Here is a 144179-nt window from a genome sequence, read left to right on the forward strand (position 1 = left end):
TGTGTTTGAAAAGGCAATGTGGCTCTGCATGCAATCAAATTTTTGAATTCCTCCCCCTCCCTCCAACCCACACACGTACCTTTTCCAGCTGTTTCAGATAGGATTTCAACTCTGCTCTTGCCTGCCATCATGAAAAGAAAAAAAATGTAAAAGGAAAAAGGCATGAGCTGAGGTCAGGCTGGACTAATTGCTGCCAGAGCCTCTAAAAAGCCTCTAAAAATGCCCTCTACAGGAGGCAGGAGAACGATGTGCCTCCTCTACGTCAGGAATTTTTCAGCTTTTAACCTTTGCTTAGCTCTGCTCGAGTGATCATAAAGTCAGACTAGATGAGGCACCTCTTTCTCCTGCCGCCTCCTGTAGAGGGCATTTTTAGAGGCTTTTTTAAACAGTTAAGCACTAAGCAGAGTCATCCATGGTGACTCTGGCAGCAACTAGCTCAGCCTTTTTCCTTTTACATTTTTTTTTTCTTTTCAAGATGACAGTGGTGAGGCTCGGCCTCCCTGCCTCCCCTGACTGCACATCCCTGGATTGTACCCAGTACAATTGTATTCATTTAGCTACCTTTGTCTAAAACAGGTACAGTACATAGAGAATCTTTATCCTGTAGATCTCCAATCCCACCTCTTAAGGTTCTGAACCCAAGCAAGCTCTATTTCTGTTTGGTTTGGCACATCTTTCCATAATACTTTTGATGTCTTGTTTTGCTTCTTCTTTTAATTCTATAATGCCGTGATGGCATGCAAAATGAAATGTACTCTAGACATGCAAGATTCTGTTAATGTAGAATTAGTCCTGGTCTTGCATCCTTTCTGGACTGTTTAGACTGACATCAGTTGCAAATCTCAAAGTACATTTCTCCCCCATCACTTTTACAATCCAAGAAACTAGGCAGGGTCTTCTAAGGTGTTTGCCGTGTCTATATTCCTTCTGCAGATAAGCTGCCCCTTGTACTACCGTTCCCCTGGCTGTGGCTCTTCCCCATGTCTCCCAAGGTCATTCCCTCTTACTATTGCAGATGCTTTGCCCCAGCTTTGGCTGGTGGGTCAGTTTGTTATATCTAATTGCCCATCTCTGTGAGCAAGATGGACAGCCTCTAAATTTGATAAATAAATTATTATACTTAATCTTATTCGAGCTACTAGAGAACTTTACAGAAATCAAAGAGAAAATATTCAATTCAAATAAGATAAAGGTGAATTTCAAAACACCATTTGTGCCCAATCTAAAAGAACGTTAAGGGGAGAAATGGTGATTTAGCATTTATCCTATTTGATTTACATATGCACACATAGGATAGTGATACACATTCCTCTATGACAAATGTAAGATTTCACTGCAGCCTTCCAGATTTACTTGATGCATTTCCAGGGGTGAAATGGTACCGGTTCGGACCGGTTTACCCAAACCGGTAGTAAAAAAAATGCTACTGGTTCAGGTGGACCAGTATTTATAACAATCAGCTGCGACGCACAATTTATATTAGCTAGAAATCAGGATCTCCCACTTTCTAGCTAATCTAAATCGTGTGGCACAGTGGATTCCCCCTGGCGATTCTACTTACCTTGGTAGCAGGCTCCGCCCATCCACCTAGACGTCATCACGTACATTTTTGATGCTCTGTGCATGTGCATGTGCTTGCGCGGAAGTGGCATATGCACTCACATTTGTGAACCGGTAGCGAAGGTAAGTAGATTTTGCCCTCGTGCAATTCTTTCTATTTCCAGAAAAGTCATAACTGGCTGGGGATACCAATAGATATATGTGAGCTCTTTGAGGTAGGCCAGATCAAGCAATGGATACCAAGAATGCTACATCATTGTTGTAGGATACATTAATGTCCTTCAAAGCCCGAGTCTCTGCCCCATTTTATACTGAACAAAATTAAGGAGGGGGAGTGAGAATTTTGAGATTCTTTCTCACACTTCCTTTTATCTCTGGTCTTCTTATTTTACCTTTCTCATTTTTCATTCTTCAAAATTTCCATTGTACTGTACTGTACTTCCTTTGTACTGTAGCCCAATATATCTGAAGGAACTGAGTTGGTGAAGGTTAAGCCATTGAAAGAATTCAAAATAGAAGCAAAAGTGAGATCTGTCTCAAAGAGAAAAAGTACAGAGTTTAGCAATTACATCAAGATTGGACCAACAAACAGATGCATTAAAAGCAGTTGGAAATTTCCTCTGAATAATTCATGAGAGAACAATAATTCCTTGGGCATGAATATCTTGGACGTAGTTCATGGGTGGCTGCAAGTAAGGGACAGGGTGCCTTGTTTCCCAACAGAATATCTGTCACCATGTCAAGAATGCCCTTTATAAGAATATTAAGAATTTGCAGAATCATAGTAAAGGCTTCTCTAATTCAGGTTCACCTTTCTCACAGTGACCAGTAAGTCAGTAATAGGATGTAAGACTAGTGGTGAAATCTAATCCTCCCCACTGGTTCTGTGAGCATTGCTTAGGGGGGGATGTGACTGGATGGGTGTGGCCACCTTTTTTTTCCACTTTCAGCTATATAGTTTTTTAGCTTTTTAAAGCATTTTCTCCCTGCCGGTTCACCCTCTTTTATTTCCTCTGGGAGGGCCATTCATTGTACCTGTGGCCTTACTCCCAATTCGACCCCTGTTCTTTTCAGCTGTTCCCTTCATCTGGCAACTCTGTGCATGTGCACACTGGGAACAGGCTCCAGCTGTCCTTCTGCCTCACTGATGTCTGCCTCTGAAGGCAGCTTCAGAGCATTACGGCATATGGCTCTGGCCCCCTCTCCGCTTCCGACACAAAGCCCTCATCAGAGCCTTCCCCAGACTCCAGGACTAGCCCATGTTCCTCCCCAACCTCCTCACTGTCCAAACACAAGCATTAGTTGTATTCTGAACCTGGTTCACACATTGTTCTATGATGGGATTGGCTTGATGTTTTCCTGGGGTATTAAAACAAAGTCTGCCAATTGTGGTTTACTTAGTGAGTCATTGTTAAATTGTGAAAGCCATCTAACTTCCAAATGTTTTGGACAATTCCCATTAACTTAGCCACAAAAGCTAGTGACAAAGAACTATGTAGTCCCAAACTTGGAAGGAAGGACTATCCTTTTATAAAACTATCTAGGTCTGTAGGCATCTATGTATTCTGCTGATCCCAAACTGTTATTTAACTGTATCATATTCCTTTTCCCTTTCAATCAAATAGTACTCATTTAGATTCATCACCCAACCATACACATTTCATTTCTCTTGAATCTGACATCATTTAGTTTTGTGGATGGCCTCAGGTTCAGAAGCTTAGGGAATCATTTTTAATTAAATCAGCTCAGTGGCCTACCACTGGCTCTCCAGAGCTATGGATAGTATGGAAATTGTGAGGTAAACTCCCCGTTGGGAGAGCGAATGCGTTCAGAGAAGCGTTGTGAGAATGGTGTTGGAGAACACACAAACCAGCATACAGAGACACTGTAGTTTAAATAGGCTTTTACTTTCGTGGAAATAGAGGTATCAGAGTCCATCAAACAGTCTAAGCCATACACGGTTAAGACAGTCAACCATCAATGTCTTTCAGTTAAGGGATAATCCAAATAACATAGTCCATAATCATACAAACAGTCCGGTACACAAAGTTTGCTAGCAGTTGCAAAACTTACAATAGCTCACGCTGATCACAATACGGCACTTCTAACAGCCAGCTTTCACTCAGATCAGATCAGATGAGCATCTAACAGTGATTCTGGCTCCATCTTATGGCCGATTGAGGAAACAGCAACCAATCACATTTACAGCATGATTTAAAGAAACAGGTACGGCATTGTTACATGATTTATATACTGCCAACCCAACCGTTAGATTATATTCCTAACAGAAATGTTTGCCATTGACCAAAAGGAATTGCATCCTGAGAGTCATTAACAAGCAAAGGTGGAAAAGCATAAAAACGATTTCATGCATCCTGTCTCAAATGCACCTGCAACAGAGCTGGCTGAGAACTGCTTTACTGCTAGGGGTTACCATCCGATGAAATACAAGCCAAATATTATTTTTAGTCAGGGCTTAGAGATGTCAGAAAATTCCTGTAGGAGGACTGGATTGAAGATTAAGGGAATGGAGAGTCCATAGCCCTAAGGATATGTATAATTCCAAAGTTATTTATATGTACAGTAGGATAGAAAGAAGAAATCTCATTCATTTCATCATTGCTGGCAGAAAGTCCCAACTGAGTTGCTTCACTCAGTAGAATAAAAATATCCCAAAGAACAGCTGAAGCTAAGGATGAAGGAAAAATTCTATTTAAAAACAAGTCCACTGCATTCTCCTACAAGTTTTGTATTTCTCACTCTCCCCCTCCCCATTTAAAGCAATATCATTTGCATGGATATGTATTTGTTGGACTTTATCAAAGCAGTACAACTGTACCTGTAGCTTATTTTCCCTACCCAAACCCTATTGTTTATGAATATTATAATGATTGCTATAGTAACGTTAGATCAAATAAACAGCAGGTTATGAATGGAGGTGGAAAAAAATACAGTACATAGAAAGGAAAGAATCTTTTTTAATAAAATATTCTTACTTTTCAGATATTTGCCTTGTTTCCCCACCACTCAGCTAATCAGTTATCAGTTGAGCACCAAGTGAGAGAGAATCAGTATATTTGCTACCAAAAATTAGGACACTGATCTTAATAGGAATGCGTGGAAACTATTTTAATACATTCTGCTTTAAAGGGTTTTTATAACAACCAATAAAGCTTAAAGCCAATATAATCATTGTGGTTGGTTTCCACATCATATTCAACCATCATTTGTCAAATCGTTGGATCTGCACTATATACCATATACTAAAATATACTATATACTAAAATATACTATATACTAAAATATGATGGACAAGCCAAAATTTCTGATTTGGCACAAAGTGCTTTCACAGTAGTCCATATTCCACATCCTTTCAATTAAAGAATGCCATCTTAGAGCCTTGGTGGCGCAGTGGTTAGAATGCAGTATTGCAGGCTAATTCTGCCCACTGCCAGCAGTTCAATCCTGACCGGCTCAAGGTTGACTCAGCCTTCCATGCTTCCAAGGTCAATAAAACGAGGACCAAGATTGTTGGGGGCAATAGGTTGACAGTAAACCATTCAGAGAGGGCTGTTAAGCACTATAAAGCAGTATATAAGTCTAAGTGGTATTGCTAAATGATATCTTATGGGATCCTGGAAGTATGAGTGCAGCACCCTCCTGTTCTGACCTAGGCTTCCCAAGAGCATGAAGCAAACCCCTTGTCCCAACAAAAAACCCTTTTATTAATTTTCTGTGAATGCTGCTCATTCACATCCAGCAAAGTCTTTTGAGGGAGGATTTACAGTCACAGATCTTATCTGGCTGGGAGAGCTGCCAGACTGATATTTTCAAAACTTGGCAAGGAGTCTCTGAGAGTCGTGAACCAATTAAGCGAACTAATTGTCTCCTGCAAACTCCACTCCCCTTTCGCTCCTCTTTTATTTCCTCTGGGAGGGCCATTCATCATCCACCTGTGGCCTTACTCCCAAGTCGACCCCTGTTCTTTAGCTGTTCCCTTCATCTGGCAACTCTGCGTGTGCACACACTGGAAACAGGCTCCAGCTGTTCGTCTGCCTCACTAATGTTTGACTCTGAAGGCAGCTGATAACTGACATACTGCTCTGGTCCCCTCTCTGCCTCTGACACAGAGCCCTCATCAGAGCCTTTCCCAGACTCCAGGACTTGCCCATGTTCCTCCTCAACATCTTCACTGTCTGAATCTGCTGCCAGCTCTGCTGGCTGCTAGCAGGCCACAACACTGCCCTCTGGAAGCCATACTTCCCAAAATTAGATTGGCCCCAACCCTGTTAGCCTTTCATAAAACACTGGAGACCTGAATGTAGTCCAGGTCTGGGTTTAGAAGTTACAGAGCCCATTGAGATAATTTTTGATTGTTTATCTGATTTAAACCCATTTTTATTTAATTAAAAGTCTGCTGTTAAATTTTGATCGCAAGCCATTCTATTGAATTTCAATAGTAGCAGAGTGGAACAAGATAAAATCATGATACCTCTCCAGGACTGCAGCCTTAATAATATCGGCCCAAATAATCCATAGGAAACCTGGAGAAATCCTACTAAAGCTATAGCAATAGCACTTAGATGTATATACTGCTTTACAGTGCTTTACAGCCCTCTCTAAGCGGTTTACAGAGTCAGCATATTGACCCCACAATTTGAGTCCTCATTTTACCCACCTTAGAAGGACGGAAGGCTGAGTCAACCTTGAGCCTGATGAGATTCGAACTGCCAAATTGCAGGCAGCTGGCAGTCAGCAGAAGTAGCCTGCAGTACAAGGTGGCGCAGGAGAGCCGAGGTGGCGCAGTGGTTAAATGCAGCACTGCAGGCTACTTCAGCTGACTGCAGTTCTGCAGTTCGGCTGTTCAAATCTCACCGGCTCAGGGTTGACTCAGCCTTCCATCCTTCCGAGGTGGGTAAAATGAGGACCCGGATTGTTGTTGGGGCAATATGCTGACTTTGTAAACCGCTTAGAGAGGGCTGAAAGCCCTATGAAGCGGTATATAAGTCTAACTGCTATTGCTATTGCTATTACTGCACTCACACCACCGCGGCTCATACCTGGCATGTATTACTGAAACCTGGCTGGGCCCAGAGGGAGGAGTCCCCCTTGTAGAGCTGTGCCCAGAAGGATTTCAGGTGCTACACCAGCCGAGAGCCCAGGGAAGGGGTGGGGGTGTGGCCGTTGTTATCCGGGAGTCGTTAGTTCCTCGTAGGGTCCCTGCTCCGGAGCTTGTCGGGTGTGAGTCTCTGCTGATAAAGTTGGACCTCAAGGGTCAAGTGGGTCTGCTGTTAACGTACCTGCCTCCCAACAGCGTTGCAGCAGCCCTCCCCTTGCTCCTCGAGTCGGTAGCCGAACTGGCAATTGAGTTCCCTAGGTTGATGGTCCTGGGGGACTTTAATTTGCCGTCGCTCGGTGAAAACTCTGATGGGGCGCAGGAGTTCATGGCTTCCATGACAGCCATGGGCTTGACCCAAGTAATTCGGGGCCCAACCCATTCGGCGGGTCACATGCTCGACCTCGTATTCCTTTCGGAGCAGTGGATTTGTGATCTTGGTCTGAGGGGTAACGACATCATACCCCTGTCGTGGTCAGACCACTGCCTACTGAGGCTCGACTTCCGGAGACCAAACCCCCACTGTAGGGAGGAGGAACCGACCAGGTGGTTCCGCCCCAGGCGACTTATGGAACCGTTAAGGTTCCAGACGGAGCTTGGGGTCATTCCTGATACTTTCGCCCACAGTCCGGTAGAGACTCTGGTTGCTGCTTGGCACTCGGCAGCATCGGAGGCCCTCGACCGGATTGCGCCACTACGGCCCCTCCGAGGCGGCGGATCCCGGAGACCTCCTTGGTTCACCGAGGAACTCCGGGAGATGAAGTGCCGGAGGAGATGCCTAGAGCACCAATGGAGGTCCGATAAGTCCGAATCGAACCGAGCAATGGTAACCACCTGCACCAAGGAATACACCAGGGCACTTAGGGCAGCGAAAAGATCTCACATAGCCACCTTGGTTGCGTCCGCTGAGTCCCGCCCAGCCGCCCTGTTTAAGATAACCCGCTCCCTATTAAATAAAAGGGAAGCGGGGGAACCCTTGCAGGGCAGAGCTGAGGATTATGCCCAATTCTTATCGGACAAACTTGCTCGGTTTCGGTCGGACTTGGACTCCATCCCCGCAGTTCCAGCCGAGACACAAGAGGATCAAGTAGAACATCTCTGGGTTGAGTTTCAGGATGTTACCCCCGGGGATGTGGACAAGGCCATGAGGGCTGTAAGTGCCTCCACCTGCGTACTGGACCCGTGTCCCTCATGGCTGGTTACTAACAGCAGTGAGGTGACACGAGGCTGGATCCAGGCGGTTGTTACCGCCTCTCTTCAGGAGGGGAACTTCCCCGCCGCACTGAAAGCGGCGGTGGTGAGACCCCTCCTAAAGAAGCCATCTCTGGATCCAGCTGTTCTTAATAACTATCGCCCAGTCTCCAACCTTCCCTTCCTTGGGAAGGTTGTTGAGAAGGTGGTGGCCTTCCAGCTCCAACGGTCCTTGGAGGAAGCAAACTATCTCGACCCCTTCCAGTCAGGCTTCAGACCCGGTTACAGCACAGAAACCGCTTTGGTCGCATTGACCGATGATCTCTGGAGAGCCAGAGATGGAGGACATTCCTCCATCCTGGTCCTCCTTGACCTCTCAGCGGCTTTCGATACCATCGACCATGGTATCCTTCTGCGACGACTGCGGGAGGTGGGAGTGGGAGGCACCGTGTTGCGGTGGTTCTCCTCCTACCTCTCGGACAGGTCGCAGTCGGTGTTAGTGGGGGGGCAGAGATCGTCCCCTAGGCCCCTAACATATGGGGCTCGGTCTTATCCCCCCTACTATTCAACATCTACATGAAACCGCTGGGAGAGATCATCCACAGGCACGGGATCAGATACCATCAATATGCGGACGATACCCAGTTGTATCTGTCCGCCCCGTGCCAACTCAATGAAGCGGCAGACGTGATGAACCGAGGCCTTGAGGCCGTTATGGACTGGATGAGGGTTAACAAGCTTGTGCTCAACCCAGAAAAGACCGAGTGGCTGTTGTGCTTCCCTCGCAAAGATTCGATCAATATTCCATCACTCAGGCTGGGGGGTCAAATTCTATACCCCTCAGAGAGGGTTCGCAACTTGGGAGTCCTCCTGGATCCACAGCTATCGTTTGACCACCACCTGACGGCTGTGACCAGGGGGGCATTCGCCCAGGTTCACCTGGTGCGCCAGTTGCGACCCTACCTGAATCGGGAGGCTCTCACAACAGTCACTCGGGCCCTTGTGACCTCTAGGCTGGAATACTGCAATGTGCTCTACATGGGGCTGCCCTTGAAGAGCATCCGGCGACTTCAGCTAGTGCAGAACGCGGCCGCGCGAGCGATTGTGGGTGCACCTCGGTTCACCCACATAACACCTATCCTCCGCGAGCTGCGCTGGCTACCTGTCGATCTCCGGATGCGCTTCAAGGTGCTATTAGTCACCCATAAATCCCTGCATGGTAGTGGATCTGGATACTTGAGAGACCGCCTTCTGCCAATTACCTCCCTGCGACCAATTAGATCTCATAGATTGGGCCTCCTCCGTATTCCATCGGCCAGCCAGTGCCGGCTGGCAACTACAAGGAGGAGGGCCTTCTCAGTAGTAGCCCCGACCCTTTGGAACGAGCTCCCCGTGGAGATTCGTACCCTCTCCACCGTCCAGGCCTTCCGCACAGCCCTTAAGAACTGGCTAGCCCGTCAGGCCTGGGGACAAGGATAGCCGCCCCTCCCGAATGATGAATGTATGTTGCTTATTACTTTTATTATATGTGTCTACGTCATTGTTTGTATTCCCCCTCCCTGATTTTATGTGAGCCGCCCTGAGTCCCCTCAGGGAAAAGGGCGGCCTACAAATGTTAATAAACATCCAAACAAACATCCAAACATATACATATTGATATCATTGCACAAATGCCATGATGAGATGGGTATGAGATACCCATTAAGAGACACCCACATTTTGACCAAAAGGATGCTGTGATGTTCATGAGGGCAAGGATGGTTGTAAGTCAGATTGTCAGTAAGTTTGAATAGTCACTAAATGAATGGCTTTAGTCAAGATCTACTTGTAATTGCTGAGTATTCTGAAAACTCATTGCACTGAATATTGGAGCATTGCTAAACCTGAGAAATGTATAGGCCTTGGGTTCTAGGAGTTTAGGATTTTTTTTAACAGCAGAGGAGTGGGCAATCTGGAGCCAAAGAGGCACATAAGTCCTTCCTTTAATTTTCCTTTTTAAACAGACACTGTGACTAGATTAATAGAACATTCTTTGTAACAGTCTAGAAATGTTTCCTTAAGATGTTGTGCAAACCCAGGTCATGTGATTATTTCAAAATTCTGTGTGTCATACGAACACAAGTAAACAGAACTGAATCTTGAAACTTGAGACTTATTTATCAGGCAATGAGCCCCCAGTACATGTAATAAAATACAAATAAAGTATCTACGAAGTTCAGTTTAACTGCTGATGACTAGATGGGCACAACCGTGGTGATTTCTTAGCAGCTATAAGGCTTGTCATTATTTTTGTCAAGGCTATTTTTTAAAATTGCCCAACTAGCCTGTAGCTCTGGGATTTCCTGGTGCTGTTTTTATCATTTATTCATTTATCCAATTTAGGAGCCACCCAAATCCACATAAGTCATTTTGTATCCAAATATGGATTGGATTGAACTCCATTTGGAGTTTTTAGATCAGCCAATGTCATCCCTGTGCAGGGGCCATGCTAATCTCTGTATTGTTCCAATTTTAGTACATGTTGCAGCTGGTTATATTTTTTTAGGTTTATCTTTAGGTTATTTCATTATATAGTTTTAGTTTTTTTGGATGGTTTAGTACATTGTTTATATATTTTTGCTTTAGAATAAGAAACTCCTGGACCCACAGCTGACTTTAGTTCACCATTTGTAAGCTGTGACCAGGGGGGGCGTTTGCCCAGGTCCGCCTGGTGCACCAATTGCGTCCCTACCTGAACCGGGAGGATCTTACAACAGTCACTCAGAGATCGCCTTCTGCCGATTACCTCCCACAGACCCATTCGATCCCATAGATTAGGCCTCCTCTGTATTCCATCTGCCAGCCAATGTTGGCTGGCGACTACTCGGAGGAGGGCCTTCTCTGTGGCTGCCTCGGCCCTTTGGAACAAGCTCCCCATGGAGATTCGGACCCTCTCCACCCTTCAGGCCTTCCGGACGGTCGTGAAGACCTGGCTGTCCCAGCAAGCCTGGGGTTGAGTTCCCCCCCCCCCACTCGAATTTGCTGTGTCTGTTGTGCTTTTAAACTGTTTGTATTGTCTGTTTGTCTTTGTCTCACTTTTTGTAATTTCCCCTCCCTTGGCTTTGTTCAGCCACCCTGAGTCCCTTCGGGGAATAGGGCGGCCTACAAATTGAATAAAATCCAAATCCAACTACTGTATTATATTTTGTACCAGTGTTAAAGAAATGTGGAAGTCATTCTGTTTGAATTTCTTTTCCTTTTCCTTTCTTTTCTCTTGCCAGTTTTTATGATATGATATGATAGCTTTCTTGTTTAGTCTATAGGCCATATCAAAGCACAAGGTTAAAACACATATCGCCAATAAAATCTTATGCAAACAATTTAAAATAAGAGTAAGGTAAAGTACAATAGTTATAGGATAAAATACAATATAACACACACACACACACACAAATATATATGTGAATAAAATGACATAAAATTATATTTCGGATGTCACCTTTACTATCTACCCCAATCAGTCCCACATATGCAGATCTCAACCAAACCATTTTGTTTAAGTACTGTGCAGTGTTAAATGTTATTTTCAGGTTCTGGCTGCACATAAAGTAAGTTGTTTTGATATGGGGATCCCAATGGGTCATTCGTTTGGTATATAGACCAAGGTACCTGTCTCTCACCTCCTTATACAAGCAACAATCAGATAGGATGTGAGCCAGGTTTTCTACTTTTGCCGCTCCGCAAATGCAGAGATGCTCATTGTAGGTTATAGAATGGAATCTCCCATATCTGACCATTGTATCAAGCTGTTCGAATCTTGCTCGCATAAATATCTCCCTAAGATGTTTTGGCGGTTGTAACTTCAAATAGCTGTCTACTTGAAAAGTATGTTTGTATTTGCTCAGCCATTTCAGGTTACCTACCTTATTAGGATAGCTATATCATTTTGTGCTTCTCTATCCTTAATTCTTTGGGCAGCTCTTTTTTTGAATTGTTCTCCTGTTATGCAAGAGACAGGAAGGCCGAAACTTCTTACAAAAATTTGTTAGTTTGCCACTTTTTAGTTTTTCTCTCCTTTGATTCCGTGTTCCCCTCCTTTTTAATTTTTGTTAATTTGCATTTTATCTTTCTTTGAAACTTAATGAACTTGGTTTAGATCAGCCAAAGTCAGCTAAATGCAGATCCCTGCTCTGACATAGACGTATAAACATTTCCCTATTAAAATGACAAAAAGCCTTGACATTAACAAAATGCACAGCCTTGGCTATTGAAGCCTTTCTCCTTGAATTCAAAGCAATCATATTCATTCCATCAGCAGCCACAAATATTGTGACGTACAAGGCTGCCATCCTGCACAAGCAGGCCCATTTGCCTCACTGAATTCAATGGGCCTTATTCACTTTATTAATTTACAGCTAGATTCACCTCTTGCCTTTAGATTGTCATGGAGAGAAACTATCTGTGCAGTTGCTAAGGGTTCATTGGCATATCCAGCACATGATGGAGTGACTTTCAGCCAACCTACCTCACAGGACTGTTGTTGTTATGAGGAAGACAGGAGGCAGGAGTATTAGGTATGTTTCCACTTCAAGTTATATATTTTAAAAAGTTGGAATAAAAAAAATATTATCCTATCTTTTTAAATATATAACTCAAGGTAACAAACATACCTAATACCACTACCTGGTTTGCTGTACAATCAGGCAGATGCTTCTACTGGATTTGGTATTTTTGTCCACCTATTGAGCCCTTATTATTATTAATTTAATGACAATAATTTTAATTATGTGTTTTATTTAAATTTATTTATTTTATTCAATTTTATTGGCTGCCCAACTCCAGAGGATTCATATTTATAACTTTTAGTATTATTATTTTTTCTGTTAGAACTCATGCTGGTACATCTAGCATTGCTAAATGTCAATGGAGATTCTCAGTCATCCAGGTCATGGTTGTCCCAAAGGTGCTTTTTTTCAAGAGACAACTAGACTTTCTGGTTTTTCTTTGAAGATATTTTGCTTCTCACCCAAGAAGCTTCTTCAGCTCTGAAGCGTCGCCTTCTCCTCTTTTCCCGCCCAAGAACAACTATTCAAATGACATCAAGGGAGTTCTTTTGGCTGGCTCCAAAAATATACCCTATGAATATCATTAAGTGTTGCATCTTATGATTTTTGATGAATTATCTTGTCTTTTTATGTACACTGAGAGCATATGCACCAAAGACAAATTCCTTGTGTGTCCAATCACACTTCCCCAATTCTATTCTGTTCTGTTATTTTGTTCTGTTTTTTTTTTTTTTTTTTGGTCTATTGCATTGCATTGCATTGCATTCTTCTATTCTATTCTATTCTATTCCTAAGATAAATACATATAAAATAAATATCCTAGACCGACGTCTCTAAATGCAATAAATTATAAACTCTTGGCTGCCATAAAGCTAACGCTGAAATGGAGGATTGCACTACATATTCCCATTTCAGCACCAGTTCTGCGAAGAGCACCTATTCCAAAGACCGCTTTTAGACTCTGAAACACGCCCCAAACTCCCGATTCCGTACAGTGACGTCACACTCAGGCTGTTCAACATGGCGGCATCCGCTCAGGAGTAAGAAAGCCCGCATGCGTATTAGATGTACCTTCCGCTCTTATGTTTCCCCCGTTTGGCTTTTATCCGTCGGCCTACCCGGAGCGCTTAGAGGGCAGCGCATTTCCTCCGGGCTGGAGAGGTCCGCACGTTTGAAGTGCTGGAAGGTTAGTGGAAGAGGCGAATTGTTTTGGTTTTTCCCGAGTTTTTGTAATTTAAAAGCAACTTGTGCTTCTCCTGGGTTAGTTAAAAGGGAACCGTGTGTGCGCGTGTGTTTGTGAAGACGAAGAGTTTTCTATTTTCTTTGTTAACAGTTGAGGCTTTCCCCGGTGAATGATATATAATGGGATTTGTTAGGGTCCCCAAACTTGGCAACTTTAAGACTTGTGGACTTCAACTCCCAGAATTCTCTGGCTGGAGAATTCTGGGAGTTGAAGTCCACAAGTCTTAAAGTTGCGAAGTTTGAAGACCTCTGTGTTAAGAGATGCCTTTATGGGCGTTTATTTTCTCAGAACATGGAAACTGCTTGTAGTCCTAGATGAATGTATTGGGATCTGTTGGCAGAAGATGAACGAATGCAATCTGTTGTAGTCTTATACATTTTGCTGTCCCAGTCAGCTCTCAGAATTCCCCAGCTCTCATCCTAAACTTGCTGGGATTGAAAAGCACCGCTTTAAAAGCACACGGAAATATGTGTCAGTTATTGTAGAACCAATGCTGTTGTTTTCAAATCTTGCTGTCTGAAAAATGTTTAGGAAACGCTGCGGTTGATGGTTGTCATTAGAAGATGCTTCAGTGGTTGCCCAAAAGACAAGATAAACGGGGGAAAGGACTTTGATCCCTTCCCCCAACTCCATGAGAGCAATTTATTTAAAGGTGTAGAAACAGTACCTAGGGTATAGAAATAATACCAATTTCAGGGCGTAGAAACAATGCCAATTGGAGGAAACACAGTCTCCTTTCTTCCATTCCATCTTTGCAAAAGTCCCATGCAGAGGCATCCATAGGATCTAACCTTTTTGTCAAAATTATGAAAGCAGCATCTCATCTTGATGTAAGCCAGGTCCTTTTTGTATGTGCATGTGAGCATATAGCACATATAGAAAAGGAGAAGATCTTATGGCATGTCACTGTTTTCATTATTTGATACATGCAGACACATCTACGTAGACACCTCTATGCAGATACTTTATGTTTTATCCGATAGTACTTTCTGACAACTTGCTCTGGGAGGTGTCTCCACAAAGCCCTTAAATTATAAAAGAGTTGTGATTGTGATTTTCCTCAATGCTGTGTTAACATGCTTTCCTCAATACTGTGTTGCTCTGCTTTCTTCCTGTGTTTGAGTCCCCAGAAAAATATGGTAACAGAAACTGCACTGTCCCAGTGACTGAATTTCAATCTGCCGCATAAATGTGACCAGGCAATAGTGATATCCTTATAAATTTGATGTGGGACATTAAAAGAAGATTTCCTAGCTTTGCTTCTCTTGCACTGACTATCACTGGCTAATAAAAAAACAAGCACCAATCACTCTCTTTAACATGTGCTTCAATAGAGTTTAGTTGGCTCCCTTTGATGCAGGTTGGCCTTTTTTTAAGTGGCCTATAATAGATACCGATGAATTCAGATGGTTGCAAAGCATGGATCTACTATTATTCAGAAAGAATACTATACTGTTGATTTAAACATGAAATAATATTTGGCCTGTTATTGAAACATGGCAGGGTGTTAGATCCATGTTTGACAGGTCATATGTATGGTGGAGGGCCATGCACTGAAGTGAGAGAAAACTTGTCTGACAAGTCACATGTACAGTGAGAAGAGATTCTTTCAGTAATTGTGAGACTACTTCTTTCTTTAGCGTATGTCCTTCCATGTTTGTTTGACCGTACATGTCCAGTAACATGACCAGGATAAGGGAAGCAAATGAACAGGGAGGAAAGAACCCATAAGAGCCACAAGGGAATAGCAGTACTGGAAGGCTGGTTGGCAGCACTCAGAAATAGCCGATAAAGTACTTAGTTGAGCTGTGATGGCACAGTGCTTAGAATGCAGTATTGCAGTCAAATTCTGCCCATAGCCAGGAGTTCGATCCTGATGAGTTCAAGGTTGCCTTAGCCTCCCATCCTTCCAAGGTCGGTAAAATGAAGATTCAGATTGTTGGGAGCAATATGCTGGCATTTGTAAACTGCTCAGAGAGCTTTATAAAGCACAGTGGAGTGGTATATAAGTCTTGGTATATTCAGTGCTATTTCTGTACAGTACAAAATAGTATTGAAATAGCACAAGTAATAGTAAAAAGAACAAAAACAAACCTGTAAATATACTTAATTGTCCAGCCAGCAGGTAGTAGGGTGGCCCCTTCTCCTTTGTCCACTAATCAGTCCCAGCAATATTGATTTTTCGAATGAGTCATGTTTCATGACATGATACCTGCTTATGTGAAATGTACCTAGGGTTATTATCTCACACTAAGTCATGGCTCACTTCATTGTATTTTGTTTATATATATATATATAAAAAGGCAACAGTAAAAAAATATTGGGTTCTGTCTGGATGGTCTCTTGTGACGAGCCGAAGGACAGAGAATGGAAGTAGTGATCTTCCTCCCATATTTGGGCATACCGGGGGTTGTAAAATCTAAATATATATATGTATATGTATATATGTATCTTATGCAATACAGCACAGGTTTGAATCCCAGTAAGGGTATGGCTAGCTGATGAGAGCTAAATAGCTTGAAATAGATCTATACTAGTCTCCCTTTATTTATTTATCAGCACAAATACAACACAAATGTGACAAAGGCAACAGTAAAAATATTGGGTTTCTGTCTGGATGGTCTCTTGTGACGAGCTGATGGACAGGAGAATAGAAGCAGTGAACTTCCTCCCATATTTGGGCATACCGGGTTTGTAACTCTCTCTCTCTCTCTCTCTCTCTCTCTCTCTCTCTCTCTCTCTCTATATATATATATATATATATATATATATATGTAGATGTAGATGTAGATGTAGATGTAGATGTAGATGTAGATGTAGATGTAGATGTAGATGTATATGTATATGATGTATATGTATATGATGTATATGTATATGTATATATAGTGTTATATTTGTGCTGATAAATAAATAAAGGGAGACTAGTATAGATCTATTTCAAGCTATTTAGCTCTCATCAGCTAGCCATACTCTTACTGGGATTCGAACCTGTGCTATATTACATCTTAGGCAAACGTCGTAGCCATTAAGCCACAAGTTCTCCTCCTTATCAGCTGAAGCCAGGGAAGAAGGTATATATTTAGTGTCACAACCCCTGATAAGCCCCAATTATGGGAGGAAGCTAACAGCTTTATTTATTTATTTATTTATCAGCACAAATATAACACAAAATGTGTAACGAAGGCAACAGTAAAAATATTGGGTTTCTGTCGTGATGGACTCTTATGACGAGCCGATTGACAGATAATGGAAGCTGTTAGCTTCCTCCCATAATTGGGGCTTACCAGGGGTTGTGACACTAAATATCTATATCTATTATCTATATCTATATCTAATCTATATCTATCTATCTATCTATCTATCTATCTATCTATCTATCTATCTATCTATCTATCTATCTATCTATTTATCTGCATGCGCGCGCGCGCACACACACACACATATATATATATGCATATGGTGGATGGTATCAATTTCATTAAATCCGTGGAATGTCATAATGCTTCCTTCTTTCACTTTTGGTCAAAGGCAGAGTGCACTTGCCCAGTTTGCATTTGGAGATGTCGGGCCCTCCTCTTTCCAACTATGCCTTACGGATGGCCCGCCTGAGTAAGCATATATTTGGAGAAGTTACTCGCCCAACCGATTCTTCATCCATGAAAGTCGTCAAGCTGTTAAGTGAGCAGCCCTTGGCAAAACGCAAGGAAGTCTATGACTGGTATCCTCCTCACAATATCTACAGTGGCCTCATGTGGAGACTTCGTTCCTACGGCCTCTACAGGTAATTCAGAAATATGGGGATGTAGGAAAGGATGGAGGCAGACTGGCACAGTGCAGTGGTGGGATTCAATTTTTTTTACTAAGAGTTCTGTGGGCGTGGATGTGGCTTGGTGGGCGTGGCAGGGGAAGGCTACTGCAAAATCCCCATTTCCTTCCGATCAGCTGGGACTCGGAAGGCAGAAAATAGATGGGAGCAGAGCCAGTCAGAGGTGGTATTTACTGGTTCTCTGAACTACTCAAAATTTCCGCTACCAATTCTCGAGAATGGTCAGAACCTGCTGAATACCACCTCTGGCAGTAAATGATGAATCCTTCTTCCTTTTCATCATGGAAGCTCCATCATGGTGCTGCATGGCACCAGGACATCTGCCACACACCTAATTAATTTAATTTTAAAACACTGCTTAAAAATTAGGAATGAAATCTCATGAATTCAAATTTTGTCATTGTTACAACGCTGTTGTAAAGTTGCATGAAAAAAAAGTAAAATGTGTGATATTTCAGACCATTTTAGTGCTTAGAATTGAAAAGCAGTTTTAACTCTGTATATACCCACATGTATAATCCACCACCAGACAGTTTGGTTGGAATTCTTCCTATACCAAGTTTGGTTTTGCAAGAGATAGATTGACATTTTGTTCAATGCACTCATTTTCTAAGTGCTGAACCAAGAATTTTTGGTGTGGCACCCAGTTATGTTGTTAAATATCAAGTTAAATATTGGAAATCTGAATATCTGAAATGCCAGAAATATATATGATTATGAATATAATTGTTGATGATCTTATTCTCTATTTATTTGCTAGTAGCACTGGTAATCAGTGCTTACTATGAAGTTCATAGGTTAAACATGTACTAAATGAGATATAAAAGCCAGTTAATACACCGGGCTAGAAATTAGGAGACCATGATTTCTAGTCCCATCTAGGGCACAGAGTCCACTGGATGACACTCATTCTCTCTCAGCTCTAGGAAGGAGGCAAGGACAAGCTACTTCTGAAAGAAAACCCACCAAGAAAACTGCAGGGAGTAAGCCAGGGAGTTGCCAGGAGTCATCACTGGACTCTTTTCAGTTGGGTTTCAGGCTGGGTTATGGGACTGAAACGGCATTGGTTGCACTTGATGTTCTCTAGTGAGAGCTGGGTGGAGGTATGTATCCATCCTGTTCTCCTTGACCTTGCAGGGACTTTCGATACCATAGAGCATGGCATTCTTTGGGGATGGGGACAGGTGGCAGAATGTTGCACGGCTTCAGCTCCGTTCTCCAAGGCCAATCCCAATCAGCCTTAATAAGAAGCTAGAGGGCTCGGTACTTTCTTCTTTTTAACATCTACATGAAACTGCTAGGTGAGATCATATGGGATGAGTCATCTTCAATATACTGATGATATATAGCTATACATCACCATCCTGGGTGATCCAAGCGACGCTGTGGCTGCCCTTTCTCAGCTGAATCCAAGCAAAATGGAGTGTCTGTGGGCATAAGGGACCTCTGATGATTTATTATCATCATTAACTCTGGATAGGGTTGCACTTACCCCAGGCAGATCTGGTGTGCTAGTTTGGGTATTGAGGTTCCTCCGGGACTTATGACCCCTAGTCAAAGGTGGTGATCATGGCTAGGAGAGCCTTTGCATAACTGCATGTTGTGCCCCAGTTGCGCCCTTAGTTGGATCTCGAGTCCCTGTGCATGGTTACTCATACCCTAGTCATCTCATGGCTGGATTACTACAACATGCTCCACATGGGGTTATCCTTGAAGAGTATTGAATGCAGCTGTTCTCACCCAGGATTCCTTAGAAAGCAAGAAGCAAAGTTTTCATTCCGACAAAAACTCTTTTATTTATGAAATTCCTTTCATTCACAATCAACAAGACTTTAGTAAACAGTCTTTCAGAGGAATGTTTATCCACACGCACCTTATCTTGTTTGGAGCGCTGCAAGATAACTAGTTTCCAAACACAGAGCAAGGCAAAACTTGACACAGAGTCTCTTATAATCACCAACGGAACATTCCATTCTTGACACCACTGAATGAACAAATTGTTTCCTGCAAAAGCCCACTCCCCGTTCGCTCCTCTTTTGTTTCCTCTGGGAGGGACCAATCACCTCCAAGCTGTGACTTTACTCTTAAGTCGACCCTGCTTTCTTAGTTGTTCTTGTCTTCTGGCAGCTCTGCTCATGCGCACACTGGGAACAGGCTCCAGCTGTTCCTCTGCTCGTTGCTGTCTAGCTCCCACTCTGCTTCTGACACAGAGCCCTTGTCTGAGCTTTCCTCAGCCCTCAGAACTGGCCCATGTTCCCCCCCAACCTCCTCACTGTCTGACTCTGCTGCCAGCTCCGCAGCAACAGTGTGCACAGCACTAGGAGCTCCTAGGGCTGCACACATATAACACCATTACTGCAGCAAGTAGCCTTGGTTGCCAGTTTGCTTCCGGATCAAGTTCAAAGTGTTGGTCATTATTTTTAAAGCACTACATCACATGGGTCCAGGGTATCTGAGGAGCTGTCTCTCCCTAATGGGACAAGCCTGCCCCACTTATGCCAGCAGAAGAGGCCTGCTACTAATCCTGTCTGCTAAGGTATTGAAGCAGGCAGGATCAAGGAGAAGAGCCTTTCCTACTGTGGCCCCACACCTGTGGAACATTCTTCCACCAGAGATGAGAGCTGTCCCCTCCTTTTGTCCTGGAAGAGGATCAAACCCTGGCTTTGCCAGTTGGTCTGGGCCCCTGAAGAGGGTGCTTACCTCTGGAGGTAATACAATACAATAGCAGAGTTGGCAGGGATCTTGGAGGTCTTCTAGTCCAACCCCCTGCCTAGGCAGGAAACCCTGTACCGTTTCAGACAAGTAGCTATCCAACATCATCTTGAAGATTTCTAGTGTTGGGGTCTTCACAACTTCTGGAGGCAAGCTGTTCCACTGATTAATTGTTCTGTCAGGAAATTTCTCCTCAGTTCTAAGTTGCTTCTCTCCTTGATTAGTTTCCACCCACTGCTTCTTGTCCTGCCCTCAGGTGCTTTGGAGAATAGCTTGACTCCCTCTTCTTTGTGGCAACCCCTAAGGTATTGGAACACTGCTATCAGGTCTCCCCTAGTCCTTCTTTTCATTAAACTAGACATACCCAGTTCCTGCAACTGTTCTTAATATGTTTTAGTCTCCAATCCCCTAATCATCTTCGTTGCTCTTCTCTGCACTCTTTCTAGAGTCTCCACATCTTTTCTACAGTTGAATGATGGGGCAAGGAGACCTCATCCCCATCAGGTCTGTCTCTTAGTTAGGTTTTAGTTAGGGCTTACAATGTTTTAGCTTTGTCCCAGAGGTGTTTTTTCAAAAGCCAACTGGAGTTTTTTTGGTTTTTTCCCCTTTCAGACCTTCCTGAAAGTCCAGGAAGTTCACAATAAAGTCCAGCTTTGGGACAACCATGACCTGGATGGTTGAGAAATTCAATCTCCAACACTTTGTGTTGTTTCTCCTGTTTTGATAATTTGTCACCCAGAGTCACCCTGCAAGGAATATGTGCTGTATAAAAATTGAATAAATAAATAAATAGAAACACTGACTGAAAGGAGAAGATGATTTTCTCTGTCCTGGGTCTCTATTTGTTTAACTTCACAATATTCTAACTGTATCCGTATCATGCAAAACGTTATATACAACACCTCTATCATGTCTTCATTAATTTTCTTCAGCTAAGCTGTCCCAGGTGTTGCGGTTGTTCTTCATTTCAGGAATTACTTGCCTTTCCAACTGCAACTTTTATAATAGTTGTGTAGTTTGTTTGGCTTTGGTTTAATGTGCTGTGCGAATTGAAGCACGGGGGATTGTAAGCAGTGGATTTGCATGTGTGATTATTCAGCTGCTGCATTATTCAGATGTTACCCATATGTACAAAGGACACTTTGATAACAAAGTTACACCGGCAATCTTCTAGATTTTGATATACATGTATAATGCTAATGCTCACATCCTATGAAATAAATGTATGACTTTATGCATTTTATGCCAGTCAAAATCTCATAAATCTAAGGATCTCGTGACATTTTGCAAGGTTTTCATATCCTTACCTTGGAATGATCAATAAACCCAGCAATTTATTCAATCTATGTTAAGCAAACTATGGCTTGTGCATAAACATAGTGAAAAGCCCAAAGTCTTTTTTGCATTTATAAAAAATGGTTTGTTCAGGCTTGCATGCTCACTCCTTTCCAGGATTTCCGATCCTGGTTTGTTTCCTAACTAAAGTTTCAAAAGTAACCCCCCCCCTTGTTATTTTATAATTTATTAAAAACTAGGAGATGCTTCTAATTTCCTTCTGGTACGCACTAAAGTAGGAAGTCTATGGATCCGAGGGTTGCTATGTTTTATTCATATGGCAAGAAATTGGCTTCATGTTAAGCTAAAAACATACAGCAGTACATTAAGATATATTTTTTTTACATTTAAAACATCCTTGAATGCTGCTATTTTTAAAACCCGTATAATGGCAATCTAGATGTGCTCTTCATTGTTGGGGAGACAATGGCAAAGCAAAGGGGCTTTCCTTTGGCACAGAAAAAATATAAATTTTGTGTGTGTGTGTGTGTGTGTGTTTTGCAAGCTACTTTATTAACTGATCTCTTGTTCAGAAAAGCCTGCAAGGACTCACTCAGAAATATGTTTGGCTGCAGGCAGTAAGCATTTTATGGAGGTGGAACAGAATCAAGGTCTGTGTGGTACTTTGTGAACAGCTAACAATATTAACAGCTCTACGGCCTTGAGGAAATGATATTATCTTGCTAATGGACAAATAATGCAACTGGGAAATATGAATCAGAATTAAATCCTAATTCAGTGCATGGCTCTTTAATCAGACTTGGCTTTATTAAAAGGTTTTGTTCATTTTGTTAGTTTAAGCAGAATGTTCCCTGCAGTTAAACAAAACATGTGAAAGGACTTCTGCTGGTCGTATTTTAAGTCCTCTAGAATTATGTATATGGTCTCTAACAGATCTAATTGCATCGTAAGCATTTTAAAAACATCCAGTTGAGCACAACTAAAAAGATAGCTTCCATCCTTCCGAGGTGGGTAAAATGAGGACCCAAATTGTTGGGGGCAATATGCTGCCTCTGTAAACTACTTAGAGAGGGCTGAAAAGCACTATGAAGCAGTATTTAAGTCTAAGTTCTATTACCAGTACTATTTGCTCATGACTCCCCCCTCCCCATTTTGAGGGCTCCTACCATAGCTAAAAGGGATGCAGTGGCTAAGATGCTGACCTTGTCAATCAGAAACGTTGGCAGTTCGAATCCCTAGCGTCGCGTAACAGAGTGAGCTTCCATTACTTGTCCCAGCTTCGGCCAACCTAGCAGTTCGAAAGCATGTAAAAATACAAGTAGAAAAATAGGGACCACCTTTGGAGGGAAGGTAACAGTGTTCTGTGCGCCTTCGGCATTTAGTCATGCTGGCCACATGACCACAGAGACGTCTTTGGACAGTGCTGGCTCTTAGGCTTTGAAACAGAGATGAGCATCGCCCCCTAGAGTCAAGAACTACTGTGCAAGGGGAACCTTTACCTTTACCATAGCTTACCAATCCCTATTGTTGATGTGCAGTAATAACATAAAATCATTACACAGCCCCAAATTAACTAATATAGATAACAGTGTTAATTGCAGCAGACGATTCCTATACTACCATGTTTCCCCACAGATAAGACCTATGCCCAAAATAAAACCTATTATGTTTTCTGCACATGTACTCAATATAAGCCCTACTTAAGCGCTTGTGTAGCTGGCTGGCCACCAATTCCGTCTGGTTGCTCATGGTGCTGTCAATACAAGGTGAGGTGAGGTGGGGGTGGAGCTGGCCCATGTGCACACCCACTTACCTCAGGGCCCCCGCAACTAGGACATCCATGGCCCGACAACTGCCTCACAATGGAGCAGGAGGCTGAGCGATGCACCAGTGCTGCAGCCACAAGACAAGGCAGCAGGGCATGGGTGGCCTGGCTGTGGGGGCCCTGAGGGAAGCCCCCACAGCCATCTGCATGGGTCAGATCAACCACTACATCACTTTGTGGCAGTAGCACTAAAAACAAGTAAAACGTCCCCCCAGAATAAGCCCTAGTGTTTATTTTGGAGGCGAAAAGAAAATAAGACCAGGTCTTATTTTCATGGAAACACAGGTATTAGACGAATGGTTGACCAAAATTATTAGCCCCCATAGCATGTATTTTATATGGCCCCTCCCCCAGCTTTTTGCAACCTGGGCTTTAACGTTAAGCAAGTTGATGCTGAAGAAATATTTTGTTTGCAATTCTTTTGATTTGTTGTTTCAAAATTCAATGTACTTTTCTCATGTGCTTAATTTGGGCCCTGTATGCACACCCTGGTCCTTGGCACAGCACTGGTCTGTGGCATGCCAGAAACTAGGTGACGCAAACAAGTGAATCCTCATCCACCAGATGTAGGCAGCATACAAAACCATTGCCCCCTCTGGTCTGCTGAAAAACCTCCCTCCATGGAACCGGTCCATGATGCCCAAAAAGTTGGGGGCCACTGATATAGATCATGGATCCAGGTTGCCAATTTTGTGTGTATTCCAGTGGCGTGATTATGCATACCTTAAAGTTATTTTGCCCCTTCTGTTTTTCGTTAAAGTCAGATAAATGTGACATGCTAAAGTCAGCCCTGCAGAAAAATATATGTGCATGACAGAACACTGCAAAAAGTGTGAGTATGTGCATGCATCTGTTATAATCTTGACACATCTGTAGTTGAAGGGCTGTGGATTGAGTGGTAGAAAATCAAACCATCTGATTTAAAATTAGGACACAGAAATTCAGCAATTAATGTTGAAGGGAACACATGCTATAGCATCTTATAAATCTTTTTCAAGAAGAAAAGGAAGCTTTTCAGAATCTTGTGACTGAAAATTATAGGGTACAATCAGTACTTTTCTACTGGTAAGAATAATTATGCTTTAATGAAAAGATTCGTACTCTAAGATATTTTTTTCATTACATCTGCCCACTTAAGTCAACTCTTGGCATACACTTCCTAAATGAGGGTATGAATAATTTAGGCAATAGTCACTAAAAGTGAGCGTGGTCTCCTGTTTCATGTTCCTATCATTTTCCTGGGCTTTAAATCCCTTGCTAGGTACTAATTGATGTTCCATTTGAAAAAGAAAATATTGTTAATTATGTCTGACTACTAATAGTTCGAGGATGGTTTTTTTTTTTCCAAAAGTTCCTCTGTAGATACATAAAGGAGGTCATGAAGTATTATGGTTTCCTGTGTCATAGGTAAGGACCAGAGGAGGGGTGGGTTTCAAATTTTTTTAGTACCAGTTTGGTGGGCGTGGCTAGATGGGGGGAGGTCATGTGACTGAGTGGGCATGGCCAACTTGACGTCACTCATGCACACTCAGTCACATGACAACCCCCTCACCACCCAGGCCCACAGAAATGGTGGTGAAAAGTTTTGACCATGGGTGGAGGGGGCTCCAGCCTCACCAGAGCTAAGGGAGCACCTGTAAACTACCCAGCAAGAAAAAAAAAAGTTTTTGTCCTCCCCAGCCACGAGGAACACTCTGCAGGCTTCAGCAGGGCTGGGGGGAGGCACAAATGCCCATGTTTTTGCAAAAAATGGGCAGAAAATGGCCTGTTTTTTTGCAAAAACGGGTATTTTTCCTCCCTCCCGGCCTTGCTGAAGCCTGCAGAGTTCAGGGAAAAATACCTCCATTTTTGCAAAAAAACAGCCCATCTCTGGGACCTCTCTGGGACTGGCATGCACAAACCATTAAAAAAAAGAGGGGGAATTACATTATTTCAACGAAAATTGTTCTGCGCATATGCAGAATAGAAAATAAAGATGGCGCCGCTGAGGATAGAACTGGTACGGTCACGTGTCCGCCGGAGTTACTATCTATTCGGCCAAACCGGATCGTACCAGTTGGAACCCACCTCTGGACCAGAGTCATTCTTTTCAGTACCATTGTAACTTCGAATGGTCCCTAACTGAACTGTTGCAAGTTGAGGACAGGTTGAGGATAGAGGAAATCCTATCTATGGGCTAGGTTTACCTGTTAAGCCAAGATGTCTTATAAATTACAATGATTCAAAGAAGGTTAAATCTAACAACCCCCATGTGCCCTACGGGGCTTATTATGACAAGGCTCATAATACACGAAACCTGTCATTTGTGAACATCACAGACAGACACAGTGAGAGAAACACATGTAAATTAGCATAGATACCCCATGGAAGTATTCTCAAATTCAGAATAGAGCTGGAAGGGACTTTGGTGGTCTTCTAGTCCAGTGGTCTCCAACCTTGGCAACTTTAAGACCTGTGGACTCCAACTCCCAGAGTTCCTCAGCCAGCAAAGTCCACAGGTCTTAAAGTTGCCAAGGTTGGAGACCACTGTTCTAGTCCAACCTCCTAATCAAGCAGGAAACTCTATACCTTTTCAGACAAGGGGCTGTCCAGTCTCTTAAAAACCTCCAGTGATGAAGCACCCACAACTTCTGAAGGCAAGCAGTTCTACAGGTTAATTGTTCCCACAGTTCCTCCTTAATTCCAGGTTGCCTCTCTCCTTGATTAATTTTCATCCATTGTTTCTTGTTGGAAATCAGTTGGCTCCCTTTTCTTTGTGGCAGCCTCTCAAATACTGGAATACTGCTATCATGTCCTCCTTAGTCCTTCTTTTCTTAGACTAGCCGTATTCAAATCCTGCAACTTTTCTTCATATGTTTAGTCTCTAGTGCCAGGCCTGCATTTATATTCCTTTTAGAATTTTGGCCTGCCACACTTTCTCTTATTTCATTATGCTGTTTCTTTAAGTATAGTCGATGGGAGGGGGGAATAGAAGGAGTAGGTTTGTGGAATGTATTGCTTTTCATTCTTTACTAGAAGCCAAGGTCATCCTTTGTCTCTGCACTTTCACACCTGACCAGAAGCAGTTGGGCATAGACGCCAGCATGGAAGAAGAAGATTGGACCATTTGATGGACTGTGGGTGTGGGGACAAGATCATGAACTTTTAACTGGGTGGGATTCTGATGTAACTTCTGGAGTTGGAATCCCACAGCACGATGCCAACGTGCCTGTCTTATTAAATTGGAACTTTAAGCATAGTTTTGCGTTCGACTCTGATTTAATTCTGCATGGTATTTGGAACGCTGACATCTAGTCTCTTTAATCACCTTAGTAGCTCTACTCTGCACTTTGCCCAAAGTCTCAACATCTTTTTTGTAAAGTGGTGACCAAAACTTAATGCAATGTTCCAGGTGTGATCTTATTCGTGTTTTATAAAGCACTACTAATACTTAACATGATTTTGATTCTATGTCTCTGTTTATACAACCAAGGATTGCATTAGTTTTTTGGGGGGTATTTAACATTTAAGTGTGTTAAATAGTGTATGTTGCTTCATCTCAGCTTGCCCATTGGTTAAAACTGGACATCATTCTAATTTGAGACTTAATAAAGCAATCATGTAAATTAGTGCTTAATAAAGCACTCATTCCTTGCATTTGCCCTTTTGATTTAGGGATGAACATGAAGATTTTAAAGATGAGATGAAACGGTTGAGGAGGCTGCGTGGAAAAGGACCCCCCAAGAAAGGAGAAGGAAAAAGAGCTCTGAAGAAGTAGAAGCACTATTAAGCCACATATATATTTAATAAAACATCTTGGAACAGGTGGTGACTTTATTTAATACTTTAGTTCGAAGGGGATTTTTTCCCATCCAATAGAGAACTCTTCCCATTTCAGGGCTGGAATCTTTGCCCTATGATGTCACTGTAATTAATCACTCTTATCAACATAAATACCAAAACTACAGAGGTGAGTCCAATCATTTCACTCTTTCCAACTTATTTTTTCCTCTGGTCAGGAGGGAGGGTAAGTTGTCAATGGGAGTCAGGGGTGGGTTTCTCGCCCCGTTCCAACCAGTTCGGTTGGAACGAGGCCGGCGGCGTCCTCGCGCGTGCACGCGCGCACCGCGCGCATGCGTGCTAGCGTCTGTGCGATGCTCCAGCTGCTCCTGGAGGATCGCGCAGGCGCTGTATGCGTCCTGCGCATGCGTGGAAGCGCAGAATTCGGCAAAACCGGGTAAGGAGCGGGCGCGCGGGCGTGGGGGGGGGGCCTTCGCCGTTCCCGCAAGTTACTTACTTCCGGGTTCGGCAACCAACCGGATCGCGGGGACCGCCGTGAACCGGTTGAAACCCACCCCTGATGGGAGTGTTCCATACAGTTGGCTTTACCCATATAAGGCTAGTATTTGCATCATGGGTAGATGCAAATACTAGCCTTATGGGTTGTAAAAAAAATTGTTAGTCAAATGCAATAAAGTTTTAAAAAATAGTTCAATAGTTATAATACAGTTAGAAAAAGTGATACATCCTGTATGATTAAAATAAACTAAAACTTCAAAACAAGATCCGTGTAATTTTAAACTAGTTCAGCTCTTTAATAGTATTAAATCTAGACCACATTAACCATATTATTTCATTTTCTAAAGACATTACTATCTAAAGGCATTTCAAAACTTGATGTGAACTTATTTAGTTCTTTGTTTAACATCCGGAGTGCAGATTTCATTCTACCAATGCAGGATAATTTTGTTTTCCTAATCTCAGGGTTGATAGAGCCACAGTTCATCATATAATATTAACTTCCATATTGTTGGAATATAATTTGACATCACATATACATCTTTTATTGCTATGTTTTTCCCGAGGGTTGTATTAACATACATAATAACCAAGAAAGAGTCATAAAAGAATATGCCAACTCTTATGAGTCAGAGAACTCCCAAATTTCTTACAATGCTAAAAGAGGACAAATCTGATATTCAGCATTTTTTAAAACATTCTTCCAACCCACTTTTTCTCTGGTCAGGAGGGAAGGTAAAAGTATTGACTAGAAAAAAAAAACCCATGCAGGTTTTTTTAGCCATGGAATTCTGGGATATACATTGGAGAATAGAAGCTCTGCTGAACTCTTTTTCATCTTGTCCAAAAATAAAAGATTGTGGGAGTTGCAGGCTGCTATTCTCTGGAAAGTCATAAATTTCCCTTTTCTGATTTACATTCATGCAAAACACTATGCAGTGTTTTTACCCAGCCCTTGACATGGTCTATCTAAGCTACAATTGGTTTTGTTCATTTACAACCAAACAAATAAGAATATGGTACAAAAATGCATGAACTAAACCATAAAGTTCTTCCTAAATGATTCCTAAGTATTCCTTTAAATAGTAAAAAGCATGGTTCTAAGACAGTACATTAATTAGATATACCAATGCAAAAATAAATAAATCTCGTACAGAAAATCCATATACACAAGGATATTTCTATAAACGTGTATCTTTCAGGCTATCCTTATATTGCTGGTTGGTTAGCCTGCTTTTTGATAGGAATATGTATCAGAGAGCCAAAAGTTACTTGTTTATTTATCTTGTAAAATGCTTATTTTCAATCAACATGGTGCAGTTTGCTCAAAATCAACACAACGAAACAGCTAAGTAGCATAATAAAATATTATGCTAGAAAAATATAATAGAAAAGCAACTATGATAATGTACAACAATACAAGTTGTTAGATCCAAAATGCCTATGAAAGGGCTCGGGGAGATTCCTGAGCCTCCATGCATCTCACTTGACAAAATAAAGTATCTTAAGCTTTGCCACATGGATTAAAAATGGTAGGTTCTCGCTGGAAAATGCAGTCCTTAAATATCTTAAGGCATACAGTATAGGGCATTAAGACAAGTTCTTACATTTGTAGCACGAGTGTTATAGAGCATGTAATGACTTTCACCTGTCAATATTCATGTTATTATATTTTGCACAAATTGAGCTTTAATCTTCAAAGGCAGCCTCATATTTAGCACACTGAAGTGGTTCCTATGAGTACAAGAGCAATAATGTATGTTACTGCACCAGTGTCTCTTGCTATAGGTAGGGCTACAATTAGTGCACTACCTAAAGATTAGTAACAGTCCCCAGCCATAGCATCAACCTTTGAACACATTTATAATTAAACCTACTGTGTTCTCCGAAAATAAGACAGGGTCTTATTTTCTTTTGACTCCTGAAATAAGCACTTGGCATTATTTTTGGAGAGGTCTTATTATTTTTGAGGTGCAGGAGGCGGTGAGTGTGGTAACCTCATGGCTGCTGCTGGGTTGCAATATTTTCAGGGAGGGCTTATTTTCGGGGGAGGGCTTATTTTAACGCATGTGCTCAAAATCCCGATTGGTCTTATTATCCAGGGAGGTCTTATTTTCAGGGAAACAGGATACATCCTCACTTGCCTTCAAGTTTCCATCGATTTTTTTGCATCGGCAACAGAGGGAAAGTAACAAAACATATGTCATATCATCACAATGCAAAGCTGTGATTGGGATAGTTTTGTCCAGTGTTGAGATACAAGTATGAATTGAATTGAATTGAATTTATTGAGTTTGTATGCCGCCCTATTCCCGAGAGACTCAGGGCGGCTCACAATAAAAAGGGAGGGGATACAAAAAATAAAATAAAAACAACAATTTAAAACTCTGCAACAGCCATAACCTCGAATGGGGCTGGATAGTTCAACAGCCCCAGGCCTGCCGGAACAGCCAGGTCTTAACCGCTTTGCGGAAGGCCGGAAGGGTAGTAAGGGTCCGGATCTCCATGGGGAGATCGTTCCAGAGGGCCGGAGCAGCCACAGAGAAGGCTCTCCCCCGAGGGGTCGCCAGCTGACATTGGCCGGCAGATGGAATTCGGAGGAGGCCTAGTCTGTGGGATCTGATGGGTCTTTGGGAGGTAACTGGCAGGAGGCGGTCTCTCAAGTACCCAGGTCCGATACCATGTAGGGGACAGGACCGAACCCTGCGGCACCCCATACTTGAGGGGCCTAGGGGTCGATCTCTGCCCTCCGACCAACACCGACTGCGACCTGTCCAAGAGGTAGGAGGAGAACCACCGAAGGACGATGCCTCCCACTCCCACCTCCCGCAACCGTCGCAGAAGGATACCATGGTCGATGGTATCGAAGGCCGCTGAGAGGTCAAGAAGCACCAGGATAGAGGAGTGACCCCTATCCCTGGCTCGCCAGAGATCATCGATCAGCGCGACCAAAGCAGTTTCCGTGCTGTAGTCAGGCCTGAAACCAGACTGAAAGGGATCCAGATAATCGGTATGAAAGAATCAAGTTTGCTTCATTGGGGCACAGTGCATGTTTTTTCATATCGTTTTATTTATTAAAACATTTAAAAGCACAGAATAAAGAGTGCTGCCTTCCATAGTTATATCACCTTTAGATCTCCATATATTTCTGCATGCTCCACTTATCTGCCAGACAAGGAATGGAAAAGTAGCAAAGCAATCAAGATATCTCTGCTAAGCAAGAACAGAAGAAAGGAAATGCCAGAGCAAGGGAGAAGACAAAAGGGGGGGGGGAATGGGGTCGGGGGGGGGGAGGGGGAGGTTGCTGATCAAGGCAGTGGTTGTGATGATGAAGAGATTGAACTTAGGCAACAATTGTAGAGTACCACACAGGGCCAAGTGCTCTCAATGGTTATTCCACCAGGTCTTTGGGAAATACTGTTGAGTTTGTTTCTGAGGAAGGGGTTGGGTGTTTGTTTGATTTTTACTTAACATAATTCATTAATTTGATTATCCAGGTTCTGTATAACCTCCAAATAATATTTGGGTATTCTTATGCATAATTTTTATTATATTGTTTCACTTAATATATGGCCCTTGGAATGTATGCCATTTGGGGACATTTGCATCTTGAGTAACCTGTAGGCTGCAAAGTGCTAATAATACATACAGTACATGCATGCGTGCATGCATGCATACCATACTTTCTTAGCAATGTAAAATATCACCTTAAACATAGTATTTTTTTCAAATAAATAATTCATCTAGAGCAGGGCTGTCAAACTCCTGGCCCATGGGCTGGATGTGTCACACGCTGGCCACACTAATGCCCCGTTTAGCAAAGTGGAGGGAGTCCCAGTACGTCACGTGACACCGACATGACATGTGAGTTTGACACCCCTGATCTAGGGAATAGTTTATAGTGATGTCTAGAGTAATTGAGTACAGAAATAAGACAATTGTGAACCAGGTGACTAAATTATTTTCTCACATTTAACTGGTGTTGTTTTAAACATAAATTCTTACTGTAGTCTTCATAAGAATAGGACCCAAAATGTCAGAAGTCAATCTAAAATGTTTTATTTCCACTTAGCTGAGAATCAGTTCTTCAAATCATGGAGACTAGCTAGGAAGCTGTTGTTGAGGCAATATATAAGAAAACTCAGATTTTTTTTTCTCTAATATTATTCTCATTTCAGAGCGTGGGAGATTTGATTGCCATGTTTCAGAACAACCCTTTTTTCAATTTTACGTTTGGGAGAATGCTCGTTTTCTTCGCTTTAACTTGTTAAAAGCAACGCTTCCTCACTAAGTAGTATCTGGTGAGGATTAGATCGGGGCTGCAAAGATTCGGACGATCTCTAGATGGCAGCAAAGAGATACTCAAAACTCTTTTGCTGCCATTGGGGGTGGGGTGGGGGGTCGCCCAGATTCTACAATCTACCATCTAGATCTGGTAGGCAGTTCTACCACAGCTTGCTTTTAAACGGTGTCATTCAGCCGACCGGAGTTCAAGGGAGGGGATAAAAAGGCACCTGCCCCAATAAACGTGCCCTGATAGAAGGGGGGGGGGGGGCGTGGCGAAGCCATTCCTTGCATCTAAAGCGGGTCTCCAATCTTGGCAACTTTTAAGTCTTGTGGACTTCAACTCCCAGAATTCCTCAGCCATTGGAGACCCCTGATCTAAAGGTTTCCCTTGATGACGTAGAGAAGAGGGGCCGCGTCGTGATGTCAGGGTGTTTCCCGGTGACGTCCGGCTGGGCATGCGCACCCGCGCGCGCGGGGCGATTCTGGGTGACGTCACGCTCGTGACGTCAGCCGCTGTCGCTGCCGCCGCCTCCCTGTCTGGAGCCTTGGGTGTCTTCTTGGTTGAGCTTCTTCTGCCCCGTCCTTCTGCCCCCCCCTTCGTTCCCCCCTCCCTCACCCCGACACTTTCCTTCCGCTACGGGTCGCATCTGGGGGCGGCCGGGTCGAGAGGAGCGACACGGCCGGGCCTCCCCTTCTCCCTCCTCCTCCCCCTCCTCCTCCTCCCCGTCCCCCCTCTTGGCCCCCTCCTCCCCCTCCTCCTCTCCCTCAGCGCTTCGATCCAAGATGGCGGCGCTGAGCAGCAGCGGCAGCGCTGAGGGGGCATCGCTTTTCAACGGGGACATGGAACCCGAGCCGCCTCCGCCCGGGCCCTCCTACGCCGCGGGTAGCGGCAGCGCCGGAGGCGACTCTGCCATCCCGGAGGAGGTGAGGGGCTGCTGCCGTGCTTTGAGGTGCGCGGGGTAGCGGGTGGAGAGAAAGAGAGGAGGCGAGGCGAGACAAGGCCGGGATTGGCATCTTCAACGCGCCGCTTTCTCCCTGCTTGGAGAGTCCCGGGAGTGGGGAAGCCCGGCTCTGCTTTTAACCGGGGCTTAACGCTGGCGAGCGGCGATAAGGCGGTGACGAGTTTATAACTCGGGGAAGGGACGTTTGTCCGAAGCCCCGGACGGCTCTGCGAGGCGATGGGGCCAAAAAAGCAAGACGTTAAAGCAGCCGGAGATGCTTAGGCGGGAGAGAGTGGGATGGGGGGGTCGATATCGCATAAGCTGCTCATTTGGTCGGAGGTTTTTTTAAAAAATAAAGCTTCCCCGGCCTGATTTACGGGACCTCAGTCGCCAGGAAAACCGTCGTCTGCTTAATACGAGCTTTCCCCGACCTGGTGCCTTCCCGTTTTTATTGCACTGCAGTTTCCATGAAGCTGTCTGCAGGATGACAGGGATGTGTGTGGAAGTCCAGTTTCACAGGAGGGCATCAAGTTGGGGAAAAGGCTGCAGTTCTAGCGCTGCCCCCCCCCCCCCTGAACTGTTGCTACAGACGCAGCTTCCATAGCCCCTGGTAACCTACTTTGTAGGAAAAAACCTACTTTGTGAAAATACAGTAGTGAAACCCTCCAAAAAAGTTTGATTGGGGAACTTTCCATCGAAATCACCAGGCCAAGTGAAATATTGCTGAATTGTTTATTTTGCTACATAGGAGACTGCTCTGGATTTTTCTCCTCTTTAAGTCTGCCAAGGATAGATGTAACTGCAGGAAGCCTGTCAATAACATTATCCTATCAGTTCTTCATCCCTTTTCCCCACAAGTGCCATAATGACTTCTTTTGACCCTAATGCATTACCCTAGGAGGGCAGAAAATGCAAGGAGACAAGAGATACCTGTCTGTGTTGTGTATAGTTGTCTCAGATAAACAGGCAGGGGAGGGGCTGTCTTTCAACAATTTACAGAATTAAGAAAAAAGGTTGAATTGCTGCCTTTCTAACTCAGAGACATTAAAAGTAACTAGTGGATTGTGTTAATTTTTTTTCACAAACATACTCACGTGCCCTCTTGACAGGACTTTAGCACAAATGGGACATGTCTCTTGGCATTTGGTTTCTTGTTGGCAAAAAGATGCAGCAGATTATTCTTAGCACCCAAAACTGGATTCAGTGCAAAAATCTGTCTTGCTCCTTTTAAAGCAAAGGTTGATTAATATTTTATTCATCTGAATATTTTTACTAACTAAGTTCTAACTACCTAGCTCTAAAATGATATACTGGGGCAGGAATAAAGGGGAATAGTTTTATAAATACATGCAAGTGTGATTTGCCAAATTATTTTTAGGTACAATTTACTTTTTGCATAACTACTTAGTATGAATTTCATTTTTCAAATATGCATCAGTTATTTTAGTATTGTGCTGTGAAGTGTTTCTGGAGAAAGTCAGTGGTAGTTTTTAAATTATATGCAGAATGTGGTTGGAAAGCGATTAAGTTTAAACAGTTTTTTTAAAATGAATATCTATCCACAATTACTGTACTAATCATTTCATTTCCATAGGAATAATAGCAACCTGAAGATAAAGGTGTAATAAAGCAGTGCAATATCTTTTTACATTTACAGTTCTGTAAGAATTACTCCAGGTTGTTTTGTATATTTGATATTTTTAGTAACAATTTAATAACAAAATAATAACTACTGTAATAGGCTAAAGACAATATTCAGGCAGCATTTTTTCACAGAAGCTTATTGGCTCTGAGGTACTAAACAATAGCAGACATATCTCTCTTCTGCAAAGTAATATTTAGATCCATGCTGCCCCAGCCCTATGGTCCCATTAAATCGTCAAGGCTAATAGCTCTCAGTAGGCCTGTCCTCCTTGAATTTATCCAAACTATGTTTAAAAGTCACCTGATGAATGGTTATAAACACAGGTTAATTATGCACTGTGGAGAGTAATTTTTCTATTCAAAATATCTTCCTTTCAGTTTCATTGGATAACCCCTGCTTCTAAGTGTTTTAAAAGAGGAAGAAAAATGTTCTGTCCATCCATTACATTCTCCATATCATGTACGATTTTATACAATTCAAACATGTCTCTAGAGAAAATAGCCTGCAAATCTAATAAGCAAACTAATCATGTCTGCCCTCAGTTATCTTCTCTCTAAACTGAAGTTCCACATAATCTAGATTTTCTTGTAAGGAAGGTGCTTGTGTTCCTTGATGATTTTCATTGCCTTCTGCATTTTCCCACTTTGTTATAATGTTTTTAAGCTATTCCACCATTCTGTATATTTGCACTATATTGTTGATAGTTTTGTTTTCAGTTCCTTTCCTGATGAACTTTTCCATAAGGAATTTGCCTTTTTACCTCTGCTGCAAATTGATCAGCATCTTCATTGAGATATCCAACATTACATCAAGATCTTTTTTCCTGTTTTTTAGAACAGGAAATATGAATTTGGCTTTGGCTCCTATGTGTACCATTCTGCACATATAAATTGAATCACGTTTACTGTTTGATTGATCATTTTCTGAGTCTAAAGAAATCCTTCTGGAGCTTCTGATTATTATTTTGTTTAATAATTAACTTGAATAATCCTGAATAATTTAATATCATATATAAACTAACTCCTTTCTCATCAATCAAAATTATCTACCATGTTTCCCCAAAAATAAGGCAGGGTCTTATTTTCTTTTGACCCCCAAAATATGGCCTCGACCTTATTATCAGGGGGGCTTATTCTTTTGGGGGTGCAGGAGGCAGTGAGGTGGTCACCTCATAGCTGCTGTGTTGCGCTGCTCTGACAGTGCAACACAGCCATTCGCCTCTAAGGCTGTGCCCACGTCCTGTACCCGTGCCAGGTTGTACGGGAGCCTGCTTGCAAGAGAGCAGCCGCCCGACAACCCCCCCCCCTCTCCAGCCAGGCAGAGCCACACTCACCGACCCAGCGGTATCCTGAAGGTGCCAAGCTAAGGGAGCTTGGCGGGGGGGAAACAGGCGCTCACACAGCTTGGCACCTTCATGATACCGCTGGGTCAGTGAATGCCACTCTGCCTGGCTGGAAGGGAGGGTTGCGTGAGCACCTGTTCCATCCCCCACTTTCTTGCAGAATTGGTATGGATCACTAAAATTTTGAATATTTAAGATACCTAAGAAATTTGTTGAAAGTTGATATATAGTGGAGGCAGCAAATTTTCATTTTAATACTTTATTGTTCTGCTTCCAATTACTGTAACTCTTCATGCTCAAATATTATTCCTGGAGTAAATTATGAATCATTACTGAATATATATTTGTACCTTTCATAGAAAGCATTATTTCTAGATTTCTCTAAATAATTTGCAATGTAAATGTGGTTACAACAAAATTCAAGCACAATTATATTTATGTATACTTATAAACATATTTAAAACTGCTAACAGAAGGAATTACACTGAACAAAATAATTATTGAGATTCTGATAAAATTGCCAGCCACACATTTATTGAGGTCTCTGTTTTAAAGGTTTCTTTGCTTCCCTAATTGCCTAGCATTTAGAAAGAGTAATAAAAACATGTGACTCGAAATGAACAAGTTATCTAGTCCACACTTGCATAATTAAGTATTTTTCTTCCTGCAACAGCTGTTTCAATTTCTAAATACCTACATTTTCTCATAATGATATCAATGTTTAGTGTAGTATAGATGTTGAAATAACGACTTTCTAAGTTATCATGGTAAGAGTGTCACATGGCATGTCCTTGCAGTAAAAGTGAACAGTACTAGTTACTGAGGTAAAAAGTGAGTGTTTACATTTTCAAGCTGCTATTGGAAAGTCCTCCTGCATTTTGTTTTACATATTTTATGGCTATATTCAAATGCATCAATATGCAACATTTACAATTTATAATGCTTCTGACTGATAACCAAACTAGTAGACAAAACTATGAGCTGGACTTCTGCAAATTGTGGAAATCTGTAGGCTCTCCCACATTTGCTTTAGCTTACAGCCATACTTCAATAAGCCTTCATTTGCACCATTAAGTTCGGGATAACTATGTGATGATATGAGGTATGACAACCTGGCTCTGAAATTGTGATTTGAAAAGAAGATCTAATATTATTCACTGTGGATTTCCAGGAAAGAATAAACATGATTCTCCTTAAAACAGATTTAAGTATTTTTGTGGCTTATCTACTTTCCTTTCAGATGCCATCTAAGAAAAGAAGTCAAGATAATAACGTGGCCCTTCCCAACCTTATTTTTTTAAAGGCCAGTTGCTGATAAAACATCTGTTATACAGAATTTAAAAAATGATAAAATCATTGAACTTTCCTATAGCACAAAGATCTGGCTCCTTTCCCATGTCTGTCTTCGCTAAATTCTTCTGGTCCTTTTTGCTGGGCCATGTCCCCAGAATAGGAGACTATTAATTGACACCTAGTATATTGAAGTGTGGTCTCCCAAAGGGTCCCATCGTATCCCCCAGGCTCTTTAATGTCTACTGTTGGAGACGTGAAGCTGTTGCAGTACTCTGATACACAGTGGCATCAGTATGTTAATGACAGCAGCTCTATTGGGTTTCCATTCAGTTCCAAGGAAGCTGTTTGTCCCTTTAAAAATTGCCAGCTCAATAATGAGTTGGAGAAGAGAGGACAAGATTAAATTACATCTGAATGAAATGGAGGTTGACAAATAGAAAACTGAACTCGAAGATAAAGGATGGCTTATAATACTATTGAAAAAGCATGGTTCTTAGTTTGAAAGTAATTCTCAGCTAACCCCAGACTCGCAATAGCACTTAGACTTACATACTGCTTCACAGTGCTTTACAGCACTCTCTAAGCAGTTTACAGAGTCAGCCTATTGCCCCCAACAATCTGGATCTTCATTTTACCGACTTCAGAAAAATGGAATTGAGTCAACCTTGAGCCTGGTGAGATTCAAACTGCCAAATTGCAGGCAGCTGGCAGTCAGCAGAAGTAGCCTGCAGAAGTGCAGTCTAACCACTGCCATGGAAGAGATAGCTATGGCAACTGTAAGGTTATGAATAATAAGTAAAAGTTGAATAGTTGTATAGTATGCAGTAGGCAAATTAATATTAACGTTGCTAACCAGTCCAAGGTAGATACATGAAATAATTCCTGCATAGAAAGATATGTGCTGCTTGTCAGTGACCAGTCTTCCTGATAGGAGGAAAGGGCAGCCTCAGGCATTGCACTCAGACTAGAGAAGGCACTCTGTCAGGAGTTAGGTTTGAAGGCCACTCTCAGGGTTTTGAGAAATTGGAAAGTACCGGTAAAGGAGAACGTAGTCAGGGTTGAAATGAGGGGTCCTTGGTGCTCTCTGAGCTTGGTTGTTTTCTTGCAGATGTTTCATTACCCATTAGGTAACATCATCAGTGCTGGTACTTTCTCCAGGCTTTTTAATTGGTAAAATAATTGATTTTAGTATGATTTATTTCATTAATTTTCATCCTCAGTTTTGAAACTATGTTTTCTTTTAAAATAACTATTAACCATCCTTAGTGTTCATCAGAACTGAGAGGATAAGATGTTATTCCAATAAATAAATAGTTCTAGAATTCTGTTCTTCACATTTTTGACAGATGGCTAAGTCTCTGGTGATTGCATGAACATTCAGTGTACTGTCATTTTTTTTCAGAAGCAAGTACTTAAATTATTAGGTGTTGTTTTTTGGCTAATTGTTACTGTTTTTACATGTATTTTAGAAATAGCTCCCTTTACAATCCCATAGTAATAATCCTATCAATGCTGACAAGAGAATAGAAGTAGACATAAGAAGATGGTTTACATTGTTTCTTATAGAAATTTCTTTGCAACACAGTTACAGATTTATCCATGCTTTGAACTCTCAAATCTAGTCTCAATGATTACATGGCTATATCTCTATAGGTAGTCCTCAACTTACAATCATTCATTTAGTGACCATTCAAAGTTACAATGGCAGTGAAAACAGTGATTTAAGACCATTTTTCACACTTAAGACAGTTGTAGCATCCCCGTGGTCACATATCAAAATCTGGATGCTTGATGACTAGTATGTATTTATGAGGGTGGTTGTTTCATGGAGTCATGTGATCACTTTTTTTGACCTTCATTGTCAATGGGAAGCCGGGTTCACATAACAACCACCTTATTAACTTAATAACTACAGTGTTTCACTTAACAACTTGGCAAGAAAGTTTGTATAATGAGGCAAAGCTCATTTAATGACTGTCTTGCTTAGTAATGGAAATTTTGGCTCAATTGTGGTTGTAAGTTGAGGACCACCTCTATAGTTTTCTTGGGAACAGAAAACTATACAAATCATTGGCCCTAGCTGCTTTCTGGTGGTTTTTTTTTAAAACTTCCCATGGCAGCCTATGTACTTCATCATCTATGCCACATATTTGCATCATGCACTTTTATGAGTAGGCATTGGGTCTTGTTCCCAGCCTCTACATATATTGCTGGTTTCATTGTGTGCTATACAATGAGATAGAAACTTATTGAGCAGTTTTTTTAGGTTGCATTATATATGTAATGACTATACATTGGTGTGCACACATCATAGCTAACAACATTAGGAAGTGAATTGGTCGTCAGCATATATTTGAGATACTAAGTTTAAAACTTTTTAATATGTTTTATTAAGAATACTGAAATATTTCCCAATTTTCCTAGGTGTGGAATATCAAACAGATGATTAAGTTAACCCAAGAACATATAGAAGCTCTACTAGACAAATTTGGAGGAGAACACAATCCACCCTCGATCTATTTGGAGGTAAGCATTGAGTTGGAAATCATTATTGTTACTATTATTACATAGGTTTTCTATGTTATTAAAAAATTCCAAAGTACTTCTATGTTTATATTGTTAAAGCAGGTAGATATACATGAGTGATAAAGTGGAGACAGTCTAACAACAGTCTTAAAATTTAACAAGAGACTTCCACACACCAAAGGATATAAGAAAATATTTGAATATGAATCAGATTTGGGTTAGTCTAAATCTGCAAGGCCAACTATCACAAGGGCCAATTTGTTTCCTACTGTTTAATGAATTCTGAGCATTTACAGGTTTTGGGCCACTTCCCATGCTTATTCTTCTTATGAAATGGCACCCAGCTGTCCTACCAAGGGATTTTAATGTTAAAGTGAGTATATAGAATGAATGATGAAGGAAAAATAAGACAGAGGATGAAGGCAGTAAGGCTCGGGCAAGTTGGAATTAGAAGGAAGGATAGAGAGAAAGTTAAGTGGAATAAAACCGATAGGTGGGGGGAATAGGATAATGAACAAAAATTTTAAATGGTAAAAAAAAAAAAGGAACTGATTAGTGATGTGACTTAGTGATGACATGGAGTTGTCCTTCCATAGCAGCAAAGATTGACAAGGCAACAGAAATAGAAATAACAATTGCCTTTGGCCAGTATCTTTTGGGAACTATAAGATAAAGTGGCAGCTGCCATTTGCGGCTGAATAGCTGTCATTTTATTTCATCTGCTGGAGAATGGAAGCCATGGATTGGAGAGTCCTGTGAAAAACAGTAACAAAGGTAGAAGCTAGGTAGAAAAACAGAGGTGAGTGACATGGCAGATATGGGTGACCTGGGATATATGTGAGAACAGTGGAGGTATGCTGGCTGAAGAACTTTGTGCCAGCAAAATTCTCTCAAGCTCATCTATAGGTTGTGCATAGAGAGCATAAACAGAACTCAAATCTGTTGGCCAAAAAATCTGTCCAGAAGCAAAAGCAAAATGGATACAATGTAAAAATGCTGAGTGAGAATTGATTCTTGGACTGTGACAATAGGGGAAGGAATCTCCAAGTGAGCATGGAGGATTTTTTAATAATTAAATTGAAATTGCATTTGTTAAAATTGAAGGTAATACATAAATATTGTATAAATGGGAACCCCGAGAATTGTTGGATTCAATAGAGTAGCAAAATTGGTCCACATACTATGATCTGATGAGCATACAAATGCGGAGAGATATAAGTGCAATGCGAATGGAGAACCATATTGATTCAATGTTGTAGAGAGGAAAGTATGGCTGAGAGAACCAGGAGACCACCAGGGTTTCAGGCTGCTGATGAAATGCAAGATAAGATGGCATGAGCTGCGGTGGCACAGTGACTAGAATGCAGTACTGTACTGCAGGCTACTTCTGCTAATCACCAGCTGCCAGCAGTTTGGCAGATGGAATCTCACCAGGCTCAAGGTTAAGCCTTCCATCCTTTCGAGGTGGGTAAAATGAGGACCCAAATTGTTGGGGGCAATAGGCTGACTCTGTAAACCGCTTAGAGAGGGCTGTGAAAGCACTATGAAGCGGTATATAAGTCTAAATACTATTGCTATCCACTCATGATCTAATGTTTGTATGTATTATTGAGGCCTGGCTTCATAGCAATGGGGATATGCCCTGTCATAGATTTGCCTTCCTGGGTTTCAGATCCTGCAGCAGCCACAATGCTAAAATCTGGAGAAGTGTTGCTGTGAACATTCAGAAGGCTTTAGAAGTGAATAAGAGCACAATTCTGGCAATAAGTGGGTGTGAATGTCTGTACATGATGTTAAGCCAGGGCTTAGCCTTCTGTACATGTTCTGACCATTCTGCTATCTAGCTATTGTCCTTCAGAAGGTTTTATACTTCTTTCTGGGACTGATGCTGAGGTCACTTGATACTTTGTGGGGACTTGAGCCTCCATATTTTAGATACGGAGTTTGGATTGGCTTGTGAGTGGCAACCATGAAACTTGTCCCGGTAATCTTAGTTGCAACTGACAAAGGTAGATACATATTTTAATTAATTTTTGCTTCATGACAGATGAAACGATTGAAATATGGAAGATATTAATGTTGTCCTTTCCCGTGGCCAGAGCACATTTCATGGTCAGACTGCACATTTTGAGCATCCTGGACATTTGTGAGAGCAGTAGACCTATTAAGGTGGTTTGTCTCAAAATGGATGCTGAGAGTTTTCTGAAGGTCATGATGTTAATGCTAGATGTATTTCTGACAGTCCTCCAAATCATGGTTTAAAGATCTAAAATGTACATTCTTTCCTCCAATTAACATGTGGTAAAGCTCATTTGTGCTGGTTAATTCTATCATCTGAACTGGTAAACCATGATAGAATGTATTTCAGACTCTGGTTTTGTTTCTGGTTTTGAAAATAAATTGCTGATGTGGACATTGCCTTTCAGCAAAATTCATAGTTTCTGCAAAGGAGAAAGAAGAGATGCCTGGAGTACCAGTGGAGGAAGATGAAGAGTGAATCTGATTGAGCATGAGTAAGAACTTATATTAGGGCTTACCTTGTGGCAATAAGGGCAGAAAAAATGTTTTTTCTTTACCCTTATTGTTTTTGCTGATAGCTGCTCAGCAACCCAGTTCAGGGAGAACAAATCCCTGCTGAGAAGGGACAGATTGCAGAGCATATGCAGGGTTATTGTGAGGAATATTTTGCTATTTGGCATATAAATTGCTTGGATTCACTCAGAGTTGGACTCTGACTGGACAGTGCCCAAAACAAGGTCTTTTGTGGTTATTTAGAGCAAGTTTTATTCTGTGACTCTCAAGGAAATAGACAGGAGTTTTCAATCTGTCATCTAAGCCAACTGCTTGATAGATCCAGGTCCCTCCTAGATAAACTAGACAGGAACCATGACTAGATGAGTTAATTCTACTTTATTATAGGCTAGTAACAGAATCCTGCAAGTCTAAAGGTACAAACTACCATTTTTAACCTCCTGTTTAATTAGGGCAGAAGTTTCTTCCTCTGACCCTTAAATCACTAGGGTTCCTGGCTCCCTTGTCTGGTTGTTTCCTAGGCAACATCTCTTCCCCTTGTCCCTCAAGGTATCCACACATTTCATTATTGTAGTCTGGTCCATGTGGTGACATCAGCTTCTTCGAGGCAGATGGTGATCCCTTCAACCTTGAAGGAAGTAATGGTGCATTTTGGTAGAAAGTAAGAGAGATGACCTTGACAGAAATATGCAACAACTGTTATCTAAGTGAAGAAGGAAACATTCTTTAAGTCCTGGGGGCGGGGCAAGATATTTGTCTAACAAATACCTCCCTGATTCACTAGTGCACCAAGTATGGGATGAAGACTCCTTAGGATCTCCCAGACCCTATCAAGAGAGCACAAAAAATTATTTTCCAAATATTGGAAATATTTGCATTTTTTTAAAAAAAAATCTCATTCTTTTCATTATTTTTTACTTGTTAAAGAAGCATTAAGAGTTTGCCCTAAAAAACTTAGATTTAATATTGTTATTTTTACATGATTCAATAAATATTTTACAAATAACAGTTTGAAGTTTTAATATGGTACTGTGAATATTGATAAATGTAGCCCATGCAAACAAGAGCTCTGAAGGGTCCTCCTTAATTTTTAAAAGTAAATTAGAGTCTTGAGCAGAAAGACTTTCAGAAACGCTGCACTTGGGTATAAGTAGGAAAGGAGTTAAAGCACAATCAGACTACGAGGCTATGTCTGTCTGAGCCCTTAAAACTAGAGGTACTCCATTATTGACTCTCAATGGGATATCATCCTTGTGAGATAGACCAGACGGAAACATTACCAGATTAGCTAATTCTACTTTATTGTAAGATTATATTAATAGAAACTTGCAAGTCTGAAAATAACGAGGTTTTCAATAATTTCTTCAACAATGCTAGAGGGGGAATCATATTTATTTCTGGGGTAAAATCATTCTAGAGAACAGGAATTGCAACATAGCATGCTTACTTTCTGGATCCTGCAAAATGACATTCTTTAATTGATGGGACTAATTATCCACCCTGTTTGACCTTACCTGACAGGCAGAGAAAACTGCAGATAGACATCCCTCAGGTAGCAAGATTCTATGCCACAAAGTGTATTAAAGGTGATAAATCTGAATTACATCCAAGAAGCAAACTGCTAACCACTGTAGCTCATGAAACAGTAAGGTGTCTCCAACATTTCCCACATTGCCACATTTTGGTCCAGCTGTAGCATTCAAATGATCTTCAAAGGCAGCCCCAAGTAGAGCGCATGGCAGTAATCCAATTGTGTGGTGACTAGGGCAACAAGTATACTAGCTGTGTCTGTGCAAAGACCCTCTTGGCCAGAGTTGCTACTTGCTCTGTAAGTAGGAACTGAGGAGCCAAGAGGAACCCCAAATTGCACATGTTTCAAATGTAGAAGTATGCCCCATAATGGTATGTTGGAATGACTTTGGAAGACAAGGCAAAAATTCAGATAAAAAGGCAACTTAGCCTACATCAGGAATGTGGGAGGGGCAAGAGGTTCAAAAGGGACCTTCCCTAGTAATGGTGCAGTGGTTAGAATGAAGTATTGCAGACTAATTCGGCCAATTGCCAGCAGTTCGACATTTTGATCCTGACCAGTTGAAGGTTGACTCAACCTTCCATCCTACCAAGGTCAGTAACATGAGGACAACAGTAACATGTAAACTGCTTAGAGATGGCTGTAAAACACTATGAAGCAGTATATAAATCTAAGCGTGACAGCTATTTGGGGCTATAAAGAGGACAGGGGAAGGAAGTATTCTCCCCAGGCCTTGGGAATAGGGTGAATGTAGAGCCTGATTTAGATTGGATTGGGTATTTCATTCTTCTGATTTGCTTGCAAGTTGGTTGTTGTTACAGACATTCAGGAATTGAGTGGGAAAATAATGTTTATTGAAAAAACAGCATATGAGTTGGTAGCTTATTCACAATGTTTTAGGCATTACAGAATGAAAATCATCAGTCATTTATTTGTTTAGCTGTATGTGTTTGACTTAAATCCCCCCATTTTTTTAAAAAAAGCATTCTGTATATATCCCCAAAATATTTGTTGTCATAAATCAGGGACTTTGCAGCAGGGATCAACTTTCAGTGCTCAGGAAAGATTGCTGTAAGATCACTAGACATCTCTTAATATCCCTAGTGGTATCTGACAGTTGGTGACATAGCTCACACATCAGTCTCTTCATTCTAGCAGGAAGGGCTTAGAAAAAGGTTTTGGTAGTTTCTGGATTTGAGGAACTAATAGTGATACATTGAAGATCAGAATGGTGCAAGTATTAGTGCCCAAGAAAAATATTGATGCAGATGTTGTATGTTGGAAAACCTTGAAAAAAACCCACTATAGATTACATAGAAAAATATCAAACTAGATGTGCTTATCTAGAAAATGAGTGAATGATTTGTTTAATGTTTGTATTAAAACTATTTCTTTGCCAGACAATTGAAAGAATACTGTTATTCTTTTCCTGTACAAAAAGGGAGTAAAGGCAAAAGTACAGAGATAATTTGTTAAGCTTGCTTGAGCAGGGTGTTTGCTAGCACCTCATTGAATGTGTATAAAAAGTGCCAATAAACTCTGTTTGGTAGAGATTTATGTTAGGCAGAAAATGAACGAATTAGGTGTTTGGCCTGCATAGGTTATTAAGAAATGCACGCAAGTAAAAAGAAAAGTAAGACAAAGCATGTGATAAAATGAATAGGTTAGATTATGGACCTTTCTGTATAAAATTTGGAATAAATAGTTGATTTTGAATAATTATGTTAGGAGCAAGTAAGGAATGTAAATGGGTGCTTAATAATGTTTGATTGAATACATCAGCACTGAGCAGGGAGTAAGACAAAGATTTATAAAGGTGTTAGTGACCTTATAAGTTGTTGGTTGTGTATATACTTTGCATGCAAACAATGCTGAGGTGTAGGCTGTAAGCCCAAATGATTTATCATGGGTGTTGTATAATGTGGCAAAGAATATGAACAAATATGATATCCTAAAACAAGGTAATCGTGATTGGAAGAGAAAATTGAGTTATACATAAATGGTGAAAAACTAGAACAGATAATTTTTAATGCAGATAAGTACATTCATGAATTAATTCTGATATACAAATACTTTCAGAGTAGTAGTGGGTTATATATAGTCTATAGTTAAAAAGAATTTTTACTGAAGTGAAAATAGTTGTATGTAAGAATAGGTTTTGCCCATTTTGTAATATAGAAGTAGTATAATAAGAAAAATATAAAAATAAGTTGAATATAAGGGGAATTATTTAAGAAATTGAACAAAAAGAATAAAGCGAAAAAGGAATGGGTGTTCAATAAACTTATATTAAATATAAGTTACCAATATAAAATAAGTGTATTGAGGTAAACTTACATACAGAAATAATGACTTACGGCTGAATTGCTAAATAAATGGAGGGATGAATGAGTTGGGAAGAATAGCAGTTCAAAAAGCTTGAGGTTGGATGAATTTAATGTTTTCCTGGGTGCTGCTTGGAGAGTCCAAGCATGGGTTAAATACAGCCAATCTGTCCAGGACTGAATTGAAACTTTAAGCCACACCTCTGGTGCTGACTATTCTTCAGATTTTTTCAATTCAGTCAGCCCAGTGGACGCGCTTCAAGCTTCTCTTCATTCCTATAAATTGCTTGGACTCTCTGTTCCTTTCACATTTAAAAAAAAAATTCCCCTTTTTTCCTTTCCTTCTACTTGGATCATTGTGAGCAGGTTTGGTGAGTTATTTTCCCCTTAATTCCCTGAACTCACCACTTTCAGCCACTCCGGTGTCCTGGGCTCGCTCGGGCGCTGTGAGGCTGCAGGCAGCTGTTGGTGGAGGCGTGTGGGTCGGAGTGCCAATGCCAGCGCAAATGCCGCAATCCCGCTGCGATCTTTCTCCCCGCTGAGACCTTCCTGCTTCTGACTGCGTTTCTAAGGGAGCCGGTAGTTTGTGCGGAGTCTTGGGACTCTCCAGTGAATTCAGGTGGCCATTTTAAGGATGTTGTACTTTGTGGTGGCCATTTTGAGAGGGACAAAAGTTGTGGCCGCCATTTTGTTTGACCTAGTTTTTGCCACAAAAATTGCCGCAGCTGCCTGATTGCCTGTCTCTTGCAGGTCGCCGCCAGGAGCCTTCCTTACTGGTCATTCTGGCGGGTTTTGTCTTCATTAACCAACGCAACTCTGCAGTGGGTGGCAGAGGAGGCTTGTGGCCCTACAAGGTCGCACTCCACAGCATCTGACCTGCGTGGATGCTGGGAGCTTCAGAGCTCGCACTAAATTGCTCATTGCCATCAAGGATTGCTGAACCTTGCCTTCCCTGCCTTCAGTGTCTCTTCGCTAGAGCGCTAAGGCACCTTCCCAACTGTAAGGTGGTAAGTGGGGGGAAGTCCTAAATTTGGCCCTTGCATCCCCACACCCAGCCATGGCAGTACAGGCCCCTGAGAAGCCACAGCCAGGCCTTAACATCTATAGATTTCAAAGATGCCTACTTACACATTCCCATTCGCAAGGCTTACCGCAGGTTCCTGAGATTCTTTTATGCAGGCCGCCACTACCAGTACAGAGCCCTGCCTTTTGGCCTGTTGTCTGCTCCTCGGACTTTCATGAAGATCCTAGCAGCAGTGGCGGCCTTCCTAAGATCTCGTCCAGTGCAACTACATTGCTACCTGGACGATGTCCTCATACAGTCCTCGTCACGACAGCAAGAGGTGAAGAACCTACAACATAGCAATAGCAGTTAGATTTATATACCGCTTCATAGGGCTTTCAGCCCTCTCTAAGCGGTTTACAGAGTCAGCCTATTGCCCCCAACAACAATCCGGGTCCTCATTTTACCCATCTCGGAAGGATGGAAGGCTGAGTCAACCTTGACCCAGTGAGATTTGAACAGCTGAACTGCAGAACTGCAGTCAGCTGAAGTAGCCTGCAGTGCTGCATTTAAACACTGTGCCACCTCGCTACGAACCCTCCAATGGCACGGGTTCTCCATCAACACAGAAAAAAGTCATCTAATATCGACCACCAGATTGCAGCACTTCGGTGGCGTCATCGACACCATGACCTGTCAGGTCTCCCTGTCTCTGGAACGGCTGGAGACCATCAGAGACCTGTTGCGACAGGTATAATGGTCATTGCACGCATCGATTGTTCAGTTGTCCCAGCTCCTGGGCAAAATGATGTCAATAATGCCTTGGGCATGCCTTCATTTCCGACATCTGCAATGGCTCCTCCTGCCCTACCAGAGAGCCAACCAGAGCAACTCTCAACAGCTGATTCCGGTCTCACCGAAGGTATGCCAGTCCTTCCAGTGGTGGCTGTCCCTTGCTCTGGCAACGTTCCAAGTCACTTTTTGTATTCTTTCAACCTGCTTCCCAGGGCAAGGTCTCTTCTCCTACCATCGGACATTGGTTGTGGGCCTGTATTACCTTGGCCCATGTTCTACAATCTACACCGGTGCCATGCCATATCACCTGTTTCACCAATTGTCTCTGAGGTTCAGCTGTCCTCTAGTCGACCTCTTCGCTACCCCGGAGAACACACCTTCCCAGATTCTTCACCAGGTTTCCCACCCCGCTAGCCGAGGGGTCAACGCTCTTCACTGTCTATGGCCATCGGGACTGCTGTACATGTTCCCCCCATTGCCTCTCCTTCCCAGGGTGATTCGGAAGATCCTGTCGGAGGAAGTGGAGGTCCTGCTTGTGGCTCCCTACTGGCCCAGAACCTGGTTCACCGACCTGGTGAGTCTCTCTGTCAACCCACTGTGGCAGATTCCCCAACACGAGGTCTCTCTCAGCCAGGGGGCGCTTCAACATCCAGAGCCCCAGTGGTTACAACTAGCTGTGTGGCACTTGAGAGGGAGCTAAGTTGGGGTAGTCTTTCCACCAACGTCATTCATACCATCCAGGTGTCCAGGCGGCCTTCTATGACCAGAATATACAACGCCACTTGGAAATCCTTCGACACCTGGTGCAGAGCACATGGCGTTGAGGCAACTGCGGCTACGGTCCACAAATTTTGGACTATTAACAGGATGGACTTGACCAAGGCCTGGCTCCTAATACTCTCAGACGCCTTGTTCACAATTCTGGCAGTGGACAAACACTTATCCCTCAGCCGTCACCCCATCATCTGTAGTTTCCTGCGGGGCACGACCAACTTGAGGCCCCTGGTTGTCCACAGTTACCCATCCTGGGATCTTAACGTAGTGTTACGGGCCCTCATTGACCTGTCTTTTGACCCACCCTGGTCCGCCAGTCTTAGACATCTGACGTTCAAAATAGCCGCCTTGATCGCCGTCACATCTGCTCGGCGAAGTTCTGAATTGGCAGCCCTGTCAATTTGAGAGGACTTATGCCTCATTCAACCTGACAGGGTGATTCTCCGTTTGGACCCAGCATTTATCCCCAAGATGAACTCCTGGTTTTACCGGGCCCAGGAGGCCATCCTCCCGGATTTTTGTACGCGCCCCAAACATCCTAAAGAAAAGAGATGGCACAAGCTACATGTTCACAGGACATTACGCAAATACATTAAACGCACAGCTGCCTTCCGACGTTCCGAGTCGCTTTTTCTATTCTTTCAACCTGCTATCCAGGGCCGCAAGGTCTCTTCTCCTACCATTGGACATTGGATACGGGCCTGTATTACCTTGGCCCATGTTCTACACCGGTGCCATGCCATATCACTGCACATTCCACCAGAAGCGCCGCTACCATGGGGCCTGGGCCACCAGGCACCAATTGAGGACATTTGCAGGGCAGCGACCTGAACTTCCTTGTCTCCTTTTGTTCGGGACTACAAATTGGATAAATTTGTTTCTTCGGAGGGGGCATTTGGGAGGCAAGTTCTTCAGGGCATCCATGCAAACGGAGAGACCCTGGAGGCTTCTTCCCGTCCTAGTGACATTTAGCTTGGGTATGTCCCATGCTTGGATTCTCCAAGCAGCACCCAGGAAAATGACCATTGGCTTATCTGAAGGGTCGTTTTCTGGGTGCTGCGAAGGAGAGTCCAACCCCACCCTGGGGTCTGTCTCCGCCTTTTGTTGCAGACTTTTGAACTGGACATGCGACTCTTATGCAGACTTTATATGACTTTGTTCCTGAATTTCTCAGTGCGCAACGTCCACACCTTCATTGAGAAAAATCTAAAGAATAATCAGCACCAGAGGCATGGGTTAAAGTTTCAATTCAGTCCTGGGCAGATTGGCTGTATTTAACCCATGCTTGGACTCTCCTTCGTAGCACCCAGAAAATGACCATTCAGGTAAGCTAATGGTCAAGATCTTCAAAAAGTGAGAAATGAAACTTTTAAAGAAAAGTATATAAATCAGCATATATATACTTTGGCCTTACATACCTTACAAAGTTGTAAAAATATAAAGAAGTATAGTAACTTGTCCTAGTATAAAGTAAATGTAATTATAGAATTCCTTTTCTTCAATCTATATTGCTGAATTTCCCATTAAGCTTTGTACTACATATGTGGATTGCATAGTACTATCTTCTTTAGACTGATGTGCAAGATGCCAGGCAACGTTGCTGTCATTTCAACAGAAATGGTCAACAGGTCTCAGGAGATAATGAGAATTGTGTTCTAACACATATGGAGATGCCAAATTGGGAAGGGTTAGCAGTAGGTTTGGGAGTACATTGGCAAATTAGGTTAGAGAATTATTTAATAATTCAACTTTTTTTTATAGGCATACGAGGAATACACCAGCAAGTTAGATGCATTACAACAGAGAGAGCAACAGTTGTTGGAATCAATGGGAAATGGAACTGATTTCTCTGTCTCCAGTTCTGCCTCAACAGAAACAGTTACTTCATCTTCTTCTTCTAGTCTTTCTGTAGCACCTTCATCTCTCTCTGTGTATCAGAACCCTATAGATTTATCACGGAGTAACCCTAAATCTCCTCAGAAGCCTACTGTTAGAGTTTTCCTACCCAACAAACAGAGGACTGTGGTAAGACATGAACAGCTGTCAATATTTCTCTTTCTAATATTGCCAAAGATACATGTCTATGGCTAAAACAGTGAGTCACAGGATTGGTGATGTGTCATTCATGTACTTTTACTGCCATTACTTAGTCAAATAAGCAAAGTATTGTCCACAAAAAATCCCAAATATTGTACTGGATTAGAACTGCAAATAAAGGGCTGGAATATATTATTGGTGATAGCTTGGCAAAAATGTATGAAAATGTGGTAACATTAACAACTTCTATTTTGTACACTATATGAAGGGTTTTTTTTCTTTTTTTCTTTATTCGTTTACTTATCAACAATGGTGTTGTGCAGCATGTAGAATAAATGTATGTGACCCTACTCTTCATGCTCAAAGGGCCAAACTATAATGTTTTTGTCACTTTCTGCTCCAGTTATGCTGGGAAAAAAGATGTTGAGAAAGTTTGCATGCTGTCTTCTTTGACATACTTCCAATAGTTTTCCAGATAGCTGGATGATGATGAGATAAAAACCTCTCTGCCCAGCAATCAAAAAATAAATGTATTCCTTTCCTGGGACTCTGATATATTATAATAAATGTGTATATTAGTGCTGCATTTGTGAATATTTGAAGAGTTCTGCAATCCAATATAGCTCACTAACCCCAAACTCCAACATATGGGATAACAGTATTTTTTTTAGATAATAGACCCTAACCATGGATAACCTTGATTAAAACAACAGAAAGCCAGCTGTGGGAAGAAGGGATTGTCATATAATATAAGTTGAAGGTGCCACATTAGGGATATCTGTTTTGGACTTTAAGTATTAAATGGGAAATGTTTTTTTATACACAGCAATGACATCATGCCCAGTGATAATCTTGCCCCCCTTTCTCATAATTTCTTGCACATATTTAGGCTTGTTACCAAGGTGACCATAGAGGCTAGGAACAAGGGAGAGGAGTTAAAGAGAGATTGTAGTTTCTTTCCTCAGTAGGAAGAGAAGGAAGGACAGGCTATATACTCTAAAAATATGAGATGACAGGATCTGAAACAGGAATTACCAGGAGTGCACATAATTACCAGGAGAACACATAATTAAAGGGGGTGGTATTGCAACAGTGTCATTTTAGGAATGAGAAAATTAAGCATAGCAGCACAAAATAGAAGGGGACTGCAAAAGGAATATTAAATGCAACGGCAATTCAAAACTCAAATTTCAATTTATCACAGTCTAGCAGAAGCGCCTTTTATCTCTAGTTCATTTCAGTAGGAGAATTGGGCACATTTAACTCTTTCACTAAAAGCAATACTACAGTCCTATAGATGTCTATTCAAATATAGCATCCACCAAATTTAGTGTGATTGAATTTCAGGTATGCAATATAATTTTAATTGGATTTGTATTTGTTGTATTTAATTCTCAATTGTTTTAGTCTTCTATTATAGTTTCAATGTGTCTCATTTTACATCCTGTGCATGTTAAATTTTGATCTCTTTTTGGAGGGGTAGATATAATGCTATATTTTACAATAAAATGAGGGGGCGGGGCGGTTTACAACTCTTAATAACTTAACCTGGATTTTAAAATGGTTTTAAAATATCTGTTTAAAATATATAAAACATTATATTAGATGGGAAAGTAATAAAGTTACAGATTAATTTTACTGTCTAACTTAATGTTTTTAACATCAAACTTCTAACTAGCTAAGTATCTAGATAAGCAATCAAGTGAACTAAAACTTTTATCCAGTCTTTGGGAATTATGCTCCAGTATTCATTAGTATGAGAATTGATCCCATACATTTCTAATATGCTTTCAAGTACTAATTTTACTACTTGAAAACCAAAGCTGAGGTTCTCTATTTAGGACTTAGATTTTGAAAATGACAGATTTCTCCAAAATCTGATATATTTTCAGGTATATGATGTTTATACTTTGTGATGCAATTGTTTCTCTAAGTTAAAATTTGTTTCTTCTCATTACTAGCTTCTAAAATAAAAGCTAAGAAGGGAAGATATGCCAAAAGAAATTACGAAGAAGGGTATTTTGCAATTGCAGTGTACAAACAATTCCCTGAACATTAGAAAGTTGTCTATTCAGCACACTATTAGTACTGTCTTCTGCAATACTCTGCATATACCATTGCTATTCCCAGCAAAGAAGCTTTCTCTTGTCCTCTAAATGGAGGCAATATATAGTAGCAGCAATGATAGCATATAGTAAGGAGGTGGATTCCCAAGTGGGGGAGGAGATGCTCTCCAGAGGAGTAGAGAGAAAGAGTGTAAAGATAACCCCTCCCTAATAGTTCACAGAGTTTACTATAGATGCTGATAGTAGTGTACTCTGTGTAGCAAGATTATTGTATTGGAATCTCAGATTTTAGTACTCTTAAATTATGCTTTGCATGTAGACAAGTGTGAGATAGCCAACTTATCTCAGAGGAATTCATGTCTGGAACAAGTGATTGGAACTTCACTAGCAGGACAGTATGGTTAGCTTTTCTTCTCCTTTTATCTTCTGAATATCCTATCCATCTGTTTGGCACTGTTCAAAGATAGGATAGAAGATGACATGATTTCTCTAAATTTCAGTCTTCATAATTATGTAAATAAGTATACAGTACACAAAATTTAAGTCGTAACAGGCAATCTACTCTGATTTATAAATATCTCTTGACTGTGTTAAAAGTTTGCCATGCTGCAACTGGGCCTTTAGAGATAACAATAACACTTAAATTAAGCATTAAAGATAAAAAGTTTACAATTAATCCAGTTAATAACCGAACCAAGGACTAGATCCAGAATATTAAGAAAAATCCAGATGGATAGGGAAATATCCTTTCTCAGAGTTCAGAAGCCATCTTGCTTTCATATTATGTTCTGTATTTTATATCCTTTACAACATATGTTCTTCTACACCAATGAGGCCATTTAGGTATTTTATTCATGCTATTTGTATATTCATGTGCATATATGTTATTATTGTATTATTTCCTATAGCCAATAGTTTAAAAATTGAGCAAAAGTGTTTGAATTTTAAGAGGAAACTAAAGGAAAATAACTTTTTGAACAGGTATAGAAGAATAAAAAGATTATTGCTACAGTTATGTAGAATTATTTTCTTTCCCCACATTCTCAGCAATTTCCAGTTAACAGTAACCACACAATTTTTAATATAAACTGGCAAATACCTGTTCACAACAAAGCTTTGCAGAGTTTTCAGATTACCATATCTTCTCCTGCATTTATTTTGTCTCATGATTTCAGTTAAAAACCATGAATGTATGTAGGACTTGACATCTGAATACAAGTATGTTCCGTTTTCCTCAAGAATAAGACTCTTGTTTAGTCCTTAATTCCATTCAGAATCACCCAGCTGTTTTTTTCCTGAATAAATAAAATAGCTTGAGAGCAAAATATGTAAATAGAAAGTGATAATAATGACAGTGAGTTTGTTTTGTTTTGTTTGCAAATTGATTGACAGGATGATGGTTATTTTGTGTTCCAGCAGAATTGCAGAAAAAAGTATTGTAAGGATTATTAATATATTTTAATGTTATAAGTAAGAAGAAAAGAAATGGATACAAGTCTCATAAAAGGATGTTTGTATTAAATGTCAGCCATATCATTTGATGTGTACTACAAGAATATTTAAGAATTTTGGTAAATGTATATGTAATAGTAATGATACTGATTGGCAGAAATGGGATTTTTTGTAAACCATCTTCAGGAAGCATTCCAAGGAGGTCCCAAAACACTCCTGAGATCTGGCATATTCTCAGAGAAGTTTTTCAATATCTGTTATCCATGACAGAATGATTTTGATTCTTTATATTCAGAACCAGTAGATTCCTAAACATTGCTTGGTTTGTTTTAGCAGAATTCTTAAGCTTGTAAACATTAAAATACAGAAATTTAAAGAGAGTACATTTTTTTAGCGTTTCGAAATATCTTGCATGATACTACACTGAAATGTAATGCAGTGGTTTTTCTTAAAAACAACTTTGTAGGTTCCAGCACGATGTGGAGTAACAGTCCGGGAGAGTCTAAAGAAAGCTTTGATGATGCGAGGTCTTATCCCAGAGTGCTGTGCTGTTTACCGTATACAGGATGGGTATGGTTTGATTGCAATATGACTTTGTGGGCTGTGATCACTTGAGAGAAAAATTGCTATACAGGGGTTGTTTCCAGGTGTCTGAGAATATTAGCTTTCAATATTTCAAAGCAGGTGCCTTCACAAACATGAGAACCTCCCAGTAAAAACTGATGAGACTATGGGAGGGCAGATGGTAAGAAGAGAAGAATTCATTAGTTGATTTATTGAAGGTTGGTTCAGTGTGATCTCTCCTTTACACTATAGTTTAGCAACTTCCAAATTGTTTCTGTCTCTGGTTTTCTGTGGAGAGTACTCTGGCACTAAACTGGTACATTTTTAGTTCTGGAGGAAATTGTCATTTGATCAGAATGAATACTCCTTTTAAAAGAGTTATATTAAGTTTCTAGGAGGAAAAGGCTGGGAAACAAACACTAAATATTTGATATCATCGTCTTCTGACAAGCACATCTTCATCATTAAGATCAGAGTTTAGAAATTGTGTTTAACCTCAAAGAACTTATTTACCCTGTAGGGAAAAGAAGCCCATTGGTTGGGACACAGACATTTCCTGGTTGACGGGAGAAGAACTACATGTGGAAGTCTTGGAGAATGTGCCTCTTACGACACATAATTTTGTAAGTCTTGCAACGTTTAAAAACCACATTGGTCTTAAATCTTCCAAGCAAAGTATTTATATTCTCTTTCCAAACTGCAGCAATACATTCACTCTTGATCAAAATTCCGTCAGTTTCTTATGTCTCCTTATTTGTATGCCTTAGGAAGCACAGTCAGAAAGCTGACAGCAGAATTAATTGTGAAAAAATATTGGATTATTTTTTCCCAATTTCTTTTAAAATCTGCAACCAGAAGGTCTCCCTAATTAGAGATTGACACAGTTGGTGGAAATATGTACCAATTTGCTTGCAATCTGGCTAACGTAATCTAGAGATATTATAATTTATAGTGTTTAAATTTAGCAGAATGTAATTCTGCCTCTGCATGATATTCATGGTCAATTCTTTATGATCTACAAAAATTTGACATCCCTAATCCTTACCAGGTACCCTGGTAGGTTGCATTGATTTAAGAGATAATTTCAGTTCAAACAGATATATTTAGAATTGTATATGGAATCGATCTCATTTTGCTTTCATAAAAGTTTGTGTGTGTAAGTGGGTATGTAGGCTTTAATATGATTTAATATGTATAAATTAAAGTCCTACAAAGCATTTAGAAGCCATATTTCTTAATAGTGATGTCCACCTCTGTATATAAAAGAAAATAGGGCTAGCCAAAGTGTTTTAAATTAGAACAAAAAGGAGGAGCAAGAATTCCTGTTTTTCCACCATTGTATGACTTCTTCAGCAGTTGAACTATTTTAACTGAATTATATATGGGTGATTATCTTCAAATCCTGAAGCCATTTTCTTTCATAAAATACATTGTAATAAAATACAGTAAAAAATCAAAACATGAACTTGCTAGTTTAGGCCTGAAGGCAAATAACCAATTAATGGTAAGAGAATACCTAATTATCTTGTATAAATGAAAATTGTATTTTGCCTTAATGCAAATAAACATTTGATGATACAGCATTCCTTTACGAAAATGTGCTCTAAATTTTGTTAACGATTATAGTGTGCTTTATTTAGTCATATATTCTTCTATGTTTCTAAAGCAGCTTTTCTAACCTGATGCCAATGGGTATCTGTTAGCAGGAAGGAAGAGAGTGCTTCTGTGTGATGTTGCAATACAAAAGAATCAACTTTGCATTATGCCATCATAATGCACTTTTTATAACTTTGGTGTCATAATACTTACAGATAGATGCTTATATCCTCTAAAAGAGTTAATTGTAGTTGCTAGAATCCCCTAATCAACATGATGAAAGACCATGGAATTTTTGGAGTTGTAGACTAATATACCTGATGTGTTCTAAGTTCTGAATTGTTGCTTTCAGTGTTCCAGCAACGAACTATGATCTTCATAAATGTACTACTTATAGAGTAATATTGAAATGAACTATAATCAAAATAAAATACAAACAATATTTCTTTGGTAAGATATTGAACAAAACAGGACTTTATCTCTTCTGATTTTCTTGATGGCACAGGTACGGAAGACATTCTTCACTTTAGCGTTTTGCGACTTCTGTAGAAAGTTGCTTTTCCAGGGATTCCGTTGCCAGACCTGTGGTTACAAATTTCATCAGCGTTGCAGTACTGAAGTGCCACTAATGTGTGTGAATTATGATCAGCTTGAGTAAGTAACTGGATCCCCTCTTTAATTAAATGCTCTGGCCATAAATAGATGTTTGCAGTGCATAACTCTGGGAAAAATTAATGAGATATAGTGGCATCCTTTCTAGTACAAAAAGAAACAATGTCTTGTGATGATGTCTTTTCCATAAGGAAAGGTGCTTGCAATGTAGCTGAGAGCCAATTTGGTCTAGTGTTAAGGCATCAGACTAGTAACCAAGAACTGTAAGTTCTAGTCCTACCAAAAAAACAAACAAACCAAGAAAGACCAGTTGCCTCCTGAAAAAAGCATGTTTGGGGCAACCATGACCTGAGAATCTCCATAGACTTTTGACTGAGAATCTCCATTGACCTTTAGCTATGAATTGGGATGAACACCCTTTGAATGGTGTGAGAATATGAACGGATTTTCCAGAAAATTGCAGGAACCATTTGCCCTTCAATTTGAGATCCAGGCAACACAGACCCATCCCCAACAGCCTGTGCCTCTCTTCAACAGGGAAGGGATGTGGCAGAAACATCCAAGAAGGCTCCACACACATTTCCACTACTCAGGTGTCCCTGAGGACACAGATAAACCTCCAAGTTGCCTCAACGACTCTCTAAATAGAATCCAAATGACCAGCTGTCTGCAAGAAATATAAATCCTTCCATTCCCTACCATCAAGTCAGAGCTGAGAAAGCTTCTTGGATGAGAAGAGAAATGTCTTCAAAGAAAAAACAAGAAAGACTAGTTGCTTCCCCCAAAAAGTACTTTTGGGTCATACCAGTCATTGGCTCTCAGCCTACTCATTTAACAGGGTTGTTATTGTGGAGAAAATAGGAGGAGGAAGGAGTGTTAGATCAGTTTGCTGCCTTGAATTGTTTGTAAAAAAAAAATACTAAACATCTGGCTGACTGCGATGAATCATAACAATAACAAGAGTGCAGAGCAGTGGTGGGTTCCGGATCCCGGTGTAACTGGTACGGTGCAACGGGGCTGGGCGCCCACCACGTACATGCACTCAGCATGTGCGCAGGACACACATGAGTACCTACCGCCCGCGATGCTCCAACTGCTCGGCGGAACATCGCGCAGGTGCCGTACACTCCGTGTGCGTGTCAAATGCCCCAATTGGCGCAAATACCAGTAAGGAGAGCGGGCGGGCAGGTGGGCCCTCGGGAGCACCGTACTGGAACAGTACCTTGTGCTCCCAGCAGGCACCAGTACACCCGTACCGGGGCGTACCAGTCGTATCCCAGCACTGGTGCAGAGTAGTACAAATTTTAATTTAAAAGGAAGTGATCAAATGTATACATATTTTGTATCATAAAAAGATTTACATTGGACCCATTCTGCTCGAGTTATATTTCATTTGCAGTGCTCCCAAAATCCAAGGCAGACTGACAAGCCCATAAAATTTTGCATTCAATAATGCATGACTTGCTAGACCAATAGAATTGTTATTTGGAACACTTTGTATAAAATAGGATTACATTGGCAAAATTTATTTATTTAATTATTTATTTATAAAATTCCTATCCTGCCTTTATTCACATCATCATAAAATAAAAGGATTTAACTGTTGTGGCAGAAAATGCTGAGTCTTAATACAGGGCTTAATATAAATACTGAAAAAAGCTTAACTTTCATTCTTAGAGCACAAAGGTTAATTAATGAAAAGAATAATGCCTTTTGTTCAGATTAATCTGAGGAATAGTCTTTAAAAATCAGAAGCAGTGCTTAAAAACAATAACTTTATTGATGGTATTTCTATGATTTAATAAACACAGGTATACAATAAAAGGATATTGTAATGAACTCATATATCCATTCAGCTGCCAGCTTATTCTTGGGCAAAGGGAATTCTTTTATGCATCTTGTTCTTCATCAAGCTGAGACCAATAAAATTATTCTAAAGACTTGCTCATGTGGCAAAAGAGAGCTTTAAAATGTGTATGGGGTGATTTATCTCCATTACAGATGTAACATTTTAGCCTTACTTCTATCACACAGAAAGTTGCTTGGATCAAGCAAAAACCAGATCTCTACTATTCTGCCTAGCAAAAGGAATGTATATGAATGAGAATTCCAAACTATTTAAATTTAAGGTTCCTAATTGGGTATAGTTTTCAATTGCTTTGTTTGGGGGATTTGGTAATGAATTTATAATATTTTCGTTCTCTTATATTATTATTCTTGTTCCACAGCTTACTTTTTGTCTCCAAATTCTTTGAACATCATCCAATACCACAAGAAGAGACCTCTGTAGGGGACACCACACCAGCATCTGGATTATACCCTTCAGTGGCCCTTTCAGATTCTTTTGGGTACGTTCTTAAATGTTGGCTATCCTAATCCTACTAAGATTTTATTTATAAGTTGCCTGATTCAAAATCCTGTTTTGCATCTTGACTTGGTAGATTGTGGTTTGCTACCTTTGTACTTAAAAGTTGAGCATCTGATGCAGAATTGGATTGAAATCAGGGACTTTACAGAAGATGGTTGTTTTTGAAAATAAAACCTCTGAAAATAAAACCCCTGCAGTAGAAAATGGATTACTGTACTACCTCATCCCGAACCTCTAGATGACCTCTCCCAGGGTTCCATGCAGATATTGGGTAGAATAGGGAAAAAGACTGAACTTTTAGGCACTCCATACCAAAGTTCCTGGGTGTCTGACCTCTTCCTATTCCAGCCCACCCCAAGTATCAAGTTGATCTGCCTGCTCAGGTAAAAGCAGAACTACTATCCGCCAATGCCTCACTCTTGTAGGTGGTCCAGAAGAATGCAGTAGTCAATTATATCAAAGATTGCTGAGTTCTAGGAGAACAAGGGTGGTCACGGTATCATCTCCAGCTAAGCTCTCTGAAACTGCAGCTCTACTCCTTTCTCAATAACTTACATCTCCCTAAGAGATAGGACAGTAGTTTTCCAGTTTTGTTGCATTCAGACCTGACTCTACCACTTCTCCTTTTCTCAAAGAATTGTTGACTACCCCCTGGGTCCAGTTTCTACACTCTTTCCCTGTTGCTTTTAGCAACCAAGTGGGGCAGGGTTCAAATTCCCAAATAACAGAGCCAAGATCACAGAGGTCTTTGCCTATGTTTCTCGAGATCCTTAGTCTCAAAAGTGTGAGTGTTTTAATCACCAAATGTGCAGCCAGCACTCACTACTTAGATTGACTGGGTTTTACGCCCCATCCAACTCCCATAGTATTTTTTGCACCCTTTGAAAAAGTGCGGCTGCCTAACATTCTGCAGGCACAATAAGAGTTGAGCAGTAATTACCCTTTGTGGCTTTTATTGTTACAAAGTAGGCTCTCATCTTAATTCTTCCTCCTGTCCAGCCACACATTTGTTTTTTTGTTTTCCACCAGCATCACCCTAGGTGTCTCTTCACCCATTTTATTTCCTGGAGGCCCAAACAAGGAGATATATACACTATAGACAATCTTATTGAGCAGCCTTTTGCCTTCATCACCTGCATATTCCAGAGGTCAACAATATGCTCAACAAAATATCCTTTCAGATCATTTGGGAACCCCCCCCCCCCCAGCTCTATTAGGAAGCCAGCTGGACCCATCAGATGATCCATTTTAATCATCCCTGCCCTTTCACAGATATTGGTTGACTCAGTTAACTCTTTTGTCCCAACAAAGTGATTTATCCTTGAGCTTCTTTGAAAAAAAACTGAAAGCAAGTCCCAGAATATTTCTGAATCTGAATCCTATACAACATATGGTAGAAGTTTTTCCAGCAGGAGAGAAAAAACCCATCGGGAGGTACATATATAAACATAAAGAAGATTCTCCTCCAGTTCTTACAACATTTAAGTCTGGACACAGTATTCAAAAACATAATTTCACAAAGTAGATAGCATCACATAAATTAAGATGGGCTCCAACAACTAAGCAAAAGTGCAAATAGAGGTATTTTTCAGCTTGTGGATTTCCTATTTATATTTCATGGTTATTGAAACTTCACCAAAAACAGGGTTCTGATTTCAAATAGTGGTTTTGGTTACAATTCTTCTAGTAAGGTTGGAGTTCTTCTGGTGAGATCAAAATAGACTATTTGAAGCTTACAATAATAGTTCAGATTTTAAATATTTTGCATATCCTTAAGCCCATCTATATGATTTTACAATCCTAACTATTATGGTGGTGCTTTAATACTTTAATCTCCATCAGTTTACCATTTATTTGTGTTTGTTTCTTTAATTCTAAAGTAACCACATAGCAAATTTCACAATTATTGGCTTAGATCTGTTGTTGTTGTTTTGCTTTTAAATTCTTATTAAAAGAACTTAATGTGCCTCTGTTAAACTGTGCTAAAAATCTGATGAATACAGGGTTTTTTTTGTATAGGATTACCCTCTTTAGATTTCCAATACTTTATTAAAGGGAAATCAACCATATTATTATTTTAATCTTTCCTTTAGTAAGAACTATTGGTGACTATATGAACACCCATGTAGTACAACCAAGTGATTTTCCACTGCCTTTTTTAGATTGTTTTTATTTACCAGTACAATCTGTAGTTCTATTATTTCTTTAAATGTCTACTGTCCCAATACTAATGCGTACACACACACACTCACTCACTCACACACACAAACTTCAGTCCTATCACTCAAAAAGGGCTATGGCGATATGGATCATAATGACATAAAATCTGAATGTAAAGAAAGAAAAGCTTGATTTCAGACTCCTGCTATTACTGTCTCTCATACACGGAATCAAAAATCATATAATGTATTATCCTGCTGAATGAAATAATTAAGATACAGTTCCAGGTTTTTTTTTTTTTAAATCTGCCCATTGTTTTAATTCCATACATAGTCAGAGTTACAAGTAACCTTGTATGTCAGTTATGGCTTTTTTTTCAAGATAAACTTTATCTCCGATCATATGCTTTGCTAATCAAACAATATCTGATTTCTGAAGAAAACTCTGCCCTAACAAAAACCTTTTTATCAGACCTAAAAGTGTTTCCCTTCTCTATTTTTGTCAGAGAATAAACAATGTTTTTATCATATATGTTCTCTCCACCCTGTTGATTCAACAAATAATATTAATCACCAGTAAATCCCCTCAGTAACCTGTCTTTTGACTAATGTGTGCTTTGGTTTCATGTTTTGGACTACTTCTAAAGTATGCTTCTAGTAAATTACATGTTCCGTGGATTTGTGTTTTACATCTATGTATATCATATGCTTGTAAGTATTTGTACCTTAGATTGTGAATGCAAGAATACTAGTGTATTAGGGCATCCTATACTTAAAATCTCTAGTCAGTCTATTGAGCGGGTGAAGTAATAAGTTTAACTTGCACTGGAGTGTTCACCAACTGTCTCAGAATGTACAATAGTGCACTGGTCATAGTCCTGTGTCAGAAGCCTGTAAAATGCATGGAAGGTTCTTACCGTTGCTGTGAGATATGGATCAGTGGGAATTGTTTTTGTCACATCTGTGAAATGGAAGCCCTGCAGATGTTATGTATTATTTTCTTAATGTCTTGACTTTCTCAGGCCACCAGTTCTCCCTAGTCCATCTCCTTCAAAATCCATTCCAATACCTCAGCCATTCCGACCTGCAGATGAAGACCATCGAAATCAGTTTGGTCAACGTGATCGCTCGTCATCTGCCCCCAACGTGCACATCAATACAATAGAGCCGGTCAATATTGATGTAAGTTCCAAACTAACTGTTTTCTTTATAATTAGTGTATTTATTCCTTTAATCTGAACGCTTGGAGGCAGGTGTAGCAAGAAAAATTCTATGGACAACTGAGTACTTTCTTCCAATTTACAAATAAGATATACTTACTGTTTTCGATAGTGGCTGTGAAAACTGGAAACAAACCTTACTAGTCTAGGAAATGATCTCAAAGGCATACACTTTCACTCAGCCTCTGAACCTGAGAGAATTTAGCCGCATACTTGGCTAGAATTTAAGACTACTTTAGAACTCATGTAATAATTCTTAGTTTCTTACGTATATTAAACTGTTAAACAAATACTATTTAGGGACCATGCGTTGCCTATACTGTATTGATACTAATAGATCATGCTGTTTTGAACTTTTTGAATTTAAATTCAGATAATGATTCCAAGGGTAAGCTCCCATGATCTGTTTTTAAATTACAGCTAGTTCTTTGATAAATTGTGAAGGATGATATAAATAAGCAAATGGGTCAAATATGTTTGCATGTAAACTGTCAAGAGTCTTCAAAACACAGACAGAAAAAATATTATGAAAAGAGCATTTCCCTCCCAAAGCTGAATAAATATAAATGGCATGGATATAGTTCTACAGAAAGACTGCAAGTATATCTTGACATGGGTGAATGTCTTTTGATACATCACGTACTATAAGAATCACAATGATTTTGGATTTAAATAACTTCAACCAATAATTATTGTAGTTTCACTAATGCAATGTAGCTAGTGAGAATACAGGATTTCTTTGAAAAAGTAAGAGTAAAGGGCTTACCTTTGATTGGCATTATTAAATACTACATCTATCTCTCCCCGAGTTAACTGTTGATTTTATTTTGCCTGATAGTTCAGTATTTTATTTAAAAGCTTGCTACTTTTCCATTAATGGAAGTTGGTCCATATGCTAACACCTTGGCTATTTAACATTGCTAATTGATTATTACTGTTTCCCTGTATCTCCAATCAGTATCTATTAGACCTAGCCATCCTCCAAATTGCTGCTTGATAGTCCACTTCCAGATCCAAAAGAGTTCAAGCAGTCTTTATTGGAAACCTCAGCTATTGGCAGATAAGGGAGTGTTTTATAGGTTGATAGTAAAGTATGCTGTATCTTTGCAGCTGCTTTTAGTATGCTTTTCTTAGTTAAATGGGGGAAAATGTGCTATATCACCAGTCCTACTAATGACAAGCAACATATATAACGCATGAATAAGGTGCATATAGTTTTTGTTTTTGGTTTGTAGGACTTGATTAGAGAACAAGGGTTGCGAGGAGAGGGAGGTAAGTTACTTTGTTCTCTTGCATACCCAATGCATTGCTTTGCCTCCTCCCCTTTATACAACCTCCTTTTTGCAAAATACAGACACAGGAGACAAATCTAACTAGTGCAATGAAATTCAGTTGTACTTGCTTGTCCATTGTCTTATAAAAAAAATCACCAATTTGCATTTCAATGTGGGTGAAGGGAAGATGAGAACAATATGCAAAGTGGTAGCCAGTATTTTTTTAAAAAACAACAACAGATAATCAGAAAGAAGAGAAGGCAACAGGCCTTCAGCTGACCCTCTTCTTCCTTGTGCCATAAAAAGCATAAACCTGCCATCTTCCTATATTAAAAATGATTCTTTTTAAAGATGTCTGTCAGCTAGCACAATTTCTAAATCAACAACTTAAGAATATACAATAAGAGCATCCTAGAAAAGTTCTCAAAAACATAATATCTGGAGATATGTACATTCTTGCTGAAAAAGAATTGGGTATTGCCATGCTACTAGAGTGTGTGTTCATGTATACACATGTGTATACTGCGCATTTTTACATAAATTCCATTACTTACACTGCCCAATTAAAAACAACTCTGAACAACTCTTCAAAGTGACTCCCTAAGCAAACATTTATCAGTTGCAGGAGCTTACCAAATAATAAGCATGCAGGATAAAGAAAGATACACTTATACTTTTTATTCTTATAATCTGTAGAATGAATGATATGAATGATATTACAAATTCATTCATCTGTAGAATGAACGATGAATGTTAATTGATGCAGGCATCCTCAATCCAGTCGTCATGTTTGCTGGCACCTCTGCCTTTGATATGTTTTTGAAATGTGGACATGTATGATGCTCCCATGCTGTAAGAATGTACAAGAGTCTTCTCAAGCTTGGCATCTCCAGATTGTAAGGCCAGGATTCATGGTCAGGCAACGTTGGAAGTTGGCCAATTTGGAAAAAGTTGCTTCAAGTTTTGTCAGCTTGAGTAAGGAGAAATGTCACTGGCAAAAGTCATAACTGCAGGAAACTGTCTCTTCCCCACCATGTTACATGCACACTTTTGGTGGGCGTTGCTGCAATAGCTACAGATCCTGTTCAGGATAAGCTTTGTTTAATGCTTTGACTTGGCTATTATCATTTGACTCTATGGTGCGGGCTGTACCACGCAGTACAGGAAAGCATGTATCCTTAATCAGCTGGCCCTTTTGCTTTCCATGACATTTGTTTATTTGTTTTCTTTCTTTTTAATACATTTTGCAACCTATGCCTTCACTATAACATTTAGTAGAGACTCAGTTTTTAGTCAGGATTTTGTTTCTTCTCCCTCCCCGCTTTCCCAATTACATCTAACAAACTGGCTACTACTTTGCAAATCTGAGACTGCAGGTATGACTTCAAGCCATGAATGCTGCCCATTACATTGCCCATTTGACAATTGCATATGTCTAGGGAGCTGTGGCTTTTGGAATCGTTTTGCCCATTCTGTCCAACATTTAAGTGTTGTGTACTAGTATGTCATTTTAAATTCTGGTCAGTAGGCTCTCTTTGGGGCTTACCAATTCCCAGCCTTTTGAATAATATGCTGTATTTTGTTTTTGAAATGGAATCACAAGTTTCTGCCCTGCAAAATCATAAGCAGTCTGTGCATAGGAGTCTTAAGCACCTCAGTTATGTCCCATGACTTTCATTTCTTCTGTGTGTCTGTCTTCCTGTCTCTGCCTGCCCGTCTCTTTCTCTCTAACAGCCCCTATGAACCAGCTGATGCGCTGCCTTCGGAAATACCAATCCCGGACTCCCAGTCCCCTCCTCCATTCTGTCCCCAGTGAGATAGTGTTTGATTTTGAGCCTGGCCCAGTGTTCAGAGGTAGTTGGGCTCTTCTTTCTCATTTTCACCCAAATCAAACTAAATAAAACCACAGATGCTGTTTGTGCCTCACCCTCACAGCGTGTGTATGTAAGTGTGTGAGTTTATCAAAACATTATCATTTTTATTTATTTATTTATTTTTTGGCTTAGCCTGGCTGGAATGCTTTGAATGTGCTTTTTTCACTTAATAGTCACTCACTCTTATTAAACTCACAAATTATTCTGTGTTGGACATCTGTCATAAAGCTGCTGGAGCATTACGTTATAGAGATAAGGTTTTTTGGACTATCTTCTTTCGAAGTATTGCTTGTTTTACAAAGTCTCGAGTTACAGTATGAAAACGAGGACAGGACAAGTCCTGCAGATAATTAACATTTCTGCAAAATTTTATTCAGATTTTTCTGAAGTAGGGTTGCCAACTGATACAAAAAGGAGGGGGGATCAAATTGGCCAGGTTTCTTTTTTTTAAAGCAGATATTCTGTAAGATAAAACTTATGCCATTTTGCTGGCCCTCCAGCCAATTAATTCATAGATGCTGAAGTGAACTTCAGTACAGAAGTTGACAACTCTGCCTGGATTCCAGCAGGACCATACTGTTGTGCATGATCTTGAGGCTTTCCAGGATTTTGGAGTAGATTGACATTCCTGATTTTCTTGTCTGTCAGTTTTAACTTAATGCTTGAGCAAAATCCTATTTAACACTGTCTTTCAGAAATCTGTTGCAGAGCTAACGATTCTGCTAGCAATTTTGTTAATTATCTGGAATTTGATTTACTTCAATTATATCTTACTGCTGTGACTAATCTGTAAATTAAAAGGATATGTTATATTGTGTAGGATGGTTCAGCTAAAATAAAGATCAGTTTTGAGAACCAAAATATAGTAATATTCTACTTTACCTGAGACTATTGATACAAAAAAAAAATCATCTGAGCAAAACACCAGAACTATAATTCAGGATTGGAATTAGACACAGAAACAGTCCTCCCCCCCTTAGTCCAGGAATTATAAACTGAAGCATAAAATATTATATAATGATGTATTGCAATATATCACTGCAATACAATTTGTACAAAGAAAGACTTGTAAATGTAGTTCTTCAATTTATACAATTTATTTCCTAAGTCTATTCACCTTATTATATAATTAAAAATAAATACGTTTTAGAACAAAACAGCTTAAACAATTAAGCCAAGAACAGTCATTATTTGAGCATACTTTCTTGTTTTGTCATAGATTAAAATGTTTCTGGTTTATATTGTTGGAAAGGATACGGCTTTCTTTAATAAATTAATATAAACCGATTTCAGCTACTGTAGTCTTTATTTACTGGTATAGTTTTAGCATTTGAATCTTTCAGATATCTTGGGGCTGTATCAAAAAAATTCCAAAAGGTGTGGTCCAACATTGCTGTCCAGAAGTTTTTGTAGTTATGCTCTCTCCACATCTGGAAGATGCTCATTTGAGGAAAATTGGCATAGATAAACCTGTACTGTATCTTATTCCATTATTTATATTATTTTCTCCATGAAATATCTATATGGCTGCTTAGGAAACTAAACTTGTCTTCTACTGCCAGCTTAAATGATTTGGAATGGAGAAAGAGAATATTCTTCCCTACCATGCCTTTAAAGTTTTAAATTCCACTAAATTCTGTTTTACAACCCCAAAAACACAAAGACACACAATTTAACATCTGTACAGCATTGCAGGATATATTCTTGAAATCTGAAAATATCTGGGGATAAAGATATCCTCCTTTTTGCTACATTGACATTGGGAAAATAAGCTAAAAGATGCCAGGAAAGAAAGAAAGAAGGAGGGAGAGAGAGAGAGAGAGAGAGAGAGAGAGAGAAAGAAAGAAAGAAAGAAAGAAAGAAAGAAAGAAAGAAAGAAAGAAAGAAAGAAAGAAAGAAAGAAACCAGTGAAAAAATAGCTTTCCAAATATCAGTCAAAAGCAAAAGAGAGGTCTAAGGTTTTGATTTTTTTTAAAAAAAAACATATGCTTAGCTCCTTCAGTATAGGCCACCAAAAATATCTCTTCACTGTTGTCTTAAAATTTACATTATTTTATTTTAGGGCACCTAGCTTCTTATATGTTCCTCTTTGGAATAAACAAGGAAATAAATAAAAACAAGGCTCAGGAAAAAGCAAAGTAATATAAAAAGTAAAAATCTTTTAAAAACAGGGTAAAGAACTATACAATTTTCAGAAGTGGCCCAAATTATAAAAAGATACTAAGTCCAGTATATCTATAATTTAGTAACTGCTGAAAACGTTATAGGATGCAAATTTGTCCTTTCCTCCTTTGTGAATTAGTCTCACATTCTAACTCCATCTGTTGATAAAAGTTTTAGAATTAAATTGAGCTAGAATTGCACAATTTATTAAATGCACCTGGTTTGCAAGTCTTAATCCTTACACTTAATTGTCTGTTGTGTTTAGAAATACTGCATCTTATACACAACCTTTGTGATTACTGTTTGCTAATTAAATCAATGTATCTTAGTCCTTAAAAACCTGGAGCTGTTTTTTGACCTTTAATTACAAATGTAGGCTCAACAACAGGATTGTCTGCCACACCACCTGCGTCTTTACCTGGATCTCTCACTAATGTGAAAGCATTACAGAAATCCCCAGGGCCTCAGAGAGAGAGGAAGTCCTCGTCATCTTCTGAAGACCGAAATAGAATGGTAAGGACAAAATTAGCTTATTGAACTAGCACCCATTTGAGATTCACCATGTAAGCCAAGTTTCCTGATCTCTTTGAGTATGGAAGCTAGGAGATCAAAGAGGGCCCACAGCCTTTCCTTCTTCGTGTATGCAAATTCACCTGAAATGTTCAAGGCTTCATGTCATATAACATGGTGTGCTATGTTTATAAAATGGGTTTGGGCGAATTGCGGCTTTAAAAAATATAAATGTAAGGCCTTTTCACAATCACCATGCATACAATTTTTACTAAAAATATTTACAGAATTATAAACATGCTTTTGTTGCAGAAAACCCTTGGTCGACGAGATTCAAGTGATGACTGGGAGATAGCAGATGGCCAGATCACAGTTGGACAAAGGATAGGCTCTGGTTCATTTGGGACAGTCTATAAAGGGAAATGGCACGGTATGTAACTACTACAGCAACTATTTCTCATCCCAAGTATTTAAAACAATTATTGAAATCCCAGCAGATTTGTTTGTGTTAAGGATTTGAGAACCTATAATTCTGAAAGTTACCGAAAATATTTTCATCAGATAATAACTAACTTTTTGATTAATGTGCATTTGTCAGGATCCAGAAATTTTTATTTTTTTGTTGTTTGACTGTTATTCCACCTTTTTTTTTTTTTTACAATAACTCAATACGACGAACATACCTAATACTTCCTCTCTTTGTTTTCCCCACAACAACAACAACCTTGTTAGGTGAGTTGGGCTGAGAATGACTGGCCCAGAGTCACTTAGCCAGTTTTTCATGCCTAAGGCGGAACTAAAACTCATGGTCTTCTGGTTTCTAGGCCAGCATCTTTCATTTCATTTTTTTTTTCATTTTATTAAGCATTTATAGGCTGCCCTTTTCCCTGAGGGGACTCAGGGCGGCTTACAATAATAGGGGAGGGGAGTGCAGGACAAAACACAAAAAGAAAATGTGAATAGAAATAATTAGCAATAAAAAAAACCCCAACATTCATTCAACATTCGGGAGGGGCGAGAGTAAAGTCTTATCCCCAGGCCTGACGGGATAGCCAGATCTTGAGGGCTGTGCGGAAGGCCTGGACGGTGGTGAGGGTGCGGATCTCCACGGGGAGATTGTTCCATAGCCTCGGAGCTGCAACTGAGAAGGCTCTCCTCCGCGTAGTCTGACTGACTGACTGGCGGATGGAATTCGGAGGAGGCCTACTCTATGCGATCTGATGGGACGGAGGGAGGTAATCGGCAGAAGGCGGTCTCTCAAATAGCCAGATCCACTACCATGGAGCGCTTTATAGATGGTAAGAAGGACCTTGAAGTGCACCCGGAGACCAACAGGTAGCCAGCGCAGCTCACGGAGGATCGGTGTTATGTGGGCGAACCGTGGTGCGCCCACAATCACTCGCGCGGCTGCATTTTGGACTAGCTGAAGTCGCCGGATGCTCTTCAAGGGCAGCCCCATGTAGAGCACATTGCAGTATTCCAGCCTAGAGATCACAAGGGCTCGAGTGACTGTTGTGAGGGCCTCCCGGTTCAGGTAGGGCCGCAACTGGTGCACCAGGCGAACCTGGGCAAATGCCCCCCTGGTCACAGCTGATAAGTGGTGGTCGAAACTCAGCTGTGGGTCCAGGAGGACTCCCAAGTTGCGGACCCTGTCTGAGGGGTATAAATTTTGACCCCCCAGCCTGAGTGGTGGACCGTCAGCCAAATTGTTGGGAGGAAAACACAACAGCCACTCGGTCTTGTCCGGGTTGAGTACCAGTTTGTTAGCTCTCATCCAGTCTTTAACAGCCTCAAGACCCTGGTTCATCACGTCCACCGCTTCATTGAGTTGGCACGGGGCGGACAGATACAACTGTGTATCGTCCGCGTATTGATGGTATTTTATCCCGTGCCTCCGAATGATCTCGCCCAGCGGTTTCATGTATATGTTAAACAGCAGGGGGGATAAGAGTGAACCCTGCGGCACCCCATAAGTTAGGGGCCTCAGGGACGATCTCTGCCCCCCCACCGACACCAACTGCGACCTGTCCGAGAGGTAGGAGGAGAACCACTGCAGAACAGTGCCGCCCACCCCCACCTCCTGCAGTCGTCGCAGAAGGATACCATGGTCGATGGTATCGAAAGCCGCTGAGAGGTCAAGGAGAACCAGGATGGACGCGTGGCCTCCATCTCTGGCTCTCCAGAGATCATCGGTCAATGCGACCAAAGCGGTTTCTGTGCTGTAACCGGGCCTGAAGCCTGACTGGAAGGGGTCAAGATAGTTAGCTTCCTCCAAGGTACGCTGAAGCTGGAAGGCCACCACCTTCTCAACAACCTTCCCCACAAAGGGGAGGTTGGAGACTGGACGGTAGTTATTAAGAACAGCTGGATCCAAAGACGGTTTCTTCAGGAGGGGTCTCACCACCGCCGTCTTAAGCGCGGTGGGGAAGTACCCCTCCCGAAGAGAGGCCTGGATCCAGCCTCGTGTCACCTCACTGCTGTTGGCAACCAGCCAGGAGGGACACGGGTCCAGTATACAGGTGGAGGCACTCACAGCTCGCATAGCCTTGTCCACATCCCCGGAGGCAACATCCTGAAACTCAACCCAGAGATGGTCTGCCAAGTCATTCCCCTGTGTCTCGGCTGGATCTGCAGGGGTGGGGTCCAGGTCCGACCGAAACCGAGCAACTTTGTCCGCCAAGAACTGAACATACTCCTCAGCCCTACCCTGTAAGGGGTCCCCCGTCTCCCTCCTATTTAGGAGGGAGCGGGTTATCCTAAACAGGGCGGCTGGGCGGGACTCGGCGGACGCTACCAAGGTGGCAATGTGTGTTCTCTTAGCTGTTCTTAATGCCCGGATGTACTTCTTGGTGCATGCTGTCAAAAGTGCTCGGTTCGGTTCGGACCTATCGGATCTCCACTGGTGCTCTAGGCGTCTCCTCCGGCGCTTTATCTCCCGGAGCTCCTCAGTGAACCAAGGAGGCCTCCGGGAGCCGCTGACCCAGAGGGGCCGTAGTGGCGCAATCCAGTCCAGAGACTCTGATGCTGCCGAGTGCCAGGCAGCAGCAAGAGTCTCCGCCGAACTGTGGGCGAGAGTATCAGGAATAACCCCAAGCTCCGTCTGGAACCTTACAGGGTCCATAAGTCGCCTGGGGCGGAACCACCTGGTCGGTTCCTCCTCCCTACGGTGGGGGTTTGGCCTCCGGAAGTCTAGCCTCACTAGACCAACCTGGCTCTCAATGATACTTTAGTTCAGTGCCCAGGGCAGTACCTATTAATTATATGATCCGGTTTACAAAGTGACTTCCTCAATCTGAATGGTTCACTGCTGAATCCCCCCATTTCAGTAATAGTTAATCGGTACTTGACCACTATGCTGGTTTCTGCTTTTATGGTTAAAGAAAAAGTTGCAACAAATATTCCCATGGTGCTTTGAGCTTGTTTCTTGAGCAGCTTTTTTTTATGCTGCGCAGTAAAATCACATCAAAAATAGAAAAGGACTTCATAAAAGGTTTGCAGTGCAAGAAAAGAATGTCAGTCAGAAATCTTTCAGTAAGCTTCAATAACTTGTTTTTTTCATTAGCATGCATGTGTAATAAGACTTTATGGGACAGTCAGTATTGCCCTGTTATATACTAAACATTTAGTCATCTTATGAGTAGCATGCTTGAGCAAAACATCCGTAGTTCACTTTTTGAAATTCTTTTTTAAGGTGATGTTGCAGTGAAAATGTTGAATGTTACAGCTCCCACCCCTCAGCAGCTACAGGCTTTTAAAAATGAAGTAGGAGTTCTCAGGTAAGATTATATGAATTCAATACAGGTGACACAACCAGATAAACTACTGACTTTTAAGAATTCATTTAGATAATAGCAATAGCACTTAGACTTATATACTGCTTCATAGTGCTTTACAGCCCTATCTAAGTGAGTTATGGAATGAGCATATCACCCCCAACAATCTGTCTCCTCATTTTACCAACTTTGAATGGATGGAAGTCTGAATCAACTTTGAGCCATTGAAAATCACACTACTGGCCTGCAGTACTTCATTCTAACCACTACGCCACCATGGCTCTAAATCAGAAATGACCTCTGCCTTTCCTGCTCAGTTGCTCCATACATGTATTCACTAATAATGGGTCTTGTCCTTCTGGTCAATCACTTTTTTCAAATAGTGAATTGAAGGGGTGATTGCTCAGGTATTTTACGAAAACAGGGCTACGTAGAACAAGAAAAAAAAATCTCTGGTTGGCTGACCTTTTAAAAGCAAGGAACAATGAAAAACAGATCAAGTATGACCAGAAATGAAAACCATGAAATACACCAGTGCTAGAGTTCTATAACCACCAGTAGGAGAATTTTATTCTTCCATAATTCATTTGCTGGCATTCTAGTGGCATCTAATTCAGTTTAATGAAGAAAAAATGTCAGACTGTATATGATTTGATATTTAAGTGAGCACTGATTTAAAGCTTTAATCTTTAGAATAGCATGTTATTGCTGGATTTTTTTCCCCTAAGTAATTTTAAGTTTTTCTTTTTTCCAACACCGTAGGAAAACACGACATGTGAATATATTACTTTTCATGGGTTATTCAACAAAGCCACAACTGGCTATAGTTACACAGTGGTGTGAAGGGTCCAGTCTTTATCACCATCTACACATCATTGAGACTAAATTTGAAATGATCAAGCTGATTGATATTGCACGCCAGACAGCACAAGGAATGGAGTAAGTTGGGTATCATTTGTTGAGCAATATGGAGCAGGAAACCTGAATTAGTTCTCTATGCTGAAATAATTCTTAGGAAGTTTCAACCAGTGGAGATTATGTTTATTCAAGATTATGTTAAAAAAATATGTTGATTTTTCAAATTATTGCTGAGTTTAAGGAAATTGATCTATAAATATAGAACACACACAAGTGCTTGGAAGTTTTGATCTGTGCAATACGTTGATAGATTGCTAGATGGTCAAAGACCAAAAAGATAAATAAAAATTCATACAACATAGCAGACATATAGAAATAACTAAAACTATAAATTTTATCTTTTAGCGAGAATTGCTGTGACAAGTCAAATAGCTTATACAGGCATTAATGAAATTTTAAAGTAGGCAACATTGGTTAGGCTTCATAAAAAGCAAGTATAGAACAGAGTCTAAACTTTATTCATTGTTAAAAATACCAAAGTGTTTCTTATGGCAATAGGAATTTAAATCCTAATTTCACAAGATAAAAGCAGTACTGTATTAGTTGGGTGGAAGTGTATATATGGCAATCTTTTGTAATTTAATCCAAGTTGTAGGTTCTTCCTTTCAAAAGGCGTTTGTAGAAAGAGCACAAAATATGTTCATGGTAAATATGCATAGGATTACAATCCAAATGTCTAAAATTGTGAGGAGTGGAAGGTGCTGATTACTTTGCTATAACAAATTATCTTTATTATGACTTAATTTCATCTGGCTTTTTGATAATTCCTTAAGTAAGTGGCATGATCAATTCACTGCCTGTTTTGTTACTTTGCAGTTACTTGCATGCCAAGTCTATCATCCACAGAGACCTCAAGAGTAATAGTATCCTTTAAAAACACTAACTTTTATCATTCACCTTTTTTCAAAGTGAGTTTTTTTTCAAAGAAGGGGAAAAAGTAATAGCTGGGGTCAATTGAAGATGCATATGTAGATATTGGCGTAGTTTCAACCTTAATTATTAAAGAAAACAAATATATTTTCTGTGCCTAACTAATTATTGTACATCTAAATATGTTTGGAGATGAGCATCCAGATTCATATGTCTTGGAGCAGTAGCATATTTATCCTAAGTCAAGTTTTTATCCATTCCTGTGATTCCAAACCCAACAGTCAATGTATTGATTTCTTTTGATGAACTTCCGAGCATGGTGTCACAGGACTTGAATATAGAAGGGCAAAATACATCAGTGTGTTTCATGCCAGTATATTTCATTATATAAAATCAACTATCTCTCATACAAATATGTGATCTGCATGAAACTTTCAGAAGCTTTGGAGTCTCAGTGTCTGCATGGACATCCATTTTGTAACCACATTCCTTTAATTTATCAGCACTAACCAAAGTTAGAAATGCAATCTAAAAGCCCTCTTAGCTCATATTGGTGTATCATATAATCTGATACATGCTTTTAAAACTAAAACTTTTATCATAGGAAAGTTTGACCCGTGTTGACTTCATGGACATATCCATTTAATTTCATTGGTAACAATATTGAAGTGGTTTGTTGTCATCTTCTTTCTTTCTTTTTCATCTTCTCTATATAACTTCAATTCCTGATGGCCTCCTATCCAACTGTCAGCTAGGTCAGATCCTGCTTAGTTTTTTTTTTTCTCCTTTACATTTCCTGTCAGATATATTTCTTCATGAAGATCTCACGGTAAAAATAGGTGATTTTGGTCTAGCAACAGTAAAGTCTCGATGGAGTGGATCCCACCAGTTTGAACAGTTGTCTGGATCTATTCTATGGATGGTATGTGAAGGGAGTATTTTCCAAATTGTTCAACAAAATTGCACAATCCCTTTTGCAGAGAAAGGAACATTTCCAAAGTCTTTAGGATGGAAATAAATGCTTTGCTTTCCTAAGGAAAAGCCTTCCTAATCTGTAGCAGAATTATCACCCCTGATGGAATGCTTGGAAACCTTTTGCTTTCTATCCAAGACTTTCTCCTCTCACTGAACGTCTGGGTGCAATCATAAGTTGTCTTATGTTTTTTCCCATCATATCAATCCCCTTAATATCATAAACTACTATAATCATTAAAGGGAGGTAATCACTGTATTGCATACAATTTGACCATTATCTGCTTAGAAATTACTTAATTTCTATTAATGAAGATTCAGTGAGGATAAATATATAGCTTTGATTTATCCTTTTAGATACTAGTTTCATGTTTGGGGATCTGAGATATATAGATAAAGTCTGCAATTGCAACAGATTAAAGCATGTTGTTTTCTACATCACAGGCACCTGAGGTTATTAGGATGCAAGATAAAAATCCATATAGCTTTCAATCAGATGTGTATGCATTTGGAATTGTCCTTTATGAACTGATGACTGGGCAGTTGCCATATTCCAACATCAACAATAGGGACCAGGTAAGTTGGGGTTGGGAAAGGTGTTATTTCTAAATTATAGGAAGTTCTCAACTTATGATCCCAGTTAGAACCAGAATTTTTGCTGGAAAGCAAGTTGGTTGTTAAGTGAATATGCCCAATTTTACAACCATTTTGGCCACAGTGGTTAAGTAAATCATATGGTAGTTAAGCAAATCCAGCTTCCCCTATTACCTTTGTTGGAAGCCACCTGGGAAGGTTGCAAATGGTGATCAAATGACCCCAGAATGCTGCAACCATCGTAAATACATGCTGGTTGTCAAACACCTGTGGTACTGAAAGATTGTTTCAGTGTTTGCAATGTTGTCTTGTACACTTTCACTGCTTTCAGTTTAGGTTAGACTTTTTTTTAGGTATGGCATAATCTGCTGGTATGTTAGATGACTTAAATATTAAATATTCAGAGATCAATATGTCTTTTGTACAAAATAATGTGAGAAATAGTAATTATTTGACAACTTTCAGTGAACCTTTTCTTCATTTGAGAATCAGCACTATAATTAATTATGTAACTTTATCTGGGTTATTCAGACATATACAGGTTTCAAGACTACTTAAAGAAAATTGAATAGTTTTTAAATATTCTGTGGGGAAAGGATAAGAGATGAATATAACTAAGGCAACTTTGTAATCCTATTAGCAAACCATGAAATCCCCAACTAGTACCTTCTAGATATGTTAGCCAAAACTTCAGAATTTTTAACTGGAATCTGGTACCAAGTTGCAGAAAGCTGATCTAGAGAATATTAATTTTTAATATATTTTTGCATTAAGATCTTGGTTCTTGGGATACTTGAGAGTCATCTTGAGGTCAAGGGGTCAGAATTGTAGATTTCTTTTCTTTTGAGTGTATGATAAGTGAACAACATGATCTCCTGATTTAATGAACAGAGCAATTAATTCAGTGTGTCAGGAGAAAAAAAAGTGGCTTACTTGTAACAGTAGCAACTTCCATCCTATACCAAATGATGGTCTTTGAAATTGAGAAGATTTCCAAAATAATTAGCAATGTTGGGCATGCTACCTGCTTTTTAAACAAGAAAGTCAAGTGAGTATGCTCAAGTTAGGGTTTGCTTTAAGTAAATGTGAATCCCAGTGTTGTAAAAAAAAAGTACAGTGTTATTTCGGTTCCACCACAAAACCGCAATGCCCTTATCCGCGCCGACATAAGTGCGGAGGCAAATCCGCGGCGTCCGAAGCACTAAGGAAAAAACGACCCTACCGCCGCGACAACAGCGCGGTGACAGAAGGGCGTTCTACATGCTTCGTTCTTTGCCTCCAAAGGTAGCCCTCCTTCTCCAGCTGACAGCGGCAGCGGGCATGGGGCAAAGCGGGCTGCCCAGCAGCAGCAGCCCGCGGGAAGGGTCCAGCTCAGCCGCGGGGGGCAGCAGGAAGCCCACGGGGGGCCCGAGCGGGGCCGCCAACGCTGGCAGCGGAGGAAGACGCCGCAGAAGCGGCGGCTGAGGCTCTCCCGGGACCGGCGAAGCGGGCTTGCCCGGCGGAGGCAGGCCGCCCTCTTCTTCCTCAACAACATCTCCTTGGATGGGCGGCCTCCCCCGGAGGAAGAGGCAGGGCGGGCGGCGGCTGAGGCTCTCCCGGGGCCGGCGAAGCGGGCTTGCCCGGTGGCGGCGGCCACCCGTCCAAGGAGATGTTGTTGAGGAAGAATAGGGCAGCCTGCCTCCGCCGGGCAAGCCCGCTTCACCGGCCCCGGGAGAGCCTCAGCCGCTGCCGCTGCCGCATCCTCCTCCGCCGGCGTTGGCGGCCCCGCTCGGGGCCCCCGCAGGCTTCCTGCTGCCCCCCGCGGCTGTGCTGGACCCTTCCCGCGGGCTGCTGCTGCTGGGCAGCCCGCTTTGCCCCGTGCCCGCTGCCGCTGTCAGCTGGAGGAGGAGGGCTACCTTTGGAGGCAAAGAACAAAGCATGTAGAACGCCCTTCTGTCGCAGCGGTGATGACGCGCGGTGATGACATCGCGGCTTTAGCGACGCGATTTAATCTCCGCTATTTTGCGTAGCGCGGTTTTGTCATGCCACGGTTATTTCTTTTGTGTAATAGAACCAAGTAGGCACCTAATTTGTAACAATAATTTTGAGACTTAGTAACGTTTGCTAATTTTTTTCTGAGTACTGTAGTGAATGGCAGTGGGTATTGACTGCCTAAGTGGTCCTTCCTGTTTCAGTTATTGTACTTGCTATAGACAAGGTATAGATCAATGTGGTGTCTATCTTTGCTTATTTAGAATTATTGAGATCCTGGACCAATGTATTTAATACAAACGCCACTTTGGGAATTATATGCAATGGATGCAAAGCTAAAATTGACAGATATGTTACATTTTCTGCCAACCTTTTATCTTCCAGTGTGGAAAATAATTAAATTGGTTCTATTAAACTTTTGAAATATGCCTAAAAGTTTTAAGTTTGTGCAGCATCTGCATTCTGTGCCTGAAAAGTGCTTTGCAATATGTCGCAACACAGACTTCCAAGGAAAAGATGCAGTTGCTTTAAGATGTGGCAGTCAGGTGCCAAACTCACAGTCCTATGCATTCTTTTTTTTTTAAAGTTTTTATTTTCTTTTATAACATAAAAAAATTCCAATTTCAATTGAACAGTGTGTTGTCTGGGTACAAATCCTTTTAGGAAATAATAACATAAAATAATTTATCTAACTCAATTGAATAGCCAAAGTTTTTAGCCCATACTATCATTGTTTGTTTTACTTGTTCCTCTTCCATCTTAATACTTAACAAATAGCTATATATTTTCTTTATTAATTTTTCATCTGTCCCTGTTAATATCTGATATTAACAGGGACAGGAATATCTGATATTAACAGGGACAGGAAGAGCCGAGGTGGCGCAGTGGTTAAATGCAGCACTGCAGGCTACTTCAGCTGACTGCAATTCAGCAGTTCGGCTGTTCAAATCCCACCAGGCTCAAGGTTGACTCAGCCTTCCATCCTTCCGAGGTGGGTAAAATGAGGACCCGGATTGTTGTTGGGGGCAATATGCTGACTCTGTAAACCGCTTAGAGAGGGCTGAAAGCCCTATGAAGCGGTATATAAGTCTAACTGCTATTGCTATTGCTGATCTAATTATGTTAATTCTTTATACAAACCAAACATTTTAACATCCTTCTCATGTCTAGATTGTATCTGCACATATGACCACCATGTTACCGTGTTTCCCCGAAAATATGACAGGGTCTTATATTTTTTTTGACCCACAAAATATGGCCATGGGCTTATTAAAGGGGAGGGCTTATTGTTTTTGGGTTGCCGGGCGGCTGCTTCCTTACGACCGGGCTCCCGAGGAGCCGGGCACAGGCTCAGGGTCGAATGGCTGTGTTGCGCTGTCGCAGCAGCAACACAGCAGCCATGAGGCGACCACGCTTGCGAGCAGCTGCCCGGCACCCCCCCTTTCCAGCCAGGCACAGTACCGCTGACCGACCTAGCGGTACCCGGAAGGCACCAAGCAAAATGAGCACCTGTTCGCTGTCTCCTGCGGCTTGGCGCCTTCGGAATGCCCCTAGGTGAGTGAATGGGGCTCCGCATGGCTGGAGAGGGGGCTTGTGCAAGCGGCTTTTCTGCTCCCAGCTTGCGCGACTCGCAGGCTCACAATGCCCTTGGCTAACTCTACAGTACCTGCAGAGCCAAGGCATCTCCGCTGCTGGCGCCATTCGCCACTTGGTTGGGGTGTTTTGTTTTTTTTTTGGTTTTTTTGCAGCTTTCAAAGCACGGAGGACGGATGCCACTCTGGAAGTACACTCTATGGTGACGTACAACCATAGAGCGTACTCCCAGAGTGGTATCCATCCTCCGTGCTTTGGATGCCGCAACGGAGGACAGATACCGCTCTGGGAGTACGCTCTATGATTGTACGCTCTGCAGCCCAGAGTACAGCCCGCTCGCAAGAGAGCAGGTGCCCGGCAATCCCCCTCTTCAGCTGGGCACAGCACCACTGACTGACCCAGTGGTACTCCGAAAGCACCAAGCAACGCGAGCGCCTTTGCCCCACCTCGTTCCCGCGGCTTGGTGCCTTCGGGGTTCCGCTAGGTCGGCGAGCTGTGCTCTTCCTAGCCAGGGGGGTGGGGGATTGCTTAGGGTGGGCTAATATTTTTGCCCACCCCGAAATATGTCACAAGGTTTTCGTTTCAGGACAGGTCGTATTTTGGGAGAAACACGGTATCTCAATCCCTTGTTCACTCAGTTCTTGCTTATTTTTAAGTTCCCCTTTTCATTTAAAATGTCTTTATGTCTGGTAACATTCTCTATATTAATAATATTTGGGTAAATCAGTGCCTCCATTGTGGAGAGCCAGACCAGTATTTTCAAATAATGTTGTTCTTTAATTTTCTCCCCTACTAATAATGAATTCCTAACACAGTGTCTTTGGAAATAGCTATGTATTTTGTTTCTTCCATACTATAAAAAGCATGCTAATCTAATTCAGGATCATGTTCCTCTAAGGTCAATAGTCTTTTGTTCCTCAAACCAATTCATTCTTTCACCCAAGTAAGTATCTAAGCGTGGTAGTACAATTCCCAATCTGGTAGTTCAAAACCACTTCTATTTTTAGAATCTTGCAGAATTTTCAAGCTTATCCTTCCTTGTTTTAGAACTATTATTTCTCTTCCTTTATATTTCAATGGGTTATGTCTTGCTCTTTGAAGTATCTCTGTTCCTAGTGCCTTCTTGGTAAATCTCACATGTACCTCTCTGGGTAGTTTATTTCTTGATGCATATCTTTCGTCTATCCCATCAAGCACCTCTTCCTTGTCTTCCTCCATGGCTTCCGCCAACAATTATGCCATTATCTCTGCAAGGTTTTCCCCTTTTTCTTCCTCAATATTCTGGAATCTCAAGAAGTATTCAGCTTTATCCATCTCCAGTGTGATTACTGTTCTCTCAAAATTTTTGTCAGCCTGTGTAAGTCTATCATTCATCTCTTCCACTTTCTTTTCTGTTTTTCTGATTTCTCTTCTATTTTCTGCATCTTTTGTTCATTTTTTATTATTGTTTGTTGAATGTTCTCCATTTGATCATCCATCTTTTACATTTCCATTTTCCCCCCCATTTCGTGTCTTTAAAATGTTTTGTTGTGGCTTCTTGAAATGTTTGGAGCATTAATTTCAGTTATGCTGGCATTGTATTCATCATGTTCATTTTTTCCTGCTGCAACATGCTATCCAAAGATCATTGACTTGTTGGACTAGATGCAGCTATGAGGAGGAGGAAGAGGACGCTAATGCATTTTTTCTCCCTAGTTTGCTTAAATTTGAAGTCTTGAAATCCTCAAAAAAAATTAAAACAAATAATCAGCAATAACAAAAGTAATATTCTAATATTCCCTCACCAATTTCCACTTAAAAGAGTATTTTCACAAATCAAGCCACCACCAAAATCTCCAAATAGTTACAAACTTGCTGTTATGTAGTCTAAAATAGAGGAAAATAGAAAAGAAAAAGAAGAAATAAAGTTCCTTCTTAATTTTTAGGTTCTTCAAACACTAATCTTTTCTTCTCTCGATAGATTTAATAATTTTGATAAATTTATAATCCACGTAGGCCCACCAAGCCCTAAAGTTCAACCACTCAGGTTCATAAATCACCCAAAAGGAGGGGGAAAGTTCAAACAGGAAGAAAAAAAGAAAATTCTTTGCTGTTTCCCAACTTCTATTTACTTTATCTGTTTAGCTTTCATCTAAATTCAAAGAGCTACACTGTTTAAAGAGTTACAATATTTCACTCTCTGTCTCTGCTGTCTCATAAATACAATTTGCTAGAGCAGGTGTTATTGTAACAAATAAGCTTCCCCGCAGTACACAGTCAAGGTCATGCTTTCATAGCTTTCGCTTCTCTATAGTTTTCTCCAGTAGATGTCGCTGTTCTATTTCTCTCCTTTCTCTTTTGTTAGCTTAAATTGTATCATCTGCTCCAAAGCTTTTTAAAAGTCTCAGGGATCCAATTTTCGTATTTTAAAAAGTTCCCAACTTAGTCTATCTTATATTTTAAATCCCCAGTCCGACTTCCTAGTTTTTAAATTTCTTCTCTTTTTTAAAAAAAATTCTCTACTTCCAGTTCTGTAAATAACTCACAAATTTACTCACTGCTATTCTTGAAGGTGGAAAACAAATAGTTCCACCTCCTCTTCTTTGAGTCTCACTTTCTCCCAGATTTATTTTAAGGGGGTAAATTCCACAACAGGAGTTGGAAAAGTCTCACCCAGATCGATCACACTGTTCCTTAAATTCTATGCTTGCTGCGTCAGTTGGCTGTCACAGCTTCAGTCAAACACGCAATGGCCGTCTTTTTCTTCCCACCAAATTGAGAGTTTCCTTCACGTCAAACAAGGAGTATGTGGTCTCCTTATGATCCATGGGGTATCCTCTCTGTCTTCATCACCCCTCCAGAGTGATTTGGGTCCCTCAGAACCTCCTTGGCAAGTCGAATTCGGTGTGATCCCTCGGAGCCCGATGGAGATGCATTGTATTGCTACAATGTCAGCCCTGCCTATCCCACAGATGCAGTTGCTTTAAGATGTTGCAGTCAGGTGCCAAACTCATAGTCCCATGCATTCTGAAGCACTTTTTAGGAGATTTAAATCCAAAGCACTGCACAGTCATATTAAAAAAATATCACAATATATGAAATTTAGTTTTCCCTTTTTCACTCTCTCTTTCTCCAAAGATTATATTTATGGTAGGACGAGGTTATCTTTCTCCGGATCTCAGCAAAGTGCGAAGCAATTGTCCCAAAGCCATGAAGAGACTAATGGCAGAATGCTTGAAAAAAAAGAGAGATGAAAGGCCTCTCTTCCCCCAGGTAAGAATTTCTCATATTTGAGTTAACATTTAGTAACAGTAGCACAAGAACACTACAAGAACAAGTTGGCAATGCAACTGGATGTCACCCAGTTAGGTTGGCCTGTTAGAAGATAATAGCAGACACACATTATCTAGACCAGTGACAGTGGACCTTTTTGACACTGAGTGCCAAAATTGGAATGCACTCGTGCCAGAGCCTGAAAACTCAAAGACCAGCTGGCCGGTGCACATGTGCGTGCTGGCCAGCTGGTCTTCTGGTTTCCAGTGCACGCTGGCCAGCTGGTCTTCATGACCACCAGAAACCAGAAGATCAGCTAGCGACGTCCTGTGTGTCCACAGAGAGGGCTCTGTGTGCCACCTCTGGCATGCATGCCATAGGTTCACAATCATGGATCTAGACTTTCTTCTCAACTGAAATGCCAACCTTATACCCCTTTTTTCTATGATAATATTAATAGGAGAACCTTCATACTTACATCCTAGATTATGCACACCAGATACATATTTAGCTCTGCATCTCACAGCAACTCCAGCCAAGAATAGTCTAATCTTTGAAATCTTATGCCCATAAACAAAATGATATAACAAACATATATAGAGGTAGGGCTTTCTAGTTTAAATAATTCTGTTGCTACAGGGATAGATTTAGTCCAGTGATGATGAAGTATGAGGTTCCATGAAAATGAAAACAAGATTTGACTTTAATTTTTGAATAATCCCTCCTTGATAGTTAATGTGCTATTCTATTACTGCTTTGATAAATAAATATATCTCTACTCTGAAAATGTGTATTTCCTATCCAGGTATTTTGACAATCAATCCTAAAGTGAAAAAACATAGGTTAGCATCCTTCAGATTTTATTGGAAATCTTGCAGAGTTATGAAGAAAACAATCAGATTTAAATAATTTAACCATCCACTTTTTTTCAGTCAAGATTTTCAACAAAATGTAGCACCTTCCAATTCCCGCCTTGCCTTTGTGACATCAGGAGAGGAGACTGAGGAAGGATCCCCACCACAGTATATGTGAAATATTTATGCTTAAAATTCTTGTAAAAGCTGCAATTACAATTTCAAGGTTGTTTGGAATGAGCTTTTAAATGGTTTCAGTGCTTCCCTTGGGTTTTGCCTTTGCAGCACTCCAGTTGTGCTTTAGGCAGTAAGGTGTCTCAAAAGTCTCTGATTTTCATTGAATTTTCATTTAAAAGTGGCAGTAATTAGCCACATTATCTCAATCATGTTTGTAGGAGACTGGAGTTAATTCTTAAAATGGCAACTTCTCTATTTATTAAATTTTACAAAATTCATTAAAAACAATACATCTAACAGATTGCAACTTTAAATATTATTTGTGATACATTGTATCCATATAAGTGATGCTAGGTTTTCCTTTGTTTTCAGATCCTTGCATCTATTGAGCTTCTGGCCCGGTCATTGCCAAAAATTCACCGCAGCGCATCTGAACCCTCCTTAAACCGGGCTGGTTTCCAAACAGAGGATTTTAGCTTATATGCGTGCACGTCTCCAAAAACACCTATCCAGGCAGGGGGATACGGTGGGTTTTTGGTAAACTGAAAACAAATTGAGAATGATTTCTAATTCCATTAAGCTATTTAAAATCATTGACAAAGATGGACTGACTAAGGACTTATCTAATCTTGGGCTTTCAGTTTGCTCAGATTAGCTATCTGTTGCTGGCAACAGAGGGTCCTCAGAATTGCCATCCTAGACAAGCTCATGAATGCCTCTTCATTAAAAAGATTTTCAGAAACTAATATGTACCCGTTTGTGTTTGGGTTATAGGTGAAATGTTTCTTTTGTGTTTGTTTCATTGTTGTAGTTTAATTTGATTCTAGAGTTTTGTGTTTGCATTTTAAAAGTATTTTGTCATTAGATAGCAACAATTTTAAGTCAGCAATATTGATGGCAATGCAAAAAAAAGTAAGGTAAAAGAGTATAAAAACCAGGTGCCTCTTGATTTATTTGGCAGAGTTGAGCAAATATCACAGAATATCAAGGCGCTGGTCAGTAGTATGTGTTTTTTTAACTTCCTGCTCACCCAAAACAATTTTTTGTTAATACAGAAGTCTTTATTTTCTTTTGACATTTCTGTTGACTAACACTACCTTTATCTGTGTGAAACTACCCGAGTTATGTCCCTTTGCACTAGTTCCCTTAGGTGTGTAGAGCATCATGAAGCTAATATACTTGAAGGGGCTTTAAAAAGCAGAAAGCAAAACAGAAATATGTCTTGTTTTTGTCTCTACAATTGTGTGTTGAAATGGCTGCTATGTATTAAAACAATGATGCCCATAATGGGGTAAACTAGTCTTGTAAAAGCAGAGTGGTAAACTTTAAAAGTTGTTTAAAGGTGGGATATACAAGTTTTACCACCAGTCTCAAAAGTCAATGGCTTTGCTGTTGTTGCTCAATATTTTGTAGGTTTATGTTTCTTCTAAAATCTCCTTTCTGTGGAGAAAATGTTTCATGCTTTTGTATGGAATTTATCCAGTTAAATTCAGATCTCCAGTAAAAGCAAATTGTAATCCAGGGTTTCTTGGACAGAATTCTTCCATTTTCTCTTTTTTTTAAAATGATATTTTGTGCTGGAATATCTAGTTCAAAAAGTAAATCCTCATATGGCCATTGTTACATTGCCCTTAGCTTAAATAATAATCTTTGTTATTTTCAGCATTGAACTTTTAGTCTAGATCTGCTTTTCTCAATTTTATGCCCTCTTAAGATCTCCAAGATAAATCTCGGAGACAGGAAAACTGAGAAAGGTTCCAGGTGGATTGATATTTGATGTACTTTATTGTTCATGACAAAGAATTGGGTACCTTCCTATATCTCTTAGCAGCTGCCTTACTTTTTCTGTTTGGTAGAAGCATTTGATTTTCCAACATAATATAACAATGATCTTGTTGATTTCTGAGAGTTGCAATCCTAACAAATGTGGGGTTTGGATAAGGCAAGCATTGCTCTCAGAGATTGGGAGATAGGTAGCATAACCTTGTGCTAATAAAATAGCATTACTTTTTAATTATGCTTGCTAGGAGGAGGGAGATATTTCCATAGTAGGCAGCCCTCTGTGGCATATCAAATGGCCACTTAGACCTGGAGCCACCTGTCTTAAGAAAGGGCCCCTTTCTGACCCTTTCTTATATTTTGTATGTAGTTGGTTTGAGATAGTAGTAAAAAGTTGTTCAAGGTTTTAAAAAAACCTCTATAGCAGAATAAAATTTACATCACTACCTGTTTGGGATTATTGATGGCATGCACTAGCATGTTCCTTCCTTGTTGGACCTATTTAATTTATAAAAGAAAGTTAAAGTGGCAAATCATCTCTCACAGCAGTTGCAAACCTCTATTCTTTAGCAACATTGAATAGTGATAGTTCAAAATAACAATTGCAACTAAGCAAAGAATAAAAGGAAAGACACTTGGTATGTTTATCAGAAGTTGTTGGGAGTTAGTAGCAAGAGGTCTGGTATCTCAACATTTTGGCTGCTTCTAATCATGCAACAGTCATCCAGCTTTGCTTTTGGTTTTGTTTTGTTTTTTTCTCATGACATTTTACAGTACATATATTAAATTTATATTGCCCTTCATTTTCTTATATCAGCTAAGAATTTTTTATTGAAATATTGGCAGTTTTTGATTCCAGGTCAGTTTCCCATGCCTGTTTAGTGAACAGGACATACCCTGTCTTACTTTCTTTTGAGCCCCGAAATAAGCACTTGGCCTTATTTCCAGGGAGGTCTTAATATTTTTGAGATGCAGGAGGCGGCGAGCATGGCCACCTCATGGCTGCTGATGTGTTGCAATATTTTCAGAGTAGGCTTATTTTCAAGGAAGGGCTTATTTTAGCGCATGTGCTCAAAAGACCAATTGGGCTTATTATCCGGAAAGGTCTTATTTTCGGGAAAACAGGGTACAAATTAGGGTAATATTAGGTTATGTTATTCTTACCTGTAGAGTATCATTAGATAATGAGAGGGGTTTCCAAGAAACTGTTCCTTGTATAGTTCAGGAAATGTCAGAATGCAGTGTTCTGATTATCTATTAACAACCATTAAATTAAACTTTCAAATATTCTCTTCTTGAATCTGAAACCAAAATGGCTTTTAATATGACTTGAAATGGCCCTTGTGCTTGGAGAGGAGGATCTGAACACACTGCATGCCATGCTTATATGACTAGATGAAAGATGAAGCTTTTTGTTCTGCAACTTTGCCTTTACCATTTCTTACCACCATTTGGAATTGTTAATATAGAAGAGCAGCAGGAACAAAATTATTAATATAAATTAATTGTTAACCATAAGCTTGTATACATGGACTCAAGATCACTGAAAAAAATTCAATGGAAATGGGTAGGAGAACGTAAATGTTTTAAAATTGGCTTCAAAGCATGTTATTTGCTCCATATTAACGCAATAAATTCAGAAGCTATTTATGAACAAGGTTTCATTTTAAAAAAAAGATAAATGGCAGTAGGGAGTCATGTATTAAACTAAAAAGTTGCATGTATATGTAAAGCTGTCTTGCATTTTTGTATTATTAATGGATTAGTAACATTGTAAACTATTTACATTTATGCTAATAGGTAGCTGCCATTCTGGAGTCAAGCTATTAAAAGGTGTACTTTCTAAGTTTGCATAAATATAGATGAAGGGATATTTCATCTACTTTCTGACTTCTAAATTAGTGAAATGTTAGTTGTTTAAAGAGCTCCTGCTATTCACCCTCCTTTTAATATTTGGCCTTTAGGTTTCAGTTACCATTATGTTAGATCTCCTAACTTTGTAAGCTAAAAACACATGAATAGGAATCATAGAAATATATAGGATAACATTTTCTGCTTGCAAATTGATTAATAGAACCTCTTTTACAAGCTCTTGTAAGATGGGCCAGGTTTATTTTACGGATTTTTAGAAATATTTTGTTTGAGTATGCTTTTATTCCAAACGTCCGAAAGATCCTTTGGCACAATTAACTATTAACAGTTTCATTTCTCCCTAACAAGATGTCCGGTATATAGTGTCAAATCTATACTGGATAAAGTTTCTGTCTTCCTGATGAATTAAACCTAACTTTTAAAACTTGATTCTTATCCTCCCTCTACAGGCGAATTTGCAGCGTTCAAGTAGCCACAGCATCATTGGCAGCAAATCCACTCTTTATTTTTAAAGTCTTGTGTTCCGACCGTTTCTTTTTAAAATATTCAGACTCGCTTGTGCTCCTCTAAACACTGCAGTTTAGAAAAACTATAGATCTGTACACTTAGATCAGATCAGAAGAGAGCTCCCAATCCAACCTTGGGTGGAAGGGAAAAGCTCTTGTTTGGGACAAGCGCTTTCCGCTGCCTCTGTGTCCCCCTCCAACAAAAGTCATGTGCATTTGAAGATCTCTAGTGGCTGCCTGTACCGTTGGCATCATTCCCAGGAAAGAGGGAGGGCTGCGCTTTGACTTTCTGGTGCTGTGGCATGATGAAGTTGGAACTCCTTCTGCATCATAGGCTTGGGATGATCTGCTGGCCGGCTTTCTCCCTCTAACAACGATTCATCAGAAGCTGAACATCTGATGAGACAGAGCTAATCAAAACAATCATCCTCTGGTTTGATTTTATTTTGTGTGTGTTTTCCTTCCCGGTGTGCTTACTGATCAAAAAACTAAGTGTGTTTCCTTTTCAATTGAACTTTCACTCTTTTGATTTCACAAAAACGAAAATTCAGTCAGAAGAGTCAGTCAGAGTCATTTGAAAAGGAAAGGCGATTCTGCACTTCCCAGAATTGCTTTTACCTCCTATTCAGAGCCATCCTTTTCCCCATCTTTTCCTTTTTGTATACTTTTGGAATGGGTTAGGAGCCTTTTTTTGTTGGTCCAGCAACAAATGTTTTTACAAAAGTGTAGCTAAGCTCAACACACGTGGCTTTCTTTTCATTTTGTATTGCAAATCTGAATCTGTTTTGCGTGTTGAACTTTTTGGGGATGCCCAGAAAGTCTAATACAGACTATGAATAACAAGTGTACCTATTTTAAAAGGTACAAGGTAGTGTCAGGTACCTAACGTTTCATAAGCAGACATTCTCAGGTTGAATTGAATACATTTCAAAAATGAAACCCAGCCACAACCTTCCCAAAAATTAGACATTCCAAAAAAAATGTGCTTTGGTACTTTTTATAAAAAAAAACAGAACTTTTAATCATGTTAACTCAGCAAACTGTGAATGAACATTGTGTGCATGAGAGAGAGAGAAAATGCAGCAAATTGGCTTTAATGGCAGTTTGCTGTTTTGTTGTTTTTCTATACAAATGGTACTTGCTGGATCAACACTACTCACCTTGCCTATCCTCACCTTTTCCCATGCAATTTCTTTTCTTGCCCTTATTTTGTATCCTTGGTAATTCCATTTTGCTTTTCTCTTTATGCCTTGTCCTTAAATTTAATTTGCAAAATGGTTTCCAGTTCTTGTTGTTATCCAAACAAGATAAAATGATACAAAAATCATACTTTAGGTTATCCCTAGTAGAATTATGAAACTCAATGAATTATGAAGTAAGCAGAATTCTCTATGGTGTGATGATTTTCCTTTTTTGGAAAAGGATAGTTGTGTGCCACTGGAAGAGAATTCATTAGAAAAGAAGCCTTATTACTCTGTCCTGCCCTGTATTTATAGGTAGGAGGCTGGAATAAGCCCCTGTGCTAGTATAGTTTCTAGTGGATGAAACCAGAGTATCTATGAAAAGTCAAACTTCAGAGTTTACATGTTGATTCTCCAATACTGCAGACCTAAAAAAAACCAAAAGATTATTTTTTAGCAAACTTTGTTTATAAAACTTGATGATTATTATTATTTTAAAAAAAACCTTACCTTCATGGTAAAGGAACTGTGTAGTGCATTTGATTTTTTTAAATTGAAATGGGTCTTACAGAAATGGGAGCAAGAGGCGTAATGAAAGCATATTGTATATTCAGACACTAACAGCATCACTAACTGATGCATTTCTGCCTAAGCATCACTGAAGTGAAATGAAGTAATGCAGGAAGTTATAGATGTGTTCTTGGATGTCTCCTTTTCACTTCAGTGATTGATCTGCTTTGGGAAAGCTTCCTAAGAATTTATTCAGAACAATAAGATTAAAACAACTTGTGTCGTCTCACAAAAAGTATATAAGGTTTGTTACAAATGTAAAGCACAACGCTAATGGTGGCCTGCAGTAATTTTTCAGAATACCAATTCTCTTTTCAACTCTTTACAGTTCCACTGCCTTCGTCACCACCACCCACCATCATAATCTCTCTTAAAAGGGTGAATATCATGTGCCAGTATGTTGAAGCATGCATATTGTGTTTAGAAGAGAGGAAAACTACAAGAAATCTTTGCTGTCTTCATAAATTCATGCAGAGAAAACATGATAAAGTAGTAAACTCCTTGAAGCCAATTCTTCTCAGATCACAATAACATTGATTTATTATTAGATTTATATCCCGCTTTTATTTTGTATAGCTCAATATAGCATGCTGGGCAGCAAAGAGTACTTTTGGCTCCATAACACTCAATATAGACCAGTGTGGATCATTTGCTAAGGAATATTGAGCCACCTCATATTCTGTTGATTGATGGAAGGCAAAACCAATATTCATTCAGACTTCTTTCCTCCTCCTCTTCCTTAGATACTCTGTGTTTCCCCAGGAAAGCTATCCAGTAGTTTATGATTTGTGAGGGTTATTAAATATTAGCATGACTAAAAATACCTGTGTTTTGCTTACATGCCATTAAGAAATCTGAAAAATATAAGTAACAATTGCAGTTGCTTCATCAAATTATGCAGCATTGAGTCAGTGGATAAAAGCAGTTCGTGAACATTCTAATTACACTGACTATTATTGCTCCAAAAGAATACTTTTAGATAACCATTTATCAATGCCCCTTCACTTTTGAATCCCAAATTGTTTGATTTGAGATATTCTACACGTGCATCAGAAAAACCAAGAAGCAGGACTACACACCAATCACATTTCTATTGGTTGGTTGGACTGGCTGTACTTCCAGCCTTACCTTTTTAAAATATTCTTGCATTTATGTGTTCTGTTTCATCTTCTTTGGTGCTAGGATTTATAGCAATTGTTTTGCTTCCTCCAAGCAGCATATCCATGTCATTCCCACAAACTTCTTTAAAATGTTGGATATTGACATCTCTTCTATACAGGATTCCAGTATATTCCTTCCATCTTTGTTTGATCTTTTTTACATTAGTTACTGTCTGCCCACTGATGTCTTTTACGTGTAGCTATTTTGAGTCTGAACTTCCTCCTGATTTCAGAGATCCTTTGGAAAACTTTTCTTATTTTTTGTGTTTGTTTCCATCTTCATTGTCTTTACACATGTAGCAATAACACTCCTTGTCTTTTTAAACAGCTCACTAAAATTCTTTAGTTTCCTGAGATTTTTATCTTGGCTTTGGCTTCTCTTCTCTTGGCAAGTCTCACCATTTTTTTTGACACTTCGTGGGTTTTTTTCCTTTTCTTTTTTTCTTTTTTCTTTTTTTCTTTTTTCATTTTGTTTTTTTTCTTGGCAGTTTGTTTTCATGTTCAGTAACTTTATTTCATTCCACGGTTTCTCCAGATCTCTATCAATGAGGTTCAGGACTTCAAAGCAATTTCTGATATTCTCCTTGAAAATGATAGGTACATGCCCAAAATCATTCTTCCAAAATCTGGCTGTCTTTATTCTTCCACTTTATCTTGACTTGCAACAGTTTGTGGTTTGTTCTGTAGGCAGCCCCTAACCATATCTTTGCTGAGCTAATTCACCTCCTTATTCCAGCAATGCAATCAGTTTGATTTCTTTGTGTTCTCTCAGATTATGTCCTTATACATAAGAGAAGATTTTGTTTGTTGAAGAACGTCTTAGCAATAAAGAAATTACTGAATTGGCAGAAACTGCTAAATTATTTTTCAGTTTTCTTGGCCATAGTGTCTTTAGTTTTCCTCACTGTTGCCAACTATGGCATTCCAGCTTCTAACCATAAGCAGCACAACTTCCATGGAAGTTCTAACAGAAAGATAGAGTTGGAAGGAACTTTCTAGTCTTCTAGTCCAATCCTCTGCTCAAGCAGGAACTCCTTACTATCCTCTTCTGCATCACTGTTTAATAACCATATTATTAAAGGGCTGTCTATGAAGACTAACTTGTATTATTCAGTCATTGATTGCATTAATCCAAAAACTCTCTTTGTTTTCCTTCTTTGTTTTTCATGGCCTGGGTGATAAAATAGATCTTCTGACTAAAAGAATCCAATTCCTGTCTGTTTTAACTCACTGATGCTTAGGACTTTAGTGTGTAGTTAATACTCTGTGTTGAACTTTTCCATGTTCATGCTTTTTACATTGCATATTCTCATTTCTGTCTGTAATTCTGTCTTTACAACTTTGGACTTTCCTGCGTGGCAACAACTACAACTAGATAATAAAGAAATTATGTTTGTTGTTTTCACTAAATCATTCATATATTTCTAGCATCTTCCTATATTGCTTCTCTCTTGCACAGATACTTGCTTGTTTTAGCTAGGTATTTGAGATTACTTCTACACCTTAGATTTTTCTAATAGATATTCACCATTTTTTATTCATTATGACATCCCTAAAGGGCCCAATCCCTTTTGTGTATTCTCTCACTATCCATTCATGCTATCCAAAAAATATTCTCCCCCAGTTCCCCAAACTCATCCTTGGTTCTGAGTATTCACTGGTACATGTTGCGGTTATCACAAATTCATGGATTAATGTTTTAATATACATCTTCAATAACCCAAAGGGTGCTAGTTCCCACATGATAGCCCTTGAATTCATGGTAAATCCATCTTCAACAACTCTACAAGATCACACAGACTACTCAAATCTAAATCATTCTCATTTTTCTTAAGACCTAACAATTTACCTATTATTCATTTTTATCATTTGTTTATAGTTTTCTCCTTAATTCCAAGTTTCAGTTCTTCCCCCTCATAGTATTGAACTATCTAGGATGCTTTATAATGAGATAGAATAAGACTAAATCAACTTTATTAGTTGTGCCCATGCCATACGCACCATTTTCTGCTAATGATAAGAGTAATACTTCTGGCATATTGACCAAAACATACAGCTTGGGTATGTTTTGGTCAATATGCCAGAAGTGCAACCAGATTCTAGGTTTACTCCAATGCACGGAAAGATCTGTAATCTAGATACTGCCTTGCAAGTCATTTGTAGGAAGTTATAAGCATGGATATGCTTTGATTCTGTCCATCTAAGCATAAGGCAAACTATTGATTGTTTTCCCCAATGTATATCTTCTACTGAATGAACTTAACCTAATTGAACCCAAAATTGGGATGAGAATATGAGAGTGATTCAGGTCCTGCATTCAAAATCAGTGTAGTTTGAAGCAATTAGGGCAGATTGGTAAATTAAATTTCTACAGAAATCATTACTCATCCAGAAAGATCAATTCAGACATGGAATTCTGATTTGCTAGCACAATATCCTGTTTTCTGGACCCAGTAACTAATGTACACAGCAAAATCATTTTAATATAATAATCTATCTTATTCTTTAATCAGGAGATTCATTATACTATCCCTTCAATTGACATTTGAAAGATTGTTAGAATTTGCCATTAGAGATGCTATTCTAAACACACACAACCTAAGAATCAGTTCAGTTGAGAACAGTGAAACTGATTTCTGAGTAAGAATGTTTTACAAATTGATTTTAAAGCTATTATATTAAAACAGAAATCATCCTGGTCTTTTGAACAAGAATAACTGCAATCAGTACATTAATTCCAAATTAAAATTTCTTGGAAAACAAACAGAGACTATCATAATAGGAATGTGTCCTTAAACAAATTTTCTTGTGGGTGAACAAAATGGAGGTTTTTGTTAATTCCAGAATTAATTTTTTTCTTAATATGCTGTTTGAAATTGTGTTTGTTAGCTAATCATCCCAGTGGCAGCACCTACCTCAACAAAGGCTTATCCAGTTGAGAAATTCTACAACAAATGATAGAATGATAACATTCCTAGGCTTCACCTGACCTTTGTTTTTGCACCATAAACAGCAAAGCTGTGAATTAATGTTTCTGACTGCCATCCTTAACTGTATTTTAAAGGCTTTCCAGTATTATGATATTATTACTGGCAGTACTTCACCCAAAAAAACTAGACAGCTACCTATCCCAACATCCAGCTGGTAGTCTTTGTGAAAGAAATTTCTCTCCAGTCTTATGCTGCAATTTTCATCGCGAAACTTCATTTTGTTTTGTTTTTGAGTTATTTTTTTAATTAGATGTCTCAGTTTTTGCTTTGCTTTGGAGGAGGGGAATAGTTTAGATATGCATGCATATCTTCTATCTCATTGCATTCTTTTTTGAATGGTTACATGGTTCTAAGACTAAGCAACTTTCAATCCATTGTAAGAGAGAATGCTGCATAGCTGATACTGAGAGCATTTCTTCTGAATTCAATCTAAATAATTTATTTCACTAGAGAAATTAAATCTAGTCTAGATTTAATAATTCTATGATTTCCATTTCTTTTGTAAACATATCACCCACATTGGAAAGGAGTTTGTCTGTTAAATATAATTCATGTTTAATCACCAATTGCATATGGAGGAGAAAGGCACCAATTTTTCCACGAAATTACTGTACACTAAACCATTAGACTTTTTATCCTTTAGATTGTCATTATTTCCCATTTGTAGTAAGAAACCTCATCAAAGAATTGCACATTTCATTAATACATACAACTGTAAGGTATATATTAATTTACAAATAAACTGTAAAATGGCTAGTAGCCTTTCAAAAAGAACAGGATGGTGGGTAAATTGTGAATTATTTTATTGAAGTTTAATTCAATTTTCCAGCTGTGGGCATAACTAAAAATGTTTGGTGCATTATTCTTGGTTTTTTCATGAAGTTTCACTAAGTTTTATTTGCAGAATTAGACGATCAGCAAAATATTTATTTTGCCTTTATTTTTGTATTGTATCAGCCTTGTCTGTGCTTGCACAAATGTTAGAAAATACATTTTGCTTTATAATGGGTCTCTCACGTTTAATCTGGGAAATTTTCCTTAACAATTTGCCAAATGGTTGTGCCTTTTGAAAAGCAAGTAAAAATGACCACAAAATTGAGATGCTTATATTACGGGACAGCAAATTTACTTTGACTCCCAATACACTACAGTTTCAAACTTGGGTAGAAATACAGGAAATTGTGCATAAAGCAAAATCTCCTGTTTAAATCTCAATAAAAGGAATAGCGACTAGATCTCCATGACTGCCATTGGTCTTTTCTGGAGTATTCCAAATATACTGTGTTCATGTAGTATTTGTTCCCCAGATCAGCACTAAATCCCAAATTAATTGAAATAATAATAAACTTATTATTTATAAAATAATACTGTAGGCAAAATGGAAGAACCATTTTAAAAAAGAAAGAACATTAAACATACCTTTGAGGAAGGGTAAAATAGTTCAATAAAAGAAAATAAAGGAGGTGTGGAGACTACTATGCTAGTTCAAAGTTGTTGAGATTCTTGGTGAGAAAACCATCAAAGATTTGGTTCACTTGTTCCTCAGGAAACTTGTTGAACTGAAAATCTGTAAATCCCAACCTAGATTCAGTTACTATTTTGACATAATAAACTTGAAGAAAATATGGATAGTCAAGAAACAGTACAGGAACTGATGTGATTTGTAGCCTATTCCAAATTTATATTTGTGAGTACAGGTTTATTGATTGGTCCTTCCCACCTTCATTAGGGTTTAAGAGATATTAAATCCACTGGGATGTTAAACTTTACAAATACTTAATATCCACAGGAAAATATTTTAAAATAGAAAAATAAACCTGTGCATAATCTTAAGCATTTCTTAAAATGTGAAAGACCGACCCACTGTTCTTGAAGACCTACTTCAAGATAAATTGCAGCAATTATATGTGTAAGCTCTATTTTGGCAGATGGAATTCTGAACCCTGACATTTATTTTATAAATATCAGAGTGATTTATGTTTATTATATTCCAGTTAAATATATCAAAAAGTAAATCTGTTAGAATTATTCCTGCTTCCTTTCTGGATTAGAAAAATATTAAATGGTTGAGAGTTTTGAACTGTTAGGCTTTCAGAGATTCTGTATTCTACTGGTTTATGCTGTCCACTTTTTTCTGTAGTGTGTTGGGATTCTACTAGAATGTCATTATCTACATACATTAGAGAGGATAAGTTGATAGGGAAACATTCATTCAGGCATGGGCTGAAATGGAAGAAAAATAAACCAATAGAGAAAAGAATGGGAACAGTGGGAACTATTATTTGCATTCAGAGTATGAACCTTGAGTTTAAGTTAACTTTTGATTTAAAAGATAAAAATAAAAACTTAAGTGCAATAAGTGTACTTTGAAATTTAAAGCTGTGAATGGTTAAAGAAATCCACCTCATTCCTTCCAGATTGTTTTTTCCTTTTGTTTTCTGTGATTAAAGTGGCAGTGATCAATATTATTTAGGATCATTCTCTCCCGGCTTTGGAGGAGAATGCATACATTCATGACAACCAAACTCCTTGGCTCACCCGTAATCCTTGCTTTTTACTTTTTTTATAAAATCGGTTTCTGTATGACAGCACTATCGTTCCAAATAACTACTATATCATAAAACTGGTGTTGCCTGTTGGTTGTCACGAATGTGCCAAACACCCAATTTTTACAGAATAAAATTGAGCTTGTTGTATTCCTAAGTAGTGTTGCTCTATATCTCAGTACAGAGCATATATTGTGACTGAATTACATAGTCATTGAGACTGAGCACTAGAGGCCCAACTACTGGACTGCAATAGCCCTTCTAGCCTAAATAGAGGAAGTTTGCTTTTGTAACCAGCACCTCTTGGGGCTATTAGGGACCAGTGGTGGGTAAAAAAAATTTCTAAGCAGCTGAAAACCATAAATTCCCCGATTTTCTGTTGTGTCTGGAATACAAAAAGGCTTTATCTTTATCTTTACACTATTTTCCTAAAAGAATTTATATAAAAACGGTTAAGTGTTTGATATATGGATGGACCTTTTCCCCTTTTCAACTGTGCTGCTTCTCTTCAGTTAGGTAGGGAAATTGTACTAACTAGGTATTCTCTCCATTGCATCATTGGAGAATTTCATTCCAATGACTTCTTACCACATGCACTGTGTTTCTTTCTGTGTGTTAATCGTCACTTCAGGGATTTGCAATCATGGAAAATGGTAGAGTTGTTCATGATTAGGACTCTGTTGTATCGCTAGAAAAAATTCTATACAGGAGTGTGGAGATTATAGATATGAAGTCCTTTCCATAGGCTTTTCCTTAACCTTTAAAGTGATGAGCAGAGAACCTTTGTGTAAAATTTGTCTAGCTTAAATACTGTAAAGTTAAACCCTATGGAAGTGACTGCAAAGATGAACCAAAAAAATTGCTGAACAAGGTTATTCTAACATGTTACTGAAAAGAAGAAATGTGTTTAATTAGTGCAGGGAAAATCTATCTGAACATCAAGATTTTTTTTTCCACAAATGTTTCATCCTCGAAAACTGCAATTTTGTTGCTTCCTCTTTAAGAGAAAAGGTTTTTTTTTTTAAAAAGTAAGAGTTAAAAACAATATTTATGAGGACTGCACTTATAATTCACAGGAAAATAATTTTCAGCTTTGTTTTATTGATCACTGCAGCGTTTTCCCATCACCCAGCCTTTCCTTTTCTCCAGTTGTTGACTGTAAAAGCTTATACAGATTTTAGTTGTTAAAATCCTCTAACGTAAATTCCTTTCATTTGTATTTTGAGCTTTTTTCTCTCATGTAAATTTGTACAGTGGGAAATATTGTCCAGTTTGGTTTAGCGAGCATGGAGACATACAATTTAAAAAAAAATGACAGCTGAAAATTAAGACTGAAGAACTATTTGTGTAAAGTTATTTAAAGAACTCTGTATTATATAAAAGGTTAAAAATTATATGTATTTGATGTGAATACTGCTATAATAAAGATTGACTGCATGGAGAACACTGCATGAAATCATTATATCATTAATATAACAAGGGTTATATTTGCGATTACATTGTGGGAAATTCAGAGTATTAATTGTATCAGTGAAATAGAGCTGTTAAGCAGGAACTGGATGTATAACCAGAGAATTAGCTCTGAATGTGTTTTTAAATGCAACACAGTAATATATTGGTAGAAACAGAGTATAAAATAAAACACATGATCTGGCTTTATAGTTTATTAGTTAAAATTCATACTTAATGTAAAGCAAAATATTTTCTGTAGTCTATAAACAATGAAGACAAATAATTCAGATGAATCTGTTTTAAGTAGATTTAAATAATTATTCAAACAGCATTTGAACAAGACTGTCATAACACAACTCCATCCTTTAGACCAGATTCTAAATGCTGATTCAAGTGTTTTTTTTTTAAAGTCTGCTTACTGTTATTTATTTTTTAAATGTATTTTGATATTCCACATCTGAATAATTCCTACTGTTATTAGGAAAACAAATTGGTTGAAACAAAATACAAGGAGAAATAGGATAGTGAAATATGCTCCTACAATTGGGAAATAAATAGCACTGCAGACATTTCTGGTGTAGTTCAATTTTAATGTGATATTCCTTATTTTGCAACAGTAGATCTTAATTAATGCTTTCTTATTAAGCAAATTATCATATTTTAAGAGCCACTTTGAAACCACATGTTTATTATTCATCATCTGGAGGAATTCCTAGCTCTTCATCTGTCCACAAAGAAGGATCTGGGAATGGAAAGTGACCCTGTTAGAGAAAAATAGGAAGTTTAACATTTTAGATTACTTTTCAAACAGAAAATTGTTTCACAGTCTTGAATCAGGCACTTCTGCAAGCAAACAAAATCAGATAATCCCCATTTTGAAGCATAGCTATAATCCAAAAATACTTCAGGGATACATAAAAGCTTCTTGTACACAGCTTTCTTCCCCTTCCAAATACAGTCTCGCAACCAGTTGAATTTTTTAGAACTCCTGTCAAAAATATATCGCTCAGTATGACAGAATTGGTGTTTTGAGGAAAAAATCTTAAAGCTGAGTAGAATTTTGAATTCCAATTTTAGGATGCATAAATAATTTTAAAAAGTCATATTCAGCATTATTAAGAGAAGCATAACAATTATCCAATTTGTATTTCATTAGCAGTTCTCTCATTAAGAAGTGATCTTGTTTAGTCAGCTTTGGCCTGAACAAGATACATTACAGTCAGTCTGTGGAATACGATTATTGGCTGATTCTTTTTTCTATATACTCCAGGTCACGTTTCTTATACTCTTGTGTGTACTGCATTACATAAGTGATCATTTAATGGCCACTCGTTCAGTGACCATTCGAACTTAAGATGGCATTGAACATGTAGTAGTTATGATTGGAGCTGGTACAGTTGTCCTTGACTTACAACAGTTCATTTATGACCATTCAAAGTTACAACAGTCGGAAAAAGTGACTTATGACCGTTTTTCACACTTACATCCATTGTACCATCCCCATTGGCATGTGAGCCAAATTTGGATGCTTGGCAACTGACTCATATTTATGACAGTTGAAGTCAATGGGGAAGCCAGATTCACTTAACCATTTTACTAATATTTCAGTTAAAATAACCTTTCTCTGTTTCAGTTCTAGAATTTTTTGGCAGACGAATAACAAGTCCTCAAAAAAGACAATCCTTGTTGAAGCTGATGAGACTTGAAGAATGTAATCCTTAGATGGCCTAATTTGGGGTAAACTACACTAGAGAATTGTCTTTAATGCCATAAAAGTCTTCCTAAGATCCTAGCTCCGTGATGGCGAACCTATGGCATGCCTGCCACAGGTGGCACGTGGAGCCATTTGTCAGGGTGTTGCCCTGTCAGCTGGCATGTGCGCGCTGGCCAGCAGACTTCAGCCTTTTTTTTTTTTTTTTTTTGAGGCCATTTTTCATCCTCCGGATGCTTCCTTGAAGCCTCCAGAGCGTGAAAAAACGGCCCTACGGGTAAACCAGAACTTTGGGAACATACTTCCGGTTTGTCTGTAGGGCTGTTTTTCATCCTCCGGGGCTTTCAGGAGGATTCCCTGAAGGCTCCAGGGGGCTAAAACCAGCCCTACAAGCAAACCGGAAGTACGTTCCCAAACCTCCAGTTTGAAGGCCCCTGAAGGCTCCGGAGAGCTAAAACCAGCCCTACGAGCAATCCGGAAGTCCATTCCCGAATTTCCGGTTTGCCCGTAGGGCCAGTTTTTCACACTCCGGAAGTCTCGGGGGGGGGAGGCTGTTTTCGCCCTCTCCAGGCTCCTATAAAGCCTCTGGAGCCTGGGGAGGGCGAAAAAAGCACGCCAAAAATGGGGGGAGCACTGGTCGTGCACGCATGCACGCTGAGATCATGCACATAGCATTATGGGTGTGGCACGCCTGCACACGAATCCCCTGCGCTCCCCTTGCTTTTGGCACATGAGTCAAAAAAGGTTCGCTATCACTGTCCTAGCTTGATGCTCCAGATAAGGTTAAATACAGAACATGTTGCACTAAGTGAGCTCCTAGTCAGAGCAGCAGGATTCTACAAAGTGCTTGAGAGCTTTGAGAGATAGAACATGCTCCTGTGGTTCATATGTGTTAAAATAAAAATGTGACACAAGTAAAACAGAATGGCCTTTCACCCAGGTATTATATTAAAATATATTCTGTATTAAGAAAGCTATTGCTTTACAGTTGTTTCCAATCTAACAGCTCTTACCAGCACTTCATCTGGGTCATGCCAGAAGCGCCACAAAATCCAGAACCACATGAGACCACTGGATGCTTCACCGATGACTACTGCGAACCGTGGTGGTGGTGAAAATTGGCGGTACACAGTATTAATATGTGCACCTTCACTTGCCCTGCAAGACAAATTTAAAGTAGTAAGCAGTCCTTTAAATCTCAAGTGCATACATTTAGCAAATAAGGTGCTGAATACATTATTCCACCAATTGGGAATTCCTGTAGTATTGCATAATGCAACCGAAGAGAAGATAGTAGCATAAAGTAGCTTTCTGTAACAATTTTCTTGGAATTAACAATTTCAATACAATATAATCTGTATTTTGCCATTTAAAAACATATATCCAAAGTAGACTGCAGCATTTCTAAGATGCTTTAGAGCAGGGGTGTCAAACTCGTGACATCACGTAATGTAGCAGGACTTTCCCCCCCTCCCCTTCGTTAAACCAGGCATGGGCATGGCTAGTGCGTGACACATCTGGCCTGCAAGTTTGACAGCCCTGCTTTAGAGCATTGAATACATCATACATTCGCCGATTAATCTTTGCTACCACCTAACGATGGATTTGTATTTTTACTATGGTGGAACCTGGATGAAGGAGAAAAAGGAGAGATTTAAAGAAAAAAAATATTTTACAAGTATTTACTTCTGAAAAATGCACCAAAATAAACTTCTGGAAAGTAGGAATATCCATTCCTATTTCATTGAGGCAGTAAAAATTTCAGAACCTACTGAGCCTCACTTCCTTGTGCAAACCAAGACCACCTAATTTGTGGCTACCCTGGGTGCATATAACTAGGTGTGATTGTTATTGTGTGACAGGCAGGTATCTTTCCCTCCATAAGTTTGGCATAGAAACAATCACCATATATTGGACATTCAAAATATTTATGCCTTTTAATATTAATTAATGTATTTGGGTGTGTGTCCTTCAAGTCCAATTTTTACTCCTCCTGATTGCCTGGACTAGTTTCTGAAGGGCTTTTTTGGCTAGGTTTTTCTGAAGAGGCTTGCCTTGTGAGCAAGAACAGTGGCGGGATTTGGGTTTGGCTAGAGAAAAGAAGAACTAGGGGTGACATGATAGCAGTGTTCCAATATTGGGGCGCTGCCAATAAAATCACCCTTGGCCAATAAAGAATTCTATTGATTCTTAGTAGTTAATTGTGACTTGCCTTAAGCTTATGGCTTGTGATGAACTGCACTGGCTGGGGAAGGTGCAAGCAGAGGCCCGGTTTTTCCCAGCAACGGAAAGGGCAGCTCAGGCGCCCTGTATGGGATCAAGAGAGAACAGAGCCAGGCAGCTCCGCGTTTAAACCACCCACCGCCCCAAGCAATTCACCTTTTTTCCCTTCTCCCACGTTGCCCCAACCCCAAGCTGCCCCACTCACCGCCGCAGTCCGGGGCGCGGGCCTAGCTTGCCCCCGGGGCGAAGCAGTCGACTTAGCCACCTCAGGCCTCCCGTCGCTCGGCACAGAGGCCCGGCCATCCCGGAGGCCGCCGAGACCTCCTCCTGCCGCCAAGGTTACTTTACGGTAGCCAGGTTGGCGGAAGCTCCCGGTAACCCTCGCTCCTGATTGGCTGGAAGGTCTGCCCGTCTTTGGCACGCGCCGCCCCAATGGGAGTCGCGGAACGGAGGAGGGGAAGTTTTCCTCTGAGGGAACTTGGGCACTTTCGAGTCTGGTCCAGGAGAAAGAGGCTATTGCCGCCGGGCCCCCCTCCGGAGGGACCAGGGGAATCAGAATTCCAAGGGAAAGAAAGTAAAGCAAAGTCTGTTCCAAGTTGGCCTTGGATTCCTGGAACTGCATGGACACAAAACTCCATGGATTCTACCAGGGGTCTCCAATCTTGGCAACTTTTAAGACTTGTAGACTTCAACTCCCAGAATTCCTCAGCCAGCAAAGCTTTGCTGGCTGAGGAATTCTGGGAGTTGAAGTCCACAAGTCTTAAAATTGCCAAGGTTGGAGACCCCTTGTCTACACCGAAGTCCAAGTCGTTTTATTGTAAATAATTTTTAAAAAGCCACCTCCTATCATTTTTTTTAAAATAAAATTTAAAACGCACGGAAAGGGTCTCCTCCACTGAAACGTTTGCAACCAAATTGCCAAGCTCGGGGTTCAAACCAGCAACATAACTACCAGCCCCAGCTATTAATATTCAAAGACATTTTCAATAAAATTTCAATATAGCCCTGGAACTTCCTTCCAGGATCCCACCAACTAACCCCGTCCTATTCGGCTTTGCTTTTTTTTGAGATCCATCGAGAGGCGGACTCTTGCAAGGCACGCAGAGGGTTGTCCTCCCCAATAGAGGCGCTAGAAATGGTTTAGTTAGTCCGCGGTGCCTGATGGTTGCTAGGCAACGAGGTTGTGATTTGGATTCCGGTGGTTTGGGAGAGAGACAGGCAAAGCAAAGGGGTGACCGGGGACAGCAGCCTACAAGAAGGTGAGAAGCGGTAAATGTGCATGTACAAATATCATGATGGGTGAACGGTAAGCACAGTAGAACAAGATATCGCTTTGTTTCTTAGAAATAAAAAGATACAGATATATACTGTCTGTGGTGGGTTCCTAACCGGTTTACTACTGGTTCGCTGGGAGAGGGCGTTTTGCTCAAGCGCAAATGTTTTGTTGTGCTGCATGAATGCACCTGACTTAAACCAATAGAATTCTGTTCTTGCTCCCTAACTTGAAAATAAATCAGTACATAAAATATTACTTATTAGAGTTTGCAGCGATCCAATCAGCACACAAGTAAATAATTCAGCAGGATTCATTTATAGAAAAAAATTGTTTATATACCATAATATAAATAATGATGCATATATGCAATACCATGCATCTCTTATGGTAGCAAGTACAAGACCAGAAGCAGAAACCAGAACTCAGAATCACAGAAGTTATATTGCAAGGACAAACCAACTCTTATATACAGACTAGTTAAGCTAAGCCATGTCCAGCCGTCTCCCATGGCTCACAACAGATCCTGATTAGTCTCCAAACATTTCCCATTGGTTAACTTGTTATGGCTATTTCAGCTCATAATTTCTTATACTCTGACCTTACTGTCTTGTGGCAACGAATTTCAAGTTTATTTTATCATTCCATGATTCCATAATTTATATAGATTAATTCAAAAGGGACAATTATTTATCACTATTGGTATTACAAGTTACCTAACCTTTTTTGGTATTCGAACTGATTTACAGGAATTCTCTCTTTTTTGAAAGAAGAAAAAAAGCTTGTGAATGCTATTTAAATTTATAGAGAAAATATTAGGGGAAAGAGGAAGACTTATAATAATATAAATAGGCAGGAAATTTAGGAAAATTGAGAGTAATGGATTAGATTTAATCTTAAATTGAGCAGAGAGAAATGTGTAGAATCTAAGTTACATTTATAATAAATTCCATTAATTTCATCAGATCTTGAGTAAGCCTGCATTCATCCCATTATTGGAAGTAAAAACATTGTGCAAATATTTGAAAAAATGATAAAGTGTTTATATATTTACAAATTTGTCATTAATTTTTATTTTCTGTAATTAATGTTTGTGATCTAGGATGTCTCATCTCTGTCACACCACCGTACCATTAGTGACTGACATTCATGAACACAATGTGATTTTTGTCATATATACTTCAGAATGTAATCCTTCCAATCCGTATATCATGAAAGAACTTCTTATAAGAACTCTATACTCACTGGGTGACAGACTAATGGATTCCATGTTCAATATCATCTGGTGTTCCAGCAAGGTAATGTAAAAGTTATGAAGTGGAACAAAAGAGCTATTTCACTCTAGTGCAGTGGTCCCCAAACCTTCGGCCGTGGACCACTTTTGGGCCTTGAATCGTTCACAACCGGGCCGCAGAACTGGGGAGAGAGTGCATGCGCTCACATCCCCACCTACTCAAGCAGTGTGGGGAAAGCATGCGTGTGGCTGCTACCACTCATGCAGAACTATCCCCGCTCTCCTCCCCTCCCTGCCGGTTCACAAGGATGGAAAGGATGAGGAACTCTGCTATTTTTCAATGTATTTAAGAAGAACAGGTTGATAAGGTGGGCTGAAAATCTCAACCCCTTCCTAAGCCTACCAATATGCTGTGAATTCATTGGCGTCATCCATTATCCTCTCCCGGTTCATGAGGACCTAACTCTAAGTGGATTTACCTTCCAATGGGATTTTGTCATGGATATAACAAGAACCGGTAGAAAAGGTATACTGAAAAACTGAGCGCCCTCCTAAAGATACCAATGTGCTGTGAATTCATTTGCTACATAACCGTATAACAAGTTTATACTGCAATAGCTATAGTGCTTAGACTTATATACTGCTTCACAGTGCTTTACTGCCCTCTCTAAGTGGTTTACAGAGTCAGCATATTGTCCCCAACAATACATTTCACTGACTTCAGAAGGATGGAAGCTGAGTCAACCTTGAGCCTGGTGAGATTCGAACTGCCAAATTGCAGGCAGCCGGCAGTCAGTAGAAGTAGCCTGCAGAACTGCATTCTAACCACTGCACCACCGCGGCTCTTGTTAGGGCAGGGAATGGGGGGAGGCTCACTTAAAAATATTTTCAAAATATAGCAACATTTATTCAAGGGAGTAATGTTTGAAAGATGCAACTTGGTAGTAGCATTTCTGTTTTGATCCATTGAAGTCGCAACCGATTTCTTCTCCAGGTATTAAAGTGGCAGAATGAATTGGTAGAATGTTCCCTCACCAACATCATGGATGCAGCTTCTTGGATCAGAACTCTGCAGATGAATAGCAAGGGGGAAGCCAGCGCTTGGAATGCCATTGAAGAAGCAGTAGAAGATCCCAGCTGCCAAGCCATATGTCTATTCACCAGTGGATTGCCCGAAGGCTCTGTGGAAGAAATCTGTAGCCGCCTTAAAGAGACAAAGCAATCATGTCCAGTGCATATTGTTCAATGGATAGAAAATAGAGACAACAATAAAATTAGCTGTCAAAAGCTATTGGAGAAAGTAGCCAAGATGTCTGGTGGTACTTTCCAAAGTATTGATGGAGCTTCCTCTGAGGTAAAATGATAAAAGTGGTCATTCTGAATCTGACCACTTGATTTGGGGGAACTGTATTGTGACTCTTTGGTTAGCCAAAGAAAAGTAGTCTGACTTGTTAAACTACGTTCATTTGATAACATGAAAATTCAGTCTGTTGAGTTACTTCTACAAAGGCTCATCTTTTTTTCCTTTCCTTGATTTATTTTGATGCTTCTCTGAGGCATCCCTCTCACAGGAGGTATAAAGAACAAAAATAATCGCCAAATCAGAAAATAAAATCATAAGTAATGAAAAATGGTAAAAGCTATACAATCCATATTTAATATACAACAGAAATATAAAGATAATGTATGTATATTAAAAGGCGGAAGGAAAAGAAGAGGGACAATGGTAATAGAAAGCTCTGGTTGAAGAAGTAGGCACCTATGAATCAATGTAGAAAATTCTTCATAAGCATCAGGCAGTTAAAGGAGAGCATTCAGACATATTGCAAAGAAAAAATGTCTTGCCATTCATACTATGACCCTTTGCAGGGGTGGGCTTCAAAAATTTCAGCAACGGGTTCTCTGCCTGGTTGCTAGGTGGGCGTAGCCATAGTGGGCATGGCCTAGTTAGCCCCCTGCACCACGGCGGGAGGGGCCGTTTTCGCCTTCCCCAGCCTCCGGAGGCTTTCCTCAAGCTTCTGGAAGGGCGAAAACTGCCTCCCCCAGGTTCCAGAGGCCTGAAACGGGACCATTTCCAGAACTTTTGGGAGGCCCATTTTTCCCCCTCCCTGAGCCTCCATGTAGGCCACGTGGAGACTCTGGGGAGGGGAGGGGTGGGGTGGTTGGGGCCAGCCAGGGATAGGATTTGGAGGTTCTCCGAACCGGCCATAGCATTAGCTACAGGATCTCCCGAACCCGGGCGAACCCATAGCAACCCATCCCTACCTAACCCTCTGATATTCTTAGTCATGGAGAAATGAACACATGAAATCAAATTGTTGGAAAGGACTGTGTGTAGTTTTACCAGTCTAAATTCCCAGAAGAATGCAGAGTTATTGTTCTCTAATTTCTTCCATCCTTTTAGGATAAGACTGGCTGTAATTTAGGTTTTCATCATCCTGGTAGCATCGGCAATCATCTCAGCTTCCCTCCGCTGGTGGCAGATCATTGCACAAAACTGTAAGTTTAGGCACCAGTGGATTCTAATGTTATTATTAATCATTTTATCAATAGGGTTGATACTTATTATTAATCCATTTGTTTCAGTAATCCCAATTCTCTGGTGAGCGATCTTGCACTTCCTAATGCCTGTTGCTTTCCTTTGTCACAGGATTCCTTTGGGTGCATGGGGTCCAGATACTTGTAACATATGTCTAAGAAGTCCCATACAAGAGAATTTCGGGGACTGTTCCACAAATAGCCATCATTTGCTGAGGGGGGTACGAGTTCTTGCCAGAAAACAGACAGATGGCTATTATTATCTCAGTCATATTGTCCAAAAGGTAAGCTGGTTTCCCTGAATTAGTATTTTTCATTAATCATCTCAATACATAATTGATTTTCTGTTGATTGACTTCCATTGACTTCTTCCCAACTTGAAGATTCATTTGGGTTGTGTCTTATGCAAGAGTACCATTTTATAAGGCAGTGATGGCTAACCATTTTGCCATCGTTTGCCAAAAACGGGGGGAATGCAGGGGGGTCGTGCATGTGCCCACACCCATAATGCTATGCGTCCTCCCCACGCGCATGCGTGCACGACCCCCATGTGCTCCCCTCGCTTTTGGCACACAATGGCACCCCCACCCCCCGAGGCCCCCTGGAGGCCAAAAACAGCTTGTTTCCCAACTGGGTGGGCCCAGAAGGCCCAAAAATCAGCTGGTGAGCTGAGCTCGCGTGCCCATCGATATGCCATCCACATGCCATAGGTTCGTGGTTATAAGGTGTCTCTTTGAACCAGGGTGGTATAATTTTACAAGGTGCTGGGTTAACCATTATTTTACAACACAACTTTCTCCATAGGGCTGCCACTGTGGAAATCAAATTGGAAATGGGAGCTCCTGGGATAGCAACCTAATGAATAAAACACAAATACATATCATAAAAGCTTTGGGGGATTGTGTTTGTATTAAAGGCCAGGCTAGAAAAAGCTTCTGCTACTATTGAAGAAGGTGAAACAGGAAAGTTGCACATTTTCTCTTCCTTGAGAAGTGGGATCCCAGGGATCTCATACTCCACAGGCAGGATCCTCAGGAGAAAAAAAAAACAGCAGAAATGGGAGTGTTTTACAGGAGCGATTTGTGACTTGCCTTAAAGTCTGTAAAAATTCTCAGTCGTGGTTGTCCCAAAGATGCTTTTTCAGGAGACAACTGGACTTTCTTGGGGGGGGGGGGATTTGAAGATGTTTCGCTTCTCATCCAAGAAGCTTCTTCAGCTCTGACAGGATAGTGGGGAATAGAAGGATGTATATTCCTTGGTCATTTGCATCCTTTTAGAGGGAGCTTGAAGCACTTGGAGGCTTATCTGTGTCCTCAGGGTCACCGGAGTAGTGCTCCCGATTCCTGTAGTCTGAAATTTTTCCCCCTTCTGGAAATCCATTCCTACTCCCACACCATTCAAAGGGTGTTCATCCCAAATTGTATAGCTAAAAGCCTGTAGAGATTCTCAGTCATCCAGACCATGGTTGCCCAAAAGTTACTTTTTTCAGGAGGCAACTGCACTTCATTGTTTTTTATTTGAAGACATTTCTCTTCTCATCCAAGAAGCTTCTTCAGCTCTGATAGGATGATGGGGAATGGAAGGGTTTATACTCCTTATAGACAGCTGGTCATTTGCTTCCTTTTAAAGGGTCGTGGAAGCACCTAGCAGTTCGAAAGCATGCAAATGCAACTAAATGAATAGGTACCACTTCGGTGGGAAGGTAATAATATTCACCAAGATGTAAAAAAAATGTTGAGACTCTAGAAAGAGTGCAGAGAAGAGCAACAAAGATGGTTAGGAGACTGGAAGCTAAAACATATAAAGAACGGTTGCTGGAAGTGAGTATGTCTGGTCTGATGAAAAGAAGGACGAGGGGTGACATGATAGCAGTGTTCCAATATCTCAGGGCCTGCCACAAAGAAGAAGGAGTCAAACTATTCTCCAAAGCACCTGAGGGTAGGACAAGAAGCAATGGGTGAGAACTAATCAAGGAGAGAAGCAATTTAGGACTAAGGAGAAATTTCCTGACAGTTAGAACAATTACTCAGTGGAACAGCTTGCCTCCAGAAGTTGTAAGGTGCTCCAACACTGGAAGTTTTAAAGAAAAGATTGGATAACCATTTGTCTGAAGTGGTGTAGGGTACCTTGGCTAAGCAGGGGGTTAGACTAGAAGACTTCCAACGTCCCTTCCAACTCTGTTATTCTGCTCTGTGCTGTTCTATTCTATTAGTACAGCCTTTATTGTCATTGTACAAAATAAATACAACAAAATTGGTCATTCAATTCCCATGATGGCAAACCTATGGCACACGTGCCACAGGTGGTACGCAGAGCCATATCGGTAGGCACACAAGCTCAGCTCTGGCACACATGCACGTGCCGGCCAGCTGATTTTCTGGCCCCACCAGAAGTCGGGAAACAGGCTGTTTTTGGTCTCGGGGGGGAGCCATTTTTGCGGGGGGGCCCCCCAGGCTTCTAGAAAAGCACTGGAGACTGGGGAGAGTGAAAAATGGGTTCACCGTGTCATCGCGTGCCAAAAGCTTGGGGAGTATAGGGGGGGGCGTGCATGCCGGGGAGGGGCCATAGAATCATGGGTGTGGGCACACACACGTGCACGACTCCCTGCACCCCCCCTGCTTTTGGCACGCGATGGCAAAAAGGTTAGCCATCACTGTTCTGTTCCATTCTATTCTATTCCATGTGCCTCAGCATATAGTCATCCTCAGCATATAGCCACATGACCTCGGAAGCATCTTTGGACAATGCTCACTCCCTTGGCTCATAAAAAAAAATGAGCATTGCCCCTTATGGTTGGACACGACCGGACAAGGGAAATCTTTACCTTTACACAGGGTTACAGGGTGAGATTTCTGGCTTCATTTCATAGGATTCCAACAAACATGTTCTAGTTGAGTTTGAAAGATGCCAGCGATCACGAAAAGGTAAGGCTCCATTTCGAAGGCAAGAAACGCCTCTCTATGACATCATCCACTATGATGATGCCAGGTGGCAGCCATTGTCTGCAGGAGATGGGATCCTTGCTCCATGGGAGAAGAATGGCAACCGATACGGCCCAGGCATCGTTCTCCAAGTAGAAGAAACGAGGTCAGATTATTCAGGTATGTCTTAATTATGCCTTCTTTCCATTAAATATCTATTGCATTTTTTTTTTTACGATCCATGCTCAGAAGGCAAAAGGGGAGGGGTATGCTTGGAAAAAGAAAGTAGAGGAAGGAGGGGAAAGGGGGCTGGAACTGCTACTTTCTTTCCTGTTACTCTTCATCACAGGCATCCAAAATGCATTAGGTTTATAAGGGCATTCAGAAAAGGACACTGGTGTTTCTTTCCAAATGTTACGTGGATTTTAGAATACCCAACTGTAGAATATCTGACTATTATGATGATGATGAATAGACTAGAATAGATTAAAATAGATGAATAGAATAGAATAGAATAGAATAGAATAGAATAGAATAGAATAGAATTCTTTATTGGCCAAGTGTGATTGGACACACAAGGAATTTGCCTTTGGTGCAGATGCTCTCAGTGTACATAAAAGAAAAGGTACACTTGTCACAAATCATAAGGTACAACACTTAATTACAGTCATAGGGTACAAATAAGCAATCAAATCATATTAGGGAACAATCAATATAAATTGTAAGGATACAAGCAACAAAGGGCATTCAGAAAAGGACACTGGGGTTTCTTTCCAAATGTTACCTGGATTTTAGAATACCCAACTGTAGAATACCTGACTATTATGATGATGATGAATAGACTAGAATAGATTAAAATAGATGAATAGAATAGAATAGAATAGAATAGAATTCTTTATTGGCCAAGTGTGATTGGACACACAAGGAATTTGCCTTTGGTGCATATGCTCTCAGTATACATAAAAGAAAAGATACACTTGTCACAAATCATAAGGTACAACACTGAATGATAGTCATAGGGTACAAATAAGCAATCAAATCATATTAGGGAACAATCAATATAAATTGTAAGGATACAAGCAACAAAGTTACAGTCATACAGTCATAAGGGGGAGGAGATGGGTGATAGGAACGATGAGAAGATTAATAGTAATAGTAATGCAGACTTAATAAATAGTTTAACAGTGTTGAGGGAATTATTTGTTTAGCAGAGTGATGGTGTTCGAGGAAAAACTGTCCTTCTGTCTAGTTGTCTTGGTGTGCAGTGCCCTATAGCGTCGTTTTGAGGGTAGGAGTTGAAACAATTTATGTCCAGGATGTGAGGGGGTCTGTAAATATTTTCACGGCCCTCTTTTTGACTCGTGCAGTGTACAGGTCCTCAATGGAAGGCAGGTGGGTAGTAACTTTTTTTTCCCTGCAGTGCTAATTATCCTCTGAAGTCTGTGTCTGTCTTGTTGGGTTGCAGAACCAAACCAAACCAAACTGAATAATATAATTTAATGATGAAGAAAATATATCCTTGGGTAGGGAATACCACTGTTAACAACAATTACGCTCTAAAAATAGTGTCAGGTGGTTACAATACAATACAACACGGTTGTCTACCCCTGATTGCCTATCCCTGTTCCACAGGGAAACCTGCCAACTGAAAGCAGGATCCCCAGAATTGGATTGGATTGGATTTATTACATTTATATGCCGCCCTTTTCCCCGAAGGGGACTCAGGGCGGCTCACAATTCAAGTCAGGGAAGGGGTACAGACAGGGGATAAAAAGACGAAGATAACAATACACAATTTAAAAGCACACAACAGCCATACCATTCGAGGAGGGGGGCAAAAGCTCTTTAGCCCCAGGCCTGTCAGAACAGCCAGGTTTTAAGGGCTTTGCGGAAGGCCTGGAGGGTGGTGAGGGTTCGAATCTCCACGGGGAGCTCATTCCAGAGGGTCGGAGCAGCCACAGAGAAGGCTCTCCTCCGGGTAGTCGCCAGTCGGCATTGGCCGGCGGATGGAATTCGGAGGAGGCCTAATCTGTGGGATCTAATCGGTCTATTGGAGGTAAGAGCAATGTATACTGATTGGGGCAGCTGGAGCCCACCCCTATGTCCAGATGTTGTTTCCTTCTAAAATACGCCTCCCTCTGTGTTTTCCTTGACAGCTTTCCAAAATAGCAAAGTGCTGATTAACTTCTGGAATGGCCGGACCAAGACAATATCAGCAGATGTTGCTGTGAAGATCCCTCTTCCATTGTATGAGCGCATTGTTCTTGAGCTTCAGATGCCATTGACAGCCAGGCAGCTGTTAGTGGAGCAGAATCCAGATTATCCTTCTCTTGTGCCACCTGGATACCGGGCTTCTCCCTGCAGGCATCATCATTTACCTTGGGTGCCTTGGCTTCAGACTCAAAGCATCCATTGCACTGGAGTCTGTGGGAGCAACACCCATTTCCCTCCTTGGTCTTTCTGCTGCCCACTACAGCATCACAGTACATCTCCAATGAGTTCAACATGGGCAGAGGATACTTTGGTACCAAGAGTCAGCCCATCAAAAGAGGAAGCGAGCAAGAAGTTAGAAGACCAACTTTCGAAAGGCAGACCTCCCACTTTGGAAAATGATAAGGATGCCAAAGGAGATAGAAGCAAACTACAGAAGGAAACAAATTTAGCAGACGCAAAATCTTGGGAAGAAGTCAAAGTTGCAGAACCCAGCGAGGTACAAGATTATGTTTATTAGCTTATAGCTCACATCTCTGGCAAGAAGTCTCCCCGCTTCCCCATTCTCCAAAGCAATTATAAACAATTGCCAGTTATTGTTAAAAAAAAATGTCCTAAGCTGAACGTCATAGGATAGTTAAGTATTTCCATCCTTTATTATATTCAGTGGTACTTTTTTCTTGATTTTTGATAGGACCAGAAAGCGATGGATTCAGAAGATACAAGAAACAATACTGGTACCATGGTTGATATAGTGACCAATGCAGGTAAATGGACGACTCAACAAACCCAGAAATGTGTGCAACTATATTAAAAGAAATGTGGGGAATTTTGGTGACTTACTGATAGACATTGAAACTAACGTATCAGCATATTTTACTCTAATCTTTTGGGCACATTCAGCTTCACATCCAGGAGATCTGGTGATCTCACAGATCAGCAGAAGGGCCTCTATTGCCCTCTCACAGGGGAATAATATTTCTGTGTATCTAATATGAGTGAGGCTCCAGGGATGCTAACCTGAGCATCCCTCTTTTCTTTAGATTTGTACACTTACAATATTGCCATGGCTACATTGCATATTTTGCTGTTATGATATAGATCGGGAGTGGTGGTGGTATTCACTTACTTTCTCTACTGGTGTGCAAATGTGAGCATGTGTGCTTCACTCGCTCACACCTCATCCATGCATGGACTCGGCCATCCACACATGCGCTTTGGCTTGAAAACATGCCTAAATAGGGTGGCATAGAGCCGGGGCAGATGGCCGGGCCCACCTACGATTTCCACTACCAATTTGGGTGAACCGGTCCGAACCGGCTGAATACTACCTCTGATACAGATGTGATTCTTTGTACTCCTTTTCTTTTCTGATGAATTATAAGATACGATTATCCCTGAGAAAAAGGTTACTGTTGAATCAGTCCTTAATCTCAATGTTTTTAACAGACATCAAGGGAGGGAAGTTGCATTAAAACATAATACGTTCAAGAATAACCAATGCCCTAGAAACATTCTCATTTTTTAAAAAGGAGAAAACTACACTAAAGGGATTACCGTAAGCAAGAGTGGGAGACACACAACCTTCAATTATCAACTAAATCCTGAGATAGCGAAATCAAAGAGGAGGAATACTGGTGGTTGTATCAAAGTAATATCTGAGGATTTTTAATCTCTTCAGAGACATCAACTGCATAAAAGAAACGTACCTTAGGCCAATTAGACATCTACAGCTCCATGATGTTTCCCCTTTTCAGATCAATGTCTTCATCATATCTACACCATTATTGTTATTTACCTGTGCAATGAATGCAATTATTTTCTTTTGACAGGTTTTTTACAGCCCAACGTAAGTGGATCTTCAACCCAGCGTTCCCAAAGAAATACTTCTCAGAAAACTTACTTGGCAAACAATTCCAAACTTCAGGCAAAGCTTGACTGGGTGAACAAGTCACTGAAGAAAGATCGTGTAGCTATTGAATCTGTTTTACACATGAGAAGGAGCTACAGTGCACCACCATCTGCACAGGTGAGAATACTCCTCCTCTCATCTATACATCTGGACAGGTGAGAATATTCCTCCTTTTGTCTATATAATACTAGCTGGATACCTGTGCTTCGTAATGAAATTATGTGATCGGGCTATGCAGGAGAAATTCAGTTCACAATCCATTGTCTCAGCTGTGATCGGTGATTAAAACACATAAGCCTTAAGTCCAGAAGCAGTTCCATACGTGGAAGATGTAGACATTTTGGTGAGGTACATTTTGTTTAATACTGCAAGGAGCCCCAGATCGCTCCTGAGTGAAGGAGTGGAACATCTGTCAGTTTGAACTGAGGTAATGGAATGTGAGGCAACTGGCAGTTGGAACAGAGTTCATTTCAGGTGTGGAGGGGGAGTCGAACTCCTTAGCATCAGCATGTTAATTATTGTACAAGAAATACTAATGATCTGATGGTCATTTTAAAAAGTCCTTTCTTAACAAGCACCTAGAAGCCAAGAGGAACATACGTGCCAAATTTCAAATTTGTAGGCTTTACGGTTCTGGAAATTTTGTGATGAGTGAGTGGTATTTGGCTTTTATATATATAGAAGATTGCAGGGAAGGGAACTTTTGAAGACCACAATTGCATACAGTTCATTCATGAAATACTAGCCCTAAATTGTCTGAGGGACACCTCAGCTTTGCTTTGAGGTGAAGACTAACAGACTTGGAAAAAACGTATCCTGCTACAAAGCGGTCTTTTTTTCAGAAATTGCTGGAGAAGGGAACCTCTAGGGATGGTCCCAGAGAAGTGGATGCCAACCCAGCTAAGATAGACTTCAAACGGCAGAAGTGGGAGCAGAGACAGCTTAGGAAAGAGGAGCAGAAACAAGAAATCCATCTCAAAAGGGAGATGCGGCTTGAAAACAAGAGGTAATGGAGCGGTGCAGCCCCAAATTGGGTAGAAGAGAATAATCTGAAGCCAGATAGATATTCTTTGATTTTGTTTTCAGTTCCTGTGACTTATGGGGTATAATATTCTTTACAAATAGAATGTTCTTGCTTCAGCCACAGCATGGGAGGTTAAGTTCTACCTATGTCAAAAACCTGAGATCTCTTGGTCCTCGTTGTAAAAATTGAAATAGTATTTATCAAACATCATTCATCTGTTGGTAAACATATGAAAATGGAACAAAATTGTTAAAAGAAATAGTAAAAAATCCTTTTTTAAAATGACTGTCGATGAACAAGGTTATTATGTTTCTGATGGTGTTAGATTTCATCCGTTCCTATTTAGTATTTTCCTATTATATGTATTAGGGACGCAGTGGCTCAGTGGCTAAGATACTGAGCTTGTCGATCAGAAGGTTGGCAGTTCAGCGGTTCAAATCCCTAGCACCGCGTAACAGAGTGAGCTCCCATTACTTGTCCCAGCTTTTGCCAACTTAGCAGTTCGAAAGCATGTAAAAAGGCAAGTAGAAAAATAGGAACCACCTTTGGTGGGAAGGTAACAGTGTTCCATGCACCTTCAGTGTTTAGTCATGCTGGCCACATGACCACAGAGATGTCTCCAGACAGCACTGGCTCTTGGGCTTAGAAATGGAGATGAGCACCAACCCCTAGAGTCAGGAACGATTAGCACATGAAAATAAGACCTCCCTGGATAATAAGCCCAATCGGGCTTTTGAACGCATGCGCTAAAATAAGCCCTCCCCCCCCAAAATAAGTCCTCCCCGAAAATATTGCAACACAGCAGCAGCCATGAGGTGACCATGCCTCCTGCATCTCAAAAATAATAAGACCTCCCTGAAAATAAGGACAAGGGCTTATTTCAGGAGTCAACAGAAAATAAGACACTGTCTTATTTTGGGGGAAACATGGTAGCTCCTTTCTTAAACAGGCAGCAATCCCTCCAGCGGACATTGCAAGGCTCACAAAGACTTCAGGAGCAGAGTGACAGAGCGGAGAGGCATCTGGAGCAGCTCCAAGGGGCAAAGACAGAGAGAAGACGGCAGGAGTCCCATCTGCGGGAAGAAGAAGGAAAGAAAGAGAACCAAAGGAGGGAATTCTTAAAGGCACAGCACAAGCAGAGGGAGAAGCAACTGGCAAAACATAATCAAATGATTGATGGTCAGGAAAATGAGAGGCTGGTGAGAACACAAGTCTGTTTCCTCTTTTCCAAATTTCTGAAAATATTCTTGGAGGGAGGGAGGGAAATAAATTAGAGGAGATCAGGCATTAGCAGGAACAGTTGCCACCTCCGCCAAAGCAAATGTAACTCTCTGCTCAGATGAATGTTGTGATGTAAACATATGGAAAATCAGATTCATTTTATATAGATTAATCTGAGTGCCTTTGAGGGTTCAGAAGTTGAAAATGGGATGGATTTGAAATGCAGGAAAGAAATAAAATGATGTGAATATTTAAAGAAGCAAGTGAATTTCTTCATTTCTAATCAGAAATTTTGTTCAGAACCCTGTGCTTGGAAATGTGGGTTCATTATTCAGAATTAAGCAAATTTTGTTTGCATGGGTGTGGGTGTGTACCCACAGATGCATATATATACAACTACAAATATGTATATAAATATCTATAAACTCTCATTCTCATGACCTTTAACTAGGTAAAATAGTGCCTCACAGGACAACAATCTTTGAAGCAAGCTACCTAAATTAACCTATAGACTCATATAAATAAAGCATCCAAAATCCAGGGTCCATGACTCCCTAGGGATTGAAATGTGAGGAAGTTGTAGCTATTTCAATGCTACAGGCTGCTGCTGGAGTCACATGATCTTTATTTTCAAAGTTCTGTGACAGTTTCCCAGCCAGTCTCATAATCCCTGCTGGGATAAACGACTTCCTTCCTCAGTAGGAAAGGGAAAATAAGGGAGAAAGGAGGAACAGCAAGGTAAGCATAATCAAAATCCAGTTTAATTACTACTCCAAAGTCTACCTTATTACTGAAATTTGCTACTCTGTATGTTCTAGCATCATTTGAATTAGTTGGAATTTGAAACAGCTTGGCCTATTTGGGAGGTGTTGTCCTCTTCATGAGTTAAGCTTCCATGCTGTGTGTTTTTTTTTAAAATACTTTTCTTTTAGTAATTTTGTTTAGATTTTTATCCTGCATTTTTTCATATACAAATCAATGTGGCAAGCATACCAATACTCCTTCCTCTTTTCCACAATAACAGTAGGGATTATCTGAGATTAGTTGAACTGAGAGAGAGACTGGCCAATGTCACCCAATCAGGTTTCATGTCTAAGATAGGACTAGAATTCACAGTCTCCTGGTTTCTAGACCAGAGCCTTAATCATACCATACTGGCTCTCATGAAATTGCATGATTTTGTTAACGAGTTTGAGGCAATGTTTTTGAAAAGAAGATGTGATAGAAGAGTTGTAAGTATGCTAAATAATCAAGTAGTCAATCTTAATTAATCCTAAGAGCCGAGGTGGCGCAGTGGTTAAATGCAGCACTGCAGGCTACTGCTAGATCAGCAGTTCAGCGGTTCAAATCTCACCGGCTCAGGGTTGACTCAGCCTTCCATCCTTCCGAGGTGGGTAAAATGAGGACCCAGATTGTTGGGGGCAATATGCTGACTCTCTGTAAACCGCTTAGAGAGGGCTGAAAGCCCTATGAAGCGGTATATAAGTCTACTGCTATTGCTATTGCTATTGCTTAATGTTCTTTTCTGTAGGCACTTCTGAGGAATAGAAAAGAAGTCATGCAAAAGAAGGCAGAAATTGCCCTGAAGGAACAGGATGCAGAAAGTAAGAAGAAGGAAGCTGTCAAATGCCAGTTGTCTCACAAGCGAGCGCAGGTTTTACAGAATAAAGAAAAGGAGATGCAGATGCAGAAAGGACTCCTACAGTATCTCAGGGAACATGACCTCTTATTGCTCCGTGCATCTATGCTACCATAGACTAAACCAATTTCTGCAACCAAGGTACTAAAAGTGTTTACAGACAATACATTGGGAAATGGTTCCTCTGCCTCTGAAGCAGAGCACTTACTGTACTTGAGAACCGGAGATGATGTAGCAAATGATCATTGCTTATCAGCCCTAATTTCATTTTCTGTTTCATCTTAGTTATCTTCAAGCCATTTTCCCCCAGATTTTCATATTTCATTTCAATTTTGCTTCAGCTTATTTCTTGAGAAACTGCAAAACTTCCTAGTCTTTCCAATATTACCTGAAGCACCTTTGAAATACAAATTTAGGAAGTTGTCAAGCCCTGACCGGCTTGCCATACCTGGGGGGGGGACGGGGTGGGGACACAGGGTGGAATGCAAAACAGCTGCGGGAACGGCAGAGGACATCCCGGTTGCTGCCATGCCGTGGCTGACAGCCTGCTCATCCTCACCTGCCTGGTTGCCAATTACGTGGTGGCCGGAATAGCTGATCGGCGCAGCTCACAGCAAGGGAGATCACTGGAAGCGGGACTGGAGAACGCTGGATGCTAGTTATGGAGTGGGGCTAGGCCCTGGCGTGACTGTGGCAATGACTATTTACAGTGCTGGTAGGTGGTAGTTCCCAGCACTGACTTTGAAACTGCTAAAACTCATCCGTGCCAGACTTCAGCCTCATGAAACCTGCAGCAAGTAACCTTGTTTCTGAGTTTTCTTGGGTGGGATATAGACATTTGAGATGGGATAGCACCATTCTCTTGAAATTTAGTCTTGTCCACAGACGTATCCAAATATAAAAACAAATCTTTCAGATTTATTTGACCAGATTTATTTGCTGTCAATATAGTTAAGGTGTTTTCCCCTTTTCAAAATTCTTTGGGAAGAATGATCGATCATATATTACCTGAGAGACCGCCTCCTGCCGATTACCTCCCTCAGACCGATAAGATCTCACAGGTTAGGTCTCCTCCGGATTCCATCTGCCAGCCAATGTCGGCTGGCGACTTCCCGGGGGAGAGCCTTCTCTGTTGCTGCTCCAGCCCTCTGGAATGACCTCCCCGTGGAGATCCGGACCCTTACTACCCTCCTGGCCTTCCGCAAAGCCACCAAGTCCTGGCTGCTCCAGCAGGCCGGGGGGCTTGTGAAACACCCAGCCCCATGGAAATTGTGAATGTTGCGCCTTTTTTTAAAGTGTTGTCTTGTCTATTTATCCCCTTTCCCTTGTCTGTTGTGAGCCGCCCGGAGTCCTCCGGGAGTGGGCGGCATACAAGACAAATAAAATGAAAATGAAATGAAATGAAATATATGCATGTGCAGGTAGAATTTTTTTTTAAATTCCTTTTCTATTCTCACACTACATTAAAGTTCTTTTTCCCCTTCAGATTATCCTTTTAATCATCAAGATATTTTAAAACAACTTGCCTGGAATAAAACTGGGCGATTAAAAATGATATTCCCTTCCAATCACTAAGTGCATTAAGCAGCCTTAAGCCTGTTTCACCTTCTCTGAGCCAAACAGCAGATAAAAGAGAAGGATAACCTTAAAATGTACTAAAATTAACAGGGTATGCCAGGCCATATGCTTGATGTTAACCTGCAAAGTTCTTAATGGTTTGGGATTAGAAGCACCTAATGGATTAATTTCATCACCTGTCAAGACATTAGTCTAATGCTCCTGCATTTTGGAGATTACTCAAGCTGTTATTGGCAACAAAGCTTTACGCTGCCTTCTGAGTTGGAATTCTCTTCCTTGTTACAGATCTCTAATGGTGCTCATCTTTTTCTCTATTTTGTAGGCTAAAAGTAAAATCATCTCCGCTGCAATGTCAGGCGTGAGCATGCTATACTTGTAAGCAGGATCAGCAAGCACACAGAATTCTACACAAATAGGATTGACTGTGAGCAAAAAGACAGCGCTATTATATCCCTAATTCTAAAGGCCAGTGTTTCTCAGTCTCAGTAACTTTACAGAATTCCCCAGCCAGCATTGTTAGGTGAATTTGTGCTGCTCTGGTTGTCCATTGTCTCTTTTAAGGGTAATATTAGTTTGGACTTATCAGTGGATACTTTGGGCCTTTGAGTAGTTTCCTGAAAGCCAAAATTCAGATTAAAAGATAGCTGACGTGGTATATATTATTATTATTTGAATGGCAATTTTTAATTTTTTTTATTTTAAACACACAGCTACAAAGACATAGGCTACATTTATACAACACACTGGAACTTCATGTTCCTTCTTATAGAAGTTTTGAATATTTTTATATACAGTATTTTCCCTCCTAATACCTTTCCATTGAGTTTTACCATTTTTAACCTTATTTCATTATCATTTACTTATCTACCTTATATAACATTTATCCTTTATTTTGTCATTTTTATCTCTCTTAGGTACTTATCGTTAATCCTCGTTTCTTTCCTCCAGCCACCTGTACCATTTTTCCCATACCAAATAATATTCTGTCTCTTCCTTTCCTTTGATTTCTTTTGTTAACTTGTCCATCTCAGCACAGCCAAGAATCTTTCTTATTATTTCATCTTCACTTGGTGTTGACTTGTTCTTCCATCTCTGTGCAAATGCAATCCTAGCCGCTGTGATTATATGTAAGATCAGATATAGGGTCTCTTTTTTATATTTAATCATCATTATACCTAATAGGAATGTCTCTGGTTTCCAGTCAGTTTGATTTTCTGTTATAGGTTCCAGCCAACTTTTAACTTTTTTCCAATATTTTTTGGCCGCCTCGCAAGTACACTTGTATGATAGTATGCTCCGTGCGCTTTTTCACATTTTCATCATTTTGGAGATATCGTTGGTGATATTTTTGCTAGTCTTGCAACCATCTGTAAAACATTTTATACTAGTTCTCCTTGTATGCCACAGAGTCATTTTTAAATTTATCCCCCCCAAATTTTCCCCATTTTTCTAATTCAGTATTATAGCCAAAGTTCTGCACCCATCTTACCATCTGCTCCTTTAATACTAATTTTGTATTTCAAAAGAAATGACAAGTTATATATTATATTGGTGCCTTCCTTGTACTTTGACTACAGGTCCCCAAGAGTGGTTCATAAAATTTCATTAGACTGCTTTCATTGTTCAGTTGTGTCCATTTTTGTGTTTGGCTTTTTAGGGGAGATGCGCTAGCAAAGAAAGTTTAGGAATCCCTGTTCTAGGGCCTTTAGGCTGTGTATATGTGTTATAACAGTTTGCATTCCAATTTACTGTATTAATACTATTTTTTATGATTGCACAATTATAGGTCTCGGTTGTCTACCTGAAATGCACATTTGGTCAGAAAGGTGGAATATTCATTTTTAAAATATATACTTAAATGTATCAGACTAACTTCCCCAACCTCTTGCCATCCACATGTCTGGGACGTGTTTGTAATATCAAATGCTTTTGATCTGACAAAGCAAAATTCAAAAGGAAACATTTAGAAAGTCTGGGTTTTTTTTTTCTTCACTTACACAAAACCAGAAGCACCGTGAGAAACCATTTCTTGCCAAAAAAAAATTTATTAGTTCATCCAGCTTTCCCAACATCAGTAGGTAGAAGTATATTCTTCTAAAAATATGTCTATTAGTAAAAACAAATTTAGCTAATAATATTTTGGAACATAAATGACTGCATACCAATTCACTGGAAATTACAATAATCATTTGAACTATGTTAAATCTTTGATGCTTTCCAGTCTCTCTACAGCTAAGAAAGCTGTATGCTGATAGAAATGGAGGGAGGGAGAGGGAGAGAGATGATTGATACATGCCATCTTTGTTTTCCATTGTCTTGAAATGGGAGCTGGACAATATTGAAGCTGTAAATGGGTTTGATTTCCTTGACACTGGTGCAACATAATCGATTTTCTGTGTACCAGAACACAGAACAAATCACCTGTTGGCAGAAGAACTAGAGTGCATCTAGAGATGCATTTAATATCAGCATCCTGAATCTAACTCCTCCAGTTCTTTCTTACCAGATGACCAGGACAGTCCTATTCCTTCCAACGGAAACAGACAAGTACTCTTTAAAGGATTAGATCTTCATTTCCAAATTCAAAGTTCAAAGTGCTTAGCATCTGAAGAGGTTCTTAGTTTTCAAATGCAAACATCAGAAGTGGCTTAAGGAGAGGGGACTTCTTCCTAATTTGGTGGGTTGAGGAGGAGAGGTTTAGCTGCCTTCAGAACATCCAGATCAGGGTCTAGGGAGCGACCAAGACCTTCCAAAACCATTATGGCAAAAACAACACAGGCAAAGTTGCTTTCCAGCTTCACCTAAAAGCACAAAGATAATAAACAGGTGGGACGTGGGGCGGAAATGGAACTATTTGTTATAAATGAAAATTGCATTCACATTTTCAGACTGCTTTTTGTAAAAATGTTTACAATAGGAATAAAAATAAATACAGTAGTTTGTAGTTGACTTTCTGGTAGAGAAGACTGCAAATAGCGATTATATGATGGTGGGCCTTTTAGTAACTTGTCATAGACCCAAACAGGTTAACAGGTTCCCAAGTACCCAGACTGCAATCACATGACTGTGGGGAAGAGGCTGTGTAGCAGGGGTGTCAAACTTGCGGCGTCATGGCGGCATCACATGACGTATCGTGACTTTTTCCCCCTTCGCTAAACCGGGCGTGGGCATGGCCAGCACATGACACATCTGGCCCGCAGGCCACGAGTTTGACACCCCTACTATATAGAGACATTTTATGTCAGCCATAAGTGTTTTATGGCCGCTAAGACACACTTTTCCAGGCTCTTGTAACTGTGAATTAAATGACCAGTCGTAACTTGAAGACTACCTGCATTGACTATTTTCAACAGTCAGAATTTTTGGGTACTTTCAGATTTTGAACTGCAACACCCAGAAAAGCTGGATATGCAGTGCTTTGCATACGAGAGATACACATCCTGCTTGTTACATGGTTTTAAGCCATTGTGAAAAAAATTCTTATATGTAAATGATCTCACCTGATGGGTCATCAGTAACTTGAATACACAGGACAATAAGCTCCCAATTTGAAACTGTAATAGAAAAAGGATTAAAAACACAATTCAATTCATCAGGGCACCATAATAAGGAATCACCAATTCAAATATAGCTTAGAATCATGCCAAGGACTGGGCAATAGATTTTTCAACCTGACTTAAGTGTGTTTAGATTAAGTGTGTGTAATTTTTGTCATCTGAACAGCCAAATAAGGTTTTCTGCACCATTCTGAACAACTGAAAACTACCAGAGCAGGGCGCAAGATAGACCTGATTTTCTTTAGGGGGGGGGAGAAGAGTGTGCTAAGCGTGCCCCTTAAATCCCCCTGCTCAAATGCAAAAAAAATGGGCAATTGTCTGACTCTGAAGCTCTGTAGTGGCAGCTCCTGGTGTGTACTTTTGAATCCCTGATGTAGATTATACAAAACTGCAGTATACTCTTTATAGTGTCCTAGGTACTCCTGGCATGACTGACACTGACTGGCAATGACTCTTTTTAACATATTTTTTATTGAAGTTTAAAATTGTGAAGATAAAAAAATAATACAAACTATGAAGATTATAAACAAGACCAGGGGTGAAATCTACTTCCCTTCGCTACCAGTTCGCAAATGTGAGCGTGTGCACAAATGTACACTCTGCTCACACGCACTACCTCCCCGCATGCACAGGACCCTCCGTGCATGCGCAGAGCATCAAAAACGGACATGATGACGTCCGGATGGGTGGATGGAGCCTGCCACCACGTGCGCCTGCAAAGGTAAGTAGAACAGCAAGGGGGGGGGGGAATCTGCTGTGCCATGCGATTTAGATGAGCTAGAAAGCAGGAAATCCTGCTCTCTAGCTAATATAAATTAGGTGTCACAGCTGATCGTTGGAAATACCGATTGAACCGGTAGCATTTTTTTTACTACCAATTCAGGTGAACTGGTCCAAACTGGTAGCATTTCAACCCTGAACAGGACAAAATAGAAAGTGCCAAAAGGGGGAAAAGATGGAGAGGGGAAAATATGAAAAATAATGGAAAAATATATATGAAATCAAATTTACCAGCCCTAGGCAAAATGAGGGTAAGGATTGGCACCTAGCAATGGAGCCACCTGAGCTTATCTCTGGTTCCCTGGGAAGCCCAAGCCTAATTATATAACCAGGTCTTGGGGAATTTTCAGAATATCAAAAGGAATGGAGCTACCGTATTTTTCAGAGTATAACACGCAGCAAGATTTTGAAGAGGCAAATTTTTTTTAAAAAGATTTTGCATTCTGCAAATCTCCCCAAAATGCCCCACTTTTCACATAAATGGGTCCCTTTTTGTCAAAAAAAGGGGCATGCATAGCATTTAGGAGGCTTGTACAATGCTCCTGGGGGCTGGGTGTGTGTGTCAAAAAGTAGCAAAAAATGTCCTGTTTTCTACTCATTTTCGTGCCCCCCCCCAGCCCCCAGGAGCTCTCTGGAAGTCTCCTAAAGCTCTGCACGGCCATTTTTGCAAAGGGGGTGGAGTTTCAGGAGGCCAAAAATGCTGTATTCAGTGTATAAGACGCACCCAGATTTTCACTCTCTTTTGTGGGGGGGGGAGGTGCATTTTATACTCCAAAAATATGATAATTGATTTGGAAGGGGTGGGTGGGAAATGTTCCATAAGAAAGGTGCCACAGCAGAAAAGGCATGTCTCCTGGGAATCACCAAATGTACTGTACATTTCTGGTTGATTGTACCTTGAGCATGCCTTTAGTGCCAGATACAATGGGGCGGGCCATGCACTGTGCTCAGAGATACATTCAACTAAAGACCACACTGAAATAGACAACTGACCTTTCCTAATGCAGCAGCATTGTTTCTGGCCCTTGTCACCAACTCTGCCATCTCAGCCTTGAATTTCTCCACATCTTTGCACTGGTTAGCTCTGGAATGATGAAGAATCAATTCAGCCACTTTTTCCCCCTATGGAATAAATCAGATTTTTATGAGGGTGCATTCAAAGCATTAGGTTTGCCAAGCAAAACTCTCCACTTTTAAGGAATTTGTTCCCCAGCCCTTGCTGCTCTCCAATATTTGCCCTTATTGGAGTTCTTATTCCAACATAGTCAGGATCAAAATATAACAGGCCAAGTAGAGCTGAAGAAGCTTCTTGGATGAGAAGCGAAATGTCTTCAAAGAAAAACCAGTAAGCCAAGTTGCCTCTTGAAAAAAGCACCTTTAGAACCTAAAGACATTTAGTACAAACATAGCTACCCCTGATTTTTTTTTTTAACCGTGGAGTAAATCCTGGTCTAAAATTCATTATTTCTAACTCTAGTTAAAGGATTTCAGGTTAATTTAACCATAATTATACTCATTCAAATACTTGTTGGATCCTCATCTTTTAGTAAATTATAACATGCATTTGTTTGCTTAATTTTCACGAGAATGTTGTGGAAATCCAACCAATAATTCTGGAATTCAGAATTTATCATGTGCCAACCCTACAAAATGTAACATATTCAAAAACCTGGCTCTCAATACAATGTGTGAACCATGCTTCTAACTCAACATAATCAATTTTTTATGAGGTACAACAGTGGAGAGGTGAATCATGACAATCACGCTGTGCTTTTCAAAGACTGGATATTTTCTTCTGAACTTTTTGAAGCTCTGCAAGTCACAGCTTAAACTCAGGACTCACCTGCCCTAATACAACAGCAGTGAACACTGCCCGGAAGTTATCCAGATCTGCACTCTGCAACTCAGCCACAATCCCTGCATCTAGGAGCACTAGTCGGAGTGGTGAGGGAGAAGGTTGTAATTCTACAATTAGTGTATCCAACAGATCCACTATGACCACCCCATCTTCAGGATGGTCATCGAAGTGCTCTGCTCCCTGAACCAGGATATTTCCAGGATGCAGATCCGCATGGACAAAGTTATCAACAAACACCTGAATGATTGAAAAATACAGCTTATTAAAAAATAGTTATAACTTCTCATGGCAAATAAATAATATTAAGAAGCCATTATCTAGCATGGAATCACTGTTTTCAACAGCCTCCGTTGCCACTGAATGCTGAATTTTTAGTTCAATTGGTGAGTCCCCTCTTAAGGATTTGTGCTAAATATTTAATGTATTTAAGCAAATTTCTTAATGGAAATTAAGTAATTTCCCCCAGGTCTCTGACCTCTATCTCTTGTGAGGGTGGGTTTAAAAGTGGAGTTGTTATAGCAACATAAGCAAAAGTAGCAGAGGAAACACATGGGAGCCACAAAAAAGTCTATTTTCATTTTAGATTCCAAATGCTTTTTAGTCCCTGCCCTTTCAGTTTCTATCCCCATCCAGCAACACTGTCACTGGGCTGTTTCTGTAGGAAGGCTCTTCCATTTAGTGTTTTCCTCCCCAAGTAGGGAATTATTGCTTTCTCATTCCAGCTCCCAGACAACAGATATCATGCTTGGTCTGGGCTTGCCAGCAATTTTAAGAGAAGAATTCATTATGCAATATCATAATTTATTCAGATTGCATCATTGGGATGACTTGGTTTTTTTAAAAAAATAATACACTGTATGGCTTTATTACAATGTAAGCTAAATTTTAAAAAAACTGGCCAAGTTCAATTTAACAATATTCTCTTACCATCTTTAGAAGCATATCCATTCCCATCTGGGCTATTTTTTGCCTTAGTTCCACGTTGGTTCGTATGTGCAGATATTGGGATATGGGTTTGCTCTCCTTAAACAAAGAACAGGAAAATCAGGGAAAACCATACACACTTGCCAAGAAATCTTTCAAGAATATGCTCTATGATGCAACATGAGATCTAAAACTCTCATCTAGTATAAACATCATTTACTATGGGCTGCAGCCTTCTCCATCAAAACGTAAGTCATTACTGTATTTTTCGGAGTACAAGAGGCACCTTTCTCCCCCCCCCAAAAAAGTGGGTGAAAATCTGGGTGTGTCTTACATACTGAATACAGCATTTTTGGCCTCCTGCAACCCTAACCCTAAGGGCTTGGGAGGGCAAAAATGAGTGAAAAATAGGCTGTTTTTTGCTTGTTTTTGCCTCCCCAGTCCCCAGGTGCACTTTGCCGGCCTCTCAAACTCTTTGCTTGCCCCGTTTTTCATAAAAAAATGTGGCGTGCAAAGGGTTTGGGAGGTCTGCAGAGTGCAAAAACTTTTTTTTTTATTTACCTCTTCAAAATCTTGCTGCATCTTATACTCCGGTGCATCTTATGCTCTGAAAAATATGGTAATTGTCAGCATTGCAAAAATGCTGCCTTTCGGCACTAGACATATGCAGTCATAATGGCTTCCATTTTCAGCCATCAATAGCCATTGAATAGCCATCAAAGTGACAGAAGAAAAAAACATTAAATAATGGGAGATAATATTCATATTTTATTAAACTTAATTAAAATTAAATATTTTCTCCGTCCTTTTTATCATTTTGCTGTTATTTTTCAGGCTCTGTCTCTTTTTTTGTAAAAGTTTTTCTCGCCTTTCTGCAATCCTGCCAAATGTTACGACCTCAGGCAGGTAACAAAATTTGGGAGGAAGGGAAGTGAGAATCCATTGATATCAATGCAGTGATGAGCTTCCCTGACTCATGAGATTAAAAGTCTCTAACTATTCATAAAGGGACACGATGGTTCAATGGGTAAGACATTGAGCTTGCCAATCAGAAAGGTCAGCAGTTCGGCAGTTCGAATCTCTAGCGCCACGTAACGGAGTGAGCTCCTGTTACTTGTCCCAGCTTCTGCCAACCTAGCAGTTCAAAAGTGAAAAATGCAAGTAGAAAAATAGGGAGCACTTTGGTGGGAAGGTTAACAGCATTCTGTGTGCCTTCAGCATTTAGTCATGTTGGCCAGTGATGAAATTCAAACATTTTTACTACCGGTTCTGTGGATGTGGCTTGGTGGACATGGCATGGCTTGGCGGCATGGCAGGGAAAGGATACTGCAAAATCTTCATTCCCACTGCACTCTGGGACTAGCATTTGCCAGTTCTCTGAACTACTCAAAATATCCACTACCAGTTCTCCGAATTGCTCAAAATTTCACTACCGGTTCTCCAGAACCTGTCAGAATCTGCTGGATTTCACCCCTGATGCCGGCCACATAACCACAGAGATGTCTTTGGACAGTGCTGGCTCTTCAGCTTTGAAACAGAGATGAGCACCATTCTCTAGAGTCAGGAACAACTAGCATATATGTGTGAGGGGAACCTTTACCTTTTTAACTATTCATAAAATCAGTTAACATATATTTTTGTTAACTGAAAGAAATGGGAAAGTTGATCACCCAAAGTCTCAGTGGAAATTATAAATGTTGCTGAACCACAACTCCCAGCATCTCTATTATACTGGATAGAGGTCTTTCCCTGCTTCATCTAACCATTATTCTTACCTCAAAAGTTTCCACTAGGACATTTTTTGTCACAAATGGGTGAAGAGGAAGGGGAAACCTCACATAATCTGTACTCTTGAAATTCAGGTGGAAGCGTTCTAGGTTTTTTGCTTCATAGCACAAGTCAATCTAAAAGAAGTGAAGAAAAAAGGAAACGTACAAGGACCACACATTCTTATTACACTTATTACACTAAGATTCAAATCCTCATTTAGCCATAAAACCAATGCAGGAGCTGTGGGCCAATGTTACCTAACCTTCTTTAGAACATTGTTGGGTTTCATACTTAGTAAAAATAGCAAAATAAATAAAACAATCTTATGAACAAGCATTATCTTGTGCTACCTTCAGTAATAACATGGATGACAAGGCTGAAATATCTTACAGATTGCTGAACAGAATGCATCATGATAAAAGGTTACACCTGGAATAAATTAGCTGGATTCATAGGCTTCTGTTTCCATCTACAACAAAAATGAGTTAATATGCAGCATGATGTCGCAACAAAAGATTTGCCTTGTGAGATATCAGGATTACAAGTGTCAAATTGTCCAAATGTCGTCCCTTCTAGAGACATTTATAGTTGTTTTTAGTCTCATAAAACACAATGTTTTATCATATTTTCTCACTGAAATCTTAAGAAATATTTTTTAAAATATTATTAAGGATATGGAAAGTTTAAAACACAACAATTACATGAAATAAAATATTGAGTAATAAAATCAGTCTGGGAGATATTATAGGTTTGCAAGAGTCCAAATTTATATTTATTTATTTACTAATGAAAACCCCAATAAATGGGGATGGAAACAAACAGCCCAAAAATTGATATTATGTAAGATACTGGTTGATAGGGAAAATGCAGAAAGCCAAAATTAAGGGAGATGGAGTAAAGAGACTGGAATACCAAACATAAAATTCTTCTAAAACTTTATAGATCATACTTATTGTTTACAAATATTAATTTCAGTTGCAATAATATGAAATGAAATTCCACAAATTGAAAGCTGTGAAGTAGAAATAATTCTTCACTTAGAGCAGTGTTTCTCAAACTCAGCAACTTTAACACAAGTTAACATTCTTAAATGTATTTTTCGGAGTATAAGATACACCTTCCCCCCCCCCCCCCAAAAGAGGGTGAAAATCTGGGTGCATCTTATACACTGAATACAGCATTTTTGGCCTCCCAAAACCCTGCCCCCTTTGCAAAAATGGACATGCAGAGGGTTTGGGAGGCTTACAAGTGCTCCTGGAGGCTGGGGAGGACAAAAACAAGCAAAACATGGGCTGTTTTTGCTCATTTTTGCCCTCAGGAGCACTCAACAAGCCTCCCAAGCCTCCTCTGCATTCCCTTTTTTGTGTGTGCAAAAAAATGAGGCTTGCAAAGGGTTTGGGAAGCCTGCAGAGCGCAAAAACTTTTATTATTTTTTTACCTCTTTTAAAATCATGGTGCATCTTATGCTCCGATGTGTCTTATTGTCCGAAAAATACAATACCTTACAGTTCCTGAAAATTAGATTGGCCTAGAGCAGGGGTGTCAAGTTGGATTTCTTTGAGGGCCGGATCAGCATTGTAGTCGTACTCTGCAGGCTGGCTGAGCCTGGGAGATGTGACGGACGCCTCCTGCAGCACCCTGCTGGTCAAAATGGGGCAGGGGAGGGCTGTATGCGCCTCCCACTGCTCCATTTTGGCTGCCAGAGGCACCACAGGCTGGTCCTTTGCTATTTCCAGGCCGTTCCCCACAGGCCAGATTTAAGCACCCTGTGTTTGAGTTTTGACACCCCTGCCTAGAGAGACATGAGTGCAGAAAATAAAATAATAAAACAAAACTGCAAGCTAAAGTCCAAGGCAAACTGTTTCTACCTGCTGAATCATTAGTTTCTCAAACTCTTCCACAATCTCAGTCACACTGAGCCACCTAATTCCAGGGAAATGCTCAAGAATTCGACTGCCAATTTTCATGATAAATAAATCCATCTGGACCTGCTGAACTAATCCAGGATGCAGCACCTAAGCAAGACACAAGACAAACAAATATCTTACGAACAGACATCCACTCATTGTCAGCAATTCAGGTATTGTGATAATATAATCCATACTTTCCATATGTTACTATTTATTGAATGGGAATATAATTGTAATAATTCCAGGAAGCGTCTCTGTTCTCGGTTTCCCACCCTTGGCAATTTGAAGATGAATGGACTTCCAACTCCCAGAATCCCCCAGCCAATTGAAGGTTGGGAAAAAAAACTGCTCTGAACTATTGAAAAAGATTTATAATTTGAAAATGAGCTAAAAAAGGTGCCTCTGAATAAACTGGCAGGATTTTAAGAATATCTTATTTAAAATCAACACCACCCCCAATGCTCACAAAATTTTTAGAACAAAACAATTTGCACAAATATAGTTGCTTTGCTGGAGTGATCAAGTTTGGAGAAAACAATGAAACACACCAGAGGAACAAATATATTCCCTGTTCCTCAGGCATCTTGCCCTTTTACTCATATGCATATTTAATTGATCCATAAGTCTAAATGCTATTGTTATTATGCTGGGTTAATAAACTAAGGATGTATTCCTATTACAACAATATATAAACTCCTGAATTCAACCAAACAGAATTGAGTACAGGCACATAGTATCAAATCATAACATATTTTGAGATCAGTATTTGAAATGGCACCATTCACCAAATACATTATTACAGTTCCAAAACTGTAACATTTTAGTTACAGACTTATTACATTATTCAGAAAAGCTCAACAGTATCTGTGATTCATAATAGAGAAAATAATGGTAGTCAAGGAGCAAGTTACAACAGTTCCATACAAGTTTATATTAACATTTGTCCACTTATATTCAATGAAACTTACTCCTTGGTTTTGCCTATATGTACTCCACGGACATTTTATTGCATTTTAATGTTTGCTTTAAATGCTTGCAACTTATTTTAAAAGTAAGAGTAAAATTGAAAAATTTAAAAACAAATCCTTTGAGAGATCCGGCGACTACATGAACACACCCATGTAGTTTTCTTGGTAACAAAAACGGTTGCCAATTGCCATTTCTGGAGACTTCCCAATCCAATATCACTCTGGGATTACGTGATAGACCCAAACAACAACTAAACCCCAAGTGACATCAAACAGAGCCCGAGCCCGTTTAGTTCTGCTAAACTAGTTACTACTACTTGCATTTCGGGGGAGGGGGGTAAATGAGCAAATTGATTTTATGCTTTAAATCTTCTTAACCGAATCCAATCTATCCATTTTGTTATGTGTTGCTAAATAGGAAGGAACAATTCTGCAGCCATATTACCTTAATGGCTACTGGGAAAATATGGTTCCCCTTGGAAAATAAGGGTGGGCTTAGACTTCCAGAGCTGGAATTCTGTACGACGCTTTCATAGAAATCGTATTTCTGAGGTTGACGGTCACTTTCCAAAAGATCTTTGTGCTTCCTCCACCAGAACCACCTGAAAAGTCCTTTAAGACCTGAGATCTTCCAGACCTCCAGAGCAGAATCCAACACAGAAATCTTTGCACGCTCACGCAGCACTGGGTCCCTTAGCATGGAATTATCTACGTAAGCTTTGTATACTTGAGCCACACACCCAGATCCTATCGGTTCCCTGCTTTCAAACACGAATAGCTTCTCCCAGACTTCTCCAAAGGCTTTATCCAAAGAACGTTTGGTGTAATCCCATGGGTGAGGGACCACTTTGATGTGAAGCTTGGAGAACTTGACACAAAACTCTTCAGAAAAGAGGTCCCGCCTGGTGCTTGCCCACTGTCCCAGTTTGATGAACGTGGGACCAGAGGACTCTGTAAACTTAAGAAGCAGGTGGAGCCAGAGTGCAGCAAAGCTGGGAGAAAAATAGGTAAAAGGATAAAACCAGATCAAAGGGCTAAACTTCAACAACAAGATGAAACCTCGGATAATTACGGAGAAGGCAAATCCAAGATCCCGAAGGAAAGCCACTGAAGAAAGCCTTGCTTGATGAAGAAGACCACCAACGCGGGTGTGGATAGCTTGACTAGTGACCCCTTCACACTTGGTCTTCTGAGACAATCCTTCAATCCCCCAGCATACCAACAGGATCTTTGCCACTGCCTGGCATCCAGACCAGTTTTGGATATTAACACGAGGGAATCGACTCGCCCGTGTTTTCCTCCATTTCCTTACAAAACACAGGGTTTTCTTCACAGTGAGGATTCTGACACTGGGGAAGAGGTTCCGGGCAGTCCAGTAACAAAAAATACTCATCCTTCCTAAAGTGAAGATATTAAGGATCTGGAGAAGGAGAAGAAGAAGACGGATTCATCTCCTGGACTTGAGGAAACCATCTGAGAAGGTTAAAAAGGTGGGAATACTCAGCTTTCCAAGAGGCAGGCAGGCCGTCTAACACGGGAGGATTAGAAGAATCGCCTTTCCCGTCGGAGAGCCTACGGTTTTTGCTGGAAGGGGCATCATCAGCATTCGCCTCTCCTGCATCCTAGTATCACACTCATGCAGAGCAAGACAGCCTATTTAGAGGCGACATCTGTTTCCTCCGTGGTTTTGGTAGAGCACGCAGCGGAGATCCTAACCACCTGTGGCTAATGTGGATTCGCGTATCTCCGATTGCTAATCTAAGGGGTTGGGTTTTTTTCCCCTCCCAATCGTTGTTTCCTTTTCGCTTTACGGTAGTTTGCAAAGCGCTGCAGTTTTCATCTCTGGCTTCTTTCGAAGGGAGAAAAAACCCGATTCATCGGCTGGTCCTCCTGTAGAAGCTCAGTTATCCTTCAATGGAGCCGGCGTTCCATCGAATCTGGCGGGAGGGCGCTTTGGAACGCAAACAAGCGACAACGTTCCAATTCCCAAGGCTTCCGGGATCCTCTCCTCTCGGGAGTGGGGGGGGGGTGTGTGAGGTCCCCGCCTCTTAAAGAGACAGGCCGCGAATAATCAGCTCACCGAAGTATTGTTTCAGCTACACGGTAACGTCCTTCGAGGTGCGATAAAGCGCCTTTCGTTGATCGCCCCCGCGCGTGGAAAAGAGGAGAACATTGGGGAAGGTCTAGAAAAGGTAGAAATCTTGAGCTTGGCCGTGGGGGTTTTCGTTTATGAAAATTGAATGAGTATCAGGCCATCTTAAAGACTAGACTAGAAAAAGGAAAGGAAAGGGGAGAATAGAAAGAATAGAAAAGAAAAAAGAAAAGAAAAAGGAATGGAATGGAATAGAATAGAATAGAATAGAATAGAATAGAATAGGAATTCTTTATTAGCCAAGTGTGATTGGACACACAAGGAATTTGTCTTTGGTGCATATGCTCTCAGTGTATATAAGAAGATATGAAAAGATGCATTTGTCAAGAATCATAAGGTACAACACTTAATGATAGTCATAGGGTACAAATAAGCAGGCAGGAAACAATCAATATCAATATAAATCATAAGGATTCAAAGTTACAGTCCTGCAGTCATAAGTGGGAGGAGATGGGTGATAGGAAGCATGAGAAGACGAATAGTAATAGTAATGCAGCCTTTGACCGTAGAGAGGGAATTATTTGTGAGCAGGTGATAAATCCTCCTAGAAGCCAGAGGATGAAAACCAAGGGGGGTGGGGTGGGAGGTGGAAATAGGTAATTTAAGAATATCATCAAATGCAAGTCAAATATGGTTCGGGTATGGCAACAATGCTGAGGCTGGTGTTATTTTTTCATATAGTACATGGAACGAGTTAACTGCAATTTTGATCTTATGTTTTCTTGACAAAACCCAACACCCCCTACACCAAGAGTTCCATGTGTCCCAAGAACTCAGAAAATAGGGATGAAGGAACCACAGTCCATGATTGCAGATAAGCCTATCAGAGGAGATCAGACTAAGAAAGTTGAGGCCACCATAATAAGAGGATTATTACCAAGGCAGGTCGCTCACTGGAATTTGTGCTTAGTATTTTTTAAGTACATTTCTCATGTAGAAATGTACTAAAAATTCTACATGTAGTCCTTGACTTACAACAGTTCATTTAGTGCCCATTCAAAGTTACAGTGGCATTGAAAAAAGGGACTTATGATCACTTTTCACCCTTAGGACTGTTGCTGAACCCCCATGTTATGTGATCAAAATTTAGACACTTGGCAACTGGCTTGTATTTATGACCATTGCTGTCTCCCAAGGTCATGTGCTCACCTTTTGCAGTCTTCTGACAAGCAAAGTCAATGGGAAAGCCAGATTCACTTAACAACCATGTTAGTAAGGAAATCAACTGCAGTGATTCACTTAACTGTGGCAAAAAAGGTCATAAAATGGGGCAGAAGTCACTTAACTGTCTCACTTAGCAGCACAACTTTGTTGTCTCAATTGTGACCATAAATTGAGGACTATCTGTGTTGACTTCTCTGGGAGTTTTGTGCAGTCCAAAACCCACCCTTAGTCTCTGAATGTCATTCAGGAACGAGCCCTTTTTATTTCAGCAATAGTAATGTTTATTTTTTAAAAAGGAAGGTAACAGCGTTCCATGCACCTTCGCTGTTTAGTCATGCCAGCCATTTGACCACAGACGTCTTCAGACAGTGCTGGCTCTTCGGCTTTGAAACGGAGATGAGCACTGCCCCCTAGAGTCAGGAATGACTAGCACATATGTGCGAGGGGAGCCTTTACCTTTTATACAGGAGAAAGAACAAACTGGATGTTATATGACATGGGAGCTATTTTATGGATGGTTGGAGAACAAAAACAAAAGTTGGAAATAAATGGAGATCAGTGAAATATAGGAAATACGTTAAATGAGAGATGAGAGCAATATGATGATTCTTACAAATATGCCTGTTAAGACCATTGTGTTTAATATTACTATTATATTCTTATTAGAAGATATGTTAGGAGAGAGAAATGAATAGGTTTATTATGCTTATTATTATTGTTGTAAGATTAGAGAATTAATATCAATGTAATGAATACTGTAAATTATGATTGCACAGAGATATTTGTGCCCAGACGACACACTGTTTAATGGAATATGAAATGCTCAAATAAAAAAATGTTTTAAAAAATATTTTTTAAAAAAAAGGTTGTCCTGGCCAAAGCTGCCACTCTTCTTTGAGCAGTATCTGTGTGTCCAGGACAATATCCAGGTTGCACACGAACCTCAGAAGGGGAAACGCAACACCTTCCCTTTAAGCCAATTCAGATTTAGGTTACACAAGCCAACTGAGCACTCTCGTCCATAATACCATCAAAGACAAGGGCAGACATATTTCAAACCGATTTGACATTCACAAGTAGCAGAAAGAGATTAGGCCCCTCACAGATTGTATTGTATTGTATTGTATTATTTGTATGCGGCGAACAATTCAAGGGGGGGGGAAGGGGAACATAAAAGACAAAATACAAATAATAAGTCACTTGGAACCAAGGCTGAATACTGAGGACTAGATCCCTTGATCATTACTTTGCAAAACAAGCACCCTAATACTAGACTATGTCCTGCTGCATTCAAAGTAATTTACAGTACTTCTTAATAAGCCTAAATAGAATTATAGTCCTGTTCCCATGTACTTAACTGCAGATAAAGTATAATTATCTGGATTAACCTGCTCTGCTTCTTAAAGTCTAATTACAATGATTTCTCATTATGCCTCTTTTCTTTATTAAGAAAATACCACATAGCGTGGTTGCCTAATGCTCTGGTTTTGGATATATTTATAATATAATCTCCTGATTCTCTTTTCCATCTGCATGATGATTAAACGAAGTTTGGTAAAGGAGACATTTTTTCTTATCAATTAAATATAAAAATTAGCTGCTGCAGCTTGGAGAGAAGGGGTTTTATTTAATAGCTTCAGCTGACTTTTCTGTTTGGGTAACTGCAATAATGACCATTTAAAAGCTTTTTTTAAAATGTTCAGTGTTTGAAGAAAATTATTGTTTTAGATTTAAAATACGTGAAATTTTAGAATTTTAAAATATGGAAAAGGACAGCTAGTGTGGTCCAATGGTTAAGGCACCAAGCTAAAAACCAGGAGACTATGTATACTAGCCCTGCCTTAGGCATGACAGCCAGCTGGGTGACATTGGGCCAGTCACACTCTCTCAGCCCAATCCACCTCAAGGATTGTTCATGTGGGGAAAAAATAGGAGGAGGAAAGAGTATTATGTATGTTTCCTGCCTTGAGTTACTTATACAATAATGAAGGTGGTTAAAGATAAAGATTCCCCTCTCACATATCTACTTGTCGTTCCCAACACTAGGAGGTGGTGCTCGTCTCCGTTTCAAAGCCGAAGAGCCAGGGCTGTCCGAAGACGTCTCCGTGGTCATGTGGCCAGCATGACTAAACTCCGAAGGCGCACGGAATGCTGTTACCTTCCCACCAGGGGTGGGTTTCAACCGGTTCGCACCGGTCCCTGCGATCCGGTTGGTCGCCGAACCCGGAAGTAAGTAACTTCCGGGAACGGCGAAGCGCCCCCCCCGTGCCCGCGCGCGCCTGCACACCCGCGCCCACTCCTTACCCGGTTTTTACGAATTCTGCGCTTCCACGCATGCGCAGAACGCATACAGCGCCTGCGCGATCCTCCAGGAGCAGCTGGAGCATCACGCAGATGCTAGTACGCATGCGCGTGCCGCGTGCATGCGCGAGGACGTCGCACGCGTGTGCGAGGACGCCGCCGGCCTCGTTCCAACCGAACCGGTTGGAACGGGGCGAGAAACCCGCCCCTGCTTCCCACCAAAGGTGGTTCCTATTTTTCTACTTGCATTTTTACATGCTTCCGAACTGCTAGGTTGGCAGAAGCTGGGACAAGTAGGGTTTGTAAACTATGTTTCTTGGCTTAGCATGTAGCAGGATCCCAATTATTGTGTTTATTTTTAAAGAATTTCAGTTTTTTTTATGAAAGGCTAGTTAGTTTTATGTTTTGTAAAGCTCCATGGTCCCTGGGGCAAAAATACTACAAGTATCTGGCCCAATGAGTTTTTGTCTAGGATGTTTAATGTTGTATCCTAAAATATATCTGAAATGTTGTCACGCTGAGCTTAAAAATCCCCTAGTGATGAAGAAATGTGATCACGCAACTGTGTAGACTGTGCTAAATTTCCTTTGTTTGAAGCCCAGCTGATAGGCGTGGCAGAGCAGATTGCCACACCCGAGCTGTTTTACTCACCGAAGGTAAGTTTTAGAGCTGTTTTGAAATGAACTGAAATGAACTGTGCACACTCTCAACAAACCGGTTGTTACACTGGTTGAATCCCATTGCCTTACATGCTTGGAAAAAGATTGTAGAACCATGCAATAAATGTTTGTTCAACGTTACTAGTGTATTTTTTTTATCACCTGCACACAAGGGAGGCCTTTCTGGACTTGGTGACTAAGGTTGTTGGGTATTCCATGCCACAGGAATAAAATAATTTTCAATTTTTCTTGAGAAAGAAGCCATTTGGTCAGCCCAAATGGGAAGAGACAGGCCCTAATTATGTAATTTATTCCTTGCTCAGTAGGTGGCGGTCATAGAATTTACATGGAGATTGTTCAACCTTACGCTCCTCTCATTGTATAGAAGTAACCTATAATGTTCCTTTGGGTCAGGATTTCCCACTTTTAAGGAACAGCATTTCTACTTAGTTCTCCCCTGATAGTTGAGAGGCAATATGTAAAAAAAAACCAGAAGTTTTATGACCATGTTTTGCCATGGTTAAGTGAACCATATCAGTTAAGTCAGAGGTGTCAAACTCAGGTTGTCACATTGTCATCATGTGATGTATTGTGACTTTTCCCCCTTTGCTAAACTGGGAGTGGGCATGACCAGCGCATGATGTATTTGGCCCCTGGGCTGGGGGTTTAACACCCCTGAATTAAATCACATGGTATTAAGCAAATCCGGCTTCTCCCATTGAGTTTGATTGTCAGAAGGTGGCGGAAAAGATTGCAAAAGGCCATCAGACTGGGATGCTGCAAATATCATAAAACAAGGCATTTGTCAAGCATCTGAATTTTGATCACATGACCATGAAGATGCTGCAATGATTGTGTGAGCAGTGATTGTAAATTACTTTTCCAGCATAGTTGTAACTTTGAATTGTCACTAAATGATTGGTTGTAAATCAAGGACTATCTGTATGTATTTTTTTTAAGTCTGGGTGAATTGGATGGGATTAGGTCACATCCCTTTAGATGGGTGATTATATGAATAAACTGTGATAATTAAAACAGAAAGCTGTGAAGGTTAAAACATTATAGCTAGAGATAATGAGGGTGAAAAATGTGCTTATGTATTTGTACAAACATTTACAATTGACAGATCTCTTCCTTTACTCCCACAATAAGTGACAGAGAAGAGAAACCGTAAATCTTGTGCTTCCTTGAAATTATGAAAGCAAAAAGTTTTTAATCCATTTCCATAGATGCACAAAATGTTATCTGACATATGGATAACATCATCATCACGTACACTCGCAAATTTGTCTAGAAAAGAAAACTATGAGGTCACCTGGAAAGGAATTACAAATATACATGCTGTCAGTAACATCTTCATATGTTAAATCTTAAACCTGCAAATTGACAGCTCTACATAGATTCTAGTCCTGTTATATTAACTAATGAACTGAAATTGATGCTTCCATGTGAAAGTGTCTCGGTGAAAATCCTGTATTTAAGAATGCAAAAGTGGCTTGATATATTTCCTTTGTTCAGAAAATTCCTCTCCAAATATTTTTAAATTAAAACACCAATAGCCTAAAATAATACAGTCAATGATGGTGAAGAAAATTGAGGGAACCATAAACATCCCATCCTCGGTTCTCTGAAAAACAAAAAAGTTACTCCACTCAAAAATATAATAGGAAGGTAGATACAAATCAGTGGTGGGATTCAAGATTTTTTACTACTGGTTCTGTGGGCATGGCTTGGTGGCCCTGGCAGGGGAAGGATACTATAAAATCACAATTCCCACCCCACTCTAGGGGGTAAAATCTCCATTCCCACCCCACTCCAGGGGAAGGTTACTGCAAAATCCCCATTTCCTCCCGATCAGATAGGACTCGGGAGGCAGAGAATAGATGGGGGTGGGGACCAGTCAGAGGTGATATTTACTGGTTCTCCGAACTACTCAAAATTTCTGCTACCGGTTCTCCAGAACTGGTAAGAACCTGCTGAATACCAGCTCTGATGTACTATGGAACCTGCTGAACACCACCTCTGGTGTACTATGGAAAGTATTTTCTTTTTTAGAATGATCACTTATCAAGGGCTTATGTCCCACAGAGAGCCAGTTTAGTGTAGTGATTAAAACATCAGAATTAAGGCATGAGGTTAGAAATTGGGAGATGGTGAGTTCTAGTTCTGCCTTAGGCATAAAGTCAGCTGGTGACCTTGGGCCAGTCACTTTGTCAGCCCTAGGAAGAAGGCAAGTCACCTCGCAAATATAGCCAAGAAAATTGCAAGAATTAGATCAGGCAGTCGCCAGAACCAGTTGTCAGAAGTCAAAGACTAACTCAAACCCATCAACACCCCACCTCATATATTTTGATAGGATGTATGCAATTACTGGGTAAATTTATATCTCTTTTTTATTAAATATTGCATCACCATAGCCGACTGCAACAGGATAACATTCAAGCAATGTTTATAAAAGGACCGGACACAAACATATAGAAAACAAAACAAAAAGACCTTAAGATAATTCAGACATACCACCTGGTAAATTAAGCATTCTGCAAGACAATTTGAATGAGTCAAATTCCCTCCTTGTATCACCAGTAGGGCTCTTTATTTATTTATTAAACATATTTCTGTGCAGCCACAATCAAAACAAGTCTTGGCAACTCACAAAGAAAACCACACAGTGTAAAATACGGAAATAAAAACACAAAAGCCTTCCACATTACAAAGAGAAGAAAAAGATGACAACATCAAATCAAATCTAAACAAATCAAGAGAAGGGTCCCTGAAATAGCTTCAAAAACTTTTGGGAGCAAAGAGAGAACAGGGCCTCATGAATCCAAGGAAAAATCTCCCATTCCCTCTCATCCACTTCCCCCAAAGTAGGCATGGCTCTTTTTTGGTAGAAACTACAGTCATTATTTTGAATAGTTACTGAAAAAAATACTTTAAAACTTCCTTGTACAGGTGGCTACAGCATATATTTTTTGAATAGAATAGGATTCATTATTGGCTAAGTGTGATTAAACACACAAGGAATTTGTCTTTGGTGCATTTGCTCTTAGTTTGAAAGTAAATGATCTGAGGAGAAACTATTTGGTGTTTAACCTTGATAAGCTTTATTAAAAAACACTGATTACAGTTGTAATGCTATATGTGCATATATCTCTAGCAATTAAGCGGAGTTCCTATGTTCTTTTAAACTATGATTTATTTATGGTTTGTTGCCTTAGTTTTAACTGGTTAATATACTGTGCTTGCTGACAAGCCATGGTTTGCCACTCTTAGAAGCACTAAAGGCACTAGACTCAAACACATTCAAATAACACAAAATGTGTTATTTGATTTTTTTTAAATGTGATCTCAGTCGTTCCAATTTGTAAATTTTGATTTGTAAAACCTGCTAATTGTACTTTTGTCAACAAACCAGTTAAACAGTACCTTAATAAAATAACTCAGTTAATAGGCATGGGTACAATTGTGTGACATTCCTTTGGACCGGATTCAGCACACTTAAGCCAAAATGCTAGATGAACTGGGCCAATGCGATTTCTCTAAACATGATTTATTACTAGGCTTGTTGTGTGAACCCAGCCAGTTATGGTTTATTCAGCAAACTGTGGTGAAGCTAACTTAGCATGTTGTACTATTTTAATTCTTCTGCTTTCAGTTCCACAAGGCACACACCATAAACACACCTCGTTTGATAGCAAAATCAGGGAGAATGTTTTTTTACAGATTTTTTCTTTCTTTCTAAAGAGCAAAAGCCAGCAGAATTGAGATGCTTCCTCTCTTCAGTGCATCCTCAGGGACTCCGAAGCGCCAACAGCACCCCCTCCCCAAATTCTCCCGTATCCGGGGTTTCCATAGAAACAGGGCCTGTTTTTCAGCCAGCAGTAGATTAGCTCACTGGAAGGGAGTCAAGATGGGTCAGGCCGGGGAGGGGTGGGAAGAAAAGGCTTCGGAGGGAAGAGGCGGAGGGGAAAGAAAGGGTGGTATTAACATCCTAAGGCTTTGAAAGGGAGCGAGAGCGCGCCGCACGCTCGGGGCTTGGGGGCGGGGAGCCAAAGCGCCGATGCTCGCGGGGAGGAAACAGCCGCCGAAAGACGAGAGAAATCCGGGCAAGGAAGCAGCTGCGAGGGACGGAAAGCGGAGCGGGATCCTCGCAGAGCGCCCAGCGAAGAAGGGCTAGTTCGCCGAGAGCCGGAGCGGGAGGGAGAGGCGCGTCCTTCGGAGCCGCGAAGGGCTAACAAAAGGGAGGAAAAGGGGGGGGGGTGAGCGAGCTATGCGACCCGAGGCTGCCGCAGCCGCGGCCCCGCTGCCATCGGAGCGCCCCAAGATGAGGACGGAGAGCAGCCCGCGGACCCTCGTGGAGCAAAGTAAGTCGGCGCCGGGGCTGCAACCGCGCGCCCTTCTGCGCTCGCTGCCCGCGTCGAGGGAGGCGGAAAACGGAGGAGGGGGGTGTTCGGGCGGAGGAATTCCCCGTGGACTTTTTGGGAAGAAAGGAAGGGGGGGGATTTTGTGGTTTCCTCCGCGCGGGGAAGCTTGGCGGGTGGGATGGATGCGTCGCGGGGGGAAGGTGTTTTGCTGGGTGAAGCCGCGCTGGAGAAGCGGGCGAGCGAGTTTTTACGCGCGGCGTGGCGCGAACGGAGGAGCTGAAATAACGGGTAAAAAAAGGTCGCGGGTGGAAGGACGAGGGGTGCGCTCATAAGGTTGGGCATTGAGGGGGATCTTTGGGCACCCCATTCGGGGACGGATGGGTGTCCGGCCTCTCCGAAGATTGGAAGGGCGGGACGTGGGGCTAGAAAGAGGATGGTTTGGTGCATTGGATTCCCCAGAGGCGAAAAATAGTGACTGACTGCGAAAAGATGCGGGCGCTCCTGCTGGAAATGGTTAGTTTTACTACGAGGTACATAGAAAAGATTTGCTTGATTGGGGGAGGGGGGCTCTTTGGGTTTCTCAATTCCGTGTTTCCTCAAACAGCTCCCTCCAAGGGGCTAAAACTTTCTAGGGATCTCTTTAAAAAGCAATTCCAGGGTTTGGCTGGTTTGCTACAGGCCTGTTGGATTTAACTCTATTGGGAGTCCATTTGTACTTTGCTACAGTACCTCTGGGTGTCAAAACAAGCTCCCCCCCAATGGAATGGGGCTTGCTTCTGAGCTACATCTGTCCAGCTACTTCTATGCTGTTCTATAAAACTTTTCCCTTCCCCTCCCTGCATTGAATAATTCATTTGGGCTTTGTGATGCTTTCAAGAAGACCAAGGGAGGAGTGATGGTGTGTTGTTAGTTGTGAAGTCATCCCAACCCCATGGACAATGTGAAGTCATCCCTGACCCATCACAACCCCATGGACAACGTTTCTCCAGAACTTCCTGGCCTCTACCATCCTCTGGAGTCCATTTAAGCACACACTGACTGCTTTAAGTGACTCCATCCAGCCACCTCATTCTCTGCCCTCCCCTTATTCTTTTGCCCCCAGTCTTTCCCAGCATTAGGCTCTTCAGTGATGGTGTTATCTAAATTTAAAAGGAGAAAAGTTTCACAAAGATCTGATGGGGTGTAGTGAAAGAATCATAGATAATTCTTTAAGGTGGATAAAGCCTTGGTTTGAAAAGTACAGTAAGTGTAAAGGGGTGGGAAATTATTGATTACAGATTCCTAGGTTGTTTCTTGTTGATGAAGGTTGTTGGATAATCCTCCATTTCTTAAGGAAAATGATTTTATGGAAGGGAATGTATGTAGCTCCTGGGCTGAATGGTGGAGCCATTGCTACTCTCAGAGTTTGGTTGCTTGCAGACATTTCATTACATGACTAGGGAATATCATAAGTATTAATGAGGGTGGGGTCAATAGACACATAGAAATAAACTACATTTACATATCATTCAAGTGAGATAATTTAAGAAAGAAACAGACCACAGTACATCCACTCCAGCAGCTAGCACCTAGATAAGCAGAGATTAACACCAGACAAACAAGCAAGAAATAATACCCTAGTCAGGGAACTTTTTTTTTTTGTTTTTTTTGCTTTGTTCAGCTAATAAACAGATAAGCAGGGATTAAACACCAGACAAACAAGCAGAAAACAATACTTCAATCAAGGAACTTTTTTCTTCATTCAATCCTTCATGTGTGTCTGATTCTGAGAGACTTCCTGTGCAAGTCCCTGCAGTTTTCTTAGAAAAGTTTTCAAAGTGGCTTGCCATTGCCTCCTTTCTAGGGATGAGATAAAGTGACTAGCCAAAAGTCATCCAGCTGATTTTTGTGGCCAAAGTGAGACTAGAAGTCATGGCCTCCGAGTTTCTAACCTGATGCATGAGCCACATCCTCACCAATAATGACAAGGCAAACCTCACAGTTACTTGCAGTGTTGATGTTACACAGTTGGAGAGGGTGAAATATCTGCAAGTAACAAAGTGGTCTCTGAGGTTGGTTACTAAGGTTTTTGTCCACACACAAATGCAATCCTGGAAAAAGATGGAGAAATACGTTTTGTGGTGACAGTTTTATTCCCTCATGAGCCACCTGTACATTCTTTTGTATGTTTCTGTGTCACACATGCAGGTATTCTGACATATACATTCCTGCCCACAACCTCATCGGGCTGTCTGTTGGTAGGTAAGGATAAGTCTAGATTCCAATCATACTTCTACAGTGAAATGGAGAATCACTGAATAGTTAGGAAATGGTGCATTTCAGGTGCTGATTATTGGGCTAGTGCAGTGGTTCTCAACCTGTGGGTCAGGACCCCTTTGGGGGACGAGTGGCCCTTTCACATGGTCTTAGGAACCGAGACACCAATTTTATGGTTGGGGGTCACCACAACATGTATTAAAGGGTCATGGCATTGGGAAGGTTGAGAACCACTGGGCTAGTGCTTGTAAATAGTTGCCATCTGACAATTAACATTTACCTTTTAAGCCCATGATAGCAAATCTATGGCACGCATGTCAAAGGTGGCATGCAGAGCCTTGTCTGCAGGCCCACCAGCCGTCGCCCCATCCCAGCTCCACCACACATGCATGCACACCTCCCGCCGGTCAGCTGGTCTCCAGGTCCCTGCCGCACTTGCGTGGGATGCATGTGTGGGAGCTCACATGCCTGCATGGGGTGCACATGCACTGAGCCCGCATACATGCATGGAGGGCACTCGCA

General features: G+C 40.4%; 6 protein-coding genes and 1 pseudogene across 8 annotated transcripts in view; 4 read left to right on the plus strand and 3 right to left on the minus strand.

The window, feature by feature from the left end:
* Nucleotides 1-10301: 10301 nt before the first annotated feature.
* Nucleotides 10302-10395, minus strand: LOC148044059 (U6 spliceosomal RNA; annotated as a pseudogene).
* A 3082-nt stretch (nucleotides 10396-13477) lies between these two features.
* MRPS33 (mitochondrial ribosomal protein S33) lies at nucleotides 13478-27116 on the plus strand. Its single transcript, XM_014068458.2, has 3 exons — nucleotides 13478-13597; nucleotides 17183-17435; nucleotides 26968-27116. Exons 2-3 carry the CDS (start codon nucleotides 17215-17217, stop codon nucleotides 27068-27070), a joined length of 324 nt encoding a protein of 107 aa, XP_013923933.2. The 5' UTR covers nucleotides 13478-13597; nucleotides 17183-17214; the 3' UTR covers nucleotides 27071-27116.
* A 5530-nt stretch (nucleotides 27117-32646) lies between these two features.
* On the plus strand, nucleotides 32647-90961 carry BRAF (B-Raf proto-oncogene, serine/threonine kinase). Of its 3 annotated transcripts, none has more exons than XM_014068460.2 (20): nucleotides 32647-32802; nucleotides 39524-39625; nucleotides 50346-50609; nucleotides 54606-54709; nucleotides 55224-55326; nucleotides 56805-56953; nucleotides 59140-59259; nucleotides 62461-62620; nucleotides 63894-63930; nucleotides 65667-65786; nucleotides 68346-68482; nucleotides 68792-68909; nucleotides 72171-72255; nucleotides 73015-73191; nucleotides 73987-74033; nucleotides 74844-74962; nucleotides 75457-75588; nucleotides 82288-82422; nucleotides 83826-83979; nucleotides 87554-90961. In XM_014068460.2, exons 1-20 carry the CDS (start codon nucleotides 32662-32664, stop codon nucleotides 87574-87576), a joined length of 2427 nt encoding a protein of 808 aa, XP_013923935.1. In that variant the 5' UTR covers nucleotides 32647-32661; the 3' UTR covers nucleotides 87577-90961. The 3 variants fall into 3 exon arrangements, with proteins under 3 accessions (XP_013923935.1, XP_013923936.1, XP_013923938.1); XM_014068463.2 differs by having other exon boundaries at nucleotides 32725-32828; XM_014068461.2 differs by lacking the exon at nucleotides 65667-65786.
* A 6745-nt stretch (nucleotides 90962-97706) lies between these two features.
* Nucleotides 97707-101807, minus strand: NDUFB2 (NADH:ubiquinone oxidoreductase subunit B2). Its single transcript, XM_014068457.2, has 3 exons — nucleotides 101649-101807; nucleotides 100234-100378; nucleotides 97707-98270 (listed from the first exon to the last, which is right to left on the minus strand). The coding sequence occupies exons 1-3, from the start codon at nucleotides 101744-101746 to the stop codon at nucleotides 98199-98201; spliced, it is 315 nt and encodes a 104-aa protein (XP_013923932.1). The 5' UTR covers nucleotides 101747-101807; the 3' UTR covers nucleotides 97707-98198.
* A 1918-nt stretch (nucleotides 101808-103725) lies between these two features.
* On the plus strand, nucleotides 103726-119504 carry LOC106550528 (uncharacterized). The gene is made up of 12 exons (XM_087723003.1): nucleotides 103726-104014; nucleotides 104945-105304; nucleotides 106355-106449; nucleotides 106601-106772; nucleotides 109358-109589; nucleotides 111566-112119; nucleotides 112315-112387; nucleotides 113453-113649; nucleotides 114375-114538; nucleotides 115506-115755; nucleotides 117309-117557; nucleotides 119317-119504. Exons 1-11 carry the CDS (start codon nucleotides 103820-103822, stop codon nucleotides 117531-117533), a joined length of 2517 nt encoding a protein of 838 aa, XP_087579129.1. The 5' UTR covers nucleotides 103726-103819; the 3' UTR covers nucleotides 117534-117557; nucleotides 119317-119504.
* A 1515-nt stretch (nucleotides 119505-121019) lies between these two features.
* On the minus strand, nucleotides 121020-132761 carry ADCK2 (aarF domain containing kinase 2). The gene is made up of 8 exons (XM_014076581.2): nucleotides 131207-132761; nucleotides 129752-129898; nucleotides 127889-128017; nucleotides 126117-126212; nucleotides 125175-125426; nucleotides 124325-124453; nucleotides 122495-122548; nucleotides 121020-121795 (listed from the first exon to the last, which is right to left on the minus strand). The coding sequence occupies exons 1-8, from the start codon at nucleotides 132152-132154 to the stop codon at nucleotides 121664-121666; spliced, it is 1887 nt and encodes a 628-aa protein (XP_013932056.2). The 5' UTR covers nucleotides 132155-132761; the 3' UTR covers nucleotides 121020-121663.
* Nucleotides 132762-141289: 8528 nt separating this feature from the next.
* Nucleotides 141290-144179, plus strand: part of DENND2A (DENN domain containing 2A) — an 88245-nt gene continuing 85355 nt past the window's right edge. Inside the window, exon 1 of the mRNA XM_087723004.1 lies at nucleotides 141290-141401. The gene's annotated coding sequence lies outside the window, so the exon portion shown is untranslated. The remainder of the gene's footprint in view (nucleotides 141402-144179) is intronic.

Source organism: Thamnophis sirtalis, unplaced genomic scaffold, assembly GCF_051295495.1.
Source record: "Thamnophis sirtalis isolate CommonGarterSnake01/CBP01778 unplaced genomic scaffold, rThaSir2_p1.2 scaffold_9, whole genome shotgun sequence".
Lineage (NCBI taxonomy): Eukaryota > Metazoa > Chordata > Lepidosauria > Squamata > Natricidae > Thamnophis > Thamnophis sirtalis.

What these genes read in the sequence shown, in the direction of transcription:
- MRPS33 (XM_014068458.2), top strand. Translation starts at nt 17,215, where the DNA reads ATGTCGGGCCCTCCTCTTTCCAACTATGCCTTACGGATGGCCCGCCTG. An exon ending in CGTTCCTACGGCCTCTACAG is followed by an intron (nt 17,436 to 26,967) that starts GTAATTCAGAAA and finishes CTTTTGATTTAG; the next exon opens with GGATGAACATGAAGATTTTA.
- BRAF (XM_014068460.2), top strand. Translation starts at nt 32,662, where the DNA reads ATGGCGGCGCTGAGCAGCAGCGGCAGCGCTGAGGGGGCATCGCTTTTC. An exon ending in AGGGTTGCGAGGAGAGGGAG is followed by an intron (nt 63,931 to 65,666) that starts GTAAGTTACTTT and finishes TCTCTCTAACAG; the next exon opens with CCCCTATGAACCAGCTGATG. An exon ending in CAGACAGCACAAGGAATGGA is followed by an intron (nt 73,192 to 73,986) that starts GTAAGTTGGGTA and finishes GTTACTTTGCAG; the next exon opens with TTACTTGCATGCCAAGTCTA.
- NDUFB2 (XM_014068457.2), bottom strand. Translation starts at nt 101,746, where the DNA reads ATGGCCGGGCCTCTGTGCCGAGCGACGGGAGGCCTGAGGTGGCTAAGT. An exon ending in CCGCGCCCCGGACTGCGGCG is followed by an intron (nt 100,379 to 101,648) that starts GTGAGTGGGGCA and finishes TTTGTCTTGCAG; the next exon opens with GGCAAGTGAAGGTGCACATA. An exon ending in ATGACCCAGATGAAGTGCTG is followed by an intron (nt 98,271 to 100,233) that starts GTAAGAGCTGTT and finishes TTTCTCTAACAG; the next exon opens with GGTCACTTTCCATTCCCAGA.
- LOC106550528 (XM_087723003.1), top strand. Translation starts at nt 103,820, where the DNA reads ATGTCTCATCTCTGTCACACCACCGTACCATTAGTGACTGACATTCAT. An exon ending in TCATCTGGTGTTCCAGCAAG is followed by an intron (nt 104,015 to 104,944) that starts GTAATGTAAAAG and finishes TTTCTTCTCCAG; the next exon opens with GTATTAAAGTGGCAGAATGA. An exon ending in GCAGATCATTGCACAAAACT is followed by an intron (nt 106,450 to 106,600) that starts GTAAGTTTAGGC and finishes CCTTTGTCACAG; the next exon opens with GATTCCTTTGGGTGCATGGG.
- ADCK2 (XM_014076581.2), bottom strand. Translation starts at nt 132,154, where the DNA reads ATGAGTATTTTTTGTTACTGGACTGCCCGGAACCTCTTCCCCAGTGTC. An exon ending in TGGATATGCTTCTAAAGATG is followed by an intron (nt 125,427 to 126,116) that starts GTAAGAGAATAT and finishes TCAATCATTCAG; the next exon opens with GTGTTTGTTGATAACTTTGT. An exon ending in CTGCTGTTGTATTAGGGCAG is followed by an intron (nt 124,454 to 125,174) that starts GTGAGTCCTGAG and finishes TTTATTCCATAG; the next exon opens with GGGGAAAAAGTGGCTGAATT.